General features: G+C 47.6%; 2 protein-coding genes across 4 annotated transcripts; one reads left to right on the top strand and one right to left on the bottom strand.

The window, feature by feature from the left end:
* The first annotated feature begins 58,441 nt into the window (after nt 1-58,441).
* On the top strand, nt 58,442-108,179 carry Zcchc24 (zinc finger CCHC-type containing 24). 3 transcript variants are annotated; one of them, XM_048420801.3, is made up of 4 exons: nt 58,442-58,876; nt 70,509-70,709; nt 99,786-99,950; nt 104,145-104,426. In XM_048420801.3, the coding sequence occupies exons 1-4, from the start codon at nt 58,631-58,633 to the stop codon at nt 104,292-104,294; spliced, it is 762 nt and encodes a 253-aa protein (XP_048276758.3). In that variant the 5' UTR covers nt 58,442-58,630; the 3' UTR covers nt 104,295-104,426. The 3 variants fall into 3 exon arrangements, with proteins under 3 accessions (XP_048276758.3, XP_085543936.2, XP_048276759.3); XM_085687810.2 differs by lacking the exon at nt 104,145-104,426 and adding an exon at nt 100,606-103,743 and having other exon boundaries at nt 58,444-58,876; XM_048420802.3 differs by lacking the exon at nt 104,145-104,426 and adding an exon at nt 104,436-108,179 and having other exon boundaries at nt 58,451-58,876.
* Nucleotides 108,180-119,085: 10,906 nt separating this feature from the next.
* Nucleotides 119,086-125,340, bottom strand: Ppif (peptidylprolyl isomerase F). The gene is made up of 6 exons (XM_087906217.1): nt 125,089-125,340; nt 123,766-123,796; nt 123,204-123,292; nt 121,804-121,900; nt 121,096-121,171; nt 119,086-119,995 (listed from the first exon to the last, which is right to left on the bottom strand). The coding sequence occupies exons 1-6, from the start codon at nt 125,281-125,283 to the stop codon at nt 119,860-119,862; spliced, it is 624 nt and encodes a 207-aa protein (XP_087762343.1). The 5' UTR covers nt 125,284-125,340; the 3' UTR covers nt 119,086-119,859.
* Nucleotides 125,341-129,959: the final 4,619 nt, after the last annotated feature.

Here is a 129,959-nt window from a genome sequence, read left to right as displayed (position 1 = left end):
CAAGGTCATCAAAACAAGGGAAGCCTGAGAAGCTGTCCCATCAAGACATGAAAACTAAACAATGTGACGGCTTGAATGGGATGCTGGGGGGGGGGGATATTTTAGGTTATAAAAAAAGACATTTGAACACTACATAAATTTTAATAACAATACATCAGTATTGGTTCATTCATAATAGCAAAACACTAGAATGCTAATGACAGGAGAAAACCATATTTATTGGTAACTCCATGTCTTATCTTCCTAATCTTTTCTATAAATCTTAAAGTATTCTAGAAGTAGTTTTGGGGGGTTATTTTTGTTTTTTGTTTGTTCGTTATTAGAGAAAGGTCGTGTAGTGAAAACATGATTGTATAACATATTTAAATGATAAAAATTGAGAGTCCTCTTTTTTATTTATCCCCATCTCACATTTAGGCACCTCCTTCCAAGTGTCTGTCCAACGCTGTCTATGTGTGCATTGCTTAGTATGCTTAAGTAAACGTGTTGTTCATAAAACCGGATTGCAATATTTTTTTCCCTCTCTGTATCTTGTGGAGTCTTCAATAGGCGCCCCTGGATCAGTCAGTTTCTTCCTAAGGACTACACAATGTTCTCCCCACCCCCTACGGATTGTGATTCTTTCCTACCTAGCTCCCACCTGGTGTATGCTTCTTTCATTGCCTACTTTTGACTTGCAAATAAGTCATTAGTCATTTGTATTTCCATAGCCCAGTGAGCAGTAAGAGCGGGAAGGAGCCCTCGTAGTAGGCAGGTGCTTGGCTGTTGTCTGCCCTGCTCTGCAAAGAGAGGTGGGGCCTCCTGGCTACTGCCACACCGACCAGTGGGTCAGCTCTTTGGGGCTGCCATCACCGTGTATGGCCACGCTAACACACACACACACACACACACACACACACACACACACACACACACACACACCTGCAGGCACAGCTCCTTCCAGATTGGATAGCTTACTTCGAACAGGAACAGGTGGGCAAGCGGGAAACTCAGGCCAAAGTCCCCAGAGCAGCACATAGAAAGCACCTCCTGAACAAAAGAGAAGAGGGACAAAAAGAACAGGAATGGTCTATTATATTTATGGGGACCTTGGACTCATGTGAAGTTCGTCACCAAACCAACTCAGTACTGTGAAGCGATTAGAATTCTGCAGATTCAAAGGCAAATTACTTTATTATAGGTTAGTTTTAGCCTTCGAGAACCCCCATTCTTTATGTGAAGTAGCATAACTATCTCATGAGAATAAACAAAAATCTCTTAAAAGCTATTAACTTAGAATTAACATCTCGTGGCAATGAATAAAAACCTTAGAAGCTATTAACTTAGCTTCCACAGGTCCAAGAACTAAGAATGTCATCGGATAGCATCTTGGGGCTAGGACTAGTTAATCCCAAAGATTTGAGGAGAAAGACCATCAACCAAAATCATCACGACCAAATTAATTAAAACCAGTTTTTTTTTAAAAAAAAAATTGTGTACAGGGGTGTTAGGAATGATCATAGGACGAGCCGAAGCAAATTCAATCAGACCAAATTAGATGGAATAAAAGATGCCCACGTTTACTGCAGCGCTCCCTGGTGGCCAGGAGGGGGGGGACCATGCAAAACCCAAAGACCACGTGTTCGTTTTTGTTGTTGTTTATTTTTGGGGTTTTTTTTTTTGGTTTTGTTTTGTTTTTGTGGGTTTTTTTGGGTTTTTTTTTTGTTTTTTTTTTGTTTTTGTTTTTTTTTTTTTTGCATCAGCCTAAAGAGCCTGTGGGAGTGGTCCTGACCCTTGGCTGGACTTTCCCAGAGGTGGAGTTTGGAGCAAGGCAATTCCCAGGGGGAGGGAGCTTCCAAAGATGGTTGCTGGGTATTACAAGGGGCTTTGTCCCCCTAGGCAGGGTTCAGGAGGTCAGCCTTGGACTTAGAAAGATTAAGGACTTTTATAGCTTAGGGGTAGAAGGTTTTCAAATGAGGGGTTTGGCAGGCAAATGGTAGGGTTACAGAAGCAGAACTAAGTAATAAGAAGTTGGTCACAATAACTTCCTGAAACAAAAACATGATTGTAAGGTGGGCATAATGTAATCATAACTGTTATGCCCAAATCCATGAAGTCTCCACAAATACCAACAAGGAGACTGAGTCCCGTATGTAAAAGCAAAGAGCCTTTATTTTAAACAAGTTTGCAAACTCAGTCTCCCCATATGTCCAACGTATTGGAATAAAAGGAGAGCCCTGAGCTCAGTTAGAATTGGGTTTTTATAGTAGTAAAGGTAGGGTTGAGGGGTTTCTGAGGTTCAGGACCCTTGATTGGCTGACATTCATCTAGGGGTGTTCTGGTGAGTGTGTGTTGGCAGGTGATCCTATCTATAACAGTTGGAATGTTAGTTCCTTTGAATGGTTCTTGGGTGGAGATCAGGTAATCTCACCTTGTGGTTCCTCCTGCAACCAGGCATTGCCTACTGAGACTGAGGCTTCTTATTAAATTCATCGATGGTCAGAGTTCTACTCTGACAGGTGATAATGGTTGGGAGTCACCTTTGGGTGACCTGCCCATACTTAGCTTATCATGGCTGGTCCCCACAATAACAATGTGGCCATAACAAGGTGGTCATAGTAACTTTTTGAAACCAATGCATGGTTGCCCTATCCTGGAACAGGCAGTACAGAACCTTCTGTAGTTAAGGTTGCAGGTGGGGCATAGCCCAAACTTTGAGAAATAAAAATTTAAGCTGAACAATGATGATGTATTCTTTCTTTCTTTCTTTTTCTTCCTTCCTTCCTCTCTCTCTCTCTCTCTCTCTCTCTCTCTCTCTCTCTATTTATTTATTATGTATACAATATTCTGCCTGCATGAAAAAGAGGCCAAAAGAGGACACCAGATCGTATTATGGGTGGTTTTGAGTCACCAAGTGATTGCTGGGAATTGAACACAGGATCACAGGATCTCTGGAAGATCAGTCAGTGTTCTTAACCTCTGAGCCCCATCGTGCGTGCTTTTAATCCCAGCCCTCAGGAGGCAGAAGCGGGCTGTTACACAGAGAAACCCTGTCTCATTAAAAAAAAAAAAAAAAAAAAAAAAAAAAAAGGATAGAGAGATTTAATTACAAACAGGATGAGTAGTACAGTTTGTCTTTTCTATAAGATGGCTTTCACGTCTAAAATGGAAGCAGGCTGACTTATCACTGACTCTCTCGCATACCCACCAACGTATTTTAAACTTGCCTGGTTTGACTTTCCTGGTTCTGTAAAGCCATAAAAACTTCATGAATCTGCTTCCCCCATTGGAACATGGAACTTGGGGTAACCTAAATCTTTGCTCCTGAGCCATGGGCACTCAAAGCAGCTCCAGATTAAGCTATCAAGCTATCTCTTATTCCTTAAAACGAAAGCCGTGATTTTTACATCAACACAGCTGAGGATGATATCCGATTTCCGATCCTCCTGTCTCCAACTCCCAAGCACCGAGGGGCCACGTGCAAGCATCATGCCTGGGTCTTTCTGCATGACAAATGAGCACTCTACCAACTGAGCTATATTTCCAGCCTCACCTTTTACTGTTCAACAAATCTGCTGGAGCCCTGGCTCAGAGTCAGTGAGGTGCTAGGGGTTCAGCAGTCACTACAGAGTCCCAGCCCAAAGGGCAGTGGCAGGAGTCACCCAGAGAACACTGGATGGGTGAAAAGGTGTGAAACTTGTGCTTTAATCTCAATATAACATTTACTAGTGATGCTATCTTAGTCAGTGTTCCATTGCTGTAAAAGGACACCATGGCCACAGCAACTCTTACGAAGGAAAACATTGAATGGGGGCTGACCGACTGTTTCTGAGGTTTAGTTCATTATCATCCTGGCGGGAAGCATGGCAGTACACAGGCAGACATTGTGCTGGAGAAGGAGCTTGAGAGGTCTATGTCTGGATCCACAGGCAGCAGGAAGAGAGAAAACACCTCTGGGCCTGGATTGGGCGTTTGAAACCCCAAATCCCACCCCCAGAGACACACTTCCTCCAAGAAGACCACACCTCCTAACTCTACTCTCTAGGCATTCAATATAGGACTGTGGGGTCTATTCTTATTCATGACACCACAGATACATACTGCTAGTTTGGTTTTCTTGCCTATAGTCTTCCAAAGGATGACCCAACTTCACTGTGCTCAGGGGTGACACAGACACAAGAGAAAGTAAAATGCCTTATAAAGAAAGGTCCCTGTATAGAGTTCTGGAATTGCACGGTATTATCCGTGCTTTCTTATATCAAGCTATCCAATACATAATGGTTGAGTGCAACTAAGGTGACTGTCCCAGGGCTTGGGGCTCAGGCCACAGGTATCATTGAAAGATCCTGCAAGAATGCTTGGGGGGGGGAAGTCACTTGGATTTGATACCCAGAGCACAACTTATTTAAACAAAACAAAACAAAAAAGAATTTGGGCCAGAGAGATAGCTCAGTAGTTAACTCTAGCTAGACATGGTAACTCAAGCCTTTAATCCCAGCACTATAGAGGCAGAACTAAACAGATATTTTGTGAGTCCAAGGTCAGTCTGGTATAAACATAGTTAGTTTTAAGTCAGTCAGATCCATATAGTGAGACCCTGTTAATTCATGTAACTCCAACTCCAGGATGATCCAATGCCTCTGACCTCTGTAAGCACCTGCACACATGCGTGTGGGTGCGTGCACACACACACATTAAAAGTAAAAATAATTCTTTTATTTTTTATTATTTAAAACAATTTATAAATTTAAAAATACTTTATTCACATTCTTTCCTTCCTCCAAATCTTCCCAGATTCTCTTTTCCTCCCTACCGACCCAAAGTAAGTCTAAGTTCTTACTCAAAAACAAACCAAAAATCCAACACAACAACCAAATCCCCAAAAACTAGAAAACAAAATACATCACTCCCCCCCAAAAAAAAAAAAACTCTGTAACAAAATAAAAGCGTGCATGCACGCACACACACACACATACACACAAAAGTTCATATAAGAAAAATAAGGCACAGCTGATGCACCCTTTAATCCAAGCACTTGGGAGTCAGAAACAGATTGATCTTTGTGAGTCCGAGACAGCCTGGTCTACATAGTGAGTTCCAGGACAGCCAGGGCTGCTACACGAGAAACCCTATCTCGACAAAACAAAAGAAGAGGCTGGAGAGTTGGCGCAGGAGTTAAGATCACTTGTTGCTCTTGCAGAGGACCTGGGTTCCAGTCCCAGTATCCACATGATGGTTAACAACCATCTGTATCACCAATCATGGGGAATCGAATGTCCTCTTCTAGCCTCCAAGGGTACTGTATGTATGTGATTCATAAACATACATGCAGGTAAAACAACCATATATATATATATATATATATATATATATATATATATATATATAATAAAAAAAGAAAAGAAAAGAAAAACAAGAGGTAGGAGGGAGGCAAAGAAGCAGAAAGACTGGATCTCAACAGGCTGAGACTGCCTTATTGGAATAGTGAAGGGCCTCAACCTTTCTGCAAGATGAAGTTTGAACATGTGTAGAGGGGCTAGGGGACATGTATACACACACACACACACACACACACACACACACACACACACACACACATGGAGGTAGCTAACAGGAAATTACAGCTAATCTTTTGTGGCCTGACTAGAAGCAGGGTGGGTTGTTTTTGATACCTGGGCATACATATTGCTTCTGCCAGCGGGATGAAATGGTCAGGTTGGGGCTAAGTCATTCTTTATGGCTAGGGGCTGTTGCCCACTACATCCTGACTCAGTTCTCATGACCTGAGGCTATCCCTCAACAGTTCCTATGGCTGTGTGTGTTGGCTCATGGCTGCTATTCTAGCACTCTGGAAGTTGAAGCAAACAAACGGCTGATTCATCTTGGAGGCCGTCTAGACTACATAGCAATTTTCAGTGGATGGGAGGGGAATTCTTGCATTCTTAGCACAACTAAGTCTCGTGGAGAAACAAGCACATCATCAAGGCCGCTTGTGATAAAGATCTGCAAGGAGAAGCCCCTGCATCAGCACCCGCAAAAAAGCTAAACACAGAATCACAGCTGTTTCCACAGCACAGCTGGGGGCTGACGAGACACTACTGAGGCTTTCTGGCCAGCCAGTCTGACCAATCAGTGAGTTCCAGGCTCACTGAGAGCCCTTGTCTCCAGTAACAAGGTGAGTGACAGAGGAAGACTCCTGATACTGACCTCTGACCTCCACACAATCACATGTATATATTGCAGTGCACCAATTTTTAGTTATTTTAATCATGTTAATTTTTTTTTGAAATAGCTTTTTGTTCTGATTTCTGCTTTTATCTTTGTGGTTGCTTCTCTTAGGTTTACGCTGGTGTTCTGGTTTCTAGAGCTCAACATCAGGATGAAGTGCTTTCAAAGTCTTCAGCAGTTTTCTAGTAAATGTGTCTAATTATAGCCCCCCTCCCCCCAAATCTGGCTTTAGCTGCATCCCAAGTTTAAACACTCAGTACTTTTGTCACCTCTCAGGTTTAAATAAATTCTTTGGGAAGGTGTTGTTGAGATTTTATCCTTAATACTTGCTTTAGAAACACATTTTCAATTTTTATTTACAAATTTATGAGGTTTTTTTTTTTAAGAAATCAAACTTTTTTGTTGATTTCTCCCTTAAGTGTTTGGAGATAAGAAAATTCACTCCTCTTAGAAGGACACCTTTCTTGATGTCCTCATTTTTGGCTGTCCCAGTTTTTGTGAGCATGGCTTCACATTACACGCAAAGGTTCACTTGTAAATCTTTCTGTGAATTTTTCAGGCAGGCTATTTCGGCCTTTAATCGATTTTTCCTTTTGTCTCTTGTTCAATCTATTGATTTCCAAAAAGGTAGATTCGTATTTCCCACTTTTACTGCTATCCAACAGCAGTGTTCATGTGTTTTACATTCTTTCTTCTCTCAGTTTTGCTATTTCAGTTTGTTTCTTGGAAATAACATCAGTTTTCACAAGGTTTCAAAAATACATCTAAATATCAACCTTTAGGTAATGCATTTAATCAGTTCATATTGATAATGATACACAAAAATATTTGGATTTGTTTTTGCCTTCTATGCAAAAGATACCATATGTTCACCTAGAACTCATTGTAGTCTTGTGAATTAATACATGCTGGAATTTTTCCATCTTGACTGAGAGACAGCTCTAAAACCTTCAAAGTTCTCTGTTCCCTCCATTCCCCTCAGAGGCTTCCCCTGACAGAGGAAGACCCTTCCAGGACCCTTTGCAAGACCATGTGGTTTCCAGAGCATCAAACTCAAGTAATAAGGCTTAGTAGTAAGCAACTTTATTCTCTGAGCCATCTCATTGGCCCTAAAAATATAACTTTGTTTTGGTTTTGTGTTTTTGAGGACAGGGTTTCTCTCTGTAACCTTGGTTGTTCTGGAACTCATTGTGTAGATCAGGCTGGTCTCAAACTCACAGAAATCCACCTGCCTCTATTTACCGAGTGCTGGGATTAAAGGTGTGTGTCACCCAGTATAATCATTAACATTAGAATCCCCGTATTTGAAAGAAGCCTCAATTATCAATGTCTTTATGAAGAAGATTTAAACAATTATGTGATGTATAGGAACAGGGTTGCGTTTGTCTAGTGTGAATAGCTGCTGAAGCTATCAATATCTGAAAGTTCATTAATATTTTACTTTAATTAATGTTTTGTTAAATAGCATTGCTATTTAATATGCTGTGCTCTCTAAGACTTCCCTAATTATCTATATTTATCTTTATGTGGCATGTGAGTTAGCATGTGGGTGCATGCATGTGGAGGTCAGAAAACTAGTAGTTTTCTCCTTCTACCATTTGAGTCCCAGGGATCAAATTCAGGTCACTAGGTTTGGTAGCAAGTACCTTTACCTACTGAACCACCTCCCTGGCCCAACCATCTGTGCTTTCAAAAGTTGATATTAAGTGTTCATTTATTGTAAGTGTATAAACTGACGACATGACCACTCCATGGTATGGTTAAGGGGAAGGTTTTCAGTGTAGTTATAAGAGCGGGACAAAACAAGTGTCTGATCCAACAAAGGACCATTAATCAAAAACACCCATATTCAGGGACAAAGGAGAGAGCATGTGCAAGGGCTGAGTCAGCCCCACAAATGTCTCAAGGACAAATTCTGCAACCTTCCCCCTTCTGAGTTATGTCTGGAGTTGACCAAACATGCTCAAGTATATTCAAAAATAGTAATTCTGAACCTCAGTCAATTGAAAGTATATTAGTGTCACTGTTACTTGCTTGACCAACTGTTCCTGAGATGACCTAAGTATTCCTGAAATTGCCCTAGCTGTACTTAAAAGAAGCCTGCATGCTCCTCTCGGGGTCACCATTTTGTACAGGTGTTCGATCCCTGGTAATAAACACTCTTTGTTCTCACATACTATTTGAGTCTGGGATCTTCCTTCAGCATTTTCTTGAACCCTTACAAGACACTGAACAGGAAAACATCAATGTCCCTTGATATTATAGCTGATGCATAAAACTGTATAGAAATAATTCCAATATTAACAGCTATCACTAAAATTTTTATGTTAAAAGCCACAATGATGCCGTATGCTTAGAGTCCCAACAACTAAGAGGGTGAGGATCAAGAGTTTGAGGCCACCATGAGCTATGTAGAGATCCTTTTTAAGACATAAAAAAATGGGTGCAGGATGTGGTAGCACAATCTGTAATCCCAGCAGTAGAGAAGATAGTTTGAGGTTAACCTGTGCTACATAGCAAGTTCCAGGATAACCCAGACTATATAATGAAACCCTGTCTCAAAAATTAAAAAGTGGGGAAAAAAAGAATCTGGGGATAAAGTTCAGTGAGCAAACACTGGCTTAGCATGTAGAAGGCTCTGGGTTCGATCCCCAGTACTGGAAGAAAGGAAGGAAGGAGAAAATGAAGGAGGAAGTGAGGAAAGGAGACAAATCATGGACCATCCATAGAAAACTGAAGCATCTTTCTATTAGAATGTGGAGCTACGAGGCATTAATGTTGAATCATATGTTGAAGAACTCTCAAAGTTCCTCCTGCAGAAAAGCTCAGCTCTGCCTGCAAGAACACCCTTGACCTTGCAGTTACACGCTCTTCCTGATGCTTGAGTTTTCATAAGAGTGTGTCTGAGTGAAGCCCCAACTCAGCTTATTTTTAAAGTATGACTCATCCCTTAATTGGCAGTGGAAAGTACCACTCCAAGTAGAGTCTCAGTCTCACAGCCATGCTGTGCCTTTGAGCGGCTGAGTACAAAAAAGCTCTCTGTGGACAAGTGCCTTCAGAGCACTCCCCGGGTCCAGGCTTGTGTTCCTAAACACATGGTGAGTTTAGTAGAACAGCCTAACTGTGCACCTGCCTGCCTCCCATCGAGTCCTTGAGGAATTACTTTTACACGTTTGCACTTTGATTGGCAGCCCTCAACCCACATGGAGGAGCACTAAACAGAAATGTGGTTTTTGAACTTGAGTCCCCTCTCTGTTTAAGGGGTGGTGCTGAGGATGGGGATCCTCTACAAGACTCCAGAAGAAGATGCTCTTTGGTCTCAGCAGATGAAGCAGGCAGCCTCCAAATACTCAGCACCTGCAATAGATCCTATTTCTCTCCCCCCATCAGCTGCTGAGAGCTAATTGGAAATGATGGGAGACCATAGACACAGGACTAACCATTCAGGTCTGGACAGGTAAGGGGTACAGAACATGGGTGTGTGCCATTGGCAAGATATTCTAGAGCTGTGGTTCTCAACCTTCCTAATACTGTGGCCCTTTAATACTGTGGCCCCTTAATACAGCTCTTTATGTTATGGAGATTCCCAACCATAAAATTATTTTCATTGCTTCTTCATAACTGTAATTTTGCTACTGTTATGAAATATGATGTAAATTTCTGATATGCAGGATGTATGACATGCAGTCCCTAAAGGAGGTTGGCCCACAAGTCAAGAATCACGCTTTTGTCTTCTTCCCTTGGTTCCCTCTCTCTTGCCCCTCTTTCTTGGTTTTCTTTGTCCACACTCTCTTTTCTCACTTCCTACCTCCTCTCATGACCTGGTCCAGTCTGTCGCCCGTGTTCTATCTTCTACTTTCTGTCCCTGCTCTGGATTCATCCAGATACCTCTGGCTGTACTTTCCCTCATATATACAATAAAAACCTTTTCTTCAACCATCCATTGGAGGGATCATGTCCTCAATATAGACAGAGACAAGAACACCAAAGTCCCTGGCCTTGAGTGGCTTTGGTGGTTATTGAGTGTCTGGGACCCTAGCCTCTCAAGCTAGCACATCAGGAATCGAAAAGACCCCGTGTCTCTTAAAGACACCCTGATACTCCTGAATCATGGCTATGCCAGGAGAGAAGGCAACTACAGCTCTGGTAACAAGCCGAACCATACCTGGGGTGAGCCCCTGTGTCTCTCTCTCCAGCCTGCAGCAGCCGCGTTCTGCTTACAACTGCTGTTCACTGCGCCACTAGACAAGGAGTCAAGTTCCATTGCAATTTATCACATTGGCATTTTACCTGGGCCTAGGCAAGGTGGTTCTTAATATGTGTGATCTACAGGCTTTGTTGTTTTTTTCCCCAGTCTGGGTCCAATAAAGACAAGCAATATCATAGAAAGTCTTACTTACATCTTGTGTATTTTGTGTAATTGTGTATGTAGGCAAGCGTAGTTTGTGTGTGGAGGTCAGACTATAACTTTCAGGAGTCGAGTCTTCTAGTATGTGAAGCTCAGAATTGAACTCAGATCGCTCAGATCGTCAGGGTTGGCATTGGGTGCCTTTACCTGCTGAGCCATCTCAGTGGCACCAGGAATGGTTAAATTCTGACAAAAGCCTAAACACATTCTATAAAACTGCACCCTATAAAACTGCCCTCCGACACCTGAAAAGGATCGTCCCAGTAAAGAGAACTTTAAGATGGAAGCTCCTTCCTAGGCCAGAAGGCCAGACTGTTGAGGATGTGATTGCTGAAGCACTCATATGCCAGAGAATGTGCTGGAATGTCTAGGCTAACACTGGTCTGCAATCACTGGCCAAGAGGGAAATAAGCATTCAGGGCACACTTGAACCATGATCACAGGGCAGGGGCATGGTCATGTGGAAAGAGTCAAGTCTCTGGTAAGGACAAGAGGCATGGCGCACACAATGGCAAGATGCTGGCAGTAGTCAGAGACGCCTGAAGAAACTGGTGATTCCCTCAAGTGTTCATCAGTTTAAGGAGAGGGGAACTCAGCCTCCATCTTATATAAGCCATAGGAGAGGCCCAGAAGCTGGGTGTTTAATTAAGCTGTCCCCTCCCTAGCCACATCACTTTGAAGGAGAGAAAAGACCTCTCAAGTGCCATTTCTGGCAAGACTCTCCCTTCTATCTCATCACTCCATCTTCTAGGGTTTTTCTTTTTAACTATTTATTATGTATTTAACTATGTATTTAGTGTATGTGTATGTGTGTATAAGAGAGAAAGAGAGAGAGAGAGAGAGAGAGAGAGGGAGAGAGGGAGAGACTGTGGAGATATATACATGTGAGTCCGGGTGCTCCTGGAGTCCAACAGAGAGTCTCATATCCCTTGGGGCTGAAGTTACAGGAGGTTGGGAGCCATCCAATGTGCCTGCTGGGAACCAAACTTGGGGTCCTCTGCAAGAGCAGCAAGTGCTCCAAACTGCCTAGTCATCCCTCCAGCCTACTTCATCATCATCATTAGGACCTTTATCCCTGTTTATATCTGTCACTCAAGCAAGTCTCCACTCTTTTCTTAGCTTCTATTTTTCTTCATAGCCCCCTAAACTCAACCAAGGTACAATAGAGCCATTCTACTTGTTAGTCTCCCATGTCAGAGGTAGAAGTTGCCAGGTCCAAAGGAAGCTCCACTTCCCCCAAATCCCATAAGGCAGAAAAAACAAATGGCTATCTATGGTGCAAATGGCAAACCAGAGCGCATGGCCTCCAGGCTCCTCTGTACTTGTTTCACATTTCAAAGACATGGCTAGCTAGATTCCTAGTTCTCCTCACCTCCTTCCCTACCCTAAACTCCCTCCAGTTCGGGAACTCCCTCAACCCAAGCTACTCCTTCTCATTATAACCTTGTTATTTCAGCTATGCTTCCCCCTTGTCTCCTCTTCCTCTTCTTTGTCTTCATACCCTGTCTCCCTCCTTCCCTCTCTCTTTCTGACTCTTTGCTCCCTCCTCTCTCACCCTGTCTTTCTCCAGTACTCTTCCTCTAGGCTTCCCTTCCCCTCTTCTCTTCTAGCCAGGTCCAATCTACTATCCATAGTCTACTTCTTTCTCTGCTCTGGACTCTTCCAGATGCCTCTGGCTGTTATCTCCCTCATTATCTACAATAATAATAATTAAAAAAAAAAACTTCCCGTTAACCATACCGCAGAGTGCCCATGTCATCAGTTTATACATCTGGTGCCAAAACCAGGAGAGGCATCAACAGACTCCTTTCCAAGGGACTGGGCCTCTCCTGAACAAACCAAGCTGCCGATGGACTCTCCTGAGGTTTGGATCATTTGTATCTGCTGGCTTCTGCCTCCCACTATATTCAACTCCAGCTTTTAAAGTCTGCCTCTTCAATCGTTTCTTCCATCTACCTGCTATGCTTCTTCACTGTGACTCGGGTCGTCTCTCAGTCTCTCTGGCTCCTGGAGTCTGCTACACCCCATGGACGTCCATCCTGTGGTTCTGTTTCTCTCCTGGTACTTGGTCAAGTGTCACCTTGAAGCCACCTACTCTGGCTCCTGGAGTCTACTATTGCTACAAAAGTTGCACAGGCACACCAAGCAGCTTTTCTCTCGTCTTCCTGAGAACCTGTCACACGGAAAGACATATCCCTCCTTTGTGATTCGGGACATTTCTCTCTCACTAGTCTCTCAGCTGGCTTGGGGATGCCCTGGATTGAAATTTTTGCCACAAGGACACTTACTCTTCTCTCTCCCATCCTTGCTCTCCCTCCCCATATACTCTTAGTTTCCTGGAGTTTACTGGAATCCTTGTTCTCATGGAATTCCTGTTTGCAACTCTTTCCTCCTAAGCTCCCTAGGAGCTGCCTGCTCTGACATCAATACTTGTTTCCACTATCTTAGTGATGAGGGGCCGCTAAGATAGTGGAGTAATCCCTCTGCCAGAGTTCCTGTTGGTGACACTTTTTCCTTAATGTGTCCTGCCATGTCTTCACTATGGGTACCCTGTCTTTCAGGTTGCTACATCCACGGCTGTCTCGCCAGTGTAGCAGAAATGCTGACTGGATGGGCAAGTGTTGCCGGAGGATTGGAATCCGCGCTCCTCGGAGATAAGTCCCGGGCTGCCCCTTGGCAATCAGTTGTGATGTAATGCCACCTGAGTCGCCATTTGTATTGACTCGACCTGACTGTCCTTGGAAGCCATATGTCTGTCTTTTCCCTTGTCTGTGTGTTCTTTGTGATCCTTGCATATTGCTAACAGATCAGACTATTCTAGGCAGTTGCAGATACAAACAAGACTGCTGAGGACATTTTTGAATTCTGCTCCACTATTAATTAAAGCCTTAAAAAAGTGGCCAGTTCTGGAAATTGGCAGGGTCATCATTAGGATAATTCCTTGATGATGTGGAATAAAAGGAGTTAATCTTACTAGAAAAAACCTTAAAAACCTTCTACAAAAAAACAACATTAGGCATTTATGTGCAACTTAACAGGAGGCCTATACAACCTTCCTTATGGCCAGAAAACCTAGGCTAATTACAACATCTGACCCTGAGAGTCGGGAAGGAAAGGGAGTTGAGATTAAAGGTATAAAATGAGTTTCAGACAAGTTTAAAATCATGTCTTTAAAGTTTCCTAGCAGAAAGTTTTCCCAGGAAGGTAGTAGCCTTCTTCTTTCTCACCCAGACACACAAGGTCACTTAGCTGAGCCCAGCCAGCCACCTGGTTCAGGCTGATAAAGGTGGCCTAGCTCAAGAACAGTGGTCTCTCTAATAACAAGAAAAAAAGGTAACTTTACAAAATGTGAGGAAGCAAAAGTCCTTGTACTCATGCCAAAGCATCTTCAAAGATTCTCTTTGTGAAACTGTTTTATGCTGTTCTTTTCTATTCTATGATCTGATGATGTATGTCTTTGCCAAGTTCTTTGTTTGTAATAATATAAAAACCTCACACTGAATAAGTAAAGCGCAACAACTGTCTCAAATACATTGAGAGTGGTCTGTTTGTCACTTTCCTCACCGTATCCTGATTTCTCCTGTGCCTTCGCCCTGATTCCCCTACGGTCTGAGTGGCTCCCCTGAGCCGGTCCGTAGCATCAGGTGACTACTGTCTCAACAGCTATGGGCTTTTCCCATTCAGAGTACCCCTCATCTGTCTTCGCTAATCTTTTCCTCTTCAGACTCAAAGACTGTGTGACTGTTAAGTCTTCCAGCAAATGACTTTGGTCTCAGTACAGCTCAATTGGTGACCAAAGATGACACAATTTCCAGATTCTCACAGTACTAAAACTATCTTGGGTAAACTGTCTCTAGCCACGTAGCCCAGTCATAAATTCATTGGTGGTGTAGACTAGCCATAAATTCCAATGCAATGTGTTCCTGACCTCAGGTCGTGAGATCTGCCTGACCACTTAACTACCATCTTTCTGTTTCTACAAACAACACTTGCTTGGTACAAATATCCACAACTCTTCCATTTTTTCTTTCTTTCTTCTTTTGCTTTTTTTTTTGTTGTTGTTTTTAGACAGAGTTTCTCTGTGCACTGTTGGATGAACAGGAACTAGCTCCATAAACCAGGTTGGCCCTGACTTCACAGAGATCTGCCTGCTTTTGCCTCCTGAGTGCTGGAATTAAAGGTGTGCTCTATCACCACCTGCCCTGCTTTTCTGTTACAATTGTGTTACAATTGTGGGTCCCCCCTCTTTAAAACTTGAACAAATTGGAGGTTGGAGATGCTTCCCAGTAATCTGCCCAGGACAACTCCACCTGGAGTGAATAAAGGCTCCATTTAATTCGACTTATTCAGGACTCTTGGGTGTTTTTTTTTTCTTCTCCCCATAACAGAAAGGTTTGTCTTTTGTTGTTCACTGTTACTTCTGCTGTCAACAAGGTGGTGTGTGATAAAGAAACAAATAACAAACAGAAGATCTTCAGTGACCTCTACTCTTGTACCCAGACCTCCCTGCAGATTGCCCTTACTACTATCTCCAGGCCTCACTGCCTTCTCTCAAAATGACTTATCCAACTGTCTTAGGATTTCTGTTGCTACTACAAAACACCATGACCAAAAAGCAAGTTGGAGAGGAAAGGGTTTATTTTGCTTACACTTCCACATCACTGTTCATCATCGAAGGAAGTCAGAAGAGGAACCTGGAGGCAGGAGCTGATACAGAGACCGTGAAGGGGAGCCGCTTACTGGGGTGCTTCCCCTGGTTTGCTCAGTTTGCTTTTTTATAGAACCCAGGACCACCAGTCCAGGGATGGTAAAACCCACCATGGACTGGGCTCTCCCACATCCATCACTAATTAAGAAAATGCCTTACAACTGGATCTCATGGAGGCATTTCCTTCCCTGGGAACTTACTGTCCAGTGGGTTCAATGAAAGACATAGAAAGCATTCCACACAGCTCTGGGCACAAAGTGTGTGACTATGCTACCTCTTACATCCCTACCTAAGAAATGTGCAGTCTGCTCCTTTGGAGCCATGTTACCCTTGTCTAGGCTGTTCTTGATTATTCTCAGTGTGGCAGTTTGTATATTCTTTAGCTTTTAGGTTACTTGCTACACATATGTGGTGACTGGAATGAGAATGGCTCCCATAAGGTCACATACTTGAATATTTGGTTTCGAGGCTGGAGAGATGGCTCAGTGGTTAAGAGCACTGACTGCTCTTCTAGAGGACCCGGGTTCAATATCAAGTGCCCACAACTGTCTGTGATTCCAAGATCTGACACTCTTACACAGACATTTAATGCAGGCAAAACACCAATGCACATAAAATAAAAATAATAAATTGGATGTTTGGTTCTTATTTGGTGAACTACATAGGAAGGACTAGGAGGTGTGGCCTTGTTGCAGAATGGGGTGGGGCCATCAGGGGTGGGCTTCGAGGTTTAGGCCCAATTACTCTTTCTCTGCCTGCCACCTGCTGCCTGCAGATCAGAATGTAAAGCTCCCAAGGCAGTGCCTGCCTGCTTCCTGCCGTATCGTCATGGTCATGGTGTCTCTTCACAGTAATAGAACAGTAGCTAAGAGGACATAGGAACTGAAAACTCCTTCGAGGCAAAGCCAGAGGTGCAGTACATATCTTTCTGTGTTGTTGCCGTTTATTTGTTTATTTTCCAGGACAGGGTTTCTCTGTGTATCCCTGGCTGTCCTGGAACTCACAGAGCTTCACCTGCCCCGCCTCCGGAAAGGCATGTGCCACCATGCTGGGATTAGAAAGTACACTACAGTTCGATCAGAAAACCTGACCTTGCTCTGTGAACTTGAGTGTGTCTTTGCCGTCCTGTTGTTGAGCCTCAGGTTCAGGAACTGCAGTGAAACTCACGGTGCAGTTTCTGCTCCCTGCATCACAGAGCTGCTGTGGGACCCCACGTTTACTAATGGAACTGGCTTGCTGGGAATGAAGATGCTCGGAAGGGACACTCGTAACTCTCAGTCTAACAACCAGACCACTGAAACAGTGGACTCCAAGCAAACAGCAGGAATCTCATACTTATCTCAGAAAGGGTTTACAGTTCCTCAGTTCACCTGATGAAATGAAGTTGGATCCTGACCGCTGATTGGTCAAGGGTGGCCTTGGTCGGACTGCCAAGTCCTGCAATCTCTTGCCTGGAAGATGGCCTGAGGCAGGGTTGCTGTTGGATTGCTTGGCCCCTCTTCTTTTGATGCCTCATTGTGTAAGTCTTTTTCTGCTTTTCTCTATTAAGATGGTTCTTTTAAAAAGCTTTATTATTTTGTGTAAAACACACACACACACACACACACACACACACACACACACACACACACACACACTGCTGTCCAAGACAGTGGATCTTCTTGGAACTGGAGATACAGGAGGTTATGAATTGTCTGATATGGGTGCTGGAACCAAACTCCATTCCTCTGAAAGAGAAGTGCACTTTAAAAACAAACAAACAAACAAAAAAACAGCTCAGGCGTCTTGCCACCCCCTAATTGGGCTCTTTTTAGTGGTTTATTAAGGACAAGCGGCAAAACCTGGCTTGGGGCACAAGTTGATCCCCCCAATTTCTGTAACACTAAGGCCTGCCATCTAACACTGGGGTTCCTTCACATGCTTACTCAGTGTTTTCAGCAGAGGCGGAGTGGAGGCTCCAGAAGCTGCAGTGTTGCTTGGCACCTACTTCTCTCCTGCCATAGCCTGCAAGGGGGAAGGAGTTGGGAGCCAGGAAAGCTAGATGCTGCCCTCTGCTGATCGCTTTCCGTGTAGCGGCCATCTACGTAGTTCAACTTCTTGTTTAAACTTAGGCAGTTTCTCTGCTAAGCAGCATCGTTTGTCCCAGTGAAGCTTGTTTGTTTTGTTTGAGACAGGGTTTCTCTGTGTATCTTTGGCTGTTCTGGAATTCGCTCTGTAGACCAGGCTGGCCTCAAACTCACAGAGATCTGCCTTCCTTTGCCTCCTGAGTCCTGGGATCAAATGCGTGAAGCACGGCTGCCCATCAAAGCGCGCGGGGGAGGGGGGTTAAACAAATTTACCAACATGTTTTCGTTCATTCGTTCATTTGTTAGTATTTTGAATTTATTGTAAAAACGTGTTTATTTTTGGTTGTTTATTGGTTTATTGTCCTACCATTTTGTCTTTCCTATTAATGCTGTTTCCTTTTGTCATCTACTCAGGAATCTAAACAACATACTTTCTCTGCTGCTCAACTCTGGTCTACAAGGATTAAGAATTCCCTCTACCCCGCCCATCCACAAGTTAGAGAATATCAGTATATTCTCCCATTGTATTGATCCCCAATATTTTTCCAGATCTACATTTTGTGGGAATTCTCCAAATGTCACTCATTGCTAAATCAAAAGTTTACAATAATTATTTTCCTCATTATGAGAGCCTGAAACACTTCCTAAGAGTACTTTTTATTTTGTTTGTTTGTTTGTTTTGTTTTGTTTTTGTTTTTTGTTTTTCGAGACAGGGTTTCTCTGTAGCTTTGGAGCCTATCCTGAAACTAGCTCTTGTAGACCAGGCTGGCCTCGAACTCACAGCGATCGGCCTGCCTCTGCCTCCCAAGTGCTGGGATTAAAGGTGTGCACCATCACTTCTGGCCATTTACTTTATTTTTCTTTTACATACTTAGCAACTTAAAGAAAATAGTTATTTTTATTTTTGTGTATGGGTGTTTTGCCTGCTTGTATGTCTGTACAATATATGTATGCAGGGCCTACAGAGGCCAGAAGAGGCAGGAGGTCCCTTGGGATTGGCAGTTGTGAGCTGCCTGTGAGTGCTGGGAACCAAATCTGATCCTCAGTGAGAGCAGCCAGCACTTTCAGTGCTGAGTCATCTCTCCAGTTCCATATGTAGTGGGTTTATCTCCAAATAGGGTTTTATACCTCCAAATCGGGAACATACTGATTTTCCCCCCAGGTGTGACTTCTGGATTGCCTTGGAACTTGCTGTGTAGACCCGACTGCCCTCGAAGTTCTAGGAGCTCTCCTGCCTCTGCCTCTGCCTCTGCCTCTGGAAGTGCTGAGATGAACGTATATGCTGCATGTGCTACCGTGCCTGGCCTCAGCATACCCCTAGCTGCTCCAATCCCTGGGACATCTAGTGACAGGTGCTGCTCTTGTCCTAAATCTCCACTTGTCAGTGAACAAGGCAAGTTCTTCTTCCCTTAGATATTTGTACTGAGTTCTCTGAGTAGGAGGGCTGAGTTGTGTTCCAGGACAGCTGGAGTGCAGCTGAGTTATTTTAGCCTTGAGCTTTTCCAGGCCAACACCACTTGGCAGTTTCAGGACCCTTCTCTTCTCGCAGCCCTTCTTCCCCATCTGCCCCACTGACAGCAGACTCCATATAAGAACGGCATCGGTACATACAGTGTGTGTGCATTCACATATGTGTGTGTGTGGTGGGGTATTTCTAACTTATTTCCACCAACTATACTTCTTCTTAACACAAAACTGGGTTCTTAGAAGTTCCTCTGCCCCTGTATTTGTATATTCTTTTTCATGACTGTACCCTAACCGTCAACAATACAAAACTAAACTTCAAAAACAATCCCAGGGTTGGGAGATGGCTCAGGGGATACAAAAACACTTGTCACACAAACATGAGGACCAGAGTTTATGACCCCATCACCTACATTAAAGTCATGTGGAAATAGGGAGCTCCTAGGGGATCAGTGGTTAGCCAGATTAGCCAAACTGGCTACTGCAGGCTCAGTGCATAGATCCTGTTCCAAGACAATAAAGTGGAGGGACTGGAACGGTGACCCAGAAGTTAAGGGCACTGACTGTTCATCTAGAGGACCAGGGTTTGATTCCCAGCACCCACATGGTGCCTCACAACTGTCTATAAGACTAGTTTCAGGGTATCTGATGCCTTCTTCTGGCCTCATTGGGCACCTGCACTCTCTCACACACAGACAGACACATAATTAAAAAATAAATAAATCTAGCCTTTAATTCAAGCACATAAGAGAAAGAAGCAGGTGGAACTCTGAGTTCAAGGTCATCCTGGTCTAAGTAGAAAGTTACAGAACAGCCAGGATTACATAGATTCTCTGTCTCAGAGGGGATAAAAGGAAAGGGCTGGACAGAAAGGACAGAAGATATGTCTCAGTGGCTAGGATCATTGGCCGCTCTCTGAGGGGACCCCGGTTTGGTTCTCAGCACCCACATGGTAGCTAGTAACCATCTGTAATTCTAGTCTAGCCTTTGTGGGCACTACACACATGCAAGTTCACAGACATACATGCAGGCAAACACTCATACACATAACTGTTTTATAAAAGGGAGATAAGGTGGAGAGTAATGGAGATAAATGTTAGAGCATCAGCTTCTGGCCTATACAGGCACAGGCATGGCTGCACACACACACACACACACACATTGGATATGAAAAAAAACTAGCAAATCACACAATATACAAAGGATGTTATGATAATTAACACTGACCATCAACCTTACAAGATCTAAAATTACCTAAGACACAATACTCTGGATGTATCTATAAGGAAACCTCTAGATTGGGTTCATTGAAGTGTAAAGATCCACTCTGAACATGGATGAGACCGTTCCATGGATTGGAGTCCTGGTTTGGGTGAAAAGGTAAGGAAGTCAAATCCAGATAAGTAATAGCATCCATCTTTTTCTGTTTCCTGACTGTGCATACAGTGTAGCTCTCATTTCACATTCCTGTCACCCTGCCTTCCCTCAAAAGGACAGACTGGGAGCCTCAAACTGAGACAAAATAAACCCTCTCTCCCTTCCATTGCCTTTGTCAGGTGCTTTGTTACAAGAAGAAAAATAACAATATACTTATAATGTGGCCCATCTTTGTTACAGCAACCTACCTGTGTCTCCACTTACACAGTGCTTATTTCTCCTGATTGGATGAATGAATAGCGGTACCCACTGATGTCCTGTTGACACACTGATGAATGGGACTCTGGTTCTAGATTTTCCGGAGGTTTACAGGACTACCTCACCCTAAACAAACTACTCTGGGAAATGGATTATGTGGGAGAATCTTAAAAGCTTTAGGTGGCAAGGGGATGGAGAAATGGCTCAGCTATTAACAGGACTGGCTGTGCTTGCAGAGCATGGGGTTTATGCCATCTGGAGTCTGACATCTTCTTCTGGCCTCCATGGACAATGCATGCATGGGGTGCATACACACACCTGCAGGCCAAACACTACACATGTTAAAAATAACTGTAAGGCAGGACTGCACAACGCTCATCAGGGTTTCAAAGCCTTTCTTTTGTTTGTTCATATTGTTATTACTATTTATTATTATTATTGTTGTTGTTGTTATTTTTGAAACAGGGTTTCTTTGTGTATCTCTGGCTGTCCTGGAACTCATTCTGTAGACCAAGCTGGTCTCGAACTCACAAAGATCCACCTGTCTCTGCCTCCCTGAGTGCTGGGATTAAAGGTGTGCACCACTATCACCTGGCTTGCATTGTTATTTTAAGGCCTCTGTTGGAACTATGTCTTTTCTGCTTTATGTTTTTGTTGTTGTTATTAAGGATTTTGGGGAGGTGGGTGTATGTATGAACCTATAATACACTTAAATCTTTATCTTTTAGAAGCAGAAAACACTCCAAACCAGCTGTTTCTTCATTGAATATAACAGGAAGGTGTCTTGATTGTTATGCAGGATGGATGGGAACAAAGATTCCTTAATTCTTAGGAAATTCTACTGTCCTTCCTTCTCCCTCGCTGGGAGCAGAGAACAAAGCTGCTGTCAGGAAGGGACTTCACAGAAGATTCACCCAACTCCGTGGGGCCACAGAGGCAGATCTGGAGAGCTCAGTCAGATTTGGCAGGCTGGGGCTTTACTGTATGTGAATTTGTGTGCTATCTGGGCATGGTGGCTGGATAGATGATGTGTGTTTGTGATGTGTTGTGTGTTTATGTGTGATATGTATGTTTTACATGTTTATGTGTCTTTGAGCATGTTCTGGGATATGGTGGACTGTATATGTGAGTGTGCAATGAGTCTGTGTAGTATGCAATGTGTGTGTGTGTGTGTGCGTGATTCAAGACGATTGTGTCTGTGTGTGCCTAGGAATCTTTCTAAGTCATGAGAAGGTGTTCTTGTGTGGGCAAGTGAGTCTATGTAGGATAGTGTGAACTGTGTGTATATACACAGATCTGGGAACGAGGGAGATAAAACAGGACATCCATGCCTCTAGTCATACTTGTGGCTCAAGTTCCTCCTTGAAGCAAGTACCATATTCCCCAGGTGAGGCAAATAAGGATCCATGAGCCCTCCCTTGGGTTGCTTCTATTTCTGGCTGAGACTGTTTCAATTTACCAATCAAGGCATCTTTGACTGTAGAGAAAAGTCAAGGAGTTGGCTTGGAACTGTACTTTACATTGCCTAATCCCTACCCGCTGAACCCTTTGAAGTTGCATCAGCATCCCAAAACCCTGACAGGATCTCCACTCACAGAAGAGCCTCTTCCCGCAGAGGAAAGAAGAGCACCATCTCCCTGCCTGCCTCCAAGAAGCCCTACAACAGCTTGGTGTCTTCCCTAGCTTTTGGAAGAGTGGACAGGAATATAGAATCCCAATGCTCTGAGAACACCAGTCCTTGGATGAGGAAGTTCTGGAGGTTTCTTTAGCTGCCATTCTTTTAGAGACGCTGGTCTGGACCTACTTTTTCTGGGTTTGGTGTTTCCTCTCTGCTCATCATACCCCTGGAGCCCCACACTGTTCTACTGGGATTTATTGTTTTACTGAGACCGAGACCAAAGTCTCACACTTGCCAGACAAGCACCCATCCCCATCCCCATCTAGCATCTGTAGGACTCGCCTTCTCTGCAAATGTCACATTTATCTCTTCTCACTGGAACTCAGAATCCAGGAGGGCAAACGCTTCTCTTTGTTTTTCCATGTGCCAAGAAGAGTGTGGGGCATTTAGAAGGGGCTAAAGACTGTATGCAAGGACAGGAGGGAACCTAGCACCAGGTGCCCATAGGCTCTAAAGGCCAGCCAGAGCCAGGGAAAGCAAAGGTGACTGAGGCTGGGCCGTGCTGTCAACTTTCCACTGCCTGATGGGAAGACACCCCTGTGGGTGGGAGGGGCAGAGCGTGGAACAGTGTACAATTTGTGAAAAAAAAAAAGCTGCTGAACAGGGATGCACTTAATCTGGCCCAAGTCTGGCAAGGCCAGGGCAGATTAATGCAAATTAGGTGCAGCCCTTTCCTCAGGCAAAGCTGGGAGTCAGGATTTGGCTCAAATGTATTGCTGGCCCATTATACAAATTTTTAGTTCTTGAAAGTTATTATTACCAAGTGTTTAGGATAATAAGAAAATTCAGATTAATAATTAGTCAGCTATTACAATTAATTAAACTTGTAGTCATATTAGGTATGTTTTCAAGGTCAGAAGAGATAGTGTTTAGAGACACAGGTTGTCTTCAAACACTTCAGAGATATATAGAATATGGCAATTAAGAAGTTTTGATAACACAGGATCTTTTTTTACGACAATGAAAAATGTCTGCTCCTGGCAACTCAATCTACTTCAGAGATGATAATGAGCATCAAAGAAACTCCACATGGAGTTTACTTTCTTTGTGGCAAAAGTAAGCCATTGGACAAGAAAGTGCCCTTGCCTCAACTGCTGATAGTATGCTGTCCTAAGTGAACAAGCATGGCACAAAAGAAAGTGACCGCCAAACATTGTCAAGACAAGGTGGGACAGTCCTTCCAAAATCCTGCTTCATAGAAAAGTCTGTTGAATATACTATGCCTTTAGGCCAAAGATGGATGCCCCAATGTTGCAGAGGAACCTTGGATGACTGTCCAGGCAGCCAATTGTTTCTGTCATTTCTCACATTTTTTGGAAGTTGCTTGCTTGCACTTCCTGCTTACTTAGTTAGTATTATTTCCTTCTTGGGTCTCTGTGGGAGTTGAAGACTAGATAGTTATAGGCTTTCTTGTTTACCAGACTCAGAAAAGAAATTTACTAAAGAAATGTATATAAGGTTGAGAGACATAAAAAGATAATTTTCAGTTGGTAATGCAATTTAGGACAGAACATGAATTAGGTAAAACACTTTGGACTCTCAAGATAGGATAGATAATGAAGTATTTTCTCTGAATTTAGTAAATGCAAATGAACTAGACATTGTTGATGTACTTATTGCCTGTATATATTATATATAGTTATTGTACTTATTGTATACAGTTTTTCTTATATTAGTTATAGCTTTCTTTTTTATTTTAGACAAAAAGGGGGAATGTGGTGATATTTTGTTTGTGTTTTAACAAATAAATCTTGCCTAAAGATTAGAGTGTCTAGAGCTAAGCTACTAGAGGCCAGGCAGTGGTGACACATACCTTTAATCCCAGGACTCGGGGGACAGATGGATTTCTGTTAGTTAAAGGCCACCCTGAGCTACATGAAATTGATCCAGTCTAAAAGAGAAACAGAGATCACACAAAGGTGACCCCAGTACTTAGGATCACATGCGTTTAATCCTAACACTAGGGAGGTGGAGACAGGAGTAATATGACTGGGAAGAAAGAGGACTATAGGGCCAGAGAGACAGGAGCTCAATGCAGTCTGAGGAGCAGTGTAGTCTGGGGCAGTCAGTCTGAGGATGCAGTCTGGGAGCAGGATCGCCCCTTTGGTCTGAGCATTGGCAGAGGTTAAGAACTCTCCAGAGGCTAACCACCCTTCTGCTCTGATCCTTCAGCTGATAGCTGACTCTGAGATTTTATTACTAAGACCAATTAGAATTCATGCTAGCCAAAGGAGCCTAAGCCAGGCCCAGAGTGGGTGGAGTTAAATGTGTCCTTAGGACTGAACAGTTTTCTTTTCAGGAAAGGGAAAGAACTGGAGTCATCTGATTGGACTCAAAGAGTCAAAAGCCTTGGTGTGTTCATCATCCTTCAGCGTAGAGTGCCACAGCATGCAAGCTCCTTTCACAGATGATCTTGTGTTGGCCACCATCACCTGTTGGGAAACACAGGTGAGTATTTTCTAGCTGAAGAGAGGGAGGCAAAAACAAACAAACAAACAACCCTGCAGGAGCTACTGATGGCACCCAGGTGGAAGCTGGGCCCAGGGCCAGCACCAGCTCTTTCCCCACACTCCACACATATCTGATGGGAGTCTACTTCAAGGAGCCAGACAGCCTCTTTGAGCTGACTCCAGGCCCGTGCTGATTTCAGGAAAAGGAGAAACCATGCTGGAATCAGAGTACCAGGGTTTGATTCCCCATTCTGCTGCATATTGCGCAAACCACCGCTCTTCCTTGGGATTTAGCTTCCCCGTCTAGACAAGCCTGTCCAACTGATGCCGTCCAGAGCCCTGAGCATGACTAGGTTTTGTTCACCATCAGAAACTATATCAGGAGCTTCCAGAAGTTTCTGGGGGAGCTTACTCTTCTCCTTCCCCTGCCTTCCAGGCAGAATAGAGGACAGTTCAGAGGCTCTTCAAGGCTACCTCCAGGCAGCTGCTTCCATAAACACCATGGCAGCCATAGTAGCTGCCTGCATAGGTCCCACCAGAGGTCCAATGCTTCCTGGTTAGGGGATTCTGTTCAAGGTTTGAAAAACAATATATTCTGGAGTCTCAGACTTTCACTTCACAGCAGGGCTAGCCCTAATGTTCATCAGCATGAGAACAGAAACAAGGTATGTCCTAGGGCTAGTGAATTGGCTCAGAGGTATAGTTGCTTGTCATTAAGGCTGACAGCCTAAGTTTTATCCCTGGATCCCACAAGGTGGAAAAAGAGAACACACTCCCACAAAGTTGTTGTATGAAGAGCGGCAGATTGCATTCAGCAGCCCAGCTAGCTTACATCTGAAATAATTACACAGAAACTGTATTCATTTAAACACTGCCTGGCCTATTAGTTCTAACCTCTTCTTGGTTAACTCTTACATTTTCATTTAACCCATCTCCATTAATATGTATCGCCGCTTGACTGTGGCTTACTGGCATGAGTCTAACCAGCATCCGTCTCGGAGAGAAGAGCCATGGCTTCTGACACACTGCCTTCTTTTTCCCAGCATCCAGTCCTGTTTTCCCTGCCTATCTAAGTTCTGCCCTTTCAAAAGGCCAAGGCAGTTTCTTTATTTGACCAATGAAAGCAACACATAGAAAGAAGACCCACCTACACCACAAAGTTATCTTCCAATCTCTATATACAGGCTGTGGCATGTATGCCTCGCCCCCAGTAAATAAATAAATGTAAAAAAAATTTTCATTCAAAGATGCAGTCAATATACAAAATGGAATGTTCTACAGCAACTAAAAAGGAATAAGGTATACAATGAAATTAAGTGTACTTGGGAATACTCCCTCAGTGGGAGAAGCCAGATAGCACAGTCTTATGTTGTATGAAGAAGCTTGTTCGTATGAAGCAGAGGGAAGCTAGGGCAGTGTGCAGATGTCCTGGTGCTAGCTGCCATGTTCACACTGTCCCTCTCTCTGTGTTCATCTCTCTGTCTCTTTCTCTCCTGAAGTGGCCCATGGCCCTGGTAAACACTGGGCTCAGCATTCAGGTGGTGATTTGCACAGAAGGCCACCTGCTTCTGAATGGTTGGTGAATGGAGGAAGAATACGGACTCGGAGGTCACCCAGGCAGTGTTTCCATCCTGGCTTTGACGAAAATTTGCTCTGTCTTCCTGTGTAAGTCAAGTTTCCTCCTTTGTCTTTTGACTTGTCAGGTTCTCATTTGTCAAATGGGGACAAATCGGTTAAGAATAGAACAAAGTAAGTTCTTCCTGTCACAGGCATTCGGGACACAGTAGTGAATAAAAGAACATGTGAGCACATGTGTGTAACACACCTACACACACACACACACACACACACACACACACCTCTGGACAAGGAAGGACAGTTAGATGTCCTAGACACCTAGGAACAAGAAAGGACAGTTAGATGCCAGTCCCTCAGGAGACAGACCAGAGGGACACTTTGGATCTGTGGGCCGGAGAAAGCTGAGAAAGGTTATACATGGGGCTCTGCTTATACCAACAGGCTCCCATCTCAGGGCCAGGCCTTGCTCTACCATGCTAGACAGAAGCTGTCCTGGGAGGCCCGATCAGCCAAGAGAGCCCGGAGCTGGCAGAACAAATCAAAGCTGGGCTCAAGGTTTTTTGGCTAAGTGGCAAGCAGCAGGAGAGGCCCACAGCCCCAAAGTCCCATGGAACCCCTGGTAACTGAGACCCCAGGTTTCACAATAACTTGGGTTGAGTGACTGTAGCTTCTGGATTCTTCCCAGACCCTTGCCTGGGCCGGTACTGCTGCCTCTGATAGTATTGTTGGGGCAGGGACAGAGGAAAGTCAGGCAGGGGCTGGGAGGGGAAGTCAACAGCTGTTCCTGGGCTGAGGGCCTGAGAAATCTGAGCCCAGCCACAGACTGCCTCAGGCAAGACAAAGCCGTCGGCATAGTCTCCCCAGCAGTCCCAGTCAGCTCAGCAGCCTTCCCTGAGCCCTGGACATCTGCTGGCTGCTCCCCTATCTTCCAGATCCGTGGGGTGAAAGTGGCAGTGACAGCTGTGTCCTAGAGCCTCCCCCAGACAAGAATGGCCTCAGCCATCTGGCCTCCTTCCAGAAAGGCCTTCCCTTTCCTCTTGCTTCTGTGCCTGGAGGAGATGGGATTGGAAGAAAGGAAGAAGAAAATGCTTGTGTAGCCCACCAGGTACAAGAGCACCTTGGGCACTCTACTTCCCTCTTAAAGCTCTCTCAAGACCATTGTTATTTGTTGCCTTAATTTAGAAGACAGGATCAGAGAAGTTAAGGAACTTTCCCAGAGTAACCCAGTGGAAGTGTGGAGATAAAAATCCAGGTTAGAACCAGTCTACACCTGCATCTTGAAACCCATCTGGAATACAAAGAACCAGAAGGAAGTAGCAGGTTGCCCCTTAGCTGACTGGGAGCTTCTGGAGACCCTGACTACATCAGCCTACCTTATCTCCTCTGTCCTCACCACCAGGATGCGCTCTCCAGCACTGTCCTGGCTAGTTCATCCTTTGGAGTGATGAGCAAGGGCAGGGTCAGTCTGCTTTCTTGTCCTCAGGGTTGGCTCTCCTACACCTATACCTGCAGGTATAGGTGTTGCCCAGGCATAGCATAGGGGGTCATTCTCCAAAGTGCTGCAGCTGGTGATGGGCAGGGCTAATTCTCTGGGTCTTATGATCTCAAGGTCAGCTGTCCCACCTGCCTCAGCTGTGTGTGGGGAAAGCCTTGTTCTTCCATTTTTTAATTTTAAGATTTATTTATTATGTATACAGTGTTCTACTTGCATGCAAAAGAGGGTTCCAGATCTCATTTCAAACAGTTGTGAACCACCACAATGCTCGCTGGGACTTGAACTCAGGACCCCTGGAAGAGCAGTCAGTGCTCTTAACCACTGAGCCATCTCTCAGCCCCACCTTGTTCTTTCTTAATAGCGGTTGTTATGGGCAGGTTATTAGCCCGCTCTTGGTTCTTATCTCTTTTCCATAGTGTGGAAGTGAGAAATCCACCAGATTGCTGTGGAGATTAAATGAGATGCTACATACTTGCCTACACTGCGCCCGACGCCTGGCAAGCCCTCTCCAAGCTCCTTGTTCTTGTTCTCATTTCTACCTCAGATCCTATGACCTGCCCCTCCCAGAATCCTTGGCAGCATCCCGTTCCTCAGCCTCTCACATCCCTAAGACATTAGTCAGCAGCCAGGGCAAGGCAGGGAGACAACTGCGTGCTGGCAAAGACACTAATTTTTCTGCACTGTTGCCCCATGCGCTGATAGGACTGGGCCCTTCTCAATGCAACAGTCCTTTCATTGCTTATCCACCCCAGCGTCACATGTTCCTCTCTTCCCTGTCCCAGACAGCTGCAGAGCAGCTACCTTGGTTAGCTTACCTTCCATTCTTCCCTAACAGTAATTGATCCATTTCATGCCCCTGTGTTTTGGGCATTTAAATGGAGCACTTCTGTAAGAACCTGTCTGCAGTCAACTGCTAGATTTGTGGCAGATTCCGATGGAAGGTCTCCCCTCCCAACCCTAGCCACTATGTCACTACTATCTGCTTCTTGTCACTCAGCAGACTTTTCTGCTTGCAAATGTGGACGGTATCCCTGGGCTCTTCACTTTCTGCCCATACCCTGTCCTGTACACTTGAATAAGACCATTTTGAAGACATCAAGGGCTGTGGTATGGTGAACCAAAATGGGAGCCATGGAAGCACAGAGGAAGGGCAGGACTTAAAGTTTTTGGAGAAGGCAGGTTGAGCCAAACTTGCTTGCTTACCTCCCTGCCAGCAGAGGGTTCCCCAGTCACTGCAGATCCGAGAGCTTAGTCTGCAGTACCGGCTTTGAACAGTAGGGGAGGACCAGTGACTGTGCTGGGGCCACTCAGACGGGCAGACCCAGGGTTCAACCTCCTCTTAGGTCCATTTGAGCGCAGGGGACATCAAGGTTCTGGGCTCTCAACTCAGTTCTCCCCTTATGCTAGGAGGCTCCTGTCCAAAAAGGCTGAAGAACCGCAGCTCCCGCTTCTCTTCCCTAGATCTGTCTCACCTGCACGCCTCATCTCCTAGGGCGCAGCTTCTAGGACCCTTGCAAAGAAATCTGCATATTGGGGCTCGAGAGATGGCTCGGTGGTTAAGAGCACTGCCTGCTCTTCCAAAGGTCCCGAGTTCAATTCCCGGCAACCACATGGCGGCTCACAACCATCTGTAATAAGGTGCCTTCTCCTGGCCTGCAGAATATTGTATACATAATAAATAAATAAAATTTATTATTTTTACATAATAAATGAATAAATAAATAAATATTTAAAAAAGAAATCTGCATATTTATCACTCAGAGCTTGTGTGTCTACTGACAGGATAGCCTGACAACCCCAGAATCAAGGCTGTCCATGATCTCGGCTCTTGCCACCACTCCACTCCTCTCTTATATATAAGGCACAAAAATAGGTGATTTCTAGCATTCTCTGGCTCACATCAGGGTTAAAGGCCCTGTAGTAAAGAAGCCTGAATCAGACAGTTCCGACACTTGCCAAATTACTTGACAAGCAAGGCTATTTCCCCTTGTTAACACCTTACACCTCGCTCGACAGAGACACTAGTGACTCCCTTCAGCTCATGCCCCCCCCCCATTAGCTCCTGCACTGCTCAACTCCCTCAGGAAGGCATCCCAGATCTCAGCAGTACACCTAACGTGTGTCTTCTTGGGCCTTCCGCTTCAGACAGCCCTCACCTACACTTCACTTTTGGTGGCTTTGGGTGGCTTTTGATGTTCCAGGTCCAGCCATCTCAGTTAAGGGACCAGCTCTCTCTTCTCCCCTTTGCTCCTCTGTGCAGCAAAAGCACCAACCTTCCGAAGAGACCCTCCAGGGAATAAAAGGACTGGGCTCATTCCACCTCCCAAGAGTTTAGTCCACTGGTTCAATCCCCAGTAGGTGGGCCTTCTCTCCCACTCCCCACCTCCAGTTCATCTTATTCAACAATTCTGTCTATGGCAGAACACAGGCTTGCTTGCCAGCCACTGCCCTGGGACATCTCCAGAGCAGAAGAGTGAACGCTAGGGGCTCAGAGGGAACTGGAATCTGCTGCGCCTAAAGTCAGAGTCACCTGGAGTTCCATCTACCATCAGCTAGCACAGTGGTTCCAACAACTGGGATGTGTCCTTTGAAAGATCATGTGTCAGAAATTCAACCCTCAGTTACATGGTGTTTGGAGATGGGACATTTAGCAAGTAATTAGGATTAGATGAGATCATGAGGGTGAGGTCTCAGGATGGCATTCAAGTTTATATCAAGAAGAAGAGGGCTGAAGCCAGCACTGGGGCTGCCTCAACACGATGCACTCTGCCATGTTAGAGCTCATCACAAAGGCCTATTCCAGATTCCAGTACTGTACTCGGGATTCCCTGGCCTCCAAAACTGCTAGCCAAATAAATGCTTAGACTTTATAAATTAACTGTTCAGTGTTCCATTATAGTAACAGAAAACAGACCAAATCAGCCTGCAAACTCACTGTACATGTGTCCCGTATGAAGTACACACTAAGGCTCTTAACTTTTTATTTTAAATTTTTTTAAAATTTCACTCTTATCATCATTATTACTATTATTGTATGTGTGTATACAATGTGTATACTTGTGTATAATGTGTGTGATATGTGTGTATATTAGTGTGTGCTGTGTGTGTGAGTGAATGTGAGCAACACTTCCAGGTGTTGGTTCTCTCCTTCCACTGTGGGATCTAAGGGGCTGTCTGGTATAGCAAGCACCTTTATCCAGTGACTCTTATCTCTGGCCCACTCACTACTACCCACTTATTAGAAAAGCCACTTGCCTTTCTCCCACCACTTCCCTCTTTTTTATTGGAGGAAAGGAATCCCGAGATTGAGATCTTGAAGAGGTTTGTAACAAATGATGTTCTTCTCTCTGCCTGTTCAAAGAAGCAACCCAGATGCCTGTCTGTATTACTTACCTAATACTCTGATAGGCAGTACTATTTGACCATCTTACTGTATTGCTAAGATTACTCTTCCTCTCCATTTTCAGCCCAGAGCATAAGGAAGTCACCAACAAATTCTGGTGGGAGAACAAGGCCAACGCTCAGATGAAAGAGAAGTTTCTGATCTCCCCACAGGATTAGGTTCTGTAAGTCGCCTGGTATAAGAGACGAAGTAGCAAAGTGAACACTCCAGATGTTTGCCAGGCACAAAAACTGCTTCAAAGTGGAAAGTTACAAAGGAGGGTCTGTATCCAAACTGAGAGTGGATTCTTGAGAGTGCAAAGCCAGCCTGGGCTATAAAATGAGACCCTATCTCTAAACAAGAACAAATTTGGTAAGTTTAGAGTCAACTCTGTTTGCGCACACTCATAGTTCCAACACCCGGCTGAATCAGGAGGGTCTCAAGTTCCAGGACAGTCCAAGCTATGTGTCTCAACACGCCCAAAATAAGTAAATGTGTTGGGAAGTCCAGCAGGAATTTCACTGTGATCTACTGTTTTCATATCATTTTTTAATTAGTATGTCGTCCCCCCACCCACCAAGTTCTGTATTGAATGTGCACACGCAAAAGATGTGATGCCTGGGTGTAGTGCTTTAGGCCTGTAGTCCCTGCTGTTTGGAGGACTGAGACAAGAGGATGGCTGCCTTGGAGGCTAGACGAGGACATCTGGTCTTCTGGAACTATAACTCACAGAGGGTTGTAAACGGCTACGTGTTTCTTTAAACCTGGGTCTCTAAAGAGCAGCTAGTGCTTTTAATCTCTGAGCCATCTCTCCAGCTTCCTGCATAGGATTGTTGGATAGTGAATGAAGATATATAGAAGCTTATTGAGGGTAATGATGAGTTTTCTTTTCTTTCCTTTCTTTCTTTCTTTCTTTCTTTCTTTCTTTCTTTCTTTCTTTCTTTCTTTCTTTCCTCTTTCTTTTAGGAGACAGGATTTCTTTATGCAATCCTGGAGCTCACTATGTAGATCAGACTGGCCTTGAACTCATAGAGACCTGCCAAGTGCTGGGACTAAAGGTATGTGTCACCACATTTGACTTACTCTTCTACGAAAAAATAAAGGAAGCTGTAGAAGAGCAGATTATAGGTGCACATCTATAATCCCCACCAAGAAGGCTAAGACAAGAGGATTGCCTAGCTTTGCTTGTTTCGAGACAGATCTCACCATATAATCCATGCTGTCCTCAAATTTAAGATCCTCTTGCCTCCACTTTCTCAGTGGTAGTATTAGTTAAAACTACTTTTATGTGTAGGAGTGTCTGGCCTGTATTGTATGTATGTATGCTATAAGCATGCAAAGCCTGCAGAGGTCAGAAGATGATGTTAGATGCCCTAGAATTGGAGTTACACAGTGATGAGCCACCACATTGGTATTAAAAACCAAAACCAGGCCTCTCCATGAGCACCAAGTCCTCTTCACCTCTGAGCCATCTCTCCAGCCCTTATCTTTAATAATGTTGAGGGAGGGGATAGAGAGCGTGTGAATCCAGGTGTCCTTGAAGGCCAGGGGAGATGATTTCCTGGAGCTGTGGTTATAGGCAGTTGTGAGCAACCCCATATGTGTGTGTGCTGGAAACTGAACTTGGGTTGTATGCAAGAATGACATATGTTCTTAACTTCCCAGCCCATCTCTCCAAGCCAATATTGGTATTCTTTTTTTTTAAAGATTCGTTTAAAAAAAAAAGTCTGTGCAATGGTGGCACACACCTTTATGCCCAGCACTCAGGAAGCAGAGGCAGGCAGATCTACAAATTTGAAGCTAGCCTGGTCTACAGAGCGAATTTCAGGACAGTCAAGGCTACACAGAGAAAGCCTGACTCAAAAAAATTGTTATTTTGTGTGTGTGTGTGTGTGTGTGTGTATGTGTGTGTGCGTGTGTGTGTGTATGTGTGTGTGTTGGGTCTGCTGCACAGGGAGGCCAGAAGTATCAAATCTCCCTCAGTCTAGAGTTACAGGTGGTTGCCAGCTGCCTAACATGGATGCTGAGAACTAAGTAGTGTGGCCTTAAAGGTTGCTGTCTCTAGCTTTAAGTATTGTACCTCATGGTTTCCTTATCTGGTATCTTATTTTCACCATAGGATACACCTGGCATTGGTAGCATCCACTCAGGTAAGTTTCTGAGCAATGTTTCTATGTCTGCAAGATAATTTTGGGAGTTTTGTTTTGATTTTTGATTGTTGTTGAGACCGGGTCTCAGTTTGTAGCCATGACTGAGGAGGACCTGGAACTCAAGATATCTGTCTGTCTCTGCCTTCTTAGTGCTGGGGTTGAAGGTGTGTATCACCATGCCCAGCTATTTTGAAACAGGCTAATCCTTGGAGCTCCTGACACAGGTTTTTTTTTTTTCTTTAAAGATTTAATGATGTATACAGTGTTCTGCCTGCATGTGTCCCTGCAGGCCAGAAGAGGGCACCAGATCTCATTGCAGATGGTTGTGAGCCACATTGTGGTTGCTGGGAATTGAACTCCAGTCCTCTGGAAGAACAATAGGTGCTCAGTGCTCTTAACCTCTGAGCCACCTCTATCATCTCTCTGGCCCCAAGACCTGACATTTTAAATGAAAGGCAGTGTTGTTAGTGTTACCCTGGATCCTGGATCTTGTGCTAGTTCGAGGACTGAGGAGTTATCAGAATTCCGGGCTACACACGTACACATCCGGCTCTGGTTTGGAAGGCCTGGAACCTTTGAACAGCTGCAGGTATCAAGCAGTGTCATCAGGATGGTTGAGGACAGCAACCTCCACAGTGGGAAGAGTGAGGAATATCCATCCTCCGAGCAGAGGAGGAGTCTGAATGTCACCACACCATCTTCAGGTTTTGAAGTAGCAGTGAGCTACTTGCTTTTCTGAGACTTTGAAAAGTGCCAGTGGGGAGAAGGCACAGAGAGAGAGAAAATGTTAGGGTTCAGAGATGTTTAAATATAGGAAACAAGTGAGTGTCTAAGTACTGGACAGAGGTTGGAAAGTCATTAGTGTGGAAAGAGTTACCATATTGAAATAAAAATGAAAATAATATTTTTTCATCTTTTTAAATTCATTTTTACATACCAACCACAGTTTCTCCTCCCCCCTTCTCCTACTTCCCCTCCCTTCCCATATTTTTGTTTCTTTTTTATTTTGATTTTTTTTGAGACAAAGAGAGATAGAACATGAAGTTGGAGGTGAGTAGGAAGGAGAGGAAGGATCTGGGAGAAGCTGGGAGGAAAGGGAAAAAGCAGCAAAAATGTGGTAATATGAAAAACATTTTTAAATAAAAAAGAAAATAATAATTTTAAGTATAATGTGCTTGACATTTAATCAGTTGGTTTTTTTGATATAACTGAGTTTCGAAACAATTTTGGGAGATAAAGAATTATTCTGATGGTAAATTTAAGCATTGAGCAGATACAAAAATGTCCCCACGAAAATGTAGTTCTGAAATGCAGAGACTTCACAGACTTATATCATCCTAAAAAACCAGATGAGCTTAGGAATAAAGTGGAATAAGACAACATGGAAGAAATTATAAACTACAAGAAAAATGATAAAGGGAATTTAATTATAGCATTTGTATTAATTACATAATAAATTATATTACATAATCATAAGATTGTAATATTGCTATTAATTTTTGTGTGTGACAAAGTCTTGCTGTCTAGTCCAGGCTGACCTTGAACTTGAGACCCTCCTGCTTTAACTTCTTAAGTACTGTGATTGCAAGTGTGCACCGCCATGCCCAACTGTTTTCTGTTTTTAGAAGCAACATATAGACAAGTGTAGATGCTTAGTTTTCTTAGCAATGGTTAAAGAATCAAATGTAAATGCTAACGATCTTAATAATATAACAGTTGCGTGTAGAGCTAATGAAACATTCATGCATAAAAGTATAGTTATAATGGTATATCATATAATCTTTAACTATAACTACAATAAAATATATAATTATATAAATACATATTATTTAACTTTAATAGACTGATTTATTAGACAAAAATAATTAAATACAAAAAACCTAAGAAAAGTTTGGGGTGGAGAAATGGCTCAGTGGTCAAGAGCACTTGTTGTGCGATTATGAGGACTTGGGGGCTAGGGTTGGGTTCAGCATCTATGTCAGAAGTTAGGCTTCCTGTGCATACCTGCAATCCCAGCCCCAGAGAACACCAGAGAATTGCTGGAGCTTGTTGGGCTCTTGCCTAACCAAAACCCACCCCCAGGTTCAGAAGAGACCCTGCCTCAAATGAATAGGCAAAGAGTGATAAAGGAAGACAGTCATGTTTTCTTCTGGCATTTTTACTTGCATGCATGGGTATGCACACACTAGCACATATGCACACACGCACATGCACAAACAATATTAATAAAGTAAATCTTTTTGCTTGTTTTGTTTTTCAAGATGGGGTTTCTCTGTGTAGCCCTGGCTGTCCTGGAACTCACTCTGTAGACCAGGCTGACCTCGAACCCACAGAGATCCACTTGCCTCTGCCTCTGGAGTACTGGGATTAAAGATATGTGCCTCCATCACCTAGCTAAATAAATAAATAAATAAATCTTAAAAAGAAAAAAGAAAAGGCCAAAGAATCAATAGCCTAATTCTCATTAGGGGTTTTTGAGATGCTGACAAGAAATAAAAATTTTAAAAAAAAATAGAATAAAAGTATATTGTCAAGATGTCCAAATACAGAGTGGGGCTATGGCTACGTCAGTGACCGGGGCATGTGCTGGTGCATGTGATTGAACACGTGATGGAGCAGAGAGGAGAAGGGAAGGCATTTGTACTAGGTAAATTCTCACTTTTGTTTCCTGAAACTGGTTAACCAAGGACTGGATCCCGATGGGTTGACAACTTGGGGCTTGCAGGCATGAGGACTTGGGCAAGGATCTTCCTCAACATAGAAACCAGTCATGGTGATATGTGTCTGTGAGCCCTGAACGTGATGAGGAGACAGGTTGATCTCAGAAGCTCATTAGCCAACCAGTATGTCTGAAATGGCCAACTCCATGATCAGTGAGAGACCCTACCTCAAAAAATAAGGTGTAGAAACAATTGAGGAAGACGCCCAGATGTCAGCCTTTGTCCTCCACATGCTCATACACAGAGAAGTGGACCTGAACTCCACCCCCTGTTGAACTGAATTCACGAGCATCTTGTTTAGATTTATAGAGGCTAACTGCCCAAATAAGCAAAGATACAAATGATCAAGATAATTTAGACAGGAGAAGTGAAATCAAGGGGAGTGAGGTTTACTCAAGAAACAAGTTCATCAACATGAAAATGTATAACATTCTGTGGTTTAAGAAAATACAGTGAGGGAGGGGCCTGGAGAGATGGCTCAGCAATTCAGAGTTTCCTGATCTTCCAGAGGACCTGAATTTGATTCCCTACACCTATAACTCCATCTCCAGAGGATCTAACACCCTCTTCTGGCATCCTTGAGCACCTTCATACACACACACACACACACACACACACACACATACACACACACACATAAATAAATATAAGATAAGATAAATATAAGGAAAACACAATGTAGGGACTGGGGAAATGATCACACAGTAAGTGGAGTACTTGCTGTGCAGACAGTCATAAGGACTAGAACCAGGGTCTCCAGCGCCCACTTAAATGCCAGGCAGATGTGGCAGCCTGCCTTTAATCCCAGTGCTCAGGAAGCAGAGGAGGCATTTTCAGAACAAGTTGTCTAGCTTGACTATCTGAATTAGCTTGCTCTGATGAGACAAGTAAGACATCCTGACTCCACACATCAAGGTGGAAATTGACTCCGGAAGAGACTAATGTGTCAAACTTTGGCCTCTGCACGCCTTAAACACATACATAAACAAAAAAGAAAATACAAAGTAATGCACTGTTTTCATGGAGTTTGTTTGTTTGTTTTTAGATTTAATAATGATTATCAATCCATCCCTATCAAATCGATGAAGAGACTGAGGTTAGGAGACTGAGGTCATAAAACTTGGGGTAGGAAGGGCCAGGTGATGCCTCATGCAGCCCTAAGAGCCCTTCTCCCCTCCTGTGACTTACCATCACTCTCTGCCTGGTAACTGTTATTTGCTCTGCCCAGTGGGTCCTTCACAACTCCTTTCCCTGGTCTGTGCCACCAATTTTTTATGAAGTCTGGAGTCAAGTCCTCCCTGACTACGTCTCTTCCACAGTGTCATTGACATTGGGTTGTCTGTCTGTTTATCTATCTGTCTTTCCATCTTACTGTCCCATTTGTCAGACTGAACTCCTCAAAGAGAAGTCTGCATGTGGCCGCCCAAGCAGGGCCAGCAGGTATGTGATAGTATATTAAGGGTGGATGGGTAGAGTGTGCACACTTCAGAGGACGCTAAACTGCTGGTTGGTGGCCAGAGGACCAAATCCTGGCCACAGGCCTGACAGCTGAGGAAGAGGATGCTTCATCAGATCCAAATTCATCCCTAAGGGACTCTCCCAACCCTGGCCCATGTACTCTGCCACCCTCGGGTTCCTTCCTCATCCCAAAACTTATCTGCACATCTCAGCATTCCCCAAGTCAAACTCAAGAGCCAAGTGAAGCCTCCCATCTGGGTTGAATTAAATCACTGAAAGACTTATGTCCCGGAGTCAGCAGGACCGGAGGAAGACTTTCAGAAAGAAACCTGACCTTCCTCCTCAGAGAACTAACTCAAAAGAAAAACAATGAGCTAGTGAACGCCATCCAAAGCGGTAGGGAATGTAGGCAGTGAATGATGGAAGAGGTCTTTGCTGACTGCGAAGGTTCTGAGTCTTGGGGCCTCTTTTCTTACCTGGGTAGTACGGATGGATGGTGGTTCGCTTTTGTGGTGGAGACTGAGTGAGGCAAATGAGAGGCAGTTGTGTGCACAATTGAATAGACAATTATTTGACTACAACAAACCCAGCTACTTACTCTGTGCCCTGCCCCCAACCCCGCAGGAGGCAACCATTCTCAATCCCTTTTAAAACAATTATTTTGGATTTTTTTCTCCATATCTCCATTGCAACGACTTGTTTGCATTAATGTTTCTGGAGTTTCCATTTTAAGCCTTCCCAATTGACTTTTTTTTAACCATGTGGATGAAGGGCTGGGGTCTCATAGGCGTCCTCCATCCTTATCCTCTATCCGTCTCTCTGTCTCTTACACACACACACACACACACACACACACACACACACACACACGCTTCCTGTGCTTGCCCCCCATTATGACTGTGTTCTAACGCAGCAGAGCTGCTTTCAGGATTTATATCTATTATAATTACGTAAACAGTATCCGTTGCTTACACATAAGCTTCACCACAGTCACCCTTTTCTCCCCCAAGCCCATACTCTGTCTGCTGGAATTAGTGATTATGATTTTGTTCAATTGGGTTTTGTATTGTTTAGTGAGGTTTGTTGTCCTCCCCCCATACGCTCACATTGTGTAATCTGTCCTCTTTCGGTGGCGTCTGGGAAGCCAGCCCTCTGCTCTGTGGTCTCGCCCCTCCTCCTAGCTGGCAGCTGTCCTGATCTCTGCACAGTCAGCCTCAGGGATCCTCTTTCGTTTTCATACCCCTTCTCTCTTGTGTTTGAGCTCCTGCTTTCTAGACCCCAACCCTTTCTCTTTCCCAGTTTATGGCCTCATTTTTAGTGGGACATATCCCTTACTAGTGTTTTTTTTTTTGTTTTTTGTAATAAAAAACAACAGTCAATGAAGTAAATATCTAAAGATTATTATTTTTCCACCCTCAAACTTGATTGATGGCTTGGCTGAGCATGGAGTAAAATTCTATACAACTAGAATGCTTGGGAATGATTTCCTTTAAAACCCTGCATCCAGCACTTTCTCTAGTGCTGGCGCTATGCTGCCGGCGCTTCTGCTTCTAGCCAGGGCCATGTTTCCAAAATCTTTAGCACTTTTTTTCGATGACCCGGGAACACACAACATTTGGGTATAGGAGATGCTCTCGAGTTATTTTGGGGTGATTTTTCTTTCTGTTGTTCTCTCTGATCTCTGATTTCTGGTGCTATGATTATCCAAATGTTGGACCCTGGGCGGACATCCATCTGCCTCAGCTTTTTCATCCTGATTTCCATATCTGTATTTTTGATTTGATATCATCTCTCCTACTTTTCCTTCCTTCCTCTCTCCCTCCCTTCCTTCTTTCCTTCCTTCCTTCCTTCCTTCCTTCCTTCCTTCCTCTTTCTTTCCCTTTCCCTTTCTCTCTCTCTCTCTCTCTCTCTCTCTCTCTCTCTCTGTCTTTTTTTCTTTAAAGCTTTGCATGATGGCTCAAGCCTGTAATTCCAGTCCTCAGGAGACTTAAGCAGGAAGATCCTCATGTATTTTGTGTTAGCCAGGGCAACACTGAAACACTCCTAACAGGGATTAATATAACGGTTCAGTAGGTATTTAGGATTCCTCCATAATTCTACGTAGTTTGATAGCCCAGTTCTTTTTAATTTATGGCAAAAACATTTTCACTGTCTGGATGTACCACAGTTTGTCTGGTCACCTGTCAAAGGACACCTCAGCTGCCTCCAGCAGGGAGCAGTCATGAATAAAGTAGTTACACATGCTTGTGTGCAGGTTTTTGTATTGTCACAGTTTTCTATTTTAATTTAGTGAGAAATGATGGGCATATCTTCCTTACTTCCAAGTGTCACCTTACTCTGTTGCCAGCACGGAGTGAAGGTTCCTGTCCCCACCCATGCTCAGCAGCATTTGGTGCAGAGGTGTTTGGGGTTTTTGCCATTCTAGAAGAGCCACGGTAGTGAGTCTGAGCACCTCTCTATTTGCTTGTTTCCGGTTTCTTTTCTAACAGTTTGGTCTCCCGGATCTATGGAAATATGTCCCAGCAGATACCACAGATGTTCAAAATCTCAGATAGCACCAAGATGCCTGTCTCCCATCACACTCGCTGACCTGGGGAAAGTTGAATTTCTATTCGATCGGTATGAGAAGAACAAGGATTCATAGCCAACTCACAAGTGTTAGCGGTATACTATAATGAAAGTCATTCCAAATTTTTGAACCATTTATTATAGAATGTTCTATTTAATGTTTGGAGGGTGGCTGACCAAAGATAACAAACTTTGGAAAACAAGACGAAGGATCAAGGGAAAGTGCTGTCTGTCTTTCTTCTGGACATGTTTCATCACAGCAATAACAAGCCTAACGGAGATAAATGGGGACTAGGCCATGGGGTATCGCTATGACAGAACTGACCACATGTTTGGGGGAAAATCCTGGAAGAACTTTGGAACTTTGTCTTAGAAAAGTCACTGAGGGCTCAGAGCTTGGTAAGCTATTGGGAAAACTTGGAGGGTGAGGCTGAGAGCAATGCAGAAGATGGAAGCCAGGCTTACACCAGGGCTTCCTCCCAAGTGTTGGGATTACAGGCATGTAGTAGGAGGCCGCTTGTTCCCAGCTGCTTAGACCCGAAATAACCACACAGAAACTGTATTAATTAAATCACTGCTTGGTCCATTAGCTCTAGCTCCTTATTGGTTAACTTACATCTTATTTTAACCCATTTCTAGTAATCTGTGTATTGCCACATGGCTGTGGCTTACTGGCAAAGTTTCGGTATCTGTCTCTGTGGCTCCATGGATTCTCACTGACTCTGTCTCCTTTCTCCCAGCATTCAGTTTAGTTTTTCCCACCTAGCTATGTTCCACACTATCAGGCCAAGTAAGTTTCTTTATTAACCAATGGTATTCACAGCATACAGAGGGGAATCCCACATCACAGACACATGCTACAATTCCTGGTTATATGCTGACGTCATGTGGTTCTGGGGCTCAAACCCAGGGCTTCATGCATGATAGGCTATCACTCTACCCTTAGCTTCTTTTGTGGGTTTTTTTTTCTTTTTTTGGGGGGCGGGCAGGATTTCTCTAAGTTGCCCTGGCTGTCCTGGAACTCCCTGTGTAGGCCAAAGTTGGCTTTAAACTCAGAGATCTGCCTGCCTCTGCTCCCAAGTGTACCATCACCTCCAGCATCAATTCTTAATAACCCTCTTATAACAAAAATATGAAGGCGTTATTTTTGTTACCTTAAAATAAGATTCTATTTTTTAAAAAAGGCCTTCAAAGTCTGGGATGTTAGCTTGCAGCTTATGATCGTAGCACTTAGGAAGCAGAGGCAGGAGGGTCATGAATTCTAGGCCAACCTGGGCTACATAGCAAGACTCTGTGTTAAAAAAAATAAATAAATAAATACAAAAACCCCTGCACTTCTTGGTCATTAACGATCCAGCCTTTTAATTTGAAGCCTATTCAAACTATGGATAGTTTGAAGGAATTTTACTCTCAGAAACTATTTCAGTAGCTTTTGTCTTGTTTTCTGAGATGTGTCTCTCTGTGTAGTCCTGGCTGTCCTGGAGCTTACTGTGTGCTGCACAAACCAGGATGGTTTTAAACTCACAGAGATCCTCCTACTTCTGCCTCCCAAATGCTGGCATTAAAGGCATGCAGCAGCATGCCCATCTCGTAGCTTTTGATTAAATTACCCAGGAAAGTCCAGATTGAAGATAGCATTCTTGAGTATTTATTTTCATATATATATGTACACCACATGTGTGCTTAGTGCCTGTGGAAGCCCAAAGGAGGGCATCAGATCCTCTAGAACTGGAGTTACGGATGGCTGTAAATTGCCATGTGAGGGTTGGGAACCAAACCCAGGTCCTTGGCAAGACTGGGATTCTATTTGTTTCCTGCTGCTGTGGTAAAACACTGACAGAGATCAACTTGAGGAAAGAAAGGGCTTGTTTGACTTAGAGGTTTCTGTTCATTATTGAGGGAACCCTGGGATTGAACTCAACTTGTCAGACTTGGTGGCAAACTGCTAAGCCATCTCACCAGCCCGTTATTTTTGCTTGTGTGCATTGTGGTGTGTGTGTGTGTGTGTGTGTGTGTGTGTGTGTGTGTGTGTGTGTGTGTGTTTGTGTGTGCATGCCACAGTGGTTGGTTCTCTTCTTCTACCATGAGATTCCCAGGGATTGAACTCAGGTCATTAGGCTTAGTGGCAAGCCTCTTTACCTACTGAGCCATCTCACCAGACCTGTTTTGTTTTATTTGAGGCTGAGTCTCAATATGTATCTTTGGCTGGTCTGGAAGTTTCCAGTACTTAAAATAGATTATCTGTCTTCATTGTATCATGAAATCTGCTAATATCCTAAATGATTAAAACATTGTATGCGTTTAGGTTCACTTTTTTTGTTCTGTAATGTCCTGTGGATTTTAACAAATGCATCATTAAATTACCATGCAAAATAGTTCCATGGCCCTAGATGTCCCTATGTTTACCCATCTTTTCCTAGCCACTTGCAATCGCTGACTTTCTCTCTTTCTCTGTAGTTTTGCCTTTGTCAGAATGTCATATGTCGGGGATCATTCAGATCCCAGCCTTTTCAAACATGGCTCTTTATAACAAGATGCATTGAGGATTTGTGTACATCTTTTCAGACTTGGTAGGTCTGTTCCGCCATATGGAGGAATTGCAGTTCTCTTTCCCTTCACACACTGCAGGACGCATTGATTGGTTTCAGTCGTGGACGATTATGAACAATTTGTGGACCAGATTTTATGTAAGTACAAGTTTTCAATATTTGGGAAACAGTTGACCAATCACTTCTCTTTCTGGTTCCACCTCCATGTTTATCTCTAACAGAAAGAAAGCCTGCTGCTGAGTCTACAATGTAAATCAGCTTGCTTCTCGCCAGCCACATCACACCCCCTTCTCATTATTCTAGTGAGTTTTCTGTTTTCATACTTCTTACTGTCACTTTAAGTGGAATGGAGTGGTGGAGTGGTAGCGTCCAATTTACTAACTAGTTAGTGATGGCTCCCTTTTCATTCCCTAAGGCTCAACTTTGAGTTCCCCAGGCATAAGGAAGTCTCTTGGGTTCCTTCCCTAACCCACCACCGTGGCTATGATAAAATGCTTAAGGATGAATATGTTACAAAGAAAAGAGGCTTATTGCTATGAAGCCCATTACTTTGTATGGCAACCTAAAATTTTGATATAATAATAAAGGAAAGAAAAGAAATTTACTTAGCTTAGTGCTTTGAAGGTTGAAAGTTCAAGACTGGGCAGCCCTGTCTGTCCAACCTATGGGAAGAGTCGCTTTGACTGGATTGCAGCTTGGCTGAAAATAGAGAGGGGTCACTTCTATGCAGAAGAGGCCAGTTACATAGTGTGTCTTAATAATAAACCAATGCCAAGGAGCCAACACTAATTCCTTCCCAGAAAGTACCCCATGATGTAACCATGCCCCATGACTTAAAGGTTCCATACCCCCTCAGTGCCATCACACTGGAGGCCAAGCTTCAAGCATATGAATCCTTTGGATGGTCACGGCATCCTAACCCTAGCTGACAGCTAGTGAAGTCATGTCTTCTTTGACCTCAGGTAGATAAGAATACTCTGGGTCTACAAGTCCCCAACCCCTTGTCCCTGCCAGGTTCAAGGCCCAAACTTTTGCCCAAGCTTAGGGTTTTGTTGGCCAAGATTTATGGAGCGAGCTATGCTCAGCATTCTGAACTGGAGGTTTCAGCACATGGTATTATCTGGCTATGGCTCAGCCTAGGGGATGGATGCAAATGGGGAGGTAGGAAGGGTGATACACGCAGCAGGAGCACCATGAATGGATTTGTGAGTGTTTCTCAGTGAGAGCATCCTAAGTCCTTGGTTTCCATCCCGAGCACACACACAGATACACACACCACACACACATACACACATAAACAAAACAAAATCAAAACCAACCAACAAAAGAGAATACGTGAATGATCACGACACTCAACCTCCGGCTAGTCTCCACTTGGCACACCACATGCCTTTCCTAACAGTACCTTGTGGCCAGTCTTCTGGGGAAGTGACAGGGATTTTTTGGTGTGGGGTAGAGTCAAGTAGGTAATGATGAATCAGTCATTGAGCAGAGCCACCTCCCTCCCCACCCTTACCAGTCTCTCTTCTTTTCTCTTGCATTTTTCTCTCCACCATGACACTTTCCCCTGGAGGATGCCAGTCACCTACAGCCTCATCCTTAAGACTGTCCTAGTGACATCTCCAGCTACAGTTCCCTTCCTGAGAACGTGCTGGTGGAGACAGTGTACCACAGTAGTTCCAGCATGTATATCTCCTGCCAGCCCCTTTTCAATTCATAGCTATCTGTTTGGGCTTTCTTGATGGTCCCTTGTCACATTTGGTTCAGTTACACATCTTCTCTTGCTTCTTAGAACAGTTATAGATTTATTCGATAGCATTAAAATATCTTTGTTAGAATATTTTCGCAAAATTTGCATGAAGGAAAGACAGGTGTATGATTCAAGGTTGGAAGAACATGATACCTCTCCTTTCCAGGGCTACTGTCCTTCTTTCTCATCTTCCTCCTGTTCTCTTGCTTTCTCCTCCATTTTCTTTTCCTCTTCTTCCTTCTCCAGCTCCCCTTTCTCTTACTATTCTTCCTCCTCCCCCAACTACCTCTTTTTAAAGATAAGATCTGTAGCCTAGGCTGACTTTGAACTCAGGACAATCTTTCTGCCTCTGGTTTTCATGTACTGGGATTACTGTTCTGAGCTACCATGTCTTGTTCCTGGGATTTAGACTTGAAGAGCCCTGTGACCTACCTTCAGCTGGAACCCTTTTCGGTGTTTTGATTTCTTTTCTTATTGTTGTTTTTTAAGATACAGTTTCATTATGCAGATCAGACTTTCCTTCTCCTGAGTGCTGGGACTAAAACCAAGTGTCACCATTCTCAGCTTGGTGTTTTGTTTTAAAACAGCTACTCAGTACGTATCCCTTACTGGTTTAGAACTGGCTATGCAGACCAGACTGGCCTTAGACTTGGAATAATCCTCCTGCCTGAGTCTCTTGAATGCTGAGATTTCCAAAGGAAACACCGTTTGAACAAGCACAAGATTATCTTCTGTGGGGGGAAGTGATTGCCAACTGCTCTTCAGAGCCAGTTGGGGCCGTTCAGCTGTAGACTCCTTTCTTGGGGGTTGTTTAACCAGCTCTCCTCCTGCACTACCAAGCTGTTTTCTGTTGGGGTCAAGAACCTCCCAGTTGTCCCTTTTCCTCTCTGAAAAACATCCTAGGGGTTTTGTTCCCAAGGGAAGAACGGGATGAAAATCTGGTTCCTAGGATGACTCCATAGCTATTTAACCAATTACTTGGGTTTTAGGCAATGTTCCCACTGTCCTCAAGCCTGTGCCAGTAAACTCCCAGCTCACAACGCACACGCCTCCTCCTGGGATCACAGCTACCCACCACTTGCACATTAATCTTTTCTCTGTCTGCAAGGAGTCCATGGGAATGAGTAAGTTTAGGAGTGTGGATTGTAGCCTGGGTCATAGCCAGAGTCCACCATGCAGTTGCTGTGAGATGTCACACAAGCGACTTCACCCTGTTACATCTTGTAAAGTGGGAAGTAGCCGTCATAGTGCCTGCTTCATGGAGTTTTGAATGAGAAGGATTCAGAGTAGTCTGTGCTCTGCTTAGGTTAGTTCTATCCTTCCTGCCTCACTTCCCAGAACAGGCTTCCTCTGGGGTCAGCTGCTCCTCAGCCTGACTCTGGAGCTGCTATTGGCCAGTCTACAGGGATCTAGAGGGCTAATGGGTGAGTGCCATCCTGTGAAACACTGGCCAGTCTCCAGAACCGATGGCCTCCATCACAGGGAGGAGTGCCAATTCCCTCTTGGCTGTGCTGATTTGGAGGGTGTGACCTCTAAGCCACCTCCTACACTGGCTCCCACAGGGCCTCCAGGGCCTCAGGAGGCCATGTGTTCTGTGGCATCCCTTGCTGAGTCTAAGATATCCCAATCTGGTCACAGGCACTCAAACCCCACACCCAACCCTGGCCCTGAACCCCCACCACACACACACATTCATACTTCACAGGAGGTGGTAAAAGGAGATAGTACACAGAGAGAGGGGGAATCAAAGGTCTGGAGCATCCTCGGGTAAGTCTCATTCTACTGGGACAAGTTACTTTGACTCTCAGGGCCTCATCTCCCCTCTGGGAAAAACTGGGACAGAAAGTCAGCTATGGAGTGCGCTGGAAACCCGATGCAGTCCTAGAGGGCTGCAGAGCTTCACAGGGAAGGTGTCCCTTGGTGTTCTTCTGAAGCTGGAATCCATTGATTTTTCTAATCCTGAAACACAATGTCATACTTGTAATTCTCCCACCATCTCACCCTCCCTCCAGACCCTCTCCTCCCCTTTCTCTTTTTTAATTCTTTTTTTGAGAATTTTGTACACAAGTACACAGCCCTTCCCTACCCCCTTTCAGAGGCCCAGGTGGTTTGGGCAGATGCTTGACCAAGGGGAACGATTTCAGAAGCCTAACTGGTCAGGGGTCTCCTAGCATTGGAATCAAGTTGAGGCCAGGTGTCTGGTGATGCCCAGCTTGTAGGAGAGCAGAGAAAAGCTTCCAGGCAGGCATGAGTGCGACTCAGTTGAAGACCAGCAGCAGCCACACTGCGAGAAATTTGAATAGAGTCAGCTGGGAGAAGGGCGCTGTGCCTCCAAGTGGCTGCCTCTCGGTGTCCTCTCCCTCAAATGTCCTGCACCCATGGGCACCATTGCACCCAGCCTCATAGACGCTCTTCTCTTTTGTTCAAGCTGTTGTGACAGGGCCCGTATCCACCCATAGAGGGTGCTGAAGAGACACTTCCTGTTGTGACTCCCCCCTTTCCCCCCCCCCCCCCGCCACCCCCTTTGAAGACAGGGTTTCACTGTATAGCTCTGACTATTCTGGAATGCGCTTTATAGACCAGGCTGGCCTTGATCTCACAGAGATCCACCTGCCTCTGCCTCTCCAGTGCTGTGATTAAAGGCGTGGCCCACCACTGTCCATCCAGAGATCAGCCCTTTTTTGTACTTTGATATAGGATTCACATGCAGAAGAGTGGCCCCTTTAAAGTGTATTGTTTCTTATTGTAGGCCTGAGTTGGGCAACCCTTAGTACTATTAAATTTCAAATCATTTGCAGCCCAAAATGAAGATCCATGCCCATTAAGCAGTCAGTTACCATTGGGCCAAAGCTCTCAGCCTTTGCGTTCAGCAGATTGCTCTCTGGGTCCATGAACTTGCCTATTTCAGACATTCAGTTAAGTAGAATCCCCCTCCTCAATATATATATCCTTTCCTGTATGGCTTTCACACTCACCCTAATATTTTCTAGGCTTGTCCATGCTGTACCAGTAACAACAATTTATTCCTTTTTTTGGATAAAAATTAATGCCCTCCTCCCACACACACCATGGAGTTTGTGGTCATTGTCTCTGATAGTGTGTGTACTGTTACCATGACCATCTGTGTACATCCAAGTCCCTATTTTTGGTGCTTCTGGGTAGATACTTATTGGTAGGTCATGTCTTGATTCTGTTCACTCTTTTTTGGTTTGCTTTGTTTTTGAGACAGGATTTCTCTGTATACCCCTGGCTGTCCTGGAACTTACTCAGTAGACCAGGCAGGCCTCAAACTCAGAGACTGCCTGCTTCTGCCTCCTGAGTTCTGGAAATAAAGGTGTGTGCCACCACGGCCTGTCTCACTTGTTAAACAACCTCCAAAATGTATGTCGTGGCTGCATCATTCCCCATGTCAGAGTGCAAGCTTCAGCTTCTCCACATCCTCCCTGATCCTTATAGATGTAAGGAAGTATTTCATTGTGGTTTTGATTTAGATGTGCATTTCCATGATAAACGAGGGTCAGTATGTTTTGGGTGTCTTTGGATGATTCATCCATCTTCTTTAGAGAAATATCTAACCAGATTATTTGCTCCTTAAAAACAGAATTATTTATCTTTTGAGGGGAGCAGACAAGGTGTCATATGACTTGCCTAAGTTTGTCTCAAACTCCATGTGTTAGCTAAAGAAGACCTGGAACTTCTGCCTCCTGAGGGCTGGGATTACAAGTGTGCACCACCACACTTGGTTTATGAGGTTCTGGGCTTAGCTCCCACAAAAGCATTCTACAAACTAAGCTACATTTTGTGTGTGTGTGAGGGGGTCTGCTTGTATGTGTGCATATATATGCTACTATATTCACATAAGCATGCACACATAGAGGCTCAGAGGTCGATGTCAGGTATTTTCTACTTCTCTCTCTACTTTATTTTTTATTTTTTAAATTTCATTTTAAATTTTCACAGTTAAATAATTGTGAAAGAGTCTGTGTGCTTGATGTGTGTACAGAGGTCAGAGGACAATTCGCCATAGAAGTTGGTTATTTCTTCCCACCATACAGGTCCTTTGGGTTAAACTCAGGTCATCAGGTTGGCAGCAGGGATCTTCACCTGCTGAGCAAACCCCTCATTTTATTTTCTGAGACAAGGTCTCTCAATGAACCTTCTCAGCTAGACTGGCTGGCCATGGAGTCCCCAGGCTTTCCTGTTTCCTCTGCCACAGCACTGGGGTTATAGGCACAGCCACCACATCCAGCACTCTCTGTGACTGTAGGGCTCCAAACTTATGGTTTTCATGATTGCACAGTCAATATGCTCCCCATGGATCCATCTCTTCAGCACCTACATTACCTTTTTATTAAAGAGCTGAAGATGTTCTTCATCTATTGTGGATGCAAGGCCCTCTTGAGATATGTGAACTGAAAAACGTTTCCCTTGTCCTGTGCACTGCCCTCTCACTGCCTTGATAGTGTGCTTAGGAACACAGAAAATTCTCCTTCTCATAAAGCCCCCCTTGTCTACTGGGTGGCCACACGAGCCTTTGGTGTCGTATCCAGGACATAAGTCGTTTTCCCCTCTTCAGATCCTTTCCATCTGTCGAGTTTCAGAGCCTTCCTTGTGTTTGCAAGCCTTGCTTCTAATACTTGCCTCTTGACCAAGTTTATCCATCTCTGATAACAAATTCCCCAGGGGCAGTAACCAACCCTGAGAAAACAAGCGAACAATATACAATTAATTAAAGCTTTTAATGACGACTGTTGATGATGATCAAGGGTTACCAAGTTCTCCCCTGGGTCTTCTTCACACTGCAGAATAAATCTATTTTATTTTCACAGACGATGACCCTGAGATTACAGTAGAGGGGATCCAAAGATGCTGTCCGACTTGAGACAAGACCACCATCCATTCTGGCTTCCTATCAAACTCAGGACAATGCTTTTGTTGGGATAATGGTGTGGGCTTCTGCTCCAAGAGGAAAAAAAAATGTGGTACCTGCACAGGATCAGAGCCCAAGGCTCTGAATCCAGGCTTGAGAGCTGTGGCCTCAGGAAGGCACTGCTTACCTCCTGGTCTCAGACATTTTGCCAGCTAGAAATTGGAGCCTATCCCTATAGGGATATTCTCAGATCAATTGAGAGCCTTTGCCAGGGCACAGGGGCCCACAGCATACCAGCCTCTGATTCTAGGCCTTCTATCCTTACTGTGTATCTGGACAGTATTCCATGGCAAGCTCTGCCCTTGATTCTGTTGGGGCCAGCACACCTGCTTGATTCTGAGGCTACAGGAAGAATCGAAGCTGGCCATGTCGGGTTGCCACTTAACTAAGATGATGCTGAGAAAAATAAATCTTATCTGACTGAGAGAATATGATGGCAGCATCACCAATGGTAGAGTGAGCATATGAAGGAAGACAGGCAGCAGCCACAGAAACAGCTGACTAGGCAGAAAACAAATGCAGGTAGAGGAGGGGAGAAGTGCTCATGATTCTGAAGGCTAAGAATTCACATGGCATGCCAGCAAACCCAAGATGCCATTCTCAACCCGAGACTGAAGGCCTGAGAATCTAAAGTTCTGCTTGTTTTAATCTTATCATCTCTGTTTAAAGAACATCGCTAGAATTGTCCCAGTTTGCCACCCAGACACTAAGCAGCTCTTCTCAGCAGGCCCTCACACCCCTTGCCTGGATTTACTTTTTGTTTGCTTGTTTGTTTTGATTTTTCACTTTTTGAGGCTGGTTATTTTTTTGTTTTTGTTGTTTTTTGTTTGTTTTGTTTTGTGTGTGTGTGTGTGTGTGTGTGTGTGTGTGTGTGTGTGTAACAGTCCTGGCTGTCTTGGAACTCACTTTGTAGACCAGATTGGCCTCAAATTCACTGAGATCTGCCTGCCTCTGCCTCCCAAGTGTTGGGATTAAAGGCAGGCACCACTACTGCCCAGCTACTCTCCATTTTGTAAACAGAAGTTTCTGTCCCACCTGGTCCTATAGCTGTTCAGTCCCAAAGAAGCACACAGAGGCTTATATTAATTATAAACTGTTTGGCCTATTAGTTCAGGCTCTTAAAACTTAAATTAACCCATAATTCTTGTCTATGTTTAACCACCTGGTTTGGTACCTTTTCTCAGAAAGACATTCTCATCTTGTTTCCTCTGCTTCTATCTGGTGACTGTCTCTCCCTTCCCTCTTCCCAGAATTCTCCTAGTCTGGTTGCCCCACCTATACTTCCTGCCTGGCTACTGGCCAATCAGCATTTTATTAAACCAATACAAGTGATAAATCTTTACAGTGTGCAAAAGCATTATCCCACAGCACCATTTTCTTAGTCTACTCTTATTCTCTGATACTTTCATGCATGTAAACAACACATTTCCATCACATCCATTCCAACTCTCGTCCCCCACCCAGGTACCCTCAACATAGCCCCTTCCCTGCTTCATGCATCTTCTTTTGTTTTTAAATAACAGATTGAGTACATTTCTTCTTCTTTGTTTCTTTCTTTTTAAGTAACACTCTGAGGTCAATCAGTGCTGCCTGTTGGAATGTTGACTAATCTCATTGGCTTGATCTTGGTAGGTATCCGTGGCTGTAGTGATCATAGGTGCAATGATCACTCATGTCCAGCATTTTCCAGCCCGCAGTTCTATCCTCTAGCTCTTCTACGCTCTCTACCCTCTCTTCCCCGATGTTTCCTGAGCCTTAGGAGAAGGATCAATAGAGAGTGGCACTTTGGCCACACATGGGTCTCTGCATTAACTGATGACCACTGAAGAGAGAAGCTTCTTTGGTTTGAGGTTGAGGCCAGCATATTCTCTCTCTCTCTCTCTCTCTCTCTCTCTCTCTCTCTCTCTCTCTCTCTCTCATCTATCTATCTATCTATCTATCTATCTATCAACTATCTAAACATAAATATTTAACAACATGCCCACTTAAAACAGTTGTCAGTACTACCTTGGGCCTATGACTGTCCTTTCATAGACATGTATCATATTTATGGTATCAGGTCTGAGTTCCTTCTGTGGCTCAAATTCAATTACAACCAGCAGTCAATAAGACAAAACAACAGCCTACAGAATGGAAAAAGATCTTCACCAATTTCATATCTGACAGATGACTGATCTCCAAAATATATAAAGAACTCAAGAAACTAGACATCAAAAGAACAAATAATCCAATAAAAAATGGGGGTACAGACCTAAACAGAGAACTTTCAACAGAGGAGATGAACTCTCAAATGACCAAAAGACACTTAAGGAAATGCTCAACTTCGTTAGCCATGAGAGAAATGCAAATCAAAATAACTCTGAGATATTATCTTACACCTGTCAAAATGGCCAAGATCAAAACCACTGATGACAGCCTATGCTGGAGAGGATATGGAGTAAGGGGAGTACTCCTCTATAGCTGGTGGGAGTGCAAACTTGTACAACTGCTTTGGAAATCAGTGTGGTGGTTTCTCAAAAAACTTGGCACAATCTACCTCAAAACCGAGCAATACCACTTTTGGGCATATACCCAAAGGATACCCAATCATACCACAAGGTCATTTGCTCAACTATGTTCATAGCAGCATTATTCATAATAGCCAGAACCTGGAAACAACCTAGATGCCCCTTGACTGAAGAATGGATAAGAAAAATGTGGTGCAATAGAGTACTACTCTGCGACACAAAATAATGACATCTTGAAATTTGCAGGCAAATGGACAGAACTAGAAAAAACCATATTAAGTAAGGTAACCCAGGCCCAGAAGGACAAATATAATATATACCCAGTGATAGGTGGATATATTGGACATAAAGCAAAGGATAACCAGCGTACAGTCCATAAACCCGGAGAACCTAGAAAACAAAGAGAACCCTAAGAGAGACATACATGGATCCACCTAGGAAGGAGAAAAAGACAAGATCTCCTGAGTAAATTGAGAGCACTGGGGCAACAGGGAGGGTGGGAGGGGAGAGGGGAGCAAGAAAGGGGAGTGGGAAAAAATGTATAGCTCAGTAAAAACAATTAAAAATGCATCTGGCTATAAGAATTTTCTCAATTAGTGACTGATGGAGGAGGGTCCAGCCCGTTGTGGGCAGTACCAACCCCAGGCTGGCATTCCTGGGTTCTCTAAGAAAGCAGACTGAGCAAACCATGAGGAGCAAGCCAGGAAGCAGCACCCTCCATCTGTATCAGCTCCTGCCTCCAGGTTCCAATCCTGCTTGAGTTCCTGTCTGACTTCCTTCAGTGATGGACTTCAATGTGGAAGTACAAGTCAAATAAACCCTTTCTTCCTAGCTTGCTTTTGGTCATGGAGTATCATCACAGCCGTAGAAAAACTTAACTAGGGCAGTTGGCATTTATGATAAGCCCCATTCCTTCATAGTATTAGTGCACTCACGAGGCATATCCTTTTTTTTTGAGATGCTGAGGATTGAACCCAAGGCCTCACGCATTCTAGGCAGACACTCAGTTCTTGAGCCACATTCCCAGCATCCCACTACTTCTTGAAGGCTCCGCCTCTCCACACTGATACTGCAAGGACTACATATTCAGGACACAAACCTTGGGGCACATTCAAATGTAGCAGAGGACGCAGATGGCCAGCATATGCTGGCAGTCCCTGCTGGAGCTCCTTGCCATTGTTCAAGCCCTGTGTCTCTGAACTGTTCCATAGCAAGCCCTCTAGTCTCCATTTCTGAGCCTGTAAACCACAAGGGTGCACTGGGTTCCTTACTTCATCCCTTAAGTAAACAGAAGACTGGCTGTGGCGTAGAGATGAGTGAACAGAGATTACAGCTTCCAAGCAGCTCACAGTCCAGTGGGCTGGCTGGGAGGCAAGAGAGGGTGGGTTTTACGCCTGTCATACCATGGGAGCACTGAAGACTCAAGAAGAGAGGGGAACGATTTAGTGGGTAGGAGTGAAGGTGGGAGCTATGATCAAAACAAGTCAATTTTCAGCTGAGCCTGAACGGTGAGCCACTGCAGCAAGACTCCCCTAGAAGGCTGTTCCAGAGGCATGGGCAAGGCCAGCTGTCTCACTCATCTGGAGGAGGGCATCCATGTGTGTTAGAGCTGGGAGACAATTCAGGCAGAAGGTGGGGTCAGGAATCGGATAAGGACAAGTTCTTGAATGCCATGCCCAGTGACTATTGCATTTCATGCAGACAACTTCCATAAGAATCTGAATACGAAAGGAAGATATGGGGTGACTAGGGAAGAGGCCCTCAAATTAATGTCAGCCCTCCCGCTCTGTCCTTTGATATGGACAAGAATTTTCTCAAAGTAGCTTGGAGAGTTCTGGTCACTAACCTTCAGGGCAGGTATTTTAATCCCATCTCCTAAACAAATGTCCCATAAGTCAAAACACAGAAGAATCCCAGACTGTTTTCCACTGTTGTGATGCACAGAAGCCTGTCTTGTTTGGACCACTAACCCGGCATGACCAGGCATCTCTGGAGTGACCGCTGGAGGCCTGAGGTCCTTCCAGAGGCGGAAGCTTGGTGACAGACCGTCGATGGAATGCATATCACCTGCCTCTTTTTCTTTTCATTTCTTGAAAACAGATGTGAAATCAGAAGGTGGGAGCAGAGGGGCTGCTGCCCACCAACTCCTCTTTGGAGGATGCTCCTAGGCCTGTCTCTGTGACTTCCAGGTACCAGAAATTTAGGGGATTCTGCCAGATCGCCTGGGACATATGTGCAGGTTGTCCAGGCCGCCTGAGCACAGGCTGTTCCTCTCAAGCTCACCGATCACTGCTCTGCAGCCCTGAGACCAGGCAGGGACCCACTGAGGCCTGACAGTCGCAGGCCCTTAGGCTACCCATTCCTCCCTGAGTGATCCTGGGTTTCAAGCAACAGCAGGAGATTTTTTTCTTTCCATCAAGGTATTGTTCGGGTAGGAAACTCAGCTTGTCAATGTCTCATAGCTGGGAAGAGTATGGTCTCTAATGGAACAAGCCTTTCTCACCACTCAGAACCTACACCCTGTAGGAGACTGAGCCCAAGGTTGATGAATGTGCTACCCGTTGACCCTCTCTTCTCCCTCTTCCTTCTCTCTCTCTCTCTCTCTCTCTCTCTCTCTCTCTCTCTCTGTGTGTGTGTGTGTGTGTGTGTGTGTGTCTTTCAGAGTTGGGTGAGGAATACAAGGCCTCATATATGCTAGACAAACCATCTTCGACTGAGCTACACCCCCAATCTCTTGCTGCTCTCTTAAAGGCTGTGTGAGGGCTCTAGTATGGTCAGGCTGCTCTATGACTTTACCATCTGTTCACTGCAGAAGGACATCTGGGGTCAGTGGGGGCAAAATCTAGCTAGTGTCTTGTAAGCTGTGTGCTTTGATGACAAAGGGCTGTGTCCTTGGGTAAGAAGTTGCCTTCAGCGTGCACATGCATGGAAGGGGAACAGAAAGCTGGGGTGCAAAGTAATTTTCATTTTGCGGATCCATGCCAGCTTCTTAAAAATAGGGACCTGGAGTGTTGCATTAAAGAGAACCTGAAGTCAGATTTGGGAAGATCTGTCTGCCCCGGAGAGAGCTGTCCTGGTGGGGGATGGGACAGGAGCAGGAGTAAGGAAAGCATTGGTCATTTGCCCTCTCTGCTGTAAACTGACACCTTCTGTGTCAACACACAGCCTAAAAGCACCCAAGTGGCCCTGTGGGAGAAGAACCTCAGGTTTGTTCAGTGGGTGCTTCATTGTACTCCTGTGCTATTTGGGAAAACCAAGAGATCTGCAGACTTCTGGATTCCTCTGTGTGATAAATCACCACGCTCTGTTTTGCAGCGAGACAAGCAGCATGGCTTGTGCAGAAGAGTGAAGCCCCATCTTTCCTGAGCATTTCTTTTGCCTCACTGGTCCCAAGTGAAGACTGATTCCCTCCCCAGGGTCCAACTCCCTCTGCTTCTTCCATTTCTCCTGTTCTTTTGACCTCAGAGTTCTTGTCTAAAACCCTATTAGGACTTTTCAGACCCACATCTTGGGTGACTACAGGACAGAGACATCCCTGCTACCTCTTCCCTTATTTTCTTTGACAGCAAGAGTATTATTGTTATTGAGATGTCTAACGTCACCCTTCTCTGCCATATGGTTGCTAACAGTTAGCAAAGCATGTTCCGGTCACACCCTCTTTTAGCTCCACTAGTCCCTGGAGAAGTGGGTAGGGACGAGCTAGCCACCATCACAGTTTAAAGAGAAGGTAGGAACCTGCTCAAGGGTCTCTAAAGCCTGATGTCTCTCCATTGTCCCACCTTGTGGCCATGAACCAGAGAGAATCCCCGGGTGTGAAGGAGGCAGAGATGAGAGTCTCACGTGAACACTCTCCCCTACTCCCAGTTCCCAAGGCTATCAGTAGAAGCAAAACTGCCAAACTGGGACCAGTAAGGGAACTCAGGGTATGGCCAGGAGTAGGTGACTTAGCAATCAGGATTGTTATGTGACCCTGGCGAGTCCCTTTCCTTGCTTGGGCCATATGCTTTCTCTTTTGTTAAAGTGTATGTCTGGGCGGGGAGGCACAGGGATGGGTCTGGCCCAGCCTATTGGCCTAGAACCAGCCCTCTGGTGCCTTCCTGTCACTTCTACCCACAACCCCATTCCACATCTTATGTTATCTCAGAATATTGGTGGTATTTGTCTCCAGCAGTCACCTGGGGGCTGACCTCAGGCTAACCAGCTGCTAGCTGAACAAACTGACCATAGGCTGTTCACACTTATTGATCATTTATCGGCTACAGAGTCCACATATTGAGCAAGTATGCTAATGACAGAGAGGAGGAGAGACTTGCAAATCCGCAGAGGCCACCCAGGCTTCCAGGGAGCCCAATCTTGCTATCCTTTCCTCTGCCTATCTCTCAATCCACCAAATATTTCCCTACCAACCCCTGCCAGGCACCAGGCTCTGGGTAGGAACTGCAAGGAGAGGGAGGGGGAGGAAGAGACAGAGGTTACCAGTCAAACAAGCACTCTCCTGGCGTCAAATCATTCTAGAGGTCAGGAAGAGACCAGTGTCTCTCTCTAAGAAGGTATCAGACAAGTCTCAAGGTGGGAATGGGACAAAAGTGTCCTGTTTGGCCAGCACCACCTTTCTACTCATGTCTGGTGACCTCTGTATGACCTCTAAAGGAGTCTGGGTCTGTAATTCATACTAGGGGAGAAAAATCAGTATTTTTGACAGCACAGGGCAACTTCATCCAGAAAGCTAGGGAGACAGAACTGAGTTGCTGGGTATCTCAGGCTCTCCTCTGGGCTTCCCAACTCTCCGCTGTGCAGTTGGAAGATATCATCTACCTTTGAAAAAATATTTATTATTTTACCTTGACTATGTGCATGTGAGAGGGAAGGTGGGGGGGTGGGTATTGTTGTAAGGGCATGTTGAGTGCAGGTGCTCAAAGAGACCAGAAGAGGGTACTGGTGGTTGTGGGCCAAACTTAGGTCCTCTGCAAAAGCAATATTTGCTCTGGGTTGATAAAACCCCTATCTCTCTAGTGTTTATCACTTCTCTTTATAAAGTCTGCAGAGGGTGGTTTCAAATCCTAACTCATATTTCTAGAGACTCAAAGTCTCTAGCAGAATTGTAGAAATGCTGAGTTGTGTTTTGTTCTGCTTGAGACAGGTTCTCATGTAGCCCAAGCTGACCTTAAGCTTCTGGTCCTCCTGCCTCCACCTCCCGGATGCTGGGGTAACAGACATGTACCACTACATTCATCTTATAGATGTGTCTTTGATGAATAAACGTATTGAGATTTTATTGGCATACATATTGTCATTTGAATTAATATCTGTCACTTGTTTGATAAATGAATTCTTTCAAAACACGGAGCTCTGAGATCAAATGGGATCTTGGCTGGGGACACCAGACAGTTCTTGGTCACCACTGTCTGGTCCAAGCATCTATAGATGATCTGAGCTACCCTGGCATGGAGGTTAGTGGGGGGACAGTGGTTAGTGGGGGAAATAGCTTCTACTTACCAAATTCAAGCTTCCACTCAACAAATACCAAGTTTGAATATGATCATTCCCATTTTACAGAGAACACAGGCTGGTTGGCAGAAGGGAGGTGACTATTCAGAAGTCCCTTTTCTGTCACTTTAACTTCAGGCTGAACGGCTCCAGACCCAAACTGGAGATGGAGGTGACTTGAGTACCCCCATAGGGCAGTCAGTTCCTCTCAGTGGGAACTGAGAGGCTGGCCATAGTTGTTAGGTCCCGAGATACGGGGCAGCACACACCATCCTGGCACCCCGAGGTTAAAGCATCGGGAATCTGGGAAGCCAGGGGTTAGTGCAGATTTCCCCAGGTAGTTGTGGGTTTCTGAGAGGCCACGCTAGGGTCCTGGAACCCCTACAAGAGACTAGGGAGGGCTGAGGATGGAGTCAGGCAGCAGAAGAGAGGAGAAAAGCCTAGGCCGACCTGAAGCAGAAACAGAAGTCCGGAGGAGGTAGTGGTAGGGACCGAGGTAGGGCGGGAGAGAAGGGGAGCCTTTCCTCGGGCAGGAACCGCCTCCGTTCCCCGACCCCCCCGCCCCAGCGCAGGTCGTCAGCAAAGCGGTTCTGCAGATGGAAGGAATTAAGGGGGAGGGGGAGGGCTCTATGGCGATAGCGAGGGGAGTGTGTGTGTGTGTGTGTGTGTGTGTATTTGAGGGAGGCAAGGGAGACAGAAGGAAGCTTCAAACCAGACACGTTTAAAGAGGCGCTGGAGAACACCGAGAAAGTCACAGAAACACAAAACACAATCAGACTAACAGCAAGAAGAGGGAAGGAGGAAAAAAGGTGTGAAAAAGAATTAACTGGAGAGTGTCTGGGAAGTGATAGGAACCAGCATAAGTGAAGCAGGCTGAGTGTTTGGGCCCAGTCGGTTCTGAGCTCGGCCGTGTGGAGCTGCGCTGCCCGGGGGAGGGGGCGGGAGGAAGGCTCGGGAGGGGCCGCTCTTGGTATGGGGGCCGGCAGGGTGCTGCATGTGCGGACTCGCCTTCTTTCTTGCCCCTCCCCTATATCCATATTTAGCCAATGGGGCAGCGTGGATGGGGGGCCAGATGGGTTGGGGTGGGGCGGGGTCTCGGAGGACCCCACCCTAGAAGCGGTCTCCGGAGGGGTCAACGCAGAGGCAGATAGCGGATCCCCGGGCGGGGTGGGACAGGCAGAGGGCGGGGCGGGGCCAAAAGTTTCCTGCCCAACTTTCTCTGCCTCCTTCCTCCGCCTGCGCGCGCCCACTGCTGCAGTCCGGGGAGGCGGCGGCAGCAGCGGCAGCGGCTGCGGGCAACGCGCGGGACACGGGGCTCTGGGCGTTAGCCGTCGGGGCCGGGGCGGCTGGCAGTGGGCACAGGCTCCCCGGTGCCCGCCCCTCCGCCGGGAGGGGGGCGCGAGCGGGCGGCCGGGGAGGGGCCGGCACCGCCACGGCAAAATGAGCCTGCTGTCTGCCATCGACACGAGCGCCGCCTCGGTGTACCAGCCGGCCCAGCTACTCAACTGGGTCTACCTGTCGCTTCAGGACACACACCAGGCTAGTGCCTTTGATGCCTTCCGGCCCGAGCCGCCCGCCGGCGCCGCGCCCCCGGAGCTGGCCTTCGGCAAAGGCCGCCCTGAGCAGCTGGGCTCTCCCTTGCACTCCAGCTATCTTAACAGCGTCTTCCAGCTGCAGCGCGGAGAGGTGGGTGCCCCAGCGCGCGCCAACCCCGTGCCTACTGCTCCAGACCCCTTTCTCCTATCTGCTCTGCCCTCCTTGGCCTGGCCTGGGCTGGCCTCACGTTGCCCGGCTCGGCTTGGCTGGGCTTGGATCAGCTTTGCCAAACTTGCGGCCCGAAGTCCCTGGGGCACCCGGAGCGCGTCACCTCCCGGCAGAACCGCTCGGAGCAGCTCAGGCCTGGGCAGGGCCCTCCCGCCCCCTCTCCCAGTCCGGAGCTCTGCTCCTAGTAAGCAGGCTTAGGGGTGTCTCCGGATTCTCTTCAGACTGCCGGGGTGCGGCTAGGGTGGGGAGCCCCTTCCTAGCCTTTCCTTCTCCAGCGCTATTAACTTTTCTGACTGCAGGCAACTAGGACCGAGGCAGTTGCAGAGCCTGCTCTGAACTCCCCTAGAAGGGCCTAAAACCATTCTCCGACCTCCATGGTTCTTTGACTGGAGAAAGCAGTCAACCTTTCAGGGTCTTTTCCTCCTATTCCCACCACTTGGGAACCCCTAGATCCATCCTGCAGCTGCTTGCCCTCCCCCAACCACATAGGAAGTGGTTTTTGAGGGCTTGACCTAGCAGACTGCTCTGTCCTCTGCCTTCCCAGGCTGGAAGGAAATGAAAGGGAAATCCTTGGGGGGGGGGGAGCGCTGTGGCGATGGGAGAGAGGACTCCAGCTGCTGAGTGCCTTCTCCCAAAACCCTGAATGTGTTGCAAAGGTTGCCTGTTCAATGAATTTGGTTACAAAGTCTACTGTCCAGTGCCTGTCTCCAGCTAGACAAATACACAGATGACCATGACCTCCCAGCCTCTTTTGTGGGGTCTTATCCAGAGCCTTCCCAGAATCTATCTTCCACCACCCTCCCTCCCCCATTTACTCCAGTTTGGGAATTGCTGATACCCTCTGTATCTCTTTCTTTTGCCCCCTTGTGGTTTCCCTCCGCTAAGGTGCAAGAGGTAGAGGAATACACACATGGTGGGAGGGGGGTCACTTTCACTTTTTTTCTGACCTAGCCGTGGTCTGGGAATAAGGCCTGTGTATTCTGAGGTGTGTTGGGGTTGAGTTGTGGAACCAGAAGGTCACCCTTTCTGGTCTCAGATAGGTGTTCATATTGCAAGGCCAGCACCTCCCAGGCTGCCCTGCAGACCTGTGAGGGGTAGAAGTAGTGCAGGAGGGCTGGGAGTGGTGGCAAGGCTGGACAGGTGTCAGGAGAGCCAGGGGAATAGCATTCATATGCCTAGGCTCTTTATAAACCATAACACATGCTTTCTGCCCTGTGGAATGGTTCCTGGCTGGAGTCTTCCTTTCTTAGGACAATTTGTTGTCTTTTGAGGCGCTGGCTTCAGGTGACCAATGACTTTGGGGAACTGGTTGTGGAGTTTCTTTAGTGCCTGGATCTTTTCCATTATTAATTTTCTTACCAAGCATTTCTATGCAAGGGTGGGAATGGGGAACCTGGGGCTAAGGAGTGCCATGGACAGTAGGAGTCCAAAGGCAGGTGGATGGATAGGCTGCTGTCATGAAGTGCAATCCATCTAGGAAAAAGGTGACCATGGCCCAGAGGTCCAGCAGGGCCCCAACATGCCTTTACTAGACTCCCTCTGCCCCTACGGTGATTTTGCCTTGCTCCTCATGCCGGGTCTCCGCTCTGCTGCCCATCATTCGGTGATCCCCTTGGGAAATGTCGTGTCTCCAGGATCGTGGCTGTGGCTCAGTGAGACCTGTCTCCTACTGCTTCGTTGCTGTATCCCTCTGTTTCCCCCAAGAAGAGGCTCCGTGTGGGAGGAGCTGGAGCCATAGTGGGTGGGGGAAGTCTCTTGGACTCCAGGGAGCTCCCATCGCTCTGGGCCTCAGCTTTCCTGCTGAGTAGATTTAATCTCTGCTGTTACCCCGGGTGGTATGTTCAAGGTTGGAGGCATATATAAACAAGAGAATATCTGCCAGCAGACAGCCTGAACCGGGGAGATTAGAGGGACTTTTCACACTTAAAGACTTATGCTTTCCTTGGAAGCTCTCTTGGGTTCTGGCTCCCTCATTCTCACCTCCCAATCTTTGCCCTCTTCAACCCTCTCAAAACTCCAGCTTGGGCATGGACCTTTCCTGAGTCCAGGGCTTAGTTAGTAATCTGATATAGCTGAGAAGGTGAGGACCCCTTCCCCGCCCCCCAAGTCAATGCCACCACCAAGGGGCTGGGTTTCAAAGGCAGCAAATTTCATGTCACAAGAGGGCACTTAGAAAGGGACCCAGGATCCACAAGCATTGCCATTCTGTTCGAGGCCTGGCAGGCCTGGTGGCAGTGCCTGCGGATGTGACTTGCATGCTGACCGCTGACCATAGCCCGTCTGCACCAGCCCCTGTGCCAAGAGCCCACCCCCTCCTGCACCGCCCCTAGGCTGCTCCCACCACAATAGCAAAACACCATGAATGCAGCTGGCATTGGGGGAGGTGAGGATACAGGGGCACAGAAGCCTATTGTGCCCCTGGAACCTCAGTCCTGGGAGCTGAAGATAAGCCAAGGGTCCTGAGTGGCCCTCTGGCTCTGGGAGCAGAGAGGAAAGTGGACAAGCTCACATGCAAGTGCAGAACAAGCTCCAGGAGGTGGCTTTCAAGTGGACATGGACACTTTGCAGTGTCTTAAAACACCTCCGGGTTCTGAAATGAGACCTGGTAAACCTGGGTTTCAGAAATGGCATCTGTGGTCACAGTTGTGTGCCTTCAGAGAGAGACTCCTTGGCTGAGTCCCTCTGTCCAGGTGCTGCAGGGGAGGCGGGGCTTAGGAGGGGGCTGGACTGCATGGATCTTCCTTGCCAAGTTCTGCTTGGAATTTAAATTCCCAGCAGTGTAGTCGCCACAAATTCCATTTCTGGAAAAGTAGAGTTAAGCATTACCTCTTCGACCGTTGGAGGGATTCTCAGAGCCAGTCCTGGGCGGTCGTTGTACCCCACATCCTCCTCACCAGGGAAGTGGGGCTGCCTCGTGTCAATTAATTCGGATTCTTAGGACAGCTTTCCCCTTTTCCTCTGAGAACAGAAGTAGCTGGAAAGTCTGGCCCCACTGTTGAATGACCACCTCTTCTTTGTGGGCATTGGGGGAAATGAGGACTCAAATAGGCTGGAAAACACAGCACTCTTACTGCCCTTTGGTTCACACAGTGCCCGCTAGCACAGTAAAAGCTCGGAGGAGTTCTGCAGTTCAAACTGTTTTAACAGTTCCTCGTCTCAACATTTCTTGTAGTTAATTCAACCAGAGGGTGGTTTCGGCTCAGGATACCTGCCAGTGTTCTTCCCGCCATCTCCAGGTCCAGTGATGATCCACTGTGTCAGAGGTGTGGTTCCACAGTTTCCTGAGCTGCATAGCTCTAAACTTCAGGAAGCTGTTCTTGGTTACATGCACGAAGTGGCAAGATCCCCTGAATCCTCACGACACTTTCCTCGGTGCTGCAGAGCCCACCCTTTGCCACTGTGGCCCACCCATTGCAGATTTGCTAGTGCTATCAAGGGTCTTCAGCCCTTCTGCACAGAGACAGCAGTGAGAACAAACAGGGGAACAAATATAGGGCCTTGTACGAGGAAGGTTCTAGTTGGAGGAGGTGGCTCATATCTGTATTCCTAGTATAGGAAGACTGCCACGAGTTCAAGGCCAGCCTGGGCTAGAGTAAAACCCTGTCTCAAAAAACAAAGTTGGGCTGGTGAGAGGGATGGGTGGGTAAAGGCTCTTGCCACCAAGCCTGACTTCCTGGGTTTAATCCCAGGGTCCCACATGGTAGGACGAGGGAACAAATTCCTGCAGCTTGTCCTCTGACCTCTAGGTGCATGCTATGGTGCGTGCCCACAAACAGATAAGTAAGTGTAGACATTAAGAATAAACAAGTAAAAGTTCCCAGCCTAGACAGCTGTTGGGAGTTTAGTTGAAGTACCATGTGTGCCTACAGCAGGTGTCCAGAGGCTCCCCAGTGTGGAAATGAGGAGCAAAATCCCTCTTCTCCCCAGCAGGGGGCTGAACTTGACTCCCACAGTCTTTGTGGTCTGGTTGAGTTAGGAGGCAGACAGTGGGGATCCAGGGAGATACGAGTAGAGAAGAGTCCCCAGATATCCGGCCCCTTCCCCTGGGATGTTGAATGGTGGGTGACTCAAGCAAGGAGGCCACCACTTGAAAGGGGTTGGCATGGGCAACTGTATGGGTCTGGGCTCAGAGGGAGACCACGCCTTGGGACATGTAAGTCAAGTGGTGGGAGGGCAGGGGCTTCCGTCATTAGTGATTAGTAGCAACAAGAACCCAAGGTGGCATAAATGGGTACTAGTGAGGAGCAAGCAGTCCTGATTTGTTTGTTGAGACAGGACTTCACTCTAGCCCAGGCTGGCCTTGAACCCAGGGTGATTCCCTTGCTTTAGTCTCCCAAGTTCTTGGCACACAGGTATGAGCCGCCAACTTCAACTTCATCACTTTCACTGTATAGAGAGCAAAGCAGAGGCCAAGTCATCAATAGTTATAGATCTAAACCAATTTTGCATCCCAGCCTTGAGCTATGTCTGTAACCTGTGTTGAAGCTATTCACCAGGTTAGCTTCTACCTGGATCTTCCTCCGGGCTCTGTGCATGGCAAACACCTTACCTGAGACTTCCTATCAAGTCACAGTACCTCTGATGTTTTTGTCTGGATGCATTGATTTTCTTTCTTTCTTTCTCTCTCTCTTTCTTTCTTTCTTTCTTTCTTTCTTTCTTTCTTTCTTTCTTTCTCTTTCTTCCTCTTCCTTCCTTCCTTCCTTCCTTCCTTCCTTCCTTTCTTTCTTTCTTTCTTTCTTTCTTTCTTTCTTTCTTTCTTTCTTTCTTTCTTTTAGACAAGTTCTCCAATAGACCAGGCTGGTCTCAAACTTGTTATGCAACTAAGGATGACCATGAAGTTCTGATCTCTTTGCCTCCACTCCACAAGTATTGGGATTACAGGGGCATGCCATCATGTCCAGTTTAGGCAGTGCTGGTGGTCAAATCCAGGGCTTTGTGCATACTCTCGAAAATCACTCTGCCAAAACCTGACCCTTTTGAAGAGTCATGGGCACTTGCGTAGAAATTATGTCTTCCTACTCTGACTGGCCTGGTTTAGGAGACACAGAGGAAGAAAACCCTGTTTTCCTATTTTATTCCCATGTCTCTGCCTGGGGCAGCAGACCTGCTGTCCAGGGGAAGAAGTTGTGTTCAGAGAGCTAGGGACAGAATCAAGCATGTGCCATTGGATCTGTTCCCTGGCCCCGGTGTGTGTGTGTGTGTGTGTGTGTGTGTGTGTGTGTGTGTGTGTGTGTGTGTATGTGTTAATATAGCTTCTGTGGCTCAATCCTCCTTTGACTACACTGGTTAACTTGTAATTTCTGGAAGCACCCAGCAGTCTTGTGTGTCCAAGCCCTTATATTGCTGCTGATTATACCTATGATATCATTTCCAGTCCCGTCCCATTGGACAGATTCCAAGGTGTTTCTTTATGGCACAAATGGATGTCCCCCCTAAGAGGCCTGGGGTGGCTGCCTTAGGGAGCAGCTCTGCTTCCAGCTGCTACAACAACATGGGCTGTGACAGCCAAGGTATGATGCCCTAGGGCAGGCAACGGGCTTGGCATCTAGGCTGCCGTGCACTATGCCATAGCTGTGTCTAGAGCTCTGTTGCCGAATTTGAGAGTAGGAATCCTGCCTCTCTCAGCTTACCATGATGCTCAGTCAGTGCTTTGGCTACACTGGATGCTCAGCTCATTCTACTAGGTGAGTGGGTTAGGGCAGATGGCTTGAGACCTGGTCTCTCTTCAGCCCTGTGAGGAAGTAGATGGCCTCCCTTGCCTCAGCCTCCTGCGTTGTCTCAAGGAATGAGTGTTTATCGGTAGCTAGATTAATTGCAATGAACTGACGTGAGAGATGGTGAAGCCTTGCTCCTAGCCACGCCCTAGTAGTGGCTTTGATTTGCAGATGGCCCTGACCCTTTTCGGTCATAAGAATCTTAAGGCATTTGGAGTCCTTGGTGTGAGCCCAGTACATATGACACAAGTACTTATGACACACATATCTGCCCATGACTTCACACGTTACAGTGGGTTCTAGGTCCTGGCCTCTGCTATAGAGGATATAACCTCAGTTGTATCCCGGACTGGCTAATGCTACAGTCCTGCCCTATACTTGATTTTTTTCAGATTCATGCTTTCTGCTCTTGCTTGACAAGTTTGCTCCACAAGTGTGAGGCACGGGGTCCCCAGTGCTTGTGTGCTAGCTGGGCAGAGGGCAAGGAACCATGACCCATGAGTATCATCAAGTGAGTGGTGACCCTAGGATGGGAGTCAAAGAACTTCTGCCCTAGGTCTGCCAGGCTCTGTCCTGCATTCACTGTCTACTTCTCCAAACCCTGGTCTCCATCTCTCTTTGCCCACTTCCTTCACCTAAAAAAACACTAGACATGACCTTAGTCTTGGATCTTTTATTGAGCACCAGCTGTATAGGGAGAACTATTTTACATGTGAAGGATGAGCAATGCCCATACAGACAAAGGGTCATGATCTGTCTTGGTCCGTTCATATGTTCCTGGCCTTGGAAACGAGACCATGGGCAGAGCTGAGTGTGGTAGGGTGTGCTTCATTTTTCTGTGACTCACTTCTCACCGTGTGCATTGTCTCCCACACCCTAACCCAGCATGTACCCACCTGTCTGCAGAGGATGGATATGTGCACCATTCCAGGTGGGCCTTAGGTACAGAAGCCCAGATCTCTCAGAAGAAGGGGTACTGTCATTGGTGGTGTGAATGGTTTCTTATTGCAGTGTGTGTGTGTGTGTGTGTGTGTGTGTGTGTGTGTGTGTGTGTGTGTTGGGTGCAGAGGTGAGTGTAGCTGGCATTTTCTTTGCCAACTAGCTCTCAGCTAATGACACAACAACTTATTACTATGAATGCTTGGCCTTAGCTTCGGCTTGTCCCACTAACTCTTTTAACTTAATTTAACCTGTTTCTATTCATATACATTTTGCCTCAGGTTTTTTTTTCTTTTTAGCTTTTTTTTCATCCTGTATGCCCTGCTTTCCTGACTCCTCCATGTCTGTCTGTCTGGCCCCTGGCATCTCCCTCTCTCCCTCTGACTCTGTTGAGCCTAGATTCCTCCTCCTACTTACTCTGCTGGGAAGTCCCATCTATACCTCCCACCTAGCTATTGGTCGTCTAGATTTTTATTAGATCTATCAGATGCATTAGACAAGCACCATAAACAAGTGCAATGCATCTTTACATAGTTAAGCTAAGATCCCACGACAGGTGGGGGTTGGGTGGCTTGAGGAGATGAGAAGCTAGTGACTGGCTGACGAAAGGAGCCCCATAGAACAAGGGGCTAGAATCAGGCTCCTTCCTCTGGGCCTGCCTTGGGTGAGAGCAGGTCATAGAGCATCTGTGTTTGTCTGATCTCCCTGGGGTAGCCTGCCTATAGCCCAGCCATACATTGCTTTCACCATTGGCTTTGCCCATGGCTGTATCTTTCCTGGCTGAGGTTGTCTCCCTTCCACCCGCTGCCCTGCTGCTCCTGCCCCTTTGTCTGTTCTCCCATCGCTATGGCTCAGCATTCTACTCTCTCTGGTACACCCTCAAAAGTGTCTGTCTACTTTACAGTATCCGCCAGTTCCTTCCTTGCCCGTGGTACCCTCTGATAGTTCCGCAGAAGAGTCCAACTTGGCAGGCTTCTCTGGGGAGAGTGAGACACAGCCTTGGGACTCTGCCTCTGTCCCCAACATTCCACGGCAGAACTACCTTCTCCAGAGCCCAGCCCCCTCACAGAGTCCAAAGAAGCAGCTCAGCACTAAGGGGCTTTAGGTACAATGTCACATCTGACATCATCCTCTGGCTACCTTTTTATAGGTGGAGACAGGCCTTGGAGGCTGTGTGGGGGTGAAATATAACTGGCCAATGCATTTTGCCTGTGTTGTCTTGGACAAGTTACTGAGTCTCTTTGAATCTCAGTTTCTGGCTCTACAAAAACAAGATCAGTGCTCAGATAAACAGTGTCTTAGCAATCAAGAGAACTAGAAAAAGAAAAGATTCTGTAGATTATAGCAGAACAACAGTGTTCAGAACAAACCAGGGTCTTCTCATCTACTTTTCCCTATCAGCCCAACAAGAACCTTGGAGAAGATTCCAGCAATGACTGTGAGCCTGATGCCAAGTCTCCCCACATATGGTGAAAGGATCCCATGCTTCCTGCCAGCTTCCGCAGTCACTGACCCAGGATGATGATGTAGTCCAGAGGCTTACATCCATTACATAAGTGGGCCTGCCCTGCTTGGACAGCAGGGCCTTGGGAACTCGTGCATCTGTGCTCTGCTTGCTGGCCCCGCAGCGTAGGTGACTGGATGATCACCTTTTACATGCTGGGCCCCGGGTACTTTTCAGAATCCGAGGGGCTGAATACAGCAACGGTGCACCTGCAGGAACAGTCAAGTTTACCCCTCACCCCTAAGGGCAGGCTCTACCCTAGGCTCTGCTCAGTCCCTGCAGGCCAGAAAACCAGCTGAGACTTGCCTTTCACCTCTGTGGCCAGAGCTCAAATAGGACTTTGCAGAGGAAATGGCTTTCTGACATGCCAAGCCTGCCCTGATCAGGCAAGTTGTACTCTTGGCTCTTAGTTCCAACTGGGTCTAGTCCCTGCAGCCCTCAGAACCTCGGTGTCTCTATTAATAACACGGGAATGTGATTGACTCAACTGACTAGTCTCTGGATTCTTAGCTCTGAGTGGTGTTTTCTTGGGTTGGGGCTTAGAGAAGAAAGCTGTGGCAGTTAAGTAGACAGGTTAGGGGACAGTGGAGGCCAGGATTCTGGGAGGGGGATTCTAATCTTGTTCTGTCCATGGAGCTACTAGAGAAGGCATACCTATGACTCTTGGCGGCATTTGGGACTATTGAGCTGCAAGAGAAGGGGGTGGCTTGCTCAGAGGCCTTTGACTGTTTGGGGATGCCTGATGACTGTTGTGAGGCTAGGAGTGTGGCCACAAGCCTGGGGAGAGGACTATTTAGGGTGTAATTAGTGTACTTTTGGCATCCACCAAACTTCCCCTTCCTCTTAACGCAGTCTTGTAGGCTGTGGACTTGTTTAAATCCTATCCAGCAAAAATGAAAGAAAGGAAAGGGGGAAGGGAAGAAGGTTGTTATTTTGTGAAATTGCATTTCCCAGCCGTGAATGTGAGTCACAGGGTTTGGAGCTTCAAATTTCTTGTTTGGATGAACTTTTCTCCAAGAGACTGGAGCTATGCTGCCCCAACTCAGGCTGCTTTGAGAAGATAGAGCCCGTAGCCTCCTGGTACCAGACAGGTCTCCCAGTCAAGACAGTGATCTGGGAGTTTGTGCTCTGAGACCCATGAAGTGACTGCTGTTGACAGATTTTCCAGGAGGGCTGGGCAAAGCAGATTTGGAAGGAGGTCAGGAATTGCCATCCGATGGATTCAGAGTTTTGGCTTGGGGCGATAAAGGAATCTGGAGGTGAAGTGGTGGTGGTGGTGGTGGTGGTGGTGGTATTTTAGTGAAAATATGTTTAAGGGCCCCAGAACTGTATGCTTTAAAATCTTTAAACTGGTAACTCATTGTGGAAATTTGATCACACACCAAAATATGCCCTTGGTTCCAAGCCACTGCTGTGATGACTTTGAGGTGGAGCCCAAAAAACTGTTTTTGTTACTAGTTTCCAGGTCATTCAATACAAGTTTGGAATACTCATTTCATCTGTGGAGTGTGGGGTAGTGACTCACAAGGTTGTGATGAGAACCAGCTATCTCCATAAGTGCACAGTTCTTAGGGTTTGGCCTGCCACCATGGCCACCTTGTCTGATTTCCACCAGAGCTGTCCCGCTGTACTTCAGAAAGTGACCCTGTAGGCCGCCTCCAGGATTGGAGCTGTTGCCGCTTAAGGATCCACTCTACTCTGGGCTTGCCCGAGAGCTACAGAGTTGGCCCAGACCACATGCTGGCTGGTGCTAGAGCGCTCTGTCCACTCCAGCATGGAGTGGTGTGCCAGGTGGCTAAGTAGACGGTCATCAGGATCCATGTGGTTCTCTCACTGCAGAAAAGCAGTGTGCTAGCCTTGGGCAGCTCCAGGTATGATGTCTTTGTGTTCTTCTGGGGCCAGACTTTGGCCAAAATAAGGTAGGAGAAAGTAAAGGCCCAGAGAAGGAAAGGCCCAGTTCGGGGTCACCTAGCAAGTGTCTGAGGTACTGTCTTACCTGGAAGATGAGGGCCGGGTCCTCTAGGAGCTGAATGACCAGCTTCTGAAAATGGAAACATGAGATTCGAAGCTCTTCTTGTTGGGATTAGGCAGGGTGTACCCCATGCCCTAGACTGCTGTCAATTTTCATCTCTCCCCTTCCCATACAGAGGAAACAGAGGACTGCCCCTGTTCTAGGCCTCTGCCTGCCCCTCTCCCTTTGTAAAGGAGTCTAGGCTCTTGGTTTCAGGGACCTTGTTTCTCTATCAGCCTAAGGACTTGTGAAAACAAGGCTTCATCTTTGCGTCAGCCAGATGTGAAGGCTAGAGCTCATTTCTGCCATTTAGGACATCTGTAGTCGGCTCAGAGGACTCCAACCAGTGTGGCCAGGTTCCCTATTGACTTTCCTGGGGAAGTTGCTGCTCTCTGGCCTTCACTAGGAAAGGGTAGCCCTTCGCCATTCCTTGCCAGCCCCACCATAGGCCCCACCTTCACTGAATTCCTGTGTGCCATGCCTCCTGGAGCCCGTGATGCCTATAAATAGAGGCTGTGTACACCAAGCGGGCCTGAGCCGTGTATGCTTGGGAGCTCAACGGGGTGTCTGGTTCCTGTCATGTGGAGGTGGCTCAGGCTGGCACAGCTCCTCTGTGCATTGGCCTTCAGTTCTGAAAATGATAGCCACACTGCAAACTTCTTATGAGATGGGAAATAGTGTCGACAGAGATGTGTCTGAAGTTCCTCCATACCTGACAAGTGACTTCCCACGATGCCACCTGTATTAGTCACTTTTCTGGTTTCTGTGTTAAAATACCAGCAAAAGCGGCTTAAGGAAGGAAGGGTTGCTTTAGCACACATCAGAGGGTACTGTCCATCACGACAGGGAAATCATACTGTCAGGAGCCTGAGGCTGATGGTTACATTGATGCAAACCTGATTCGCCTTTTTATTGAGTCCAGGACCCCAGCCCAGGGAATGGTGCCTTCCACACTTAGGGTGGGTCTTCTCAAATTGCTTAACCCAATCTGGAAACTCTCTCTCATAGACATGCTGAGAGATTTATCTCCCAAGTGATTCTCGATCCTGTCCAGTTGATAGTATTAACCTCCACATCTGGTGCAGTGTGTCAGGAACTGATTGTAACAATAGCCACAGCTGTTAACATCATCACCATGTACCCAGGAGTCCTAGGGCCCAGACATGTGACAAAGTACTTTAGCCTCGTGACCTCACTTTGCTCTAATGGAAGCCTGAGATCAGTCCCACAGTATAAGCAGGGCCCCTGAGTTAGGGGGGCTGCTACAACTAGAGTTAGGATTTGAACTCGGGCTTTGGGGCTAACGGAAGGTTCTGTGTGAACTGATGTGGGATGGTGAGTGAGAGCCTCCTTCACCTCAGCCCTGAATGGCCTCTGTTCCCACAGGCACTGAGCAGCAGTGTGTACAGGAATGCTTCGCCCTATGGCTCTCTCAACAACATCGCCGATGGCCTCAGCTCCCTCACCGAGCACTTCTCAGACCTGACGCTCACGTCCGAGGCCCGCAAACCCAGCAAGCGGCCTCCACCCAACTACCTGTGCCACCTGTGTTTCAACAAAGGACACTACATTAAGGATTGCCCTCAGGTAAGGTAGCTTTGCCCAGCTGGCTCTCCGTGCTTCCTTCCTGGCTGGGTCTATGAGCACCATGGATTCCCCTGGCCCCCTCTTTCCCTGATACTGTTAAGTGAGGTAAGGCTATCTGGGGTGGAGGGACACAGACCCCACTTGGGTCCATGATGCTTGCTCAGCAATCTGCATGGAGGAATTCTGGACCTAAACCAGGCCCCCATGTGAGGTTCTGGCCCTCTGGGTCCCACAAATGTTCCTGCAGGGTGGGTCCCATTATAGCAGGGCAGGAGGCAGCCTGCAATCTCTTCATAACTCTCCGGAGGCCCCATCTGCTCACACTCACCAGGAAGGAATGTGGGCTCCTGGCCAGGAATCCAGATGTGCACCCCTCCAGATCCACCACAGCCTCCTCTGCCTAGAACAAGGAACGATCGGGGGTCCTACCCTATGTGTGCCTCAGGATAGGACTGGGAAAAGGCATTGGGTACCAAGAGACTCGGCATCCCTCTCAAGGTGCAGGGCTGGGAGCTGGAGGGTGTCGGGGGCAGCCCCATTCTGTGCCTTGTGCTTTGCAAGGCTGCTGCAGCTGATTCCATTCTCTGGATGACAGGCTCTCCGATATAGACAGGATCCTGGGGAGCAAAGACAGAATCCATCTTTCTCAGGACAATTTGAGCTTATCAGTGATCCTTTTCCCCTGCTATTTTTTTTCCACATTTTCTGTTTTTTGTTTTATAATGAGGTGCTGGATTTGTTTTATATATGTAATGGAAATGGAATCCCATCAACTCTGAAAAACCATGGAGTATTATCCTCCAGATGCTGGATCCAGAGTGGAACTGGGTAGGGAGCCAGGATGGGCTTGGCACTCATTGTATCCCAGGCACTTCTCAGGAAGGGCTGTGCCAGGCTTCGGACCCTGGCGCTTCAAATCTAGCCCCGACACAACTGTTAATGATTCCAGGTAATTTGGTAGAAAAGCAGAACCCCAGGTCCTCCCTAGGTCCACTTGCCTCCCGTCCTGGAGCCCTATGTGATGGAAACTCACCACTGTGTCCTACACATTCCACAACCCATCCTTCCATGGGGGCTATGAGCAAGAGGCCCTTGGGATCTTGTGACTTCACTGGAGGCTGAGCTCGGCTCCTCCCCCAGGACTCTCTGGGTAGAACTCTGATCAGGCCATAGATAAGGATTTAGAGTCTGCCCATGGCCCACTAACTGACAACTCCTTCCTAACTAAGAGCTCCCACATGCAAGGCATTCAGGACACCTTAAGAACCACCCTACCGTGGGCAGCTTGGGAAATGGGTGAGCAAGACCTACTCACATTAACGAGGAGACAGACCTTGTGCCAAATGTACCCTGGCAACTTGTCACGTATTGCTGGTGACTGCCTGTTTGTAAGGCTCAGTTGAGCCTCTTTCTGAGAGGCTGAAATGAGTGCTTCGAGCAAGGAAGGAACTCATGCAGAAGTTGAGCTGAGCAGTGGAGGAGCCAGGATTTAACGCCAGCAGGTGAGAGTCTTCGGAATACTGGGTTAGAGAGGTCCTTGGTTTTCAGCACAGTGCTGACATTGGCTTTCCTTCTCACAGATAACATTCTCTTAGTGTATGGTAGGTGAGGGAGGAGGGACAGTGGGACAGATGAGTCTCTGAGAGCTATAGAGCTGAGGAAGACACAGAATTGCTACTTGGTGCAGCCATGAGTACCTGGGCCACCTGTACCTGAGACCTGTGCTCGATGCAGCCTAGATAAGTTAAAACTTGCTGACTGTGCTATCCTAGTCTGTCCCTAAACTTGATTGTCTTAGGGACTCCAGGAGGCCTAGGGATCTATCCCCCGTCTGGCTCAGTGGTGGAGGCAGAGTTGGGATAACACGAAGGAGAACCCTAAGTAGCACATGGGTGCCATCACACAAGGCAGGGGACGTACCTGGCAGGGCCTGGCACAATGGAAATGTTTGGTACAGGCTGTCAGGCATTACTCTCTTCGCTTGGACACCACCATGAAGAGAGCCCCCTCCCCCAGCTGGGTGCTAGATGGAGGGGATTTGGGTAGGCTGGAATTTAGTTAGTTGCTATCCACCCTCCAGTGACCACACCCAGCTGCTGGGCCACATTCCTCCCTGTGTACCCTCACCATCTGACTCCTAAACCAACTGAGATTCTTAGGCTATCGGGTGTTTAGCACAAGTCTTCCTGAAGAGAGGAAAGGAGTGATTGAACTTTTATAAACTCAGGATTCTAATGAAATGGTATATACGACAGGTCAAAATATGTACTGTGTAATTGAGATGTGGTGACCCACCCCAGTACTAGGGAGTGAGACAGAAAGATTATCAAGGCTCATCAATATTGTATCATGGGTCATAATTTCTATTTAAGATTGAGTGGTAGCCAGGTGGTGGTGGTGCACATCATTAAACCCAGCATTTAGGAGGCAGAGGCAGGAATATATCTGTGAGTTCAAGGCCAGCCTGTTCTAAAGAGCGAGTTACAGAACAGCCAGGGCCATTACACAGAGTAACCCTGTCTTGAAAAATCAAGGAAATAAAATAGACTGAGTGGTATCCCACCAAAGCAATATGCCTTCTTGGTCCTCAGTAGAGAACTGCCTGATTCCACCCACTGCCCTGGATAGTGCTGCTGTGAGTGTGGGCTTATATGTATCCCTGATGATTCTGGTTGTCTACTCTGAACTTTATTGTTCCCTTCTGTGAAGTTGCTTAAATCATCTTTATTCTTGTTTCTTGGTGTGCAAGCAAAGGTTGGTTTGCTAACTCTACACCTTTTCATTGCTATTCTTTGTTTTTGTTATTAGATATTCTTTCTAGTCCAGGTTGGCCTCAGACTTGTGATCATTGTGCCTCAGACACCCTTGGGTATAAGCCACCAAACTTAGCCATATCTTCATTTTTTTTCTTTTGTTCTTGTTTGACTTGGAGACATGATCTTACATAGCTCAGGCTGGTCCCAAAATTGCTAGGTAGCACCAGCTGGCCTTGAACGCTTGATCCTCATTCTTCCAGTTGCCAAATGTTGGAATTTGACCACCACATCCATGTGTGTGTGTGTGTGTGTGTGTGTGTGTGTGTGTGTGTGTTTGAGGTATGTGCATGTATGTGTGAGCTCCTATGTATGTGAGGCCAAAAGCTGACAACTGGTGTCTTTCTCAATCCCTTCTCCAACTACTTTTTAAGCCAAATCTCTCACTGTAGTTAACCAGCTCAGCTTGATTGTCTGGTCAACAAGCTCCAGGATCTTCCTATCTCTTCCTCCTCGGTGCAGAGAATATAGACATACACAGCCACACCAGACTTTTACGTGGGTTCTAAGGATCTAAACGCAGGTCTTCATTCTTATATGGAAAGCACTCGGATAGCTGGATTACCTCCTGAGGCCCGCCCATCTTTTCTCATTATTGTGAATGTTTATAGTCTGTGAGCCACATCCCATGTTAGGTATGCCATGTCTTTTATATGCCACCTAGTGTTTTCTTGAGTCTTCCTTTTGAACCCACTGGTTATTTAACAGTGTGTTGTTTAATAGTCACATAGTTGTGAGTCTTCCAAATAGCTTTTGATGATTTCAGAATTTATTCCACTGTGGTCAGAGGACATGCCTTGTATTGTTCCATTCCTTCCAAATGCATTGTGGTTGTTGTGGAGCTCAGCATGTGGCTGGCCTGGAGACTGTCCTGTGAGAAGGTTGGGTGGGGTGTTGTGGGGGTGTCTGCTAGGCATGCTGGCTTACAGGGCTGTTTATGTCTCCTGTTGCTTTGTTGATGTCCTGCCCAGTTCTCTATCCATTAAGTGTAGATACCAATGTCTCCAGCTATTATTACTGAATTACTCCTTTGTTTTCAGTTGTCTCTCTTTCTTCATGTGTTTTGGTGTTCTCTTATTAGGTGTGCTCTATCTTTCTAATGGTTATAGCTTTCTGCTGAACTGATCCTTTTACCATTATGATATACTGAGTTTTCCCCTCTAGTAACATTCATTTTTGTTTTAAAGTTTGTATTAGGGCTAGAGATATATAGCTCAGTGATAGAACACTTGTCAAATACATACATGCAAGGTCTTAGATTCAATCTCCAGCACTACAAGAAAATAAAACCAAAACAAAAATCCATGAAGTCTTTTTTTTTTTTTTTTCGGACAGTGGTATGCCTGGCTTTCTAGTGATTGTTTTTCATCTATTCAGGTATTTGGATCTCAAGTGAGTCCCCTGGAGATAACATATAATTGATTGGATTTTAAGTTTTCTTCCCAATCTGAAAAAAATCTTTGCATTTTGATTGGATTCTTTAATTCATTCCCCTTTAGTATTATTGGTATTAGTTTGATTTATTTCTACCATGAGTTTTTATTCTATGCATTACTTATCTTTTTATTCCTCTATTTCATTCTTCTTTCTATCCTTTGTGTTCATTTTCTAGTGTAACATTTTGATTTCTATAATGATTTTAATGCTATTATGTAGTGATCTACTTGTTGGATGTGGTTTACATTATGGACCTTAATTCGCCAGCACCGCACACAGAAATACCACTCCTCCACCGCTCTGTGAGCTGCTGGTTTGGGCCTTCAGGTTTGTGCCAGGTCTGTTTCTGTGTTCACCCTACACAGAGTCTGTTGAGCTGCTTGGTTGCATTGACATGGCTGTCATTAGATTTTGGGACTTTTAGGCTGTTGTTTCTTCAAATATTCTTTCTGTTCTTTTATCTTTTGTTCTATAGAAGAATTTCTAAATGACCCAAATGTGTTTAGAATTCTCCATTGTTTAACTGGGGCAGAATATACTTTGCCAGGTCCCAGAATTGTCCATGAGCCCAGGCGTTTCACAGAGGCAGCAAGGAGAACACAGCTAACATTTTCACTGTCAGTGGTTCTTTAAAAAGGCTAGAGGAGCTGGGGATGTAGCTCAGTTGGTAGAATGCTTGCCTAAGATGCACAAAGCTCTGAGTTCAATCTCCAGCGTTTCATAGGCCAGGGCTAGTGGCTCACTTCTGTAATCTAAGCACTCAGAAGGGGATCAGAAGTTGCACGTCGTCCACCGCTACATATCAAGTTCAAGGACAGCTTAGAATATATGAAACCTCACTTTAAACAGGATACATAGTGGGCAGTGATAGTGCACACCTTTAATCTCAGCACTTGGGAGGCAAAGGCAGGTGAATCTCTGTGAGTTCAAGGCCAGCCTGGCCTACAAATTGACTTCCAGGACAGCCAGAGCTATTACATAGAGGAAAGAGGAACCCTGTCTCAGAAAAGCAAGCAAGCAAGCAAGCAAACAAACAAACAAACAATCAAACACACAAAGAGGAGGATACAGCAAAAAGAACAACATAGCAGCCTCCAAGACTCTGTTCATATGACTTGGGGGTACTGTGAAGGGTACTGAGTCCTATAAGAAGTCTGGAGTCCCCAGAACAGAGGTAGAAGTGATAGAGATCAGCTCCTCAAGGAACATCACTCCTTGTGGGTGAGGCAGAGCCAGGGCCCATCTCTAGTAGGTGTCCAGGAAAACTTAGGAGCCAGGAGTGTTGCCACTTTTGTTTCATTTTTTTTGTTGTTGTTGTTGTTTTTGGAAAAACAAACTAACAGCCCTGTAGTCCCTGACTTTGGGTGTGTGCAGTGATGTGACTGTTTTGAAGCCTGAAGGTAAATAGTAAAGTCACCATCCAATAACCCCTAAGTCTCTCCTCACCTTCTCTATAAGTACAATAGCACTCCTCAGTTTCCATTCAAAACACCAAAGCCCAGGAAAGTTAAGTAACTTGCTGCTGGTCACACAGCTGGTAACTGTGTAAACCTGGATCTCAGGTCCCCTGAGTCTAGGGTCCAGACTTTGTTTTGTTTATGCTCTATATCCACTGTTTTTAAGATCAGAGGTTTTGGTTTTTGTTTGTGTAGCCCTGGCTGTCCTGGAACTCACTCTGTAGACCATTCTGGCCTCGAACTCAAGAGATCTGCCTGCCTCTACGTTCTGAGTCCTGGAATTAAAGGTTGGTGCATTACAACTGGAGAGATCCGAGATCTTTGAAAGAGAGAGGCTGCTGGAAGGAGAGGATAAGCCACCACACCTGCCCATCCTAACAGTTGATGTGCGCCATAACTCACCATAGGGCCAGCCTCAAGGGGTCTGTGGCCTGGTAAAGCAGAGAGGTCAGGGTAGCACTGGTGGCAGCAGACATCTGTTGTCTGCTGGGGAGGCCTAGGCAGTACCTGTTAACTGCCTGCAGGGTCATCTGGGTGCCTGGTGTTGACATCTGCAGCCTAATGGGGCAGGACCCTGAGGATCTGAGCCTTCAGTCCTTCCAGCTTGGCCTGTGTATTTGTAGTAGGGACTATGAATGCAACCTTTCTACGCGTCTGTTGGGTGCAGGCATGCTTCTGGGACAGATACAGCCATGATGGTGTGGCTAAAGTCTGTCCCACTCTGCCTGCGACACTGTGGGAGGTTTCAGAGGCGAGGAGCTAGACCAGAGAGGGAAGGTATCCCAGGCCTCTCTGGACAGCGCATGCCCTTGTTCACAGCTGGCACTCCCAGAGGAGAGGCAGGAGGTGTGGTCAGAGCAGGTGGTGAGGGCCTACATGCCAGGCTGTAACCCTGGGCTTAGTGTTGCGGGCAGGGAAACCATCTGGGTTTGAGTAACAGGCTCATATTAACATTCTGAAAGATCATTCTGGGGCAGGTTGGACCTGGAAGAGAGGAGGCCTGACTGCTAGTGGAGACAGCCTGTGAGTAGAAGGTGATGAGACCAGAGAAAAGGCAGGGGGAGCAGAGGAGGAAGGTGAGGCAGCCTGGAGCACCACAGGCAGTGAGGAAGAAAGGGCCCATTTAGGGCTCAGAGGCTGGGTACATTGCAACATAGTGGGAATCAGGAAGCATTACACTTGAAGAAGAGCCAAGGGATCCCTCCTGGCTACCACAAAACCATAGAAATTCTTACATGTTTTAAGACCATGAAAGGAAATAAATATAATAATAACAATAAATATGTAATTAGATTCTGTCCTGGGTGTCTACACTAACACAGTTAGAAAATATAATTTTTGGTAACTTCTAAAGAAAGGGCCACACAAAAGAACAAGTACCTATAGGCATGAAAATCATCAGTTAACCCTAAGAGGGGCTGGTGACCTCTTCCAATTAGATGGTCTTGCTGATTACAGGTACACACACAGGGTCTGCATGCCATCAGTAAGGATTCTGATGTTAGTAAGGGATTCCATTAGGAAAAAGAAAAGAACCTTAAATTTTTGAGCTAAAAGGCCAAGTTAAAGCCATCGTTCTGTATGTTGCTCTTCAGTGCATGCGACACTGGATAAGTTGCCTAACCTGTCTGAGCTTCTTCACATCTGCAATTTGGCCTTGCCTTTCTGTTGACTTGGAGATTGTGTTAGGAACTCAGGACCCAGTGTCCTTTCTCTAAGATCTCCCTCTTCCCAGCCATGCCAAGCCTGGCAGCCACCCTGCAAGCCCTAACCTAGATGCAGAAATTCTCCAAGCCTGTAACCTCCCCTACTCCCAAGACCTTCTTGATGAGCTGTGATCCCTGTCGTGAGGGAGGTCCAGGGTGTTGTCACCTGTGCTTCCTTGTCCGGCTAAGAGCTGGAGCCCAGGGGAGCACAGTCCTGAGTCAGCACGCCTGGCTGCTAATGTGATCCAGATGTCAGACGGAGCAGAACCATCACCCCCTCCCTGCTGGCAGCTCGGGTTTCTTGGAGATTGCAAAAGAAAAAGAAAAATAGAGCAGAGAGAGGCTCAGATCCCAGCACAGCTGAAACCTTAGGATGTAAATAGTTTCAGGGTCTTACTAGGGGAGGGGCGTTGGCCCTTCTGCCAATCCTGCCTCCACTGCCCTTGAGCCCCAGCCTTACCCCTCACCACAGGCCCAAGGAGCCAGTCCCTGAGGGTTTGGGTGTTCAAAGGCAATAAGCAGGGTTGACCAGCCATGTCTGATGCAGGCTTGGGTTGTCAACCCCTCATTCCAGTCCTGACCTGGCAGCAGGTTTGGGCATTCCCTGAGGTCAGGGTGGGTGGAGCTGCCCAGAGGACAAACAGAGAGGGACCATGGATCTGTGGAGTTTCCCTTGCAGAACTTAGGTCAGGAACTAGAAGTTTCTTAGAGCTTCCAAGCTGAGTGGCATGGAGAGCTGAAGGGGGTTAGCCACTCACTGAGCCCAGCCTCTTCCCTCTACCTGTGAGCACCTCCAATAAGAGGGAAAGTTCTCAGGCTGAAAGGTTTAAAACCTCTGGTCAGTCTAGAACTGTTGTGGCTTGGACTTGGTTTGAGTGTGCCTCTCAAGGGTTCATGTGTAGGGAGCTTGCCTCCCATAGTGTTGGTGGATGAAGGTGGAGAGGTAGGTGGCTGAGCTCTAAGAGGCGGGGCGGGGTGGGAGGTGGTTAAGTCTTTGGAAGGAAAGGAAGTGACCCTTCCGGGACTCTGGTTATGTCTAGGGAAGGGCTTATTATGAAAGTGCAGGCTTCTCCCTTTGCCAGGTGACCGCTTGGTCTTTCTAGTATTGCTATCCCTTTCCATGGGAGCTTCAAAGGACTTGATGTTTGGACTGTTAGCCAAAATGGTGGGTTCAATAAACCCATTTTCTTCATGAAGTGTGAGCGTCAGGTATTTTATTATAGTAACAAAACACAGAAAGGACTACCAGTGAGCTGACAAGGAAACTGAGGGCTTTCCCTCAGAACCTGAGCTAGGATGACTTTATAGAAAGATCTGCAGAAGGAAGAAGGATGGGAGCCAGAAGCAGGAAAGGAAGGAGGAGGATGAGGGGGGAAAAGGGGAGGAGAGAGGATAGTAGGAGCATTTTGTATTTCCCTGAGGAATCCTGGCCTGGGGCAGGTAGGAATGACTCCTCTGGAGCCTGGGACAGCTTCTTGTGGGGACCTGGGCTGCGATATTCTAGCTCCTGGCACAGTACCTGGAATTCCATGAGTGCCCAGAAATGTTCAGGAACATTGCTGGGGGCTGTGGCTGCTGTTTGGCTTAGAGTTTCATGGGCCCAGGACTCAGGTTGTGTCCCAGCCTTAGCTCCTTCCCTTCTGAGACCCCCTGCTGCCTCATACCCTAGTGTGGCCTCTTCCCGACTGTGAGCTCTGGAAAATGAACCAGTCTTTCCAGGTCTTGTTTCCTCTTATTTCTAGGGAGGGTACTGAAAAGCCGGACCTCAGAGCATGCCGGGAGGCCGTTGTTACCTGAAGCACGTCCTGCATTCTCTGAGCACTTACATCAAGTCTCTTAGTGGTTGTCATTATTTTTAGGCTGCAAGTCAGCTCTGTCAAACTGATTCGGGGTGTCCCAAAGTCTGGAGTGTGCCCCAGAGCTGTGGGGTCCCCAGAGGACTCTGGGATTCCCCTCTCACCCTCTGCCCACAGAAGGGGCTACTTCTGGGATGGGCTGTAGGGGGCCAGGTGACAAAGCTGTGTTTCCCCAGGGGATTGGGAGGAACAGGGGATAGTTCTAAGTACTTGGGACCATGCTGGGAGAGATTCCTGGATGAGGCTCAAGGGATTCGTTCTACCCAGAGTGGTATTCCCGGAAGAGGGCTGATGGGAGCTGGCTCTCGGCTCCTACTGGCTCCAGTGGAGGGTTGGGTTTGCTAGGTCTCACCCTACCCAGCACAGACACGAGGGGGCAGCTGCAGAGGTGGCACGAGAGTGAAGGAGGAGGGGTGCGGTGCAGGACATGTGACAGGAAGGAGCTGTGGAGCCAGTTTCACATCCTCAGTCGGTGGTTCTCTGTTTAAGCATCACACGCTGCAAGAAGGAGCCCCCAGTGGCTCCATGTCTCCATGATCCCGAGGGCCAGGGTTTAGGGCAGAGCCTGAAAGGAGGACCTTACCCCGAGCCTTGAGCAGCTTGCAAAGCCTGGGGAGCAGAGCAAGAGCATCTGGGTCAGTCAGCATGTTGTCATTGTCATCAAGTGCCTGACCCAAGCTGTCTTCCTAAAGGGGTTTATTAATAGATCCTGGAGCTTCCACTGAATGGTTTAGCTCAGACTCAGGCTGGGGCCACCCTTTGGCTGCATGGCTGCATGGCTGCATGGCAGGTGGTGGGAATACACATGAGAGCATGTGAGTGATTCAGTACAGAACAGGGGAGAGAGGCAAAGGCTGGCTCCCACTTTTATAAGCACTCTCTGGGAGTAACCACCAAGGAGTTACATGAAAACCCTTGTGGTGCCTTACTAAGGTATATCCCAGTGAGCTAGGGACCTCTTCCTGGCTTGTACCACCTCCTCCTGCCTCGGCCTTTGGGACTGAACTCCCAGCGCAGGACCATTGGGAATATATCCAAACCACAGCAGTGTCCTTGGTCTGGGCCCCCTTCTCCAGTCAGCCTCCTCCGATTGCTCCTGCTGTGCCTGCTGAATGCTGGGACCATGGAGGGTCCCCAGTGCCAAGTTCTTGTCCTATGCTTCTCACATGACTTGTGTTTATCTTGGGACTGTTCAGGGGAGTGTGGTACTTGAAGCAGCCACTACTTCAGCAGAGGCTTAGAAATGCAAGCTCAGGTTGAGGGTGCGACTCAGTGGTAGAGCTCCCCTTAGCATGTGTAAAAGACTCAGGTTCAGTTTCCTGCAGCAGCAGAGTCCGTGTGGTCTTAAGTTTTCTGGATCATTCCTGGCCACACTGGAGTTCAGGAGTTCCTGTCATACAGTACAGTGCCCCCTACTTTGCTTGTTCTGGAGTCCACATAGTGGGCCTTCCTTCTACAGCTTGATAGGGGTCTTGCCTAGGAATTCTCATCTAGTTACAGGAAACTCACATGCCAGCCTGCTTTTGATCCAGAGGGGTGTTAGACTGAGGGAGGGGGAGGAGGAAGGACGGGCAAAGGCTACCCTGACTGACTTGGGAGTCCACAAGGTCACCAGATCTGGGACAGGGCAAGGTGGGGGGAGCACCCTCAGCTCAGTGTGGGAAGATGGGGCTTCCTCTGAGCAAGCCAAAGACATTTGTACCCAGGCAGTCTCCATGGACACCAGACAAGGCAAAGGGCCAATAGAACAGCGGAAGTGTTTGGATGATACTGCTGACATGACCTCCTAATCAATCAGTCAGGAACACACTGTTAAAGACATGGAGGGCTTCCAACCCTTAAAATGGTGGGCTTGCTGTGTGAGGTCCCGCACAGGCCAGGGAAGGGGCAGCAGAGGTCTCTGTCCAACCTCCCACTCTGAGACTGTCCAGGTATGCCTGTCTTTTACCGTTATGACACACAGCATTGTCATGGGCAAAGGCCATGCTGAAGACCATTCACGAAACCGAGTTACCAAAACACACATCCTCACACATCCTCATAAGGCAGGGAGATTGATGATTTTAAGTTGATCTGCATTCGAAGCTTCCCTGGGGTGTGTGTACCTCACAGATTGCAGGTTGGACACACCTGGAGCTCTAGACAAGAGAGGTCACACCATTTGTCAAAGTTCCAGTTGGGCCCAGGCTGTGCTCTCCGCAGAGCGTCTCTCTCTTACAGGCTTCTTAGGAGTGAACATTGGCCTTAAGGACCCTGATGACCTTCCTGGAAGAGCCGTTTGGTAGTCATTGCACATGTGTGGGGCCAAAGACTGTCTTGAAGCCTAGAAGACCTATGTGTCTCACTCTGTTTTGGCCTTCTTGGTACCTAGGATTCTAGAAGCAACCCCAAGGCAGAGGTTCCTCTAGGGAGGCAGGAGAAACCCTGGAGCTAGAGGGGTCCGAGAAGGAAGCTAGAAGGAGAGGCTAGGGGGTTTGACCTTGGTGTAGAGTCTGGGGAACACTGCTATGTGTCCTTGGTCCAGTTGTTTGTCTTCTCTGTTTCTCTTTAACAGGAAAGAGTGGTTGAACCCAGTTAATGATGCTCATCTTGGATTTCCCCTTAGGAGTGCCTGGGATATTTTATCTTGTTTATTTTGGGGGTGCTGCAAGTGTTGACTGGGGAGGTCTAGAGCAGGCCTAGACACACAGATTTGTCTAGATGTTCAAGCAATTGTGATGGGCAGCTGGGCAAAAGTGCAGTACCCAGTGTGAACTGGTGTGTGCCCAGATGAGAGGATCCAGGGGTGAGCAAGCTACATGTCTACATGTCCTTCTAAGGTTCCCAGGGCTTCTACACCCTCATGCCTGTGCTTCGTCCTAGAATCCTGGTTCGAGTAGCCATAGCGCTTGTGAGTTGGAAGCAGGCTTCCTTCCAGATGGCTCTGGCTCTCAGGGCTGTGGATTGTGTGATTTTAGGTCTGAGGCTCTCTGATCTGTCCATAGTTGAGTTCTATCATTCTAAGTCTCACATAGGTGTCTGGGTTTTCATGGGCTCTCATTCTGGGGATGAAGTCTCCTGCCTGAGTGTAGTATGTCACCATCCCAAGATATGGTGCTGTTGTGGCCTTAACACAGTGTCAGAGTCTAAACTCAGCAACTCTGCAATGATCTGTCAGCCCATCTTGGCCAATGGCTACCGGAGCCCAGGGTCTGGCTTTTGACTTCTTGAGACAAGGTGGTGACTGTATGAACATGGACACAGGCCACTCCATCCTGCCTTGGGGAACAGTGAAAGTGGGGAGAGCAGAGACCCCATAGAACTCCACTCCCGACACTACAGAGGAGGAGTGGAAGAGAGCGGCTGTGAGGGGCGCCTTCCGCCGTGCAGCAAGGACAGGGCAGAGACACAGCAGCACCTCTTGCTTGTGTTTTGCGCATCTCATGGCAGAGCTGTGGTGCCCAGAGCAGCAGATTAGGCTTCAGCATGAGGGGCTTTACCATGCAAAGACCTCTCCCACTCTGCCTTGACAGACACACCCGACTCCAGGTGGAGAGCAGAGACCCAAGAGATGAACTGCTTAGTGGGAATGGCACCCTGTCTCCCAGCTGTTATTGTGAGGTCCTTTCCAGCTAGCTATACCCAGGCCTGGCTTTTTGCACAGAAACATCCTGTTTCTGTTGGACCCAGATGACCTTCGGTCCTTCTAAGGTAACAGAAACCATCCTTATCTCCAGGATTTGACACCTACCACCTGTAGCCTGGTGACTGCACCAAGCCCAGGAGGACTCTCTCAGCCCCCGTGTGACTCTAACCCCAGGTCATTTTCAGGCCAGTTAGACCACACAGTTATGCATAAGTATCGGTGTCCCATCTCTGCTGTGCTAGAATGTCAAGTCTGGAGCCATGACATAGAAGGTGTGCTGCAAATGTCCCTCCCTCTCTGTTTGACCTTGAAAATGTCTCTGCACCTCTCTGGTTTCTTTCCTGCTGAGTGGAATGTGACTCACAGAATGACCATGAGGATTCAGCAAGATCTTGTAAGGATAAACCTGGCACATTGGGAAGGAGCAGAGACTGCCCTCATACCTACCAACTTAGCAATCTTGGCACAAAGCCTGCCTTGGTAAAAGATTGTGTTTGTGGAAGGAGACTGGGTGAAATTATGCTTTCAGAAAACCTGGGTTTTGAAAAGGCTATCAAAGTATAGGAGGAAGAGTCTAAGGATACGGGAAGTACTAGGCACATTACTAATGGTGATGATGATGATGGTGGTGGTAAGGATGATAAAGACAGTGATGAAGTTGGTGTTGGTGATGGTGTTGATGGTGGTAGTGATGATATCAGTTATGGTGATGATGATAATCATAATAATGATTGCAACGATGGTAATGATGATGTTGATGGTGGTGGTGATGGTGATGGTGGTGATCATAATGATGACTATTATACACTGAATTCCAACCATACGCCAAGCATTTGCTTTCAGTGAGCCCAATCATTCTTCCCACTGGAATGATGTCCGCCTAAGACTTGGAGAGATGCAGAAATTCCCCTCTCCTCTTGCTGCTGTTCAGTGGCGTTGGCATTCCAACCCTGGTCCCTCGGGCTGTGCACGAAGAGATCTGTTTTCATTTGCCATCACTGGATGAGAGGTTGAAAGCCACTAGATGAGCAGTGGCCGCTTCTTTGTGGGGCCACAAACAGCTCACGGTAGGGAAACAGGAGACATTTTAATTTTTTCCAAGAGAGATGGAATAACTGTGGTTTCTCTCCTCCTTCCGCACAATGCTCCTCATTTCCCATGTGGCTCTTTTTTTTGCCATTTTTAGAAATCCAGAGCTGCCTATGGCTGGTAGGCCCACCCTCAGCCCACCTTGGCTATGGAGATGCACATGTGCATAGAACTCCTGAGGTGGGGCAGGGCACAGGGTCGGGGAGTAGGAGGTGGGGGTGGTTGTGGTTGTGGTGGCGGTCATGGTGATGGTGATAGTGCATGCTCCTCATGCTAGGCCTGTGCATATTGCAACAGGGCCAGGACTATGCTGTGTGCCTGCTGCCTAGGAGCTGGAGGTGGGGCAGAAGCTTCCACTGGTCCCCTGACAATCCTGCAGTCGGTTCAAGCCACTGCCCTTTTCTTGGCCACTCTCAGCCACTCATTTCCTGTTGTTTGACTTAACAGGAGGATCCGGGTCTTCATGAGGTGTGAGGGATAAACTCTCTCATGCTTTCCTTCCTCCGCTCCTGGCTGCCCAGCCTGGCCTGCACACAGATTCAGGGCCTATCTGGACAGAGCACCTGCTCCCTGGTCTGCTCACCACCATCCCCAGGTGGCATACCAACTCCTGGGATTTTTGCTTTCTAGACCACTGGGAACACAGCCAAGATGGGACAGACAGTGAGGACCAGTCATGGCATATGTGGGCAAGTTGCAGGAACTGGGGACACAGACCTGCTGGGGACAGCCCTGGCACTAGGAAAGCATAAATACATCAGAGGCCTTTGTGGGGTGTGGCAGCAGGCCTCTGAAAGAGCCTCAGAGACTGTGGCAGAGTCCTAGAACAGCAAGCCCCCTCAACGCATGCCTCTCAGAAATGCAGGGGAGGCCAGCAGTCCCTCTGTCTCACTCTCTGCCCAGCACTGAGTGCCTGAACTCCATCCCGCTACTCAGGGCTTTGGTGCTGCTGGAGGAGCCAGGCCTCTGGCCACAGCACCTCTACTGTGTGGAGGGCCAGTGGGAAGTGATGATGCCTGTGCCCTGTCTATGCCTTGTGTCTACTAGGTGCCTGATGGCTGGAATCCTGGACTTTCTGTCCTTCTGGCTCTGGTTTCACTTGTCCTCCTGGGCTGCTTCTGTTTGGGGCTCAGCCTCTTCCTCATTCATCCCTCCTTCCTGGGGCCTGGCAGGTAGTTTGAGACCCCAAGGCCCGCCTTAGGCTACTGAACATGCTCTGCTGGCTCACCCACTGGGGAAAGAGTCTGCATCTGTGTAATTAGAGAACCGCACCAGAGTTCCCAGCCCCGCCTTTAGACTAGCTCTGGGGCAGACCCGTCAGTCCTGTCATTATATGGCTGTCACATACATATGCTGTTTTTGCTCCAGACTTGGCCAGACCTCTTCCATCCATCGCTGCTGGAGAAAGGCATAGCCATCCCCAGGCTCTACCTGCATCACTGGCACAGAGGGGCTTGCCTGCAAAGTGCTACTTCAGACTTCTTAATCCCCACTGTCTCTCTGCCTGCCAGCATCTGTCTGCCTCATGTGGCCAGAGAGATTTCAGAAGGCCACAGAGACCTGTCTGTACCCATCTGAAACCCACCGTGGCTTCCCATGGCTCCTGGGCTAAAACCTAGCCTTGTGTTGGAGTCCTGGGGCCCCTGAAGCTTGGCCTTTGCCCTCCAAGGCCTTCATCCTCGTGTTTCCTGCCACCCAGCTCTGCTCCAACTGCAGTGAACCATTTTCGCCGTGACTTTCTCTGGCTCCCCTCACCACCCAAAAGCTCCTGCCCTTCCCCAGCATGTCCTTTGATGGGCGAGTCAGTGTTCAAGGGTTCATTCATTGTGTATTTATGAAGCTCCTACCGTGTGTCTGGCATGGACCACTGTAAACAAGGAAGACAAGGAAAGGAAGACAAGTTCACATTCCTGTGGGGTGACAGCAAAGAAATAGTCAGGGACACCAGGATATAAGTTATGTTCAAACAACAGGGTTGTCAGGGACCACCTCTCTGGGGATGTGGCAACTTGAATCAGGGAGAAAATGCTTGGTGGCGTGGGGAGTGGTCATTCTCGGCAGTGGGAAGAGCGAAAGGCCCTAAGGACAAACATCCACACAAGGAGGTTCTAAACCTGATGGCTCCAGCTCCGAGGGCGCTCAGGCTGCCTGAGAGAAGCTGAAGCCCACAATTAAGAATGTCCCCGGCACCACTGTCCCTTCTCTTACTGCCTCTGTCTCAAGATGGGCAATTCTCCTCTAGGGAACACAGATGGGTGCTTGTCTGAGAACCCCCTTCCCCCAACACCCCAACATGTGCAGTGGGGACAGGAAGTGTCGGGTCTCGCCTCCCAGCTGCCTGGTGGGATGCCACCAAGCCAGGATGGCCTGCTTGGGAAGGGACAGAGGCCCTATTGAGCCAGTTCTCTGGGCCAGCAGGGACAATAGCCACACTGAGAACTAGGAACATCGGCCAGCATGATTGTCCAGGAAGTTACCAGGCCACTACCACCCCCGTCTGTGCTACCCCACCCCCAGCCCTCTCCTCTGGCTTCTCAGTTTAGGGGATGGTAGATGCCAATGGCCACTTTGCACTGGCACTGCCTGCTTTGTGCCAGACCCATGCTGTCGCCAAAGAGGGAGAAGTACAGGATCCTGGGCATACTGCCTACAGACAGGCACAGGTGCAAGGCCTGGAGGGGGCCATGGGGAAAGGGTATGTACCCTGAGAGCTGGATAGGAGGGCTTCCAGGAAGAAGAATCATGGTTCTAAAGCATGGCTGCAGCTGGGGTTGTGCTTTCAGGGCACAATACTCAGGAGCCATCAGCAGAGCTAGTTGGCGTGAGTGACAGGTCAGGAGGAGGAGGAGAGAGGCCATGGCCAGGGCCACCCATGGCCCCCAACCCATCTGTTGCTCAAGCCTGAGTGCTGTCTATAGGTGGAACATTTATTCTAGAAGAATCTTTGTTGGCATCCTGCCGCACTTGCCTTCCATGTTCAGGGGCAGACGTAGATACTAGGCAAAACCCTGGTGGAAAACACTTTGGGGTAAGCACCCAGGCGCAGCATTGACTTTCCTGGTGTCAAGCCCCCACCCCCGCACTTGCTGACAGATGGGGAAACTGAGCCATGGACCACAGAGTGTGGTGGTGAGTGTGTTGGGATCAGGAAGGAGATTAGGGACATGTACATGATCAGACCAAGTCATAAAATTTCAGATTCTGGGGAGGGTTGAATTGTCTCAAAATACCCTGCAGTGTGGCTTCTGCTCAGAGTCAGAGTCTTCGTCTCGTGGCTGTAAGTTCACAGGGGTGGGGATGTCCAATTCCAGGGCCCCATCTCTCGGGCATCCCTGCACATTCTGGTTGAGAGTGTGAGTGCAGTGTTATAAAATAGGCAGGGAAAAACACACTCAGTCATAGTGTGACTTTATAGCCTAGCTCTTTCCAGGTGCCTGAGTGGTCACCACTGACTTACGGAAGACAATTGGTAGTTGGTAGTCAGACACATGCTACACATGCTACTACATAGAAAGCAGCCAGGCCAGCTTTGATAGACTCTACAGAGAAACTGAGGCCCCAGGAAGCTAAGTTGTAAGCCGTAGATGTGGCAGGCAGGGTAAGGAGTTGAGCTGGGGTCGCCTGACTTCTGTCCAGGCTCTGGAGCACCCTGGAGCACCCTGGGGCACCCTGGGGCACCCACTCTGGCCATCAGGCTCCATGTCTGTAGCTCAGGCTGACTGTTGCCAACAACTGAGCCTATCAGGAGCCACATATGCTGATGCCAAGGCAAACACTGGTGGGGAGGTGGGGGCAAGAGGTGTGGCCTCTGTTAAACTCAGTACCATCAGTTGCCTGTGGCTCTCAGGTCTCCTGTAGGCCCAGAATGCCACCGCTCACAGGTGTGAGGCAAAAAGCTTGCTTCTGCCAGCTGTCCAGGTGAAGGGATGATTGATGGGAGCCTAGAACTGAGGATGGAAAGGCAAGCCAGGCAGCCGGCAGTCAGAGCTTCCCCAAACAGCTGACTTCAGCGTTCCCCATCCAGGGTGGAGCAGATCTCTTTTTTGGCATGTGGCCACCTCCACACCCTTCCCCCATTGCTATTTTGAGCTGAGCTCATTGTCCCCTCCTCCCACAGCTGTCTGTGGCCCTCATACCCAGAGTCTCACTGTAGCCTGTCGCCTTTTCACCTCTTACACAGACACTTGCCGGCCCCCAGGACTGGGCAGGGCCTCCCTCCAGTCAGATGAACATGTTCCTCCTGGCCACATGCAAGCAGGTCTTCCAGGGAAGACCTCAAGAGGAGCACAGAAGAGAGATGCCAAAGAGACATCTTAGGAGTGAACAGTGCCTTGCCCAGGGCCAGCCTAGCTTTTCTCCAGGTCTCCTGTCTGAGAGAGCTGTACCTTTATACCTCTGCCTGTTACCTCATGCCCAGGGCCTCTCCAGCCATTTTTGGGAGAAGCAGGAGGTCCCTTGCACAGATGGATGCACACATGCATGCACACTATGGTGAGCCAGGAAAGTTTGCAAAATGTCTTTAAATTTGAGATAAACTCTAGAGTGGTAGGGTTGGGTTTAGAGAAGGACATGACCCAGACCACACAGTCCCTTGGAGTCCAGCCTTCTCTAGAAGGTTCTCAGCTAACCACTAACATGGCACAATAGAGTGAGACTACTTGAATGCCAGTTAGCCCCAGGGAGATTGGAAGGGTGACTTTGAGCTTTTCCCTTGAAGGATAGTGGGAAAGCATTAGCATTCTAGGGCACCAAACTGGCAAGATGTTGATTGTGTTTTTAAATTTTAAATATAAGTTTAACAGGAAGAGTTAATGAACGCTAAGGCTAGATCACCTGGGGCTAAATGGGAAGGGGGCTAATTGTCTTCTGCACATCGTTTCTATCCTGTCGTATGGGGCACTTTAAAGTTGAAATGGCCACCAAGAGTTGGGGACTGCCTAGTTGAGCTGGAGTCATAGCTGCAGCAGGAAAGAAGGGAATCATTAGGACAAAGGACCTGCTAGAGGTACAAGGACACAGGGATTTAGGCTCTCACTGGGGGTGGCCTACAGTCACCAGCCAACTACAGGGTAGCTGCAAATCTCCCATCCACCCCTCTCTGCACTACTATGGCCTAAGTCTGAAGTCACAGGGAGGAGCTTGAGTCTTTTGCAATGCCTGTGATTCTGCCCCTCTGCACAGGCCCCTCTTCCCCTCCCTGCCCTCAGCCCCAATCCCATCCCTGCGGTCAGTGGAAGGAAGCCAGAGGCAGGAAACAGATAGCCAGGGAGTGGCTGTGCACACGGCTAGAAGTCCTGGCTTTCCAGAGAGTTCCGCCCAAGATTGCTCCCCCTGCATGAGGATTTGGAGAGAGAGTTCTGCTTCTTTGGTATATGACACAGCCTGAAGGCATTTGGGGTGCCAGGGTGTCTTTGAACCACTGGGTACTGGGGAGTGCTTGGGGTCCGGTGGTCTCTCTTGAGCCTCAGCATTTCCAACATGTATCCTCTTCCTTCTTGATGTCACCCATTGTCCCGCCCTTCCTTGTCACCCGGCAGAGGCATGTCCTTTTCGCCCAGGTTTCTCTTGTGTCTCCCCGCTCCTCTCTGTCTTCTGCTATCTCACTCCCAGCCCCCTCCCCAGGGTTTTCCTGAGGCCTTTTCCTGTCGCTGTGAAAGCTTCCATTGTTCCCTGGACTCTTACAGACCCTAGTGTTGTGGGCTAGGGATGGCATTTTTGTGGGATGGGAGGGGTGCCCCGGGGGCTGGGCCTTCTGGGCCCATGTGGGGCTGTGGCAGGAACCCAGAAAAGGGAGGGGGCTGGCAAGGGGACATGGACAGACGCTGAACTCAGACAAGGAGGCCCTTGAGGCTCAGAGGAAGCCAGGCTGGCTTCTCTCTCAGTGGCCTCTGTCCCAGCATCCTGCAGGTTACATGTGCCCAGTCCACCTGTCCCCTCCACAGGCTGCTTCCTCTAGAGCTCTGGGAAGCCTGCAGCTGCCAGGACTGGGCTGCTGTGCAGACATACGAGTCGAGTCGGGGGACAAGAGCTGGAGGGTTTCTGCGGCACAGAGGAGGGAGAACACAGGCCTGAGCACTGGACAGAGACTTGATCTCAAGTGTGACCCCGTGAAGATGGGTGATTCTTTACCCTGCCCTAAGCCTCAGTTTCTTTTCTTTCTCTGCCACCAGGGTCAAATGTTGATTTTGAGGGAGCTATTGCATCAGAGATTGTCACCTGGGAAGCCAGGGTGACCTCTGCCTGCAGACATAGATTCAGCTGGTCCCACGGAGATAAATCTTACTTGGGCTTGACCTTGGGGGCTGGGGCCAGGAGTGGGCCATGACCCCAGAAAGGGACCTCTTTAAAAGGTCCCCAACGATGAACTCTGTGAAGGCAGGGCATTCCCTGTCTGTTTCCATGTTCCTGGAATTTTCCACAAAGCTTGGTCAGAGTGGGTGTACGATAGATGTTAGTGGAATGAATGAATGTTGATATGTCAGTCTAAGGTCACAGGTCAGAGGGTTTGTGTTACTCAGAACAGGATTGTTCTCTTGTTTTCTCAGAGCCATTTCAGGGAAAGGCCAGGCACTGGGGAGGGAAAGTGTCACACTGGAGTCAGTGAGCAGGGTTCAAGTCTTGGTTTCACAGCAGTGGGGCCCTGTGCAGATGCCTGGGCTGTCCCTGGCATCTGTTTGCTCTCTGGCTACAGGAAGGGGCTATGGAGGGGCAAGTTAGGAATCACTGGCACATAATAATGATCACTGAAAGTTAGGGTCCCCCAGCTCTTCTGGAGCCACCACCCTCCCCCGCAACACACACACACTATTAGCAGACAAAGAAAATGGGCTCTAAGAAGGGCCTGGTAGACCCAGGCCTAACTTCACATTTACTTTCCAAAGCTTGTTTACTTAGAGAAGTTCTGGTTCTCCTCCTGGGAGAGACATTAAATCTCACAGGATACCAGCTGGGTGAGTCCATGGTCAGCCCATGTCTCTCCAGGCTGACCCTGGGAAGCCTATGTCAGCTCCTGAGACCTGGTACTGGTTTCACCTCAGCGGCCAAGTTGCATAAGAGCACACAGACAGGGCAGGATGGGGCCAGCTGGAAGCCCATCTGTTCTTCATTTCCTCTCCCTGGCCCTATGGCTCTGGCCAGAGCTTCTTTCTCAGCTGGTTGCATGGGGCCAACCCAGGGCTTCATGAGAAAGGTGCTCAAGGGTCTGCCAAGCACACAGAGTGGAGTGATGGATCTCCAGGGAGGTGGCTGACGCTCTCAGAGGCCACTTACACGCTCCATTCTGGTGACAGGGAAACTGAGGCACAGGGAGACCTGTGACAGAGGTAGCCACTTCCTGTTTCTCACCATCCTGACATGACGGGTCCTTCGTGCCATCCTGGCACATTTCAAGGAAGTACAGAAAGTGTGTCCTGGCAGACAGCTAGACAGGCACTTGGTCAATGTGTCCTCAGACACTGTTCCCATCAGGAACCCTGGATTTATCACATCTGGCTCACAGTGGTTTGGGAGCTACAAAGGCACAAGAGTAAAGGCTCTGTCCCTATCCCTCCTCAGCAGCTGGAGGAGGCGAGGGACTCAGCTAGAGAACCCTTTATTTAGACAAGAATCCAGCCTGAAGTCAGAATAGGCATCCTACCCCGCTGCTCCCTCCGGCCATCAACATGGCTATTCTGACTGACATCTCTGCAAAGAAGGGGCTGTGAGGGAACCAAGCTTCACTCGAAGAATGATTCACTCGGCAGAGAATCCAGACATCAGGGCAAGGTGACCCGCTGGGGCTGTGACAAGATAGGGGAGCCATGGAGTCTTGGGCAAGGATGACATCCTATCTGGATGAAGAAGCTTTGTGGAGCAGATCATGGTCCAATAGAAGCAGCACCCAGAGCTGCCCAGTGCCCTCTCCACTGCCCATACCTGCAGTGACAATAGCGGAAACTACCCTTTGGTTTCAAAGGGTTCCCACTCCCTGGGCAAAACCCCAAGCGCCCCCTGGTGGGAAGTGAGTCGTTATTGCTTTCCTTTTAATCAGGCTTGCTATGGAGGAACAAGCCTTCACTAGGACAGAGTCTGAGCAGAAATAAACCCATCCACAGACCCATCCCCTCCAGGCACAGTTTGAAACCTTCTAACTTATTCCCTTGAGCTGTTTTTCATATGCTTTTCCTTTATACAGTGTTCCTTCTCTCATCCTCCTTTCTCTCGAGCATTTTTCCAGATGGCTAACAAAACTCATGGTAACTTCAAACATTATATTTGTGTGTGTGTGTGTGTGTGTGTGTGTGTGTGTGTGTGTGTGTGCGCGCCATGGCATGTGTGTGGAGGTCAGAGGACAACTTTCGGTAATCAGTTCTCTGCTTCTACCCTGTGGGCTCCAGGGGTCAAACTCTAGTCTCCAGGCTGCACCAAGCCATCCCTGGGATGTTCGTCATTACTGTCTCAAGGGCTCTCTGTTGTCATACACCCTCTGGGAGCATCTAGGACCTGCTGTGGATTGTCCCATTTCCAGTTTTTTGTTACCCTGAATAATGTGGCAGGAAGATTTTTGCAGATGCTTTTGGTCCGTGCATCGCTGATCATTTCCTTAAGGTCATTGTAAGGCCTTTTGGACAAGAATCTGACAACTTCTGGCCAGGATGAGCAGTAGAAATGTGGCAGGAGATGCCTGCCCAACTCCTGCTCCAGGAGCAACCGAGAGAGGCTTTCTCTCCGCACCTGCTTCAGCGGCCTCCGCTAGTTCTCGGGATCCAAAGGACTATAAAGCTGGAAGTACTCTAAGAATTGCCAGGCTCAACTTCCTGACCAGGGCAAAGATCCCTTCGGCAAGTTTCCTGACCGTTGTTTACCCAGCCTTGGCTCACATCGCCTTAGTGACAGGGGACTCACTACCTCCCAGCCGACCTCAAGAGATCTCCTGAGCTGATGGAAAGTCAATACAAACTCATTCTGAAGCTATTCAGGGGTGGAAGCCCCTCCCCCTCCTCCCCCACCCCTCCCCTCCAGCTTTGCTTTCTCCTTCCCATCTTTACTCCTGCTTAGCCTTCCACTTCTCAGGCTGCCTTTCTGCTACTGTGCCGGCCGCAGGAAGCTCTGAAAGCCCTTCCATCCCCAGCTCTGTCCTGGATGCCTTGCAAGTCGTCTATCAAATCTCTTGGCTTCTATGGTACCTCGAAAACCTGTCTGTGCTACCAGGAGTAGCTCCTGGGAGCCACTGAGCCATGCCTGTGCTGCTGGTAGGGGCAGGGTAGAAGAGGTACTTAGCCTGGGTCAGGAAGCCTGCTGAGGCCTGGCAGCCTGCTTGACTGAGCCGTTACCCCTGCCCCCTGCGGAGCTGTCTGTTGACATTTATGAGAAGAGTCCAGGCCTCAGCAGGGAGGAGACAAGGGGAAGGTGTCTGTTAATCCGCCTTCTCTCTGGGCTCTGGGCCCTCCCCCACTGGTCGGTATAAACAATGTCAGGACAGAGCCTTCCAGGAAGTGGCTCCTTGAAGCTGCCTGCCTGCTGGCCTGTGTCCCTTCCCTCTGCCAGTACCTAAATTTGTCCTGTATGCCATTTCCACCAGGAGGCCCAAGGAATTTTCTCATGAAATCCCTGTTGAGGGGTTTTCTCCGTAGAGCTGTGGCAGGCAGAGGAGCTTGCTGAAACTCACTTTCAGCCCCTCACGTATGCTCTGCATCCTGCTCCCACCCCCAGTCCTTAGTTTCACCAGCTGTCCTGCAGCCTTCCATAGTGAGTGGAAAGGCAACTTGACAGGTCTTGAACCCTGAGCACAAAGCTCAGGACACAGGGAGGGTCCCATAAGCACCTGGTCTCTTCCCGCCTTCCTTGTCTTCTGCTGGCACACACCCAAGCTTCTGCAGCCTTCTTTGGACTTGTTGAGGGTCCGGCTGGGAGAATAATCCATTAGGTGAAGACACCTAACACCCTTTCTTCTCAGGTTCCCTAGTCCTCTGATGCAGGCACCTTAAGACAGCAAACTACACCACTGCCACACTGCCCTCTCATTTCTAAAATAGTCTCTTTCTGATTTTGCCTGGGCCTCAGCCCCTTCCTCTGCGTCATCTGAAGTACCTTGGTTGCTCTCTCTGCTAGGGAAGAGCCATGCCCCAAACACCAGTGCTCGCCGAGAGAGTGCCGTGTGTGCCTGGACTGAGCTAAAGCACCTGCGAGGGTATCAGGTGTGCAGCTCAGGCCTTTGATCAGCATCTGGCGTCCAGATGTGTAAACAAAGCAGAGATACTTGTTGAGGGTCCCAGGTAGCAACAGGCAGAGAGGTTATGACTTAGGAACCTGACCTTGGAGTCCAGGATCTGAGCTTGTCCTGTGGTGTCTGTCAAGGAGCTGAAAGTCAGTCTGGCCTGTCAGCGTGGCACTGGCAAGCTGGGGCATCTGGGCCTAGAGGAGGCCAGGCACCCCAACCCTGGGTATCTGGCTGACAACTCCAAAAGGGCCATGTTTTAATTCTGAGCTGTGGCCCTGCTCCTCGTTCACTTCTTGTCCAACTGCTTGTTTTTCCCTTCAGTTACAATCTATACCACATTACACGTGTGGACTCCCATCACCCGGAATTGTGAACCAGACACCCCGGGACATAAATTCACAGTTTATTTCTAGTTCTGACCAGGACCCATATTTTGTTCCAAATGTGCTGGGTGAATGACCCCTCCCATTCTGTCCTTTGCTGTAGATATAGTAGGCAAGTCCCAGGTTTTGAAGGCTCTGAGCAAGAAGGGGTCTGCAGAACCAGATTCCAGAGCCAGCCTGCTGGGGACAGGCCCTAAATCCGTCCATCAGCTAAGCAAAATCTCTGTGACTGTGACAAGACACCCACCTATTTGTGTGGATGTGTATGTGCTTGCACTCATATATACGTGACTGAGTGCATGTGTGTGTGTGGTATGCATATGTATGTGAAAGTCAACAGACAACCCAGGTGTCATCCACCTTTCTCTTGAAACAAGTCTTTAATTGGACCGGAACTTCACCAAGTAGGCAGAAGTACCAGAGCTTCTAGGGCTCTGCCTGTTGTCTCACCATACCTGGGATTACAAACATATATTACCACTCTGAGCGAATTTACATGGGTTCTCAGAGTCAAACTCGGGTCTACATGGTGATACAGTGAGCCTTTTACCTATGGAGCCTTCTTCCCAGCCCCATCACCCTCCTTCAACATACGCATACACCTTCAGAAACGGAGGCAGGAGAGTACATGCGTATGACATCGTATTTCGGGATGACAGAACCAAGGAGGCTATGGACACAGGCTGCTCAGAGCCAGGGTACTGGGTGCTCAATGGCAGTGGAGAGACAGACTTCAAAGGACTCAGAAAAGCTGCAGACTGGATACTCAAGGAGCTCAGCCTCAGAGGCACTCTCTTGTCCCAAGTGAATAGAGCAGGTCATGACTGTGTGGGGTACATCTCTCACAGGGCTGCCCTCTCTCAGGCCTCCCCAGTCCTCATATTAAACCTGCTCCTGAGACATGGCCACTCCTAGCAAGTCCAGTGACATCAAGCAGGGGACCCAAAAATCAGGACTGTGATGGACTTGCTTTCCAAGTTTTGATCTTCACACTCAGTACATCTCTCCCTTTTTATTAGTTTGCCTGGAACTCTAGTCAGACATCACCTAGTGATATGAATATCTGGAAAACAGCAACAATAAATGCACATAATTAATGTGAATTATTATCTGATACACTATTATCTGTTCATACTGATACAACTTTGGATTAGTAAATAATAGTAGTGCCAGTAATCCTCCTGTTCATAGGGCTTACCTGTATCATCTCACCTAATGTTCAGAATATTCTTTTAAAAGTTTTTATTGCAGATATTAGTTATTTATATCTGTGTGCGTGCATGCCATGGCATGGATGTGGGGGTCAAAGGACAACTTATGGGAATTGGTTCTCTCCACCATGCGGGTCTCAAGGATTGAACTCAGGTCGTCAGAGTTGGAAGCAAGTGTCGGATAGAGTTACGTCCTCTAACCTTGTCCAAGATCACAGAACTAGGATTTGGATTAGAGTCTGCACCTGACCTCTATACCCTGTTTCCTAAGTGGGCAGTCACTCAGGGTTACCATGGCAATGATCATCCCATAGCCCAAGCTTCCTGAGCCTGAGGGAGGAGGAATTCTCGGGGGTTCTTATCACAATGCAGGTTCTTGGATGGGGAGATGGCTCAGTGGGTAAAGTGCTTGCCATATAAGCAAGAGGACCCAGTTTAATCTCCAGTACCCACAGAACTGCATGTGGTGGCACCTGTCAGTAACCCAGCTCTGGGAAGATGGAGACAGGAGGACTTCTGGAGCTTGCTGGATAGCCAGCCATGCCAAGTCGGTCAGCTCCAGGTTAGTGAGGAACTGTCTGAAGGAAAGAAAGAAAGAAAGAAAGGAAGGAAGGAAGGAAGGAAGGAAGGAAGGAAGGAAGGAAGGAAGGAAGGGAAAGAAAGAAAGAGTCAAGTGCAATGGAAGAAGACCTTCTTCTTTGACCTCTAGCCTCCACATGCATGTGCACAGATATGCCTGCACACCCCACCCCCAACACATGCCAACATAGGTCCTGATTTGCCGAATCTAAAGTGGGGCTCTAGATTCTCTCTCTAGCACGTTGCCAGACAACCCTGTCACTGCCAGGCAGGGTACCACACTTAATGATGACATACAGAGCCTGGTTCAAGCCGCTCTCAAACTCAAGGCCCACAAGAGAGTTATGTGGAGAGAGCTGTGGCAAGAAGAGAGTGAATGCTGACTTTAATGGTCAGCCGTTCCTCAGCCCCAGCGAGAGAGATTCCACAGCTAATGTGGGTCTATAGCTATGGGTACTCTCCCAGTTTAAGATCCTGTGGTAACTAACTTTTAAAACCCATTCTTTGAGCTGGCCGTGGTGGCACACGCCTTTAATCCCAGCATTCGAGAAACAGAGGCAGGCGGATCTCTGTGAGTTTGAGGCCAGCCAAATCTGCAAGAGTTTGTTCCAGGACAGACTCCAAAGCTGCACAGAGAAACCCTGTCTCGAAAAACCAACCAACCAAACAAACAAACAAAAAACCATCCTTCGTAAGTGCATGCAGGCTCACAGCAGCTTTACTCATGACAACCCCAACTGAAAAGCAGCCCAGCGTGCCCTATGCCATTGGCATACAGTGGATATTATTTGGCAGCAAGAGAGGGTCAAGTGTGGACACATGCTTCAGCAAGAAGCCAAACAAAAGGAAAAGTGTAAGCTGGGGAAATCTACAGAGATGGATCATAGGAACCAGCGAGTAGCAAAGGGAGTATTAGTGAGTACAGAGTGACTTTGGGAGGGTGACAAATATGTCCTAAAGTTAGGTTATACCGACGACTATACAGCTCTGAATATACTAAGAACCGTTATTTGGATCATATTTCAATACAGTTATCAAGCTATGCAGGAGAGCTCTAGCTTCTTTCATATATAAAACACAAATCAATTTTCTTGCTGTAAATCAACAAGAAGGAGGTTAGGGTTGAAAAGATGGTCAGTGGTAGAGCATCTGCGACTGTTTCAGAGCACCAGAGGCCAGCTGTTCCTGTAACTCCAGCTCCAGGGGATCTGATGCCCTCTTCTGACTGTGCAGGCACCCGCGCGCACACACACAAACATACATACACACATATACACACACAAACACACACATACAAACATACATAACACATGCATACACACAAACATACATACACATAAACATACATACACACACAAACATACACACACAAATGTACATACATACACACAAACACACACAAACATACATACACACATACATATACACATACACACACAAACATACATGCACACATACATACATGCACAAACATACAAACATAAATACACACACAAACATACACACACACATACACACACACACTTTTATAGTTACCCCCCCCACAGAGAAACAGTCCATGAAATATAAACAAACCCTTCTTAAATACATGCAAAAATGTGTCTTCCTCATTATGAAAGATGTGTGTCAAGCCTCCTCTGAGAAGCCCTTGTACCTGTTAGATTAGTGATACTATGGCTTCCCCTAAGATAGAAAGGTGCATTTCAAGACCCTCAGTGGCTGTCTGCTCTGGGCTGTAACTAGGCATTGAAGTTGTAAGCAGCAGCAATAGGCACTACCACTAAAAACAGTGCACATACCCTGTGCCCCGGAAGTTTCACTTCTGGAAATTTACTCTACAAAGCCATGTAAGTTGACATGTGTACCAAGCGCTCATGGAAGCACACGATGAGCTCTCGTGAATTCTGCCGCCATGAAGCTGTGAAGTAGCTGTGAAGTAGCTACTGAAGACAGTAGCTACTGGGACAGACATGAAGGAAACACCATGATTAATTGAGTTGGAGATGTAGGTCAGTTGGTATAGTGATTGTCCAACATGCACACGGCCCTGGGTTTGATTCCCAGCATACCATAAAGCAGGTATGGAGGTACACATCTGTAACCCCAGCCCTGAGAAGCAGGGCTGGAGGACTAGAAGTTCGAGATCATCTTTGTCTGTGTTGTAAGTTAAAGCCAGACTGTGATACATGAGACCTTATATTTCAAAAGAAAAAACCAAGTGATGAGGCATGCATGTCATCTGTGTCTGTCTGGCGAGTGGCAGGGGCCTCGACAAATATACTGATGCCCCAGAGACTGAACAAGAGGGCGTTTTTCCATTTTTCACAAACACTGGAAGCTGAGACAGGAGATTTGAGTTCAAAGCCAGCCAAGAAAAGGATTGGCTCTATGTAGGGGAGCCCGCAGTTGGAGCAGGGGGCAGCGGAGGCACTAGTTTCTGTCCTTGTGTTGTTACATCCCTGGTAGGACAAAGTACCCGTGCCCGTCCCACTGCCCCTGCAACATCTGAGATGAAAACGTAACTCCTTAGAAGCCTGCACCTCACTGTCTCTGTGCTGGCGTAAATGGGGAGCTCCGACCCCTAGGACTTGCAGGTGTGGTCTGGAAGAGACCATCTTACTTTCTAGGTTGGTGACAGGAGGGCTAGCATAGGGGACAGGATGCAGACTATGAAAACTGAAGGCCGAGGCCCCATTTATTGTATTTACTTCCTGTCCTCCAGGCACGTCCCAAAGGCGAGGGGCTGACACCATACCAAGGCAAGAAGCGCTGCTTTGGCGAGTACAAGTGTCCCAAGTGCAAGAGAAAATGGATGAGCGGGAACTCCTGGGCCAACATGGGGCAGGAGTGCATCAAGTGCCACATTAACGTGTACCCGCACAAGCAGGTGGGTGTGCAGGGCCTCTGGGCGAGGGCGGTGCGAGGAGTGGGCAGCTTGCAGTCGGTGGGGCTTAGGGGAGCGTTGGCAGGGTGTTCTCTGGGTGGGGTAGGCAGAAAGGGTAGGCTGTCTAGGACAGGGAGTAGGACAGCCCAATTTCTACAAGGTGTCCAGTGTCGGAGAGCCAAGGATCTGGGTTGCAGATCTGAGGGACTTACATAAGGTCTTGTGATCCAGGCAGAGAGGGTCAACTCACAGTCTCAGAGCCAGGGGATCCGGACACCCTGCAGTGTTCCTGTGTGTCCTAGAGTCTGGCAGGGCCGGCTACTGGTCCCCTCGTCTTGCCAGGCTATCCGTTGGTCATTGATGGCTTTCTCTGCCTTCCTCCGCCCCACATCCTACCTGGGCGTAGCCTGCTGACCTATTAGTCTGGCTCTACATAGAGGGGTCCAGTCTAGAAGAATCTTTCAGGAGCTTGAGATCCATTTTTCCCAATCAGCATCATCTAGCCAGAGTTTGTTGAGCACCTACTGTGTGCACTGGGAAGCCTGAGGAGAAAGGATTTGTACCATTTACCCCCACTCCAGACAAAGTTCTGGGCTCCTGGGCTCGCATGCATCTGTGGCTTGAGCTTTGGGAATACTGCCTCCTTGTTGTTCTGCAGGACGCAGTGGAGCCAGGGGATGGAGAAGGGCTCTTGCCCCTCCCCCAGTGCTGACCTGGGCCACCTCATTCCTCTGAGAGTCCCTGCCCCCACTACATCTGTTTCCTGTTAGGCTCGGACTGTGTCTCCCCCAGAAGAGAAGACAACCCAGCTCCCCCAGAAGAGAAGAAAATGCTAATGGGCTTTGCCTCCCTGCTGGGGGCAGGGGCCTCCCAGATCAGTCCCAGCTGCTGGGTGTTTCCTTCCACAGAGGGGAGTCATCCTGACAGCTCCCCCAAGCTCCCTGCTGGCAGCCTGCAGCTGTAGGCTGAACACCAAGGCCAAGGAGAAGAGCAGTTCAAAGGAACCCAGAGCTAGGACTGGCCAGGAGGGTCAGGCAAGAGCATTTTTCAAGGGTTCAACTGATGATCCTGCCCCTTCAAAATATTACTGATCATGTACAACATTAGTTGTGGTTTCCCATGAGCCAGGTGCCAGGTGAGCCAGGTGCCATTCTAACTGCTCTCCACTACAGCCCCACTACAGCCCCACTACACACTCTCTGTCAGATACATTGTATGGAGGAGAGTCAAGCTGAGATTAAATGATTTGCTGACGGTCCACACAGATATTAGGAAGTCTTTGTGGAACTCTGTGGTTATAGAATTCTTTAAGACTTTCTCTCTCTCTCTCTCTCTCTCACACACACACACACACACACACACACACCCCTAAACAAAGACAGTACCTGTTACTAACCTCTAGCGGAGGCTGCAGAAAGGCAAGCTGAGGTGGCTGCTCTCAGTCAAGGTATGGCATAAGTGCTGTTCAAAGCAGTTTGACTCGTGGTACCATGAACCAAGGACACACTGCAGAGGAGCAATTTCCCAGAATACCCTTCAAGCCTCTCAGCTCTCCTCATTGACTCTGCCCTTATCCCTGGAACCGCTGGATCTCTGTCAGCCCCTGCGATGACTCCCAGGAAAGCAGTGCCCAGCAGGGTGGGCAGAGCAGGGCAGGCACTATAGGAAGATGCTACTTTGGAGACAGACAGGGATCTGGAGTAGGCTAGAAGAGTACATGAGATCTGGAGCTAGTCCCAGAATGGGGACAGGCAGCATTCTCAACAGTGTGGGGCTTGACATTCCCCATTTCCTCTCTGGAGGCCTCTGGACAAGACTTTTAAATAGCTTAAGGTTTCCTCATCTGTGGTAAGCCACCACTCCCGTGGAAGCTGTGTCCTTGAGGCAGCCTGAGTTACATGGCCTGACCACACAAAGCCCAAACCAGTGGGAGTCAAGGCATTAGAGGCTGGCTCACTCCTGTCCCTCTATCCCCTACTAGAAGACTGGTTCATGGATGCTGTGGGTAGTGGAGTGTGGGCAGCAGTGGAAAATGGCTAAACATCATCTTGGGTTTGGTCTTAGGTAGGTCAGGGCTCCCATAGTCAGGCCATTCTTTGGGAGCCGAGCAAAGAGCACAGGAGGCCTTGGGTGCCTGGGACCTCCAAGATGAATGTATAAAGATCCAGATTCCAGCTCAAGATGGAGTCCTTCCTACAGAACATACAATGACCTGGGGCTATGCTCAGCCAGCAGAGACTCAGCTTCCTGACCCTGGGGGCATGCAAACTCATAAAGAGAGAGGTTAGTTCTGGCTCCCGTTCTCTGGGACATCTGGAACAGCAGGGGGATCACCCACCTCTTACTCTGATTGACCCTATGTCACTGTCCCCTTCCCATAAATATTAAAAATAAATTAAATAAACCAGCACCTTGAAGGACCATTCCTCTAGCTAGTCTTTGCCTTCGCTAGGTTTGCTGAAAACAGCTCCCTGAAAAAGCCACCCCCTTTACAGGAGGAAATGAGATGGTGTCCGAGGATGGTCAGGTGGCCAGGCCAAGGCCACAGAGCCAGTGTTTGGAGGCAGAGCTCCTCCCGTCTGGGACCTGGTCTGCAGGAAAGTCAAACTCTTTCTCCTTTCCCCTGCTGGGATAGAATAGGAGGGATGAGGCCAGTGCTCTGGAAGGCCTTTAGTTCCAAGGCCTGGCTCCCTTCCTTCCAGTCCTTTCCTTTGTAGCTAAAGCTTAAAAAAACTGAGTTTATATGACACCCACTTCTGGGGCAGCTAAAAAGTAGAATCCTGCCCACCTACAGCCTAAACCCTCAGCTTACAGAACCATCTGCTCCATTTGCCCAACTGCTTTGAGTGTCAGCTTGGACATAACAGAAACAGAAAAACAGCCTGCTACTGCTGAGGACAGTCTACCCAGCTGGGCATGTCACTGGGATCCAAGGGTCTTCGCCTCATACCCAATGTCAGTCTATAGTTTCTGCTCCCCTCTTTTTGCCAGCTTCCTCTGAGCCCCCAAGTCTGTGCAGAGAATCCTTCTGCAGACAGGTGTCATTCTGGGGGTGGAAGAACGGAGTCGTTGTTGCTGAATGAAATGCTGTCCACTTCGGAGCTGTTCCTCATGGTCTCGGCAGTGTTTACAGGACTTTGCTGACTGTTGTGGGGAGGGTAAGGAGGGAGAGCAGGCAGGGAAACCCAAAACTTTCTGAAGTCCAAAAACCTTAAGGGTTGGTGAGATGCCTCCGGGGGAAGGGTCTTGCCACCAAGTGTGATGATCTGAGTTCAGTCCCTAGGACCCACATGGTGGAGGAAGAGGACTGACTTCTACAAGTTGTCCTTTGACCTCCACACTCCGGCTGTGGCACACATGCACTCGTGTGAACACACAGACACACAGACACACACACACACACACACACTTAACACATACACAAGTAAATGAATGTAATTTTGAGAAAGGTACTTGTGTGTGCCTAATGCAGCTCAGGTTACCAACAGCTAGGCTCTCTCAGGGTCCTTCCAAACTTTGCCAATAAGCACTGTAACGGCCTGCTTTACAGACGGGAAGGAGCTGCACCAGTGGCACAACAGGCTTGGCAAGTTCCTTTCTCTAGGCCTCAGTTTCCCCATTAGAAAACAATGAGGCAGCTGGACATGCCTTTAATCCCAGTACTCAGGAGGCAGAGACAGGTGGATCTCTGTGAGTTCACAGCCAGCCTGGTCTACAGGATGAGTTCCAGGACAGCTAGGACTGTTTCACAGAGAAACCCTGTCTCGAAAGAAAGTAGAAAAGAAAAGAAAAGAAAGAAGGAGGGAGGGAAGAAGGAGGGAGGGAGGGAGGGAGGAAGGAAAAAAGAAAGAAAGAAAGAAAGAAAGAAAGAAAGAAAGGGAGGGAGGGAGGGAGGGAGGGAGGGAGGGAGGGAGGGAGGGAGGAAGGAAGGAAGGAAGGAAGGAAGGAAGAAAGGAAGGAAGGAAGGAAGGAAGGAAGGAAGGAAGAAAATGAGTCAGACACTGGGACAGGAGCTAGGCTTGGGTTGGCCCCAGACCCCAGACTGGCTTTATGGAACTAAGAGCTGTTGCCCCTTGGGCTGAAGTGTTGTAGCTATGTTCAGAATAATTTTTTGAGTCCCAAGGCTACTGGAGTGACAAGGGGACAGATGTGAGGTGGGGTTTCCTTCACCTGAGACTCAGTTTCTCCGTCCAGCAGATGTCTTTGCATCCCTGTCCTGCATTGCTTTGGGGCTGGATTTGGGAGCTCTCTGAACTTCATTCAGGAGACAGTTGCCAAGAGAGGACTGCAGATCAAGTAACTTATCTGCCCATGGTTCTGGGTCTAAGACCCCTGCCTTGCCTCTAGTCAGCCCAGAAATTTTACCTCAGCCTCCTGGACACGTGTCTGCAAATGGGCAGAAGGTGGGGTACCAAAGCGTTGGCTGAGCTACCTCCGTAACTGCGAGTCCTCTCCCTCCTCCCCTCGGCCTCTTCCTTCTCTTTGCAGAGACCCCTGGAGAAACCTGACGGCCTGGATGTGTCTGACCAGAGCAAGGAGCACCCACAGCACCTCTGTGAAAAGTGCAAGGTTCTGGGCTACTACTGTCGTCGTGTGCAGTGACCTTGGCTGTCACTGCAGCACCCCTCAGCTACCACCTCCCTGTGCTGCCCAAAGGGCTGAATGTCCCTATACTTGAGGACCTCACAGGCCTGTGGGCTTACGCAGAGGAGGCTCATGTCCTCCTCTCACGTGCTAACTGTGTGGCTGACTTGCTCTCGCCAGGGTGCAGAGACAGGAGGATCAGGGACTCTTCACCATAGGCCTGGACTCTGTAGAGGGACAGTGGCCTGCAGAAGTCTTGGCATTCCCACAGGCTCTCTTCCCGAGTGTCTTTGGGACTGAGTGGCTTTGTATCTGCCACAAGTACACTAGTGAACTGTGAATCCTGAGGCCTGTGGGAAGTCTTCCCTCCAAGACCAGCCAGGTCCTATCCTACCCAGAACCTTGCAGCTTGCCTCCTATGAAAAGCCACTCTGGGGAATTCCTGTTTCATTCCTAATTTGTAGTCACAGAGGACAGTTATTTGCTCTAGCAGCTGCTGAGGAGTGGTTGTCTGTTGGGCCCACAATGAGTCCCAAATCTGGCCACCCCTGACGTCACTGCTCGGTAGCTAAATACAGCCTCCCTCTGCCAATGGAACTGGCAGGCAGGGGGACATTAAACATCCTAGGGACATCAGGCATCACCTCCCATGACCTCCCCCAGACTGTCCTGTAGACTTGGGTTCTATCGGCCGCTCTCTTTGCCTCCTTAGCCTTTCATTCATGTCAGGGATGCGCCCCACAAAAGCGGCAAGCCTGCTTCAGCACGAAGGATGCAGGTCTTGGCATTCTGGAGCTACTTTATGCCGCCTGGGACAAGGGCATCTCATCTCCAGCCTCCGTTTCCCCACTGGCTAAGTGAGAAAGTGCCACCAGAGACCCCAGTGAACTTTGGTGTTCTAGAAGAAAGCTGGTTGCCTCTGGAACACAGAGCATCACTGGGGGGATGGGAAACCCCTAGACAACCAGGTGCACTGCCTTCTAAACCTCTGCTCCTGGTAGCCACTTAGGAAGTCAGGCTGAGTGGTGCCAGGGCCTCTCCTACAGCCATCCTTGTCTGATGTTCCAATCCCCTGAGAAGACGGAAGATGATCCCCTTCCCAGGTCTCCTCAGCCCCTCACATTAGGCAAGTCTAAAATGAGCCACAGAACCTCTCCTTTGGAAACTGGGGATAGCGATTCCCTACTTTTCCAGGAAGGCAGAGAACTATCCTGGCATGTCACATGGCCTGGGAGGACCACTGTCCTGGCCAGGGTCAGCGGCGCACCCTCCCCTGTGACAAGTCACATTTCTCTTGCCTTTCTCCTCTTCACCAGCTGCCAGGACTGAGTAGCTTGACTTTGCCCCAACACTATGCCATTATGGAGAAGAAAAGAAAAAGAGTCAGACCGTGAAACAGGCCTGAAATTCAGTGTTTACACATGGTGCCCAGTTGCCCTTTGTTTTCAAATGAAGATGCTTTTTATGACTGAGGAGTCACAGTGAAGTGTTAACCTAGGGTCCAGGGAGTGAGTAGAAGAGACAGGCGGGCGTGTCTGCATCCAGATAGCTGCAGGATAGAGTTTGGGAGAACATACCCTCTGAATACTTAACAAAGGTATATCTGTGGCAGTCCAGGGCACTAGCTGCCACCCTGCTGCCTAGGAGTGGTATGCTGGGCTGCAGACTGTGAGCACCCAGCACCAAAGACTCTCCAGCCTTGCTGCCACACTAGGGCCGCCCCATGCCAAGCTTCCTGTCGCTTAGGAAAGGCTGTTTCTGTCAGTCATCCCACTGGGCCCCTAAAGAGAATGTTTACAGCAGTGGGCATTGCGCTTGTGTCCCAAATGAGGACAAGTTGGGCATGGGTGAGCTGGGGCAAGGATTCAAAGAGCCCAACAACAGAGGAAGTCGGGGTAGGCAGAAGGTGGGATAAGTGACCATTTTGGTCACTGTACTGAGTCTGTGCACAGCCAGGCCCTCTTGACTCAGGCAGCTTCTCTCTAGTCTTGCCTTGTAATAATTTGGCTGAACTTGTGATCTTTTTGAGGCAAGCAAAAGATACCACTATCTAGGCTGGGTGCTGGGAGACTTAATGCTCAGAGGGCCTGGGAGCCCAGGAGACAAGAAAGTGTGTGGTTTTACTACATTCAAAAGGGACAATCGCTTGCAGTCAGTAGATCTTAGTGATCTAGTTGTGAGAGAATGGTGTTTACCCCATATGAAGTATTCAATAGCTCTACTTGTGAATTTGTATTTATTTTGAGTTATACTTGACACAGAATTCTTTTTTTAAAAAAATGCTATGTGTGTATTTTGGGAAAAAAAATTCATAGATGTTAAAAATTCCTGCACGGTTACCAGTTTTTCTTGGGACACTGAACTTATAGCCTTTCCCCCCAAATTCTTCATTGTAACTTTTGTTTGTATATATTTGAAGGGTTTTTTTTAGAGAAAAGAAAAATAGGATTGCTTGATATTGTTGAAATTGAAAACAACAAGAAGAGGCACTTTTTAAAAATGCCAGTGCTTTTGAGAGGACAATCCATATTGAGCAGATTTCTAGATGGAGTTTTGCAAGTCTGGCCGATCTGTAAGAGAATATATAGTGAGAACTTTTCCTTTTTCTTGTTATTTTTTCTATGCTTTGGTCTGTAAAAGTAGGCAACTGAACTACATTAAGAAGGAAATATTATCTACATAGAATTATTATATGAAGTTGGTACATAATTCTAACGAGGAAAAAACTTTGTAATCCTTTAAGCTATGTTGTTTTTTTTTCTATTTTGTTTTCCTTGGATGAAAATATCAGTATTAAGCAGCCAGTATATTATTCAAGTGTTTAGACTTATTAATATGCTCTTGTCCTGTATTTATACCTTTGTGTATTTTTGAAAATATTGCTTTTTTAAGGGGAGATACCAATGGACAACTTGGTAAAAAGGGAACAGAGATCCTTTGCGCCTCTTCCTCTGAGGTTGGCAGATGGTATTGTAATCTTTTCTCCTGCACTTTTGTGTTATTATCTTGTTATTATGGTTTTATTAATTTTTTTAGGGGAAGGCAGGAAATGGGCAAGGGAAAAGGACACATCAGATGAAAGAGTCCTTTGGTCTGCTAGCCCATTGGCCTTGCCAGCAAGACCCAACCAGGTACAAGAAAACAGGAGGCAGGCTTCCTCCTTGCCTGCCTGAGCCCTGACTCCCAGCCCCATACTCTTTGAACTTGGATCTGTTCACCTGAGCCCTTACACCTGCCTTTTAGCATCTAATGGACTTGAATCTACTCTAAACAAAAGTCTAATCCAACCTCACTACATTGTAGCCAGTGCAACAACTAACGGTGATGTAAGGGGCGTTGCAGTTTCTGGGAGGTGGCAATGAGGATCATCGTTTGCTCTCATGGCCGACTTCTCTGTACCAACCCCTGCACCCCCAATAGGTGACCCTGTTCATGTTTGTATCTGTTCATGTGTGTGCATTCAGCTAAGAAGACAAACAGAACCCGTGAGCCCTGCCTGGAGGGTGCGTGGAGAAGGCTCCTGACTTCCCTGAAGGGCCGGCCTCGGGGTGGCATTCCGTTGTGTGCCTTATTCCTGAAGACTCTATATACGGCTTGCCTATGAAAATATAGCCTTTCTGTGCTGTATTAAAAGAACTTTGGAAAGAAGGAGGCTTGTGAGTTTGTTTACAAGGAGCATGGGGGAAGCTGGACATTTTCACAGATGTGGTACAAGGCAGGAGTGGGAAGAACTTTGGCGGCATTTAGTTCTCCCAAGTCTGGTCCTATTGTCCTTGCCCTGCCTCCACCATTGGCCTGTGTCCTTCGTCCCTTTACCCTCAAGTGACTGCTCTTTCTAAAGTGAGGGCTCTCCCCAAGCGGGGCCCCAACTGGGTGAGATTGTCAGTAGATTAAGTCACACATTAACTCAGATGGACTCCCACTCCTGGGTAACCATATATAGGAGTAACTTAGTCTCAGAGAGTTCAGCCCTGGGCTCTGATGTGGCTGCACATGTTTGAATGTGAGCCCAGGATTGGGGTCCAAGACACTGGCTATCACATGCAAGCAAGGGAAGAGGGAGTAGGGAGTTCTTTTGATCAAGGCCAGGACTGGGTAGGACTGTCACAGGTTGGCGTCTGTAGGGATAAAGCACCACCCTGAGAGGCTGCTTGCCCATGAAGTTTCTTGACCAAGCATTGGTACTTCCCTTCAGTCTTGCTGTTCACCAGTCACCTAGAGACAGCAATGTTAAGACATTGGTCTGAACGTGTCCTTGGGTTCTTAAAGACCCCTGGGTGCACTGTGTACCCCGAGCAGCACCTGGTTTGAGGAATCCCCTTATGGTCCTGGGGGCACTAAGAGTACTGTCAGTGAGGGGCTGGTGAAGAGGGGCCTTCAGTTCCTGTCCAGAGCCAGCTTACTATCCAAGGACTGCTGCCTGGTGGGCGGGGGATGGGGAGTAAAACTGGAAATCCCAGTTTTGAGTTTTAAGTTTCCAGGTTACTAAATTTAAATAAAGTCGAAGTGCATGTGTGTGGGCAAGCTCCTGCCTCCAGACCCTGGCCTCCAGATGGGGCTGAGAAAACTAAAGGGGAGGGGATGGAACCAGTAACAACAGAGATGACTAACCCCAGCAGCAAGAGCCTTGTCTGATTTGTGCTATAGGGTGAGCCCTGGAAGTCACCAAGTCTTTTTCTTCAGAGTAACATAAAGAGAATTCCTGCTTATCCTTAGGTGTGTAAATGGCAGGCAGGCTGGGGTCTGCGTGGAAGCAGTCGGTATCAGTCCAGCCAAGCAGGTGAGTGGAGGGGACCCCACACCGCAGAGTGAACAAAGGACAGAATGAATCTTGTTTTGTTTTTTTCAAGACAGGGTTTCGATGGGTAGCCCTAGCTGTCCTGGAACTAGTGTTGTAGACCAGGCTGGCCTTGAACTCACAAAAATCTGCCTGACTCTGCCTCCCAAGTGCTGGGATTGAACCCCGCAGCTAGTCACACACCAACTGGTGGGACCTCAGCTAGCACCTAGAAGGATGCCAAGCAGAGAGCACTCTGCCCTCCCCCATCACCCATCCCTCTGAGGCCCCACTCCCTCTGTATACTATACAGATAAGGCAGGCCCAGGGGAGGTGACCTCTTGGTCCCACTGCCTGCTGCTTAGCCAGCAAGACTTAGCTCACACTACATGAGTGAGTGGGAAGGAGAGTGAGCCTTGAACCCAGGATCCCTGTGCTATCTGCTCACTAGCAGCCCAGCCTGAAGCTTCCAGCCTGGCTTTCAGTTTTCTGGATTAGCCTCCTATCATTTGCCCCCCACAGTGTGTGTGTGTGTGTGTGTGTGTGTGTGTGTGTGCGCATGCACGTGCATCATATGTGCTCTTTGGGCTCCATGGAAAGAAAACAAACCCAAAGCAAACACAGGATGGATTTCGACACTTCCCGAAACTGTGGAAATCAATAATTCCCCTGGACAGGAAGGATTTCCGGTTGGACTTAATGCTCACATCCACATCCAGAGGCAGCAACCACTAAGGGGCCCAGGAGAGCAGCAGTCACCAAAGTAGGGATCTTGGAAGGATGTGAGAAACCAGCCCAGCTCTAGGAATAAGCTAGGGTGCCCAGAAAAGAAAGTCTTTCCTGATGTCACCCACTGGGCTTATGGCAGAGGCAGAATTTGATTCTCAAATTGCCTCCTTCCTCCCAGGCTCTGACAGCTATCTGGGCTTTCTAGTCTCATATATCTTTCAAATTGTCTTGGGTGGGGGCAAAGTAGAGTGGACTATGCCAATGGGGTAGGTGGAGAAACTGAGACTGGAGGGTCCTGATGCCTACAACTGTGGTGGGGTCTCAAATTATTAATAGCTTCTTTTGAACCAGGCTAAGTACCCTAGAATTGAGTTGGATCTTCTGTAAGATTAGCAAGCAGGCAGGCCCCACTGTGTCTTGGTGTCCTGACCCCAGTTCCCTATACCTTGGAAGTACAAGGACTGGACATCCAAACAGCTACCAGCAGGCCAGGGTGCCTGAGCCTGTTCCCCTGGCAGTGAGAGAAGAGGCTGAGAGGGAGGAATGGAGTGGGCTTGCCTCTCGGGAGTCAGCTCTTCCCTCAGAGCTCTGGCCACAGCTAGGAACAGGCTGTCCTGGGCTCAGATTCCCTTAAAACTTCCTCCCTCATCTATCCTGATGCCAGAGTCCCAGGGGAGACGTTAGAGGTCTTGGTTCCCCTGCCCTACTCTCAGTCCCACCCCTCCCCCACTTGTACACGCAAGCACACAAACACACAGCAGGCCAGCTAGCTGCCTGCAGCAGAGAGCCCTTGGGGAGGTGGGGGTTGTTTCCCTGAGGGTAAGCCCCTCCTGAAGGTGGAGACTGCCAGTCTGCATGCCCAGGAAAGCCCTCTCTTTCCCCTCTTAACCAGTGTTTTCTCTCAAAAGTGAGGAAGCTTCAGAGCAGAAGGGAAGTGAACTTCCTGGGGAAGCAGCCACCACTGTTCCCACAGGCCGGAATGCCTCATCAGTAGTGGAAGATAGGAGATAGGAACAAAAGCCAGGCCTGGGCCCCGAGCCCAGCATAGTGAGAAGTCTCACCCACAGCTGAAGGAATTCTGTTTTGGGAGCTGTGATGTCATTGGGGTCATATTTACTGGATACTGGAGTGTCCTGGCTGACACAAGACAGCGCCTGGGTTTGCTTTCAAACAATCCAAAGTGTGGAGGTAGGGAACATAGAAAGGAGACTGGCAAACAGATGGCGGTGGCTCCGAGCAGGTCTGGTATCAGGTTGGTTGTGCTGTCTCTCCATCGCTCTTCCCATACCTGGGTCAGAGGTAAACTTCAAGTCAAGCCAGGAAGAATGGGTGCAAGGTGGCAGAGGGGTAGTTGGTGGGGTGTGCCAGATCCTGGGCTACCCAGTTCGTATACATCATCACTTTTGCTCCTGGTAGTAAACTGTGAGTTGGGGGTAAGAGTGAGTTGAAACCTACAGTGGGGAAGCCAAGGTTCGGAGAGGATGAGAGACTTGAGAGACTCTCAGAGTTGTTTCTCTACCTCTACTTCCAGGAAACAGCAGCTCTGCTTCCTGCAGCCTCCTTCTGACACGGCCCTGGATTTGACTGTCTGTTCCCTAGCCACCCCCCCACCCACGCTCTGTCCTGACCCCATGGCTCCCTCACACACCCTGTCCACGGGCAGGCTGACTTCCTGCATTGCTCAGGGAAGACAGAGCCTTGGATCTGTCAGCTCTCCTTGGCCCACAGGCTTTTACTCTCCCTTCGCCAGGCACACACCCTTAGTTCCATTCTGCTGCCTGTTTCCCTGTTGAGTTTTTGAAAAAAACAAAAACAAAAACAAACCCCAAAACAACACTCTTGCCCAGCAGACATTCTACTGTGCTCTTTGTCCTCCCGCCACTCCACTCACAGGCCAGGCAAGAATTCCTTCTCGCTGGGTGGTGGCTCACACCTTTAATCCCAGCCCTCGGGAGGCAGAGGCAGGCAGATCTCTGTGAGTTCAAGGCCAACCTGGTCTACAAGAGCTATTTCCAGGACAGACACCAAAGCTACAGAGAAACCCTGTCTTGAAAAACAAACAAACAAACAAACAAACAAACAAAAAAGAATTTCTTCTGCTTTGGGATTGAGTGTGTGTGGGAGGGTGAGTCGGTGGGTGGTTCCCATTTGTACAAATTAGCTGGTCTTTACTGGCCTCTGGTGGCTGAATCTGAGAGGTACAATTTCCTGCTGGCAGCAAAGCTGAATCTGTGAAAGACAAAAGGAGATTTCCTTCTCTGGCTTACAGACGCTTGTGTGTGCGCATACGCACGTGGGCTCGTAAGTGCTACCAGGTTGCCCTTGACTGGCCCTTTTGTTACTTCATTATCATCCTCAGCTGTCCTCAGCACAGAGCCTGACTTCACTTATCCAAGTGCTGGCAGTGTTCCTTTGTCCATCAGCAGAAGGTCCCAGGGGAGAGGATCTTCAGCATTCTCTTTCCCCTTAGATACTGACTTCCTTATCCAAATAACTGTGCTGTTTACATCTCGTGATTGGGTCCCAACTTGTAGGCTCAACACCAGGAAAGCCCCACAGAGATTGGATCTGGGAGTGTGGCTATGCCTTTGAAGGGACAGCTGGACTACCTGCCAGTGGGAAATGGCATGCTAGAAATCCACGGCAGGCAGTGACATCACAATTAATCATGGTATCACCTATGATTAAGCAACAAGAATGTATATGGGAAGGCCAGCTGTCTATGGCACTTTACCATATGACAGTAAGGATGACCATAAGGACTGTGATGGGCAAAATCTTTTGAGGATGCTTGATTGATTACCAAGAGAATACAAAACAGTTCACAGCATAAGTTACAGACTGAGGACCCAAAGTCTTTTCTAATGGGAAAAGACTCCTTTGCACACACTGGGATGATTTCACTAAACACGAAACAAAACCTTAATTGTTTGGGCTGCTGAACCCTCGAGGTCTTTTGAATTCACGGTCCCATCAAGATTTTCACGTGAGAGAGCATAAAGAATGGGATCCTAGGATTTGAAATGAGGACGTGAATGGATTAAAAAGAAAAAAACCCAACAACTTGAACTTTTAAATGCCTGTCTGCCCCTTACCCACTTGTGTCTGAGGAGAATTGACTGCTTTGTGTAAAAATACCATAACTGGGTCTGGAGAGATGGCTCAGTAGTTAAGAGCCATTGTTGCTCTTATAGAGGACCCAAGTTCAGTTCCCAGCACCCAGCAGGCAGCTTACAACTTTTTATAACTCTTGTTCCAGGGGACCCGACACTCTCTTCTGGCTTCTGCAGGTGCCTTCATACACATAGCCCTGACGCACCATCACATAAATCATTTTTTAAAATACCATGAAGTACACTTTGAAAGAGGACACTAAAGACCCTCCACAGAACTCATATGTAGGTCAAATGTTAGCATCTTTCAGAAGGACAGTAGGATCCCAGAGGAAGCATCTTGCATACCAAGAGAATTAGAAGACACTGCTAAGACATCTTTCTAAGAAGACTGAGTAAGAAACAATTCACATTCCATTTAATTCACACACTGAATGGTTGTTAATATGGTCACAGCCATATGTGATCATGCTCAGAGCCAATTCTTGAACATTTTCAACATTGTATAAAGAAAGCTCATAACAAGGACTGGAGATCCCTTAGCAGTTAAGAATGCTTGCTGATCTTGCAGATGACCTAGTTCAATTTCCAACACCCATGTCTGATGGTTCATGACCACATGTAACTCTAACTTCTGAGGATCTGACACCCCCTCTTTTGGTCTCCAAGGATACTTACATACCCATATGCTGTTAATTTTTGCTTTGGGAATAACTAAGTAATGCCTCCCTCACTTATAATCCCAATGACAAACCAGAACTTGATTCCACCAAAGATCCAACTGGGGGAAACAATGAGTATTAGGATCGCTTACAGGGCATGGGAGAAAAAGTATGGTCAGGAGTATGGATGACCCAAAGCGGCCACAGTGGAAGGTCTGTATATAATACAAGTTGATGACTTCCCTGTGACTTCACAGATGGAGTTTCCCAGCTTATACCCGAGTCCTTTCCTGAGACCCCCAAGGCCATGTTCAATTAGAGCAGAGCTGCAAACAACCAGTTGGGGAAAGTGGCTGAATTCTTGGGAGAGGGAGTCTCATGACCCTCCCTGTTCCCTCCTTCAATAATGGAATGTCAATAGTTGTGGGATGTTCTTCTATATATGTGTTGCTTTTATTGGTTGATGAATAAAGCTGTTTCAGCCAATGACTTAGCAGAGTAAAGTCAGGCAGGAAATCCAAATATATATATATATATATATATATATATATATAGAGAGAGAGAGAGAGAGAAGGCGGAATCAGAGAGACACCTTGTAGCTGCTGAAGGAGAAAGACGCCACCAGACCCTTACCAGTAGGCCACAGACTCATGACAAGACACAGATTAATAGAAATGGGTTAATTTAAGAAATAAGAGCTAGATAGAAACACACCCTGAGTCACTGGACAAACAGTGCAGCACTTAATATAGATTCTGTGTGATTATTTGAGTCTGGGCATCCAGGAAATGAATGAATGGTCTCCATTTACAAAATGGTGTCCAATATGGGGCAAGAATTTCCACATAAAATCTAAGAAAACTTAAATTTAAAAAAAAAAAGGGTTTCTAGACACACAAAAATGGGAGTCAATTGCAGCTTCTTGGTAGATGCATTTTTTTTTCCAGATAGGTTCTGTTTACTGGCAGAATCAAAGAGAAGGCTTCCTGACTCAGCATTAGCAGCAAAAACTGCATGGTTTCTTTAAGGCTGGCTTCCTGGTTCATGCTGGCAGCACAAATAGCTCTGATTCTTTTGAAGGTCCTGCACTTAAATGGGGTTTGTGAGTAGTGTGCTACAAGTTGATTAATGGTGGCAAAGATCCACTGTGTCCCTGGAGCTGGGGTGGTGAACATAGCTTGCAGGGGCAATGAACATACCTCTGCCGTGTTGGATGAGGCAGAGGCAACAGGCAGGGCCATGGAGTTGGTCCTAGCCATGCCTGTTTAGTAGTTTAAAAAAAGAAAAGTGCTCCTGGTCAGAAAAAAATTTAGATACACAATAGGACAGATTCAGGGGAGGGAGTGTAATATAGATGGCCAATTTAAGGCTGAGCATTCCACAGTGAAATATTCTCTGTACTTTGACTAGCTGTGAATCTGAATTGACTGACATCTGAACCATGATTAATAAAAACTCAGAGAGAGAAATTGGTGTTCAACCTGAAGATCCGAAAAGCAAAACATCCAGCCACTGGCTCTTAGCTCGACCTCAGCCTGAAATGGTTATCCTGCTTCCCAAAAATCTCAAAATGAGATTGTCTTAGAGCTATCTCCTCCTGTCTTATATTCCTCTTTAGGGCTAGGATTAAAGGCATGTACCACTGGGATTAAAACCATGTACCACCCGGTTTCTATGGCAACTAGAGATTAAAGATGTGTGTTACCATAATCTGGTTTGTAAGGCTGACCAGTGGGACTGTTTTACTCTCAGATCTTTAGGCAGTCTCTATTTATTAAAATACAATTGAAATATCATTACAGACATCCTTTATGACTGCATAAAGAAGCTTCTACCATGAGGGGTGAGGGCTGCACTAGTCCGTGGGTATAAGTGTTTAGAGGGCATCTTAATACTATGTGTCTGTGTTTTGCAAATGTTTCTTTTGTAATAAAAATTCTGTAACGTTGGCGTCTTATTCTAATATTGTATTTACACACCCATATATATGAAATTACTGTATTGTATTAATTGACTTTTCTGATGTTAATACAGCCTAGCCTCTCGAACTAAATTATGGTTTAACATTTAGTAGGCCCCAGCTGGGCTAAGTTATAGTTCAGAGGCAGAATGCTTGTATAAGGCTTTGAGTTTGATCCCCAGTGCCACCACACACACACACACACACACACACACACACACACTAAACTGAAGCAAAAGGTCTCTTGAGTGCAGGAGTTTAAAACCAGCTCAGGTAAAACCCAGTCTCAAGAAAGGAGCTCGGGTACTGCATGCTCTCCCAGAAGCCTGTGAGTCCAGGCCTTGGGCTTTATTATACCTAGGAAACATTTGCAGAAACTTCTTTTCATGAAGCAAAGCCCTGCAGAACCCAGACAAATGTTAGAGCACTGGTTCTCAACCTTCCTAATGCTGTGACCCTTTAATACAGTTCCTCATGTGGTGACCCCCCCAACCATAAAAGTATTTTCTCTGGGGGCTTGGAGAGTTGACTCAGAGGTTAAGAGCATTGCCTCATCTTCCAAAGGTTCTGAGTTCAATTTCCAGCAACCACATGGTGGCTCACAACCATCTGTAATGAGGTCTGGTGCCCTCTTCTGGCCTGCAGGCAGACACACAGACAGAATATTGTATACATAATAAATAAATAAGTAAATAAATAAATAAATGTATTTTCTTTGTACTTCATAACTATAACCTTGCCCCTGTTATGAATCGTAATGTAAATATTTGATATATGACCCCTGAGGAAGTGTCTGTTGACCCCAACGGGGTTGCAACATGCAGGTTGAGAACCACTGTGTTAGAGTCTCCCATGTACTGTGCTAGTGATGCCAGGTACAAAGTAGTAACTCCTGTTTCACACTATTTCCACACAAAGTCCTAGGACAAAGTTCACTTTATGGTGATGGAACTCAGTGGCTGCCTAGAAAGAGATATAGGGAAGACTCAGTAAAGACAGTGAGGTTTTGTGTCTTAACTGACAGCCATTAATCAGATGTGATTTTCAAAAACCATTGATGGTACAATTAAAATGAGTGAATTTTACTATATACAGATTTTACTTCAGTGAAGTCATTCTGAAAAGCTATTGTGTGTCTCAGAAAACTAATGTTTTGGGTTTTTGAAAACATAAGGTGTTTATATGATGGCATCTAGGAATCACATGTATGCATTAAGTACTGAGGGCTACTGTTGTATGCATTGGGTACTAAGAGATACTGATGTATGCATTGGGCACTCAAAGATACTGATGTATGCATTAGGTACTGAGGGCTACTGGCCAGCAACAAGCGGGGTTTTCAGTGTTACTTAAAATGGTGCTGCACAAAAAACAAACAAAAAACTCCCCCAAACCTTGTTAGGCCTCTGAGAGAACAGCAGAGGTCAATGACCTTGTCTTTGCCTTTGGGGAATGGTTTCTAGAAAATTCTTGCATGCCTGCTGTGCCCCTAGATTCCGCTGGATGGAGACACAGCACACATATCCTCAGTGAGTAGGAACCAAAAGTCCTCCCACCTTCTAACTCTGAGACCCCTCAGTAATTGACAGTAGGTAGGTCACGTCCCAAGGAGGCTGGCTTTCCTTTTAACTCGTCACTGGTACCTGGAGCACCCCAGGTCAGCAGGCAACGCCAGCGGCATCAACAGCACACCTCTGACCCGTGCTCTGGAAGGTCATCTACCCAGCATCAGTAAGGCCTGGACTTCACCATGTAGCACCAGAAAAAAATAATACATAAATTGTAAAAATGAATAAATATATAGATTTATAAATAAATAAATACTTTCAAAACACTTTATTTTTAAAGTAAATTGCTTAAAGCGGGTGGGGGATGGGTACAGGCCTTTAATCCCAGCTACTCAAGACGCTGAGGCAGAAGAATTACAAGTTCAAAGTTGGCCAGGGCTATAAAGTAACTTCAAAGCCAATATGGAAAATAAAAAGGTTGAGGTGCTGGGGGTCAGGGCTAGTGGCAAAGTGCCTGTGTGACTCTCTAAGAATCCCTTGTGTGTACCTTCTGCGCACACAAGAACTCAGGGTGCTGCCCTTTGCCAGCTACCTTGGCTGCATTCTCCAGGTGATGACAATCCAGCCCGTGGCCTGTTCACTCACCTGCAAGCTGTCGCCCCCAAGTGCAATGATCAAGTCATTCAGCTGAGATCTGCTTCTCAAGTGAACGCCCTTGGCAGTCCCACTGAAGAAAGCACTGGAGAGTAACTTGTCGACATAGGCCTCCGGGTCCATGTCCTCGCACCTGGGCATTTGAGGATGCTCTCAGAACCGCTTTGAAACTACCGGTCCAATAAAGCTCCCAACCTGTGCAGCTGAGCTCTGACTTCATGGAAACTCCTTGACCCTGAAAGACTCAGTCTGGCCACCATGACCTCAGAGTGACCAGGCCACCCATAACCTCACAGCACCTGACTCAGGGATACTATACCAAATGAATGCATTACTCACCCCAGCCAGAGCCCAAATCCCTCCTCTAGGAGTGTCCCCGCCCATCTAAGGGAACTCTTAGTCATCTGCTCACCCCCCCAATCCTGCCCGCCCTGAGAATTCAGTAATATGAAGAATTCCAGGTTTCAGCCCAGCAAGAACAGGGAAACACACCCCTAACATTCGGTGATCTCAGCTCCTTGCTTAGGCAAGACCCCTTTCCTAAGGATCTGATCCATGGGAAATGTCATCCTCTTGTCATTACCCAGAGCTTGCTATGACGACATCAGGCCCAAGGCCATGCACCTGACATGGATCACACCTGTGAGATCTAGGTGTCACACACACATTATGCAGCTGAGGGAAGCTGAAGCTTGGTCACTGAGCAGAGCTGGGACTCTTCCTGGAGGCAGTGCTCGTCGTGGGGGCTGTGGGGATTAGAATCCTCTGGATCATCTCCACAGCACAGATGGCAACAAGGATGTACTCACAGGTCTCTGAGCTAGTAACTGGGATGCTCTCCACAGAATTCCCCGGCACAGGGCTGAGGGTAGGCCTTGATGTACAAAGGCCCTAGCACCATAAAATAAAACAAACAAAAAACAGTTCAAAGCACAGAACCTTACACATGCTAACTTGAAAGTTGGTTCTGGCTGGATACAAGGGTACATGCCTGGAATCCCAGCAGCATTCAGGAGGATCAAGAGTTTGAAGCTAGCCAAGGCTAGACAGCAAGTTCTAGGTCCGTCTAGCCCACACAGCAAGACTTTGTCTCAAAACAAGCCCCAAACACTTAACTTTCAGATTTCTTTCTAAACCCAGAGACAACAGTATTTTAGAAAATAGGATTTATTATCACATGTGAGATGACCACAAGGACCATTGCAGAAATCTTTTACATATACTATCATTGACAAATTGGATTTCTTTAACACATAGAAAAAGCCTGCCAGGACACATGTTCCTCCTCAGGACAGTATGCGCATGGGCAGGTTTTAACACAGGAATTCACATTAAGCAGACAGCCTCAGCTCACAGGTCTGCCCCCAGGTCCGGCTGCTTCTATCCCACAGGCTCCCTTCAAAAGTCACAGCAGCCAACCAGCAGGATTCACAGTAACTGGGAGGAAAGGCATTGATCTCGAAACTTTCACAAGAGCCCTGAGTTATGTATCCAGAAGCCAGGCTCAGGAGGTTGTGGCTTGTGCCAACTCAGGTCACACACAGTACAGTGCGGTTAGTGTCACAGTTTCGTTTCTATGAGGAAGACAACATTAAAAGCTACTGCTGTCCCCACTGGTCAAGGAAAAAGTCAGGACCCTTCCCTGGATGCTAACTGGTCAGCAGGTCAATGTCCAAGGCACACATGAACGGCAATCAAGGGAACGCTTGCATGTCCCGATGGCCACACTGATGCCCAGAAACAGGATCTGAGGAAGGATGGTCAGTTGAGAGCAGCCTGGTCCTGTGAAGGACTATGTGCCTGAGTAGCCTTCTTCATACGCAGTAGGGGACGTGGCCACACACAGTCCTTTGGGACACCTGTGCTTGAAGCACCTGGGTGAATCAACACACGGGCGGCTGCTCTCCTAGCACCTTGGCTGTGAGTTAGCTCAACTGGCCACAGTCTGTGATGACAATCTTCTTAGACGTCTTCCCACTTTTTGAGCCATAAGATTCTATTTTCTTCACAACATCCATGCCCTCTTTGACATGGCCGAACACAACATGCTTGCCATCCAGCCTGTGAGGAGGGTTGAACTAAGTGAGAAAACACGGAGCACCCTGGCTACCCTGCATAGAATTATTTGCCGAAGGGACTAATTCTCAAAGGAACATACACACACCCCAAAGCGTAATCGAGCTTTGTGAGCTTCCCAGCTGCACTCCAGAGGATGCTGGGCATGTTCTGTCACTCTGGGATTTGACCTGGTACCTGATCTGAATCTTGGTGACCTTACCTATGAGAAGTGAGCTTTTCTTATTTTGCCCAGGAAAATGATGGCACAGAGCTGCTCAAATAGTGACATTGTCCAAACAGACTACTTCAGCGGGCAAACTGAGAGTCAGGTTATGTGGGAGAAGCCTGGAGCTGAGTAACTCCTGATTTTGAGTTTTAAGACCACAAAAGGGACTTAGGGGCAGAACTGCAAGGCCCATTAAGGAGCAAAGAAGTTGGAGCCAGCAACAACATGCCCAGTCCTGGCAGCCCTGCATGGCTTGGACGGCAGAGGCTAGCAAGCGCCATCCTTAGGTTTCTTTAAAGTTGTGCAAACGGGCTTTTTCTAAAGTTCTCAGCCGCTGCCTCTCACGTCCACGGACCTGCGGTCTGGAACACTGAGGACTGTTGTTTAGTGGAGGTTCTACCAGGAAAAAGGCATTTCTAGACGGCAGGGGGCTGAAAGGTGGGGAGCTGTGTGCAGCTGTGCTATCGGTGTTTGAGGAAACTTGCCTCAACATCTAGGATTCCACAAGCATGTTCTGTGGTGGAAGCAAGCCGAGAAAGCATCAGGTTAAGCCAGGCAAAATGGCTTCTACTCAGACGGTGACACTGAAGCACCTTCCCAGATGTGGGGTAGAGGAACCCTTTTGTGTGTGTGGGGTGCAGGGGCAACACAAATCAAACTCTAGTCAACAGCACCACTGGGAAGCATAGGTGTGACATAGTCACAGAACAGCCCAAATTGTCCCTCAATGTTTTCCCGGTCTCTCAGACAGATAGATGTACAGTGAGGAGCAAGTCGCTGGGCCAGAGCAGATGGTCCAGCTGCACACTGCCCTTCCGACTGTGCACTGACCTCCTCTGGCTTCATTCTCGGAGGTCCTACAGTGTGAACTACTCACCAGTCTGTCTTTATTGTACAGATAAAGAACTGAGAGCCATTGGTGTTGGGGCCTGCATTCGCCATGGACAGGACACCTGTGAGACAAGCAGAGAGGGCTGTGTCAGATGAGGAACTGCCTCTGAGCTGCTCAGTGAGCTCAGAACAGATGGCTCACATTCATCAAGGACATGTGAACTTGCAGATGCGGGAACCAGAGGGAAGCAGTGCTAACATCCAGACCCGGGAGCTGTGTGCCTTGACTGTCAGCTAGTCTTCTGTGGGGGGGCTGGGGTGGAAGGACTGCAGGGATCTCAGTGCGAGTGTTGGGTGGATCCCAAGAAACGGCCTCTACACTTTCCCACACTCTGCCTTGGGTTCTGCTTAAGGACTCCCCAACCAAGTTTCCATTGGGAAATTTGGTTTTTGTTTATTGAAACAAGTCTCAAAATGTAGCCCAAGATGGCCTCAACCTTTAGGGTTCCCAGTTTCAGCCTCCCAAGTACTGGAATTACAGCAGAAAGTCTGGTTTTTACAGAGTTAAAAGTGAGAAAGTCCTAGGGAAACCCAATGAGCTGGAAAGGCTGAACTGCCCGGATGCTAACAGAAGGAGCATGGCAGGATGTCAGGCAGCTGTGGACCACACCTTCCCTGGGCGGCCGGGTGTGGCAGCATCCATACGGTACAGAACAGCACAGAGCTTTAGAGAGGAGCTCACAGTCCCACATACCTGGCCCCACATGCTTCAGTGTGAAGTTCTCGTCAGGAAAGCGGCTTCCGTAGATGGACTTCCCTCCCGTGCCATTGTGGTTGGTAAAGTCACCAGCCTACAGAGAATACCTTGTAACTGGTTACCACACAGCTGGCAGTGTGGGTCCCCTGAGAAGGTAGCCCAACCCACCCAAGGCTCACCCTCAGGCTAAGCTAAAACCAAGCCTCTGGAGCCACACCATAACAAGTCTGCTTTCTTGTCTGAGCTAGTTTTTCAGTAATCACATGCCCAAGGGGTTCTGATTTTCAACCCACAATTCCTCAGAGAGTCACAAACGGGTGACCAGGGGTCCTGGTCTCAGAGATGGGCTGGAGGGGAAAACCAGTTCCCCAGGCTGTCCCCTCCTTTGCCTCAGCATCACTCTCCCCAAGGTCAAGCCCAAAGGTTTTGCACACACATGACACAGGGGAGCTGGGAATCTTCCTCAGAGAGCCTGCCCAAGGTCCAGGCAGCCTTGGAAAACCTGAACGGAAAGAGTATAGTAGCAGTTCTGTGCCCAGTTGGTAGTCATGACCGCACTGTGGTTTCTCTGAGACAGGACCCTTCAGTGAGAGGTGTGAGCTGCTCTGTCCACTAAAGCATCCACAGATACCAATAGGCTGTCCCCAGTCATCTTGCCTGTGCCTCCAGAGGCCATTACTCCAAGCCATAAAGAGCTCTCCTAAACTTCAAGTCCCTTCCTGAACTCTAGCTACCGCCTTAGTGCCTACCTCATCCACCAACCCCAGGGGGAGCTGGGAGTCTCTGCAGCAGAAAGGTCACAGAGCTTGGCTGAGTTCAGCTAGAGCCCTGTCCACCTCACCTTCATACGCAATGTGTAAACAGAGAGTCAGTAGGTACAGTCCCAACCCCCTGTTTACTTGATTACAATGGGAAGAATAGGCAGAAAGAACTTCAGAGAGGCCATGACATTTATGCCCATCTCTAGCTCTCGTGGTCTTATTAATCCCTGACCTTGAGTTTGCCCAAGAAGCTTTTGTTGCAATCACCTATCCCAAACCTGACACAGCAATGCTTACATGTATGCAAAATAGGAAGAACGTGTGACTAAAGAACACATTCATTTAACTGGGAAAACCCTTCACTAGGAAGGCATCTCCAAGTCCAAGCATGTGTAATCCCAATTTAGCCGCCTTCCTCCCATTCCCTCTCTTCTACCATGCCCAGTGCTCAAGAGCACACAGAATGCTTAAGTTAGAGACTGTTCTACTCTGGTGCCCCTTCAAAGCCTTAAGATCCACCCCCATGGCAGCCTTCTGCTGTGTCCCTTCCATGCACCAGGTCCCTGCTTGCTTATTAGTGATCCTGGGCATCACCACTGCCAGCTCCATTCACGGCGGAGGCCGTGTTACTGTTACCTGGCACATGAAGGCTGGAATCACCCTGTGGAAGGTGGAGCCTTTGTAGCCAAAGCCCTTCTCACCAGTGCACAGGGCTCTGAAGTTCTCTGAAGAAAGAGGGAGAGGCAGGTTAAGGGCAGGCCACTCCTCCCTGCCAACCTCCCAGGTGATCTGCATGTGTGGAAAGACCCTGCCTCTCCTTGTGAGTTCATTCCTGATCACCCCCTTCCCTGCCTTGACCCAGCAGCAAACACTGTGACTAGAAAACAAGCTCTAAGCTGTGCCAGCCAGGGTAACAGGGCAAGCAGCCCACATACTATGTACCTAACCCTGACCTGTGCCATCATGCTGAAACTGGTTGGAAGTTATGTCTGGGAGCTTTCACGGGCTGTCCCCTGGTTCTGAGATGTCAGACTGGTTAGCAGAGCTGACAGCTAGGTCCAGAGAGGGACAAAAGGCTGCCTCGGGGAACCCAGCAGCTGGGCTTAGGTTGAAACTCCCATGTTATCATAGGCTGAGCCCTTAACCCCTCCTCGAAGCCCATCAGCCTTGCCTGGCTCACTTTCCACCTCTGCCTTACCTGCTGTCTTTGGCACAACATCTGCCTTTAGCTACGGGAAGGAAAAGGAACAAAAAAGAATGGTTAATCCAGAAGCAGGTGTAGGAAAGAACCCCCTCGCCATTCACACCCAGCCGTCAAAGCACCATGAGAAAGAACCACAGGACCATTCTTTTCCTATGACCTCCAACCCTTCTAGAACAGCCAAAGCAGGCTATCGTTTCTGGCAGCTGCTTCCTGAACTCAAGGCTTGCTGGAGGCAGCCTCGTTTCTTATCTATCAGAAGAGACCAGTGTCATCCAGGGCCACTTTCTGGGACAGAATAGGCAGCTGGAGGCCCTCAGCATGAGTCCCTGGACCAAGAGTACCATAGTTAGAACCAGCTGCCACTCCTCAGTACAGAGAGAAACTGAGGCACACAGAAGGGAAGAAGGGGACAGTTAAGGAAAGACCGTAGCCTCATCCACGCTTGCCTCTTGCCTCTCAGCTTCTCTTAAGAATCCCTTGGTGCTGGTGCATGTCTTTATTCCCAGCCATCTGGAGGCAGAGGCAGGAGGATCTCTGAGCTCAAGGACAGCCTGGTTTACAGTGTGAGTTTCCAGGACAGCTAGGGCTACACAGAGAAACCATGTCTCGAAAAAACATAACAAAATAACATCGAAAATCTTTCTTCAACAAAAGGAGTTAGGGATGTACTCCACATGGGGAAACTGAGGCTTCACAATAAATGCCAGCCTCCCCCCATTCCAATAATTCAACATAACCGGTCCCTTTGTTTAAAGTGGAACAGCCTGAAGGCGGCTAGGGCCTCAGACCTACCTTTTCTTTTTAAGTAAGGGTGGAACAGGAGCTATTGCTGAGTATGAACTTCAGAGAGTGTGGAGGATTGGACTCCGGTCGAACCACCTTCCCACTAGCATTCCCCAGGCCTACTCCTAAGTGGCCAGGACTTGGGGGCGGAGTGCATGGGTGTTAAACTCAGGCCACTACGTGAGCACTCGGCAACACCTGGACCTGAGACACCCATCTCAGAGCTCTGCGTCCAACCTCGGGCGCAGAGGGTCTCCGAAGCCCAACCTCGGCCCTGGCGAGCCAGGGGTCTGACACTCGGCGCGCTTTGACCTTGACCTTTTCTTTCACCCCACCCCCACCCCCCAACTCCCCGCCTCAACACTCCTCTGGAACAAACCTAACTGAAGTCGCTTCTCTGAGACGGGGAAACTGAGGTCCAGGGTTTGGAAGTGAGAGGCCCAAGGTCACCCGGCGTTCTAGCCATAGAATGGTGCCCAAGAAGTAAAGTTTGCCCGACGCCGAAGCCCGGCCGATCGGGTCCAGGGTCCTCACCTCCAGCACCACGCGGCCGAGAGGCTGCCCATCGGCGCCCACGTCCAAGTACACGAGAGGGTTCCGGGAGGAGGAGGAGTTCGGGTCGCGTGCTCCGCTGTCGCTGCAGGCGCGGGTCGCGGAGAGGAGCAGCGGTGCGGAGCGCTGGCCAGAGAGCAGGCCGATCAGGCGGGGGCCGCAGCGCAGCGCCAGCATCACGGTTGTGTCCCGGGAGAAGGCGCTCAGACCTTGCTACAACCAAGGTCACACGACCCAGGAAGCGAACCTAGGCCACACGCCCGCTGCTTTTATTGGTCCGCTGGCTTCGGGACCACGCCCCCTCCACTTACGCCGCCACGCCTCCTCAGAGCCTGTTCGATAGCGACTCCTGCCGGCTTCACTGGACAACGCCATCAGTTCGTCCGTCGTGCCCCAACCCCCAATCGGCGCACACAGAGCGGGAAGTCCTTTGAAAGCTCCTCTAGACTGAGAGAGATGCTGATCCTGAGAGTCAGAAAGACGAGGGGATCTGAGGTGGATTAGAAAGGGAGAGATAATAAAAAGAACCGATAAGGAAAGATACCATCTAAAACATACACAAGTGACCCCAGGCCTCCAGATCCTGGGCTGAATCTGTCACCATTTGCTTCTAGAGATCCGACCCTCCACCAGCAGGACTGAAAACGCAGCTCGCTCAATGGTGCATCCGCCAGGCTTCAGTCTCAGGATGATCCTCTTTCTCAGCTCGCACTGACAACCCTTGTCTCCACCACCTGCAGCCAGGCCGAGAAGGTGCTGGATTAGGTCTACACCCACTAGCACCTCTTTGGCAACTGTACCGCACTTGCAGGTAACTTAAGCAACCAATCTTAAGGGATGCCAGGAAATTGGCAGTGCATGATGCAAAAGGAAAGGCGCTGCAGGAGAGCCACAGCCAAGATTCAAGCCTTTGTTAATTGTGCATAACAGCAGCCCGGGAAGCAAAGGAATGCCAGGAAATGAGGGCATGAGGGCCAGCCAACATATTTGGTCTACAGTTGGGAAACTAAGGCTGAGAGAGAAAAAGTTTCGGCTAGGGCTAGAGACCCCTGGTTCCCTACTGGTGGCTTGCACTAGCACTTCTGCAAGGGAGCACTGGGAAATTTACCCTGCTCTTTATTCACACCCGTCCTAGGGAGAAACTAATGAGAGAAGCGTTTGTTTACTGTTAAACGCTGTGCTGTGGACAACAGTGATGGGTCTAGCCTAGACTAACCGATGTGGGTATGGCTTCAGAGTAGTTTGGGTCTGGGTGGGCAGAGGGATTTCTACTTCAAGGTCTCAGTAGCCTAAGTGACAAGAGAATGAGAGAAGTTGAGCCTTGGGAGTAGGGGAGCCTGGCATGCCCCATCTAAGAATCAGCTTGTGGGAAGGCATCCAGCAGGCAGGCTGGTCCAAGCAAATCCATGAAGTCAGGGCATGCTCCCTGCGTCATACACACATACCAGCTGGACCCCTCTTGTGAAGGTTCACAGCCCAATGCTTTGTCAGCCTAATGCTTTGTGTTACTAGCATGGTGGGTTGTTTCCAAGACCCCCAAGTCTAGGGGTGGACCTCAGCCAACCTCACAGACTGCTTCCTCTTAATTTTTATTTTATGGGCATGGGTGTTTTGCCTGCACATATGTCTGTCCAAACGGGTAAGTGTAATGGTCTGTCCTGTCCCTTTAAGAGAAAGCCCCGCCCACTCACCACCCCACCCCAGTTGTCCACCACTGGGGCTCAGCTTCTACCTGAGCTCTCTTCCTTTTTCTTTTCTTTTCTTTTCTTTTCTTTTCTTTTCTTTTCTTTTCTTTTCTTTTCTTTTCTTCTACTCGTCAGTGGTCCCTGCCATGAGAGACCACTCAGAGTGGCCTCCAGCCTCTCTGACTTCTGAGTTGCCCAGATCGAAGCCAGTCAGACTTTAACACCCTGCCTGTAGAGAAAGCATGCTCTTCCACACGCCCTGCAGTTTTCACATTTTCAGCTATGGTGTAAACCCTCACTCTGCCAGTGTCCTACCAGCTCTACTTTTCCTCACACTGTCCCTGCCACTGCTACTGCTGCCAACAAGATTGGTCAGATAGATCCATGAGGTGGCTATTTTCAATTCCAGTCTTTTGCTCCCCACTGTGGCTTGTGGCATGGCAGCTCAGCAACAGGGTGAATCAGACCTCTAGGTGTCTCTTCCATACAACGTGTGACTGCTGCCATTTTGACTGAGGTCAGGTGACCTTACCACCATCTTAACTGAGGTCAGGTGACTTCACCACTATCTTAAGAGATATCTGAGAGCCTAGTCAGGTGACCAAGTCCCACCATCTTTACTGAGGTATACCCTGTCTGGTCCCCTAGTTTATTTATGTTTTGTCTCTAAATTCCTCTTGCTCACTCTGTTGAATGTGTGTTTTGTGCAGTGGCATGCCCACCAAGAGCATCTACTTCGCCCAATTCCTGTTTACTGTGTGTGTGTTCGTATATGTAACATAAATGTACCTGTGTTTACTGTTAAATGTTATAGTTGCCTGTTCATTGCATTGCATTTCAGACTACAAAAATAATAAGTCTCATGTTTTAAACTGGTATGTACTTTTAAGTCTCTTACAAAAATACTTTATATTTAATCCAGTCCTGCTTTACCTGTTAGGTTGAGAGCCAGTACAGTCAAGTTTGGACCCAGCTTTCCCAGCAGATTCTATACTGTAGTTGCACCTGATAAATAGCCCTCAACTGCTCAGAGATCTGGGGAATATGGCATTCAAATATTTATTTATTAAAAACTTTTCATAACAAAAAGAGGCAGGTTGGCTCCTATCAGCAGCACTCTACTTCCTCCAAAGAAGACAGAACACAAGATGGGCACAAAACAATGTCCATCCGCAATTTGCTTTAACTGCCAAGCATTGATCGCTGGGCACAACTGCCTTTTATCTAAACTGAAGAAAGAATCACTGGAATTGACAGACTAGCTACTCAGGTCAAGGTAGGCTTGTCTTCCTACAGATTTCTTAGCCCACAGGATCTTCTGGAGCCTGACAGGCCCTGCGCTATACAGCAAAAGAAAAATACGACCCTCAGCAACCATGGAGGACCCTGAGGAGTAGGTCTGGGTGCCAACCAAGTAAGTTCTCTGTTGTTTTTAAATCAACAACTCAAGTAAAATTTTATTCTTCTCTAAGATCTCTGATACAGTTTGATGACTGAGAGGTTTTGTCAGTTTAAGAGACAACCTCACCAAACAAATTTCAACAAAACACACACACAAGTTATTAAGGTATGTGCCTGCAAGTTAAAAAGGTGTGAGGACAAATACAAGTTAATCAAATTTCTCTCTCACGCTGCCTTTCATAGTCTTAAAAAATACTTTTCATTGTGCAAAAAACATCTGTCACAGTCATTCTAATATAAATATGCTGCTGTCTAAAACTTATATTTTCACAAACCCAAAGAATTTTTTTGAGTTCCTGGGAGCCAAATTGAAGGATCTACCTTAAACAGGTCAGATACACCCCTCTCAATTCCCTGATCCTAAATTTTTTTTCCTAAACTTAACTTTGTCCTCTGTTCTGACAATACCTTAAATAGGTATAAGATACACCAGACAGTTTCATACCACAAACACTGGACAGGAGCAAAGAGACCAGCTATGCCAAGATGTGACCAGGACCCAGCGTTCTCAGGTTCCCCCACCGCAAGATGACGCCCACAAATAAGCAGAAAGCAGTCTTGAGAATCTGCCACCCCAATTCCTTTAACCTGTTGTGCCTAACCTCCTGCCCTTTTATTATAAAAAAGAGATGGAAATGTAATGGTCTATCCTGTCCCTTAAAGAGACAAACCCCGCCTACTCCCTCCTCCCAGCCACTGCCAAGGCAAGCAGATCTTCCTTCTGCTTCTGGCTGAGCTCTCTCCCTTTCCATATCTCCCCCAAAGAGAGGTAGGTAGCTACCACTGTGGCTCCTCTCCCCTCCCCCCTTTCTTTCCCTTTCTTCTCCTTCCCTCCCTCCCCCTCCCTCCCACCCTCCCTTCCTCTCTCTCTCTCCCTCTCTCTCTCTGCTCTTCTCCCTTTTTCCCTTCCCCCCTTTCTCTCCATAATCCACTAAGTAAATATCCAACCTCACTCTGCATGGTGTGCCTATCCATCTGTCTCTCACCTGCCATGGCTGCAACTCCTTGTGGGACTGGCTGCCCCATGGCTCTCACTGCCATGTGGCTCCCTGCCTGGGACTGGCTGCCTTTATGGTCTTGGTACCTACTGCCCGCTGCCTGCCACCACTTGGGGACTTGCAGCGTTTCTGCCACTGCACCCCTTGGGAAACCTGCAGCATCTTATTTAAACCATAACCGTAGGATCCCCTGGAACTGGTGTTACCATTTCGAGTTGCCATGTGGGTGCTAGGAACTGAACCTGGGTCTTGGGTCCTCTGGGAGAGCAGCCAGTACTCTTAATCACTGAGCCATCTCTCCAGCACACCCCCTTTCTTTCTTGTTAGTGGCTATCAAAGTGAGCAGCCTTCATGGAAAACTCACTTGCTATCTCCTTTGTCTGAGCCACTGGCACATGTTCTACATCTATGCAGCAGCCATGCACACTTAGACTTGAAAGGAGTGGAGAGGGGTCATCGTACATGCCCTGCTAGAAAGCATCCAAAAGCCTCAGACTTCCTGCAACCAGCTCTAGGCCTTGACTGCTCTAGCTTTAAGAGACCCCAAGTGGGAACTGAGGAAATAGTTGATTTCAAGCCGGCAGAGATAGGGTGGGGGCTTAATCTATCACCTACTGTGGCAAAGTATGCATAATTCCTCCATCCACAAGACTCTCCCCTCCCACAGTCTTCCCCAGCCTCAGACCTCACCCACCATTTTGTGGTCCAG

Source organism: Myodes glareolus, chromosome 5 (genome assembly GCF_982192425.1).
Source record: "Myodes glareolus chromosome 5, mMyoGla1.1, whole genome shotgun sequence".
Lineage (NCBI taxonomy): Eukaryota > Metazoa > Chordata > Mammalia > Rodentia > Cricetidae > Myodes > Myodes glareolus.
The sequence above is the reverse complement of the archived record's forward strand: the minus strand, read 5'-3'. Positions and strand labels throughout refer to the sequence as shown.

What these genes read in the sequence shown, in the direction of transcription:
- Zcchc24 (XM_048420801.3), top strand. Translation starts at nt 58,631, where the DNA reads ATGAGCCTGCTGTCTGCCATCGACACGAGCGCCGCCTCGGTGTACCAG. An exon ending in TCCAGCTGCAGCGCGGAGAG is followed by an intron (nt 58,877 to 70,508) that starts GTGGGTGCCCCA and finishes CTGTTCCCACAG; the next exon opens with GCACTGAGCAGCAGTGTGTA. An exon ending in ACGTGTACCCGCACAAGCAG is followed by an intron (nt 99,951 to 104,144) that starts GTGGGTGTGCAG and finishes TCCGTCCAGCAG; the next exon opens with ATGTCTTTGCATCCCTGTCC.
- Ppif (XM_087906217.1), bottom strand. Translation starts at nt 125,283, where the DNA reads ATGCTGGCGCTGCGCTGCGGCCCCCGCCTGATCGGCCTGCTCTCTGGC. An exon ending in TGTTGTGCCAAAGACAGCAG is followed by an intron (nt 123,293 to 123,765) that starts GTAAGGCAGAGG and finishes CTCTTTCTTCAG; the next exon opens with AGAACTTCAGAGCCCTGTGC. An exon ending in TGTACAATAAAGACAGACTG is followed by an intron (nt 119,996 to 121,095) that starts GTGAGTAGTTCA and finishes CCCTCCTCACAG; the next exon opens with GCTGGATGGCAAGCATGTTG.